At 40.7% G+C, this 144,179-nt stretch overlaps 1 protein-coding gene, 2 long non-coding RNA genes and 2 pseudogenes across 17 annotated transcripts in view; 1 reads left to right on the top strand and 4 right to left on the bottom strand.

Moving 5' to 3' along the window:
• Positions 1-9,185, bottom strand: part of LOC118608649 — a 10,181-nt gene extending 996 nt beyond the window's left edge. The window contains exons 1-2 of one of the 4 annotated variants that reach the window (XR_004953038.1): positions 9,108-9,185; positions 1-147 (exon numbers count right to left, since the gene is read on the bottom strand). The exon at positions 1-147 is cut by the window's left edge and continues 100 nt beyond it. This is a non-coding gene — a long non-coding RNA (uncharacterized LOC118608649). Of the gene's footprint in view, positions 148-367; positions 541-4,821; positions 5,358-6,750; positions 7,985-9,107 lie in introns of those variants that run through there. The other 3 variants (XR_004953036.1, XR_004953037.1, XR_004953035.1) reach the window with 3 other exon arrangements.
• A 45,042-nt stretch (positions 9,186-54,227) lies between these two features.
• On the bottom strand, positions 54,228-113,126 carry CPEB2 (cytoplasmic polyadenylation element binding protein 2). 5 transcript variants are annotated; one of them, XM_036227518.1, is made up of 12 exons: positions 111,402-113,125; positions 108,598-108,879; positions 107,757-107,846; positions 99,710-99,800; positions 85,195-85,245; positions 77,449-77,472; positions 69,766-69,936; positions 68,550-68,639; positions 64,082-64,200; positions 63,682-63,796; positions 60,891-61,072; positions 54,228-58,223 (listed from the first exon to the last, which is right to left on the bottom strand). In XM_036227518.1, the coding sequence occupies exons 1-12, from the start codon at positions 112,974-112,976 to the stop codon at positions 57,996-57,998; spliced, it is 3,018 nt and encodes a 1,005-aa protein (XP_036083411.1). In that variant the 5' UTR covers positions 112,977-113,125; the 3' UTR covers positions 54,228-57,995. The 5 variants fall into 5 exon arrangements, with proteins under 5 accessions (XP_036083411.1, XP_036083415.1, XP_036083413.1 ...); XM_036227522.1 differs by lacking the exon at positions 111,402-113,125 and adding an exon at positions 110,724-110,882; XM_036227520.1 differs by lacking the exon at positions 107,757-107,846 and having other exon boundaries at positions 111,402-113,126.
• LOC107507345 lies at positions 111,417-134,489 on the top strand. Of its 8 annotated transcripts, none has more exons than XR_004953033.1 (4): positions 111,417-111,535; positions 121,398-121,591; positions 122,454-122,619; positions 134,314-134,489. It is a non-coding gene; the product is annotated as an uncharacterized LOC107507345 (long non-coding RNA). The 8 variants fall into 8 exon arrangements; XR_004953031.1 differs by lacking the exon at positions 111,417-111,535 and adding an exon at positions 111,622-111,713; XR_001596142.2 differs by lacking the exon at positions 111,417-111,535 and adding an exon at positions 131,897-133,806 and having other exon boundaries at positions 115,544-121,591.
• LOC118608892 lies at positions 127,403-127,521 on the bottom strand (annotated as a pseudogene).
• An 8,519-nt stretch (positions 134,490-143,008) lies between the features above and the next one.
• LOC118608729 lies at positions 143,009-143,124 on the bottom strand (annotated as a pseudogene).
• Between the last annotated feature and the right edge of the window lie 1,055 nt (positions 143,125-144,179).

The following is a 144,179-nucleotide window of genomic DNA, read 5'->3' as shown; positions in this document are numbered from 1 at the left end:
TTGCGAAAGATCTTCTAACAAGGACGTTGAGAAATAGCCTTTTGTATTTGACAGGCCCACTGGTAAATCTCTTCTGGTGTAGATTAGCCTCTCTCTCGTTTTCCTTAACTTTGAAGCAGCGTTTTCCAAAGAGTGTTTCATGGAACCCTAATGCAGAGATACATGGACAAATATATATGTGTGACCAAAATGTTTAAAAAACTCTGGATTAAATAAAGTTTTGCAAATTTTTCTATTGCGGGACTTCTCAGAGCCTTTGTTAGGCTAATCTGCATATCCTCAAAGACAATATGTTCTACTCTTTTGACCAATGAGAAACATGTAGCAGAATGGGTTGCACGGAACCCACTTTAGAAAGAGTGAGTACCTTCACCTGGGTCCTGCCCTCTCCTCTCTCTTCCCCATAGCTCATGCACATTGTACAATTTCTAGTTCTTGGTCTCCAGTGTTTTCCATAAAGCTTCTTCAAGTCTCATAGACCATTTTTGTGTCTGGTGGTTACATCTCTCTCAAATGAGTATGTCTCTGAAACACATTCTCTGTTAACAGTGATATCACAATTAATTATGAAGTACTGCTTGCTTTTTATTTTTTTAAAAAAGGTAAGTTTAGGACAAATGACAGGAAAATTTAAAGTATATTGGGGAAAATGGCAAATTTTAAAAAACATTTCTCCATGGTAGAAAAAAGCTGAAAATTTATATAGCTTTGAATGTTTTTTGTAAATGGATATAAATCATAGATTATATAGGAAACATAGGATATTCTTAGACTATCCCTCAGTTTTGAGTTTAGTCACGTGGAGGTCAGCTTTGGTTTCCAGGAAGCCATACTATGGTAGAAGGATGGATCCTAAGTTATTCAATCTCTCACATCTACTATTTAAACTATCATTTAGCTTTTAGGTCTGGTAGGGAACAGTCTTGGTCCTCCAAGTTCTGCCTTCCCCATCGGCTGCTCAGAGGAGGGCGTGGGTGAATGGCCTCTAAAAACTGTGCAAGTCACAAATAAGGGCTATTTTTATCATCATTATCATCAGAGAAGTAGAATAATAGGATCCGAAATGACCTTGACAATGTGTCTAGCCTTGATTCTTGTTTTCCAACAAGACTGTGCAAGGTGGCAATAATTTCTCTCGAGAAGTATATTGATTTCAATGTCCCTTAACAATTCACCATGGTATTCCACATCCAGCATCTCGCTACCCTCCAAAGTCACAAAATACTTCCAAGTCCTGGCATTCCTTGAACACGTGACGAAGCGTCTTTATTATGGAAAAAATGTAGGAGAAAGGAATTATGGCCAACTTCCCTAGTCATGTCTATTTCGTGACGAGTACCAGAGACCCTCACTTGCGAAACCGTGTGACAGGACTGAGCAGCCAAAGATCCGATTTCCTGGTAATGACCTATGTCGGAAGAATTTCAAATGGCGGTGAAGTAAGTGAGAGAAGGCACTTTGAAGGAGAAAGCAAAATTTAAGTACACAGTCACATGAGGCCTCTCTCTAAAACGCGAAGAAGGGCAGTTCTGAGCATGTCTGGTGACCCCACGGCCATCGGACCTCCCCTCCTGGGTCGTGTCCTGTTTACTCGTCCAGCTTCACCTGCCGCAACTGTCGTATAAACTACACAAGACCCCACACGTCCTCTGACTTCCCTGAGGTTTTGAACACACTTGGCCTTGACTCGTGACACCCCACCTTGCCCATCCCCTTAGATGTCTCCTCTTTGCTCTTCAGAGTTCTGCTTGGTGCCACCATTTCCATGAATCTCTCCCTAGTGAGGTCGGTGCCCCGTCCCGATCTTATTCCTCATACCGAGTCTCTATCTCAGTGCCTGCCATTTACTTTATGACTGTGTACATTTTTTTTTTCTTCTGACTATGAGACGGTAAGTTTCTTGAAAACAAAGGTTTACTATCTTGATCTTAAAACCTAGGAGGTATTCAGTAATTGTTTGATGAATTCATATATGAGTAAATATAGGAAGAACTAGCTTTGTACATAAATCTGTCAAGAATCATATTTAATTAGCATTATTCAAACCTGAAGACAATGAGCTCTATCTAAAGACTATCTTTTGAAATAAATGCATTCGGAAAAGAATATGACAGCAGCTTTCCCAGCAAAGTAGTAAAATATGCTGTATTATAATATTCATATTATAATAATATTTATAAATCAATAACATCTGTAAATGATGTTGTTAATTTGAGCAAGCTCAGATCTCTTCAAATCTTACCTCTTCCTGGATATAGTCATAAAATAATCTCACTTGATTATTACTTTATATTAGTTTTATTCAGTATTTATAGGTGAGATGTGTTATTTAGCACTTATGTATATAAGGCTTGTTTATCTTTTGAGGCCCTTTAATGAAAGCTCTATGATTGGATTGCATATCTGGTTATAAACAACTTAATGGTATAAATTCTGAAGTCAGGACAAACTCGATTCAACTTCTGTTCTTTATAGCTATATGACCTTGGATAAGTCCTTTAAATTAACTGGACTTTGGTTTTCTATTCTGTAGAAGTTGGGATTCCTATAGTATAGGGTTGTATACTGAAACAAAGATGATTAAATAAAGACTGTGATAGATAGAAAACAAATAAATAAAGATAGAAAATGCTAAATAAATGTTAGCTCTATTTTTTTCCCCCTCTACATAGACTTGATGTGGTATCAATGATAGTTTCTTGAAACAATGGATGTGTTGGATTGAAATTCCCTGCAAGGAAATTTTATATGACTTGGGGGACAACGGGGAGTGTTTTCTCCAACCAGGAAGGGTCTGATATCAAACTGACTTATCTTAAAAAAAAAAAAAAGTGAAAATTCAGAGTTGTCTCTTCCTCGACTTTTCTGTACACCCAGGGTATCTTGCTGCATGAGAATCACAGCACTCAGGAGAGACCCAATTTGGCAGACACAGAGCAGCTGGATGGCTTCTTCTTCTTCTTTTTTTTTCTTCTTCTTTTTTTTTTTTTTTGCTTTTAGCTACAGTGATAAAAAGAGCACTTCAAGCTTGATATCTATGTGTGCACTATAAAAATAATGAAAGAGATACTCAAACTTTAAAGAAATATGTACCCGGAGAGTACCTTTCCTAGTTTTTAGTTAGAAGAAGAACCACTAAGTCAGGCTGTGAAAAGTACCTAAATTGCTAGCTTCATTTGAGCTTTCACTTTGCAGGAATTTTTTTCCCAAGTGACCTGATTTCAAAACACATCGTTTCCCCAGCGTGGCCTTCTCTGATGTGACGTCCAATGCCAACCTTGCTATTTTCATGGATATGCACTCCTAGGGAGAAAAGGCTCTCAACATACTTCCCCTGAACCCTAAACGGAACAAGATCTAACAGCTCTTCGAATCGCTTTATCTTGAGGTTTGTTTAGAGTCTGGAACCCTGCCAGGGTGGACCAATTGTGGATGCTGTTTATTCCCTTCCGCTCACCCCCAACGATCTTTGATACTCTCTGTCCCCTTCAGTACTAGGGGACCAGCTGTCAGATATGAAAACCTTCTATGGTGGCAAAACCATCTCTATAAACAGTCATCAAACTCGGAGGGCATGACCTGCCATTTATTTTTAAGATCGTTCAGCCAACAGGTGTTGGTTACAACCCTCAGCCAAACACGTGTATAATGCTCAAAGTCATTAACTGGGCATTTAGTGTCTTTCATGGTGAGGCCTCATCCTACTGTTTTATTTGTTCTGTACCTCGTCTCCGTCCCCCTAACAACTCACCGTGCCCTGCTTTCTTTCCTGATCACTCCATCTATGCATGCTACCATCCTCCCAATACAGAGACCTCAACCTTCCTCTTGAAAATCCTCCCTTATGACACAATGACACAACTTATTTATCTTCTTAATTCCTATGTCCTTTCATGTTTATTTTTCTGTAGACTTCATCGTCAATTTGTATTCTGTATCACACCATTTCTGTCTATATCTTGGGATCCTATTAGCCTTAAAACTTCAAAAGGGCCCACACTGTTTTAATTCATGTTCATATCTTTCAAAACAAACATACCAGGTATTTTTGATTCTGTCATCATCAAGCTATGCATTGATTAAGGAACTACTAGCTCCTATAACAAACAAACCCCAAAGCACGATGGACCAGACATAAGAGATGTTACTTCTCTTTATTACCAGTCCAAATGAGTGATAAAGGAATAGCAAGAGTGGAGAGAAGGCCTAGGCACGTTTAAACTCCTTGGGTTGGAAGCGGGGCATTGCTTCCACTACATTCCATTGGTGAGAACTAGTCATGGGACCCCGTCTGGAGGTGAGTGGGTTGGGGGAGGTAAAGTGGGCTTGTATGGAAGAGGAGAACATGGGTATCAGTGAGCAAAGCTTCTGATATTTCCGAAAGTCAGTTTTCTCATCTATAAAATGAAAGTGATAGAGCAGGACTAAACAAAGGTTTTTTTTTATGGGTCCGAAGTATGGTTGGGAGGAAAGATGAAAAAAAATAGAGGAACAAGAGAGAAAAATGAGATCAAAAGGACAGAAGACACAGGTGACAAAGGGTGTTGGCACCAACTTTTCCCATGTGTCTCTCCCGATACCTAATCTTAGGTAAGGTTTTGGAGTGAATTCTGTTGCTCAGAATTCCCATCATGAGTCACGAACAAGGCGGAGGCAGAAATCATGTCGGTGCTCGTGTTTTCTAAGGCAATTGAGCGAGGGACCACGTTGGGAACACAAATCGGACCTCCAGGAAGACAGTCATACTATTAATTTTTTTTTTTTTTTTTTTTTTTTTTTTTACATAAGAACAGTAGCACGGAGATCACCATTAATCCTCACCTCCATCAGAAACAGCGCTGACCCAGTTTTGAGCTAGTTTCCCACATGAATCATTCTCTCTGAAGGCAGGCCCAGCCCACTGCGGAAATTCAGGGCCTGCTCCCCTTCACTCTCCACCTCCGGTTTCGCCTTTCAGCACTTCCCAGTGTAACCGCCTGCTTTGACTCCTTGGGAAGGCGAGGCGCTCATGCCTCCACAGATTTGCATACACCGCTCTCTGTGCCTATAAAGCTTTTCAGCCTCTTCTTCTTTCCCTCCAAGACAAAGCCAGAAAAAATCTGTTGTAGGGAGCCTTCCAAGTCTGCATGGATGTTCACCCTTCGGATTTTCCTGGTAGTTTGTTCTTACCCTTCTCTTAACACTTGTGATGATGATTTGATTATTTATTATTATTATTTTTTTCTAAATAATGGATTTCTTCAGAATAGGCAATTTATCTTTATTTCTATAACTCCGTTGCGTAACACATAGTCCACACTCAATACTTTTGCCAAATACCAGCTATCATTTATATAGCTTTTAAATGCATTACTCCCTTTGTTATCTATAATAATTCATGACATAGAAACTATTATTAAGACTATATTTACATACGTGATCTATATTTGTATTTATGTCATATGTAAATGTTATATATTATAAAATTTATAAAATCTATTTTAGACAATATACATGAATTATATATATTTATGTACATAAGTAAATATATTTTATATATAACTATAATTAAAATGAGGGAGCTGAGAAAATTTGGTAACTGTCTACTTATAAATATAAAATTTGAGACTCAGATCTATATCTGTTTAATTCCACAGGCCCAGCTGTTAACCCTGACATATGCTAGACAAGTGAATATTAAGAACAATTTAAATTACAGTTCCCCCAGAGAAAGAGACATCGTACAATGATTAATTAACACAACCAGTACGATCAGTATGAAGAACATCATGTTAGTTCTGAGAAAAGCTGTTTCATTGTCTGGGTTCTGGGTGAGGGGCTCTCCAACACCCCCCATTGGGGTCACCACAGTCGGACTGGTGACTATAGGGTTGCTGCAGGTGCGGTAGGACTCTCCTGAGGCAGATACAGAAACATCAAGATGGCTAGGAAGTAAACTCATGGGGATGAAAATTTCTGGTGAAACAGAACTCCCATCGTCTTCACAGCAGCCTCTCCATCATGGGCTGAACTGTGTCCTCTCAAACCTAGTCGACACCTCGATCTCAGATTTCCAGCCTCCAGAACCACGAGAACATAAATACCTATTGTTTTTAATCTCAGATCTATGGCTAGAGGTCAAGAGGTTCTATGAACTGTAATGGAGAAGATAAAAAAATAAACCTTCATACTCTCTAAAGTCTGACCGAAATTCGCCATTTCCTTTAATGATCAAGGTAGGCAGCACATCACAATGGCATTAACAATACCTGCGGCTGCTGTTGTCATGGATATGCTCATACCACTCTACAGAAGGTGCAGATACATCCAAGCATCTTTATGTTCATCACTATTTTGAAACGGTAGTCTTTACTAGACTCGCCAGATCTTGAGTAGACACATCAGATCTCGTTAGGCAAAGTGCTCATATTAATACATCACGAACTTATTTTACTCAAATGCTATAGTCATCATATTTTAATAGAATCAACTTCTTTTGCAATTTTAAGTATTTTATCAAATTCATTTAAAAACATCATCTTGAGATGCGGTCTTTGGGCTCCGCCAGACTGATTAAAGCGTAGGAGCCCACGCAGTAACCATTTCCTTCCTTTTTTCCCCATCAAGCCTGGTGGCGGTCCCTGATGTCCTCTCACTAGCCTGAGTGGCCTGCTCTTGCCATTTCTCTATACCCTGCCACACCTTTGTCATAGTCCCTTTACTAAGCCCTCCTTAAATTATCCTAAGTTCTGCATACCATCTGTGTCTTACCGGGATACTGACTGATAATCCCTTTTCAAGGGCTTTGCTTTTATCATCAACAATAGCTGTGGGACCTTGGACAGGTGACTTCTCTGAGTCTCTGTTTTTCTATTGTGTAAAATGGAGATAACGTCCAACCTGCTAACATCAAAACATCCAGGGGATTGTCAGAACAAGTCAATGCAATATGTTTGAATACTAATTGACATACTGGAGAACATTGCATAAGCCCTGTTCTTTACATCTCAGCTATTTTTCCCTTCCTTCCTCCTGTTCTGCTTGACCAGCAGGCTGGCAGGACCAAAATCTACTGCTACAGCCTGAGGTATGGGTCATTTCAGAGAATAATAGCACTGTGTTGCTTCTGTTGTTAAGGCTTCATGGCTGAGGCGTGGAACTATCATTTTTAGTCTCTCTCTCTCTCTTGATTTTTGAATCGGGTCTAGATGAAGTAAGTTCTTATTTAAAAGCCCAGAACAATATCTCTTAAATAGGGATAATAGATAGATACTATATCTAAGAATATTTTAAAAACCATGATTTCCCTGTATTGTTCAATTATTTCAATTGCAACACTGCTTGAATGTGTACAAATAAATTGGATACATACCTTTATGGTTATAGTTCTTGTACAGCTATGAATCAAAAACAAATTTGCAACTTAAATATAGGAGACGCTATTAAGATGATAAATTGAGACTATGCTAAAATGTCCTTTTCCTACCCCAAACATATAGAATAAAATGAACCATAACAGTGGTGTAAAATAAGGACAACTCTCCATAGACAAGAAATTATAAAGAATTCCTGGAAGGCTTGAAGTAGATGTGATTTGAATCATCGATGAACCCGTAGCCCTAAACACACTCTAGAGGGGCTGACTCTTAGTTGGGAGTGGCTTCAGTTACTCTGTTTAAATGCCGATGATTGGATGTTGGGGTGGAGGGTGCTCTAGAGCTCTTGACAGTCAAGGTGGCTTCTACAATACAATACCAGGAGAGACCTGATGGCTTACTCCCTCTCTTCGGCGCTACCATACATAACTCACTTGCGAGGGCAGCAGCAGGACGGTCTGGCCCTAGGCAGGAGCAGTAAGTGGAGGCGTTGGACCTATGAGGCAGAATAACCCTCTGGGTGGCTGGCGATGAGGCGTCTCCATGACCAGAAGACTAGCTCTTGACCATCCCAGCTAGCAGTACATCCACTTTAGGTTTGTCGTCACAGGCAATGGGCAGTATAACTCAGCTCTCAAATAAACAGAGATTCAAAGATACAGAGATCAGCCCTAAACCAAGACTCAGCCAATATTTAAGAAAGTCAATTTAATAAAACAGAGCCAGCAAACTCAACCGACACAAGTTTTGAGAACTAAGGATACCAGATTAATATAACAAATATAGAGAGATGAGAGAGGACATTGCACTAAAGACACTCAACTAGAAATCTTGGACACAGAAAGTTTTTGAAATAAAAGGAAAAAATAGTAGATGTATGATAGAATGTATAGAGCTGAGAAGAGAAATCATAATTGGAAGATCCAGTTGATAAATTCTCTCAGAACACAAAATGAAACGGTAACAATGAAAACCCATAAGAAAAACTAAAACTAGGGGAAGAAATCAGAAGTTCTAAGAAGGATCCGGAAGACAAGAACACAGAGTAGAGAGAGTCAACAAATTATAGAAGAAACATCCTATTCGAGAAAGACACAAATTTTCAGATTAAAAGGGAATGCTAGGTATTGGGCAGGAGGAATATAAAATAATCCACATCTACAAGTATTATAGAAGAATTTCAAACCACCGAAGATAAAGAGGCAATCCAAAAACCTTTCAGACAGGGGTAGGGGGAAGACAAGCCTCTCTATGAAAGAATAATAAGAATCATATCGACATAAATCTTCTCATCCACAACATTGGATGACACATAACAGTGTCATTAGCATTCTACGCCCAGCCAAATTCACGTTCAATTAAAATGGTAACACACTTTTTATTTTTTTTACTATTCTTGAATTTTAACAATATTTTACCCTTCTTAAACTCTAACTGAAGTAATTACTAGAAATTGTACTTGGGAAATAGAACAAAATAAATCCAAGAGGAAGACGTGGGGTAAAAAAGAAAAGAGAAAACAAAAACAGCAAAATATATTACAAGAAAACATGTTTTGATTATTAAAATACCTGATAAGTAAATCTCAGATGATCTCAACATAGTATCGGAAAACAGACCAAGGAAATAGGGCAATTTAAAATTTGGTTAAGTTTTGTCCTATTTGGGAAGAAGATATAGATACCAATTAACATTAGATATTGATTTAAAAAATAAGTATAATTGTGTGACCTGGAAACCGTAAACTCTCACATGGCACAGAGGACTTGTCTAAACACTACCGCTGCCCAGACATTCCAAGAACTCTCCCATGTCCATGCTTTCTGCCTGGATCGCTCCTTCTGCAGGTACCTGCTGAGTTTGCTTCTACTCTTTTTTCACATTTCTTTCCTAAAAGCTCCTTATCAGAGAGGCCATACTTAACTCCTCCACAAAATAGAAACCTCTAGCACTGAAATAGAAAACAGCAATCTCCATAGAACGTATCGCCTTGACATGTACCAGTCAGCTCGGGCTGTGTCACAGAATGCCCCGGACTGGGTGGCTTAAGCCACAGGAATTTATTTCCCACAGTTCTGAATGCTGTAAATTCCATTTCAAGGTCTGGCAGGCTTTGGTTTCTATTGTTAAGGCTTCAACGTATGAATTTGGCGGGGAGTGGGAGGCACACGATTCAGTCTGTGGCGTGACGTATTATCTTTATCATCTGTCTGATGAGGGCAAAAATCTGCCCGTATTCTGTCCACGGCTGTATCCCCGCTGCCTCAAATATTGTCTGACATAACCGGAACTCAACAAAAAGTTGTGAATTAATGAGTACATTAAAAGAAATAGCCGAATGACTTCAGCGTGTCCTCGCCCTTGCTAATCTTCCCTTTTCTCATCTATAAAAAGGGGATGATAAATGTGATAGCTCGCAAAGCGCTTTGATCGTACCCGGCATAGAAAACGCGATAGAGATTCGTTATTATTATTGTCGTCTCCAATATTATTATGTCGAGGTAAATCCTATAAGCATTTTCTTTTTCTCCCACAACCAAGTAAGACGGAATAGTGGAGACAGGAGAAATCCAGGGCCAGCACTCTCTAGAGGGACATTGGTCACTGCTTTTACAAGATGCCAGATATGGCTTCAGAAGAAAGAGACTCCCGTCCTTGGTGTTATAGCCCGTGTGAGCAGTTAATTTCTGCGTCAGCCTCCTGTTTCAGCTTTTACGAAGTTGCTATTATCTGATCTGTAACGATGTTGCCGTTGGGGTGGTGGCAGCGGGGACATGCCTTTGTCTCAGCTCTCCATCACCTCCACCTCAGCTGCGAAGACCTTGGTAGTTCTGGGTTCATCCACTACGAAGCCTATAGCCAGGCACCCCTGGGGGACACAGAACCCCTTCGAGGAAGGAAACCCAGTGGATGAGCTTGTCCAACCCTCAGACTCAGTCGGCTGCTTCTCATGCTTCTCTTCATCTCAGAGAAAAAAAACGTGAACACATTTTCCGGTCCCCACGGCTCTGTCCCCCGACCCTCCTTCCCTGCCTCGCATAAACACTTCACAGACTTCATGGCGGAAAACGAGCCCTGCGTGAGTGTTGACTCTTTGAGCTTGTGTCTTGGGGGGGAATTAACCATTGCCGCTGAGACCTGCGTTTTGCACATAGCGCGTCATTCTTCCCGAACTCGGGAACCTTCCGCTATGTCTGAGCTGCAGTTGTCACCAGCACAGGCTGACAGAACATCTTTCTAGAACGTTCAGGTCCATTGCGTTTCTCTACTTGGATCAGCTCATCCAAAGGGCGTTGTCTTTCCAGACAGCTGCTCAACGGTCCCTTGTTCTTTGCTGCTGGGAATAGAAATATTGATCGGGCAATCGTTATCTTCCGTTGTCAATTACCTTGAGGAAAGACAAACCTTGAACAGTTCCTTAAAATATAAACAAAACAAAATCCGTCTGAAAGCTCCCTGATGGCTGCCGCTATGACTTCTCACCACCAGAAGGTGGGGCCACGTCTGTTTTTCTATGTTCTTTTGCTAATCGCAGATTCTGTGTGTGTGTGTGGGGGGGGGACCCGTGTTGGGAGGTTCATTCCACGGTGAATGAGTTTGCTCTTGACTTTTTTTTTTTTTTTTTTTGCCGCCGCTTTATTTTTAGGAAACTCTCGGGGACCCCCCTCGTGTTTTAAAATACACGTAATGACCATCCCTGAAGGCTGGCTTTGAAAATGAATAAACCAGAAGCCACCAGGGTGCCGCTCCCTTCGCTGGTCTGCTCCGCAACACAGATGTTTGATGACACCTGCTACACTCATGCCGTAGCCTAACGCAGGCCACCGAAAGCTTCTGGAGGACAGTGGGACACCAGCCAACAGAGGTAGTGCCCATTTGGAGACTTCATGATCATACCACTCCCATGCGGACCAGAGGTAAGAAGAGGAGCTGAAGCTAAGGCCACTGTGTTTTGGAAGGGAGGAGGGGAGGTGTCTGGAGCCCTGAGCACGATGAGGGAGAAAATGGGCAAGAACTAGAGAGAAATGCTTTGCTCGTGTGTGTTTTTTAAGTGTTATAATTTACTGTATTCATCTTCTAAAATGCTCTATTGTGTTTTTTTTTCTGTGAAAGGCCTAATTTTCCCCCTTCATTCAATTCCTCTGCCCTAGTTTCAAAATGAAAAAAAAAAAAAAAGAAAGAAGAAGAAGAAGAAAAGAAAAGAAAAAGGGAACAATTGATTGGAATCAACCACAGTGATTATTTCCGTGACAATAACAAGAGTTTCAGAATCAGGCTCACGACTCGGAAGCGAGATGCCACGGTGACCCCTGTAAAATCGGCTTCACGGAGTAGCTTCTGCTAAATTCGAAGCTGGTTTCAGTCAGCACAGCACGCAGAGAACCCTCGTCAGCGGAGGGCAAAGCATTTGAAGGGGGGGGGGGTCTGGCGGGGTGGCGGGGCCAGGCCCTTTCCGACTTCTTGGCAGCAAGAATACGAGGAATGTACAGATGACACTGTGCAGTTCAGTTTTTGATGGAGGTTCACGGGCAAATGGTCTGGCTGTGGTTAAACCTTGCTTGCCTTGGAACCGCTCTCGGGCGATAACTGGCTTTCCCTGAATAGAAACTGCCAATTTCCTTCGTCCGTGTTTTCCGTGTAGAGCACTTGGGAGTCTCTTAGTGACAGCCATGTTCTGGATTTGCATAGTGAAGTATTAGCTATACACCTGCCTTGTGCATCTTGGGTTGTGGGCTAGCTTAGGGAAGGTTCTTTTGGGCTCCATTCAACACCCTGAGTTCTGAGCCATGCTGTGGTTTTCTGGAGAGATCACAGGTGTTGCCAGAAATGCCAAACCCTGGGAAGATCAGCTCTAGCTAAAACCCTGCAAGTCCAGGTTTCTGCCAGACTCCAAGTGGTTCAGTCAGAGAGAGAATTACGAGCATTACGGGCTTCTCTATCCCAGCTTTTTGCTTCTACGGATGAGATTAAGGTTGACCAGCTGGCTGACCCGCCTTCACCAAACAGCTCTGGGAAGGCCATGTGCCCTGCTTTGTCATTTGTCCTATCTTCTTTTGACAAAGCAGGTGACGTATGGGCATGTCCTGGCTTCTAACTCTTCTCCCCTAGACAGCTTAAAATAGCAGTATAATGGGGCAGACGCCCTGACTTCGACTCATTCACTACCGTGTGACCTTAATGCAGGCCCTCATTTTCTCCTATAAAATGGGAATAATTGAAATATCTGCAGTTAGCACAGTGCGTAGCGCATAGCAAGGTCTCAGTACACATTGGTCACTATTCTCTATCTTCACCAACGGATAAAAAATGGAAAACTGAGAGAGACTTTGGAAATAATCTACTCTCATAATTTTCAAATATTTTAAGAACATAGGGAATGTTTTTGGAAATGAATTTGTGAGTAGAAAGATAAACTTGTGAAATTGATCCAAGAGGAATATTTCTGAAGAAGGTATGAGGACCTGGAAAAGGGGAGATCCTACCTGTTTGATTCGTTCTCCTTTTCCTCTTTTCCAGGATGCTCTTGAAAGGGTCTCTAGAACTCTAAGTTTTCAAGGTTTATACTCTGACAAACACTCATCTAACTCAATCCCACCATTTTAAATAACAGGCCAAGAGAATGAATGAGACTCACGTATGGTCATACAGCTAACGAGAGATCTAGTCAGACTTCAGGAGTCTTTATTACATATCCTTGACCTAGGCACTGTAGATAAAAATGATATATATAAGTCTTCATCTACTCTATTTTCTGAAAATAAGATCAGGCCTTATAATCTTACAATAAGCAAAGTGCTTTGATTCAAAGCTGTCTGGAAAAATTAGAGATGTTGGTCACAGTCAAGCTAAGATCTACTCTGAGTACCTGAGCTCATAGCTGAGACCAGATATCCTCATAAAAGATGACTAAGGCGTCCATGGCTTAGAATCAAATGTGTGGTCCAGACAGGATTATAAGATTCAGAAAGCCATAAGACTGGAAAGTTTGAGGCACATGGAGCGTGTTCCATGAAATTCATTGTACCCAAGGTATTGTACCTTGAAGGAGAGCGAGAGAGATAAAGGTCATTTGGGGAAGTCAATGGGAAATGGTGTGGAGAACACAATGTATGTGGAAAGTCAAAGAAATCTGAAGAAACCTCCAGTTTTGAAGGAGAAGAGGATTCTACTACAGAAGTTGAGGAATATAACATCAGATGCTTGCAGAGGAGATGCTTTCTTTGGGGGGCTCTCCTGGAGACTCTAAGAGTAGAGAAGCCAGGGTGTGCAGAGTTAAGTCTGGGAAGATTAATCAAGTCATAAGTACAGGACGAGGGGAGGAATCAGAGAAACAAACTGGGGAGCAATCGGAGTCGTTCAAACGTGACATCATGAAGTCCGGACTCGGGGGTCTCAGGGGGACCAGAAAAGGAGGAGAGGGAGTGAAGAACATCACCAAGGGAGAAACGGCGATCCTCAGGGACTCAGCAGTTGTTATGGGAGAGGAGCTAAGACTACGAGCAAGATGCAAAGCCCGGTCGGCAGCCCGCGTGATGAAAGTGGAAGTTTATGAAGAGACACTCCCGGGAAGGCCCAGCTAGAATCCGGGCCGGTTGAGTGTGTAGGGGTGGTGGGTTGGCAGGTAAACCTAAAGGGTGTGCGCACAATGGTGTTTGAGACCATGGGCCGGGAGGCCGACTCCAGGGTGTCATCAGCTTCACCATCCCAGCAGTGTGACTTGGGCAAGTTACGCAAACTCTCTTAACGACCAGTTAGTGACCTCACCTGCCGGCTGTGAGGATGAACTAAGAGAAGACATATCAAGTGCGTAGCACAACGATCAGTAAGGGTGTGCGCGCTCTCTCTCTCTCTCTCTCTCTCTCTCTCTCTCTCTCTCTCTCTCTCTCTCTCTCTCTTTGTCTCTATCTCTCCCTCTCTATTAATCTTACAAGCAACAAGGGAAACATTCAAATTTAGCAACGAATAAAGATAAAGATATTTAAGTCGCTATAGAAATGCTCGTTTAAGAGTTTACATCTTGAAAAGAAGAATGAGGGATGACTAGGATGACAAATCTCTAAATAGCTGTTTAACTGATGCCGGTGGTCCCATGGGAGACTCGTGCGGCCAAGCCCCACGGTTTATTATGAAGGTGCTTGGAATCTAAGTCCCGTTGGGGAATCCCAGCACTGATGGACCAGGACAGACAGCACGTGTGAGAAATCAGGAGTCTGGCCCTTTGGCACCGAGGGCAAGGCAAGGTCGGCCATCACACCGGTCCTCTTCCTTCATCCCGTTCTCTGATGCTGAGCCTCTCCTTGAGGCCTTACCATTCAAGCACCGATAAAAAAGCAATGGAAGGACAAACCCCAGAGAAGCGTCTGCCCCAAACGCCCCATCCTACGAGGGAAGCCGGTGTCGGTATTCTTGTGACTGCCATTTGAAATTAGATGGGGCTGGAGAGGGGCACAGAAATCATGTATAAAGGGCAGAAGAACAGTGCAGTTAAGACTCTGAAACAGGCCTCTTATTTTCTTCCGAAAGCTCTCCCGTGTCCCGGCGACCTTGCCAGATTATGTGCTCGGCGTGGGCAATGCAGAAGCGTCACCTGGCAGAATGAAGTGGTACCGGTAGAAGAAGCAAGCTTCTCCTGGTGGATCTTGTCACCCACAGAAGCCACGCGCCACAGAGGAGTGGAGGCTCGCAGCGCGAAGACACCGAGGAACAAGTCCAGGAAACGACGTCGTCACGTGGACAGGAGAGGAAAGTGGAGATGGACGATAAGCCTGGGAGAAGGCGAACGTGGTCTCCAGGGCCGAGGGGGAAGCATTTTCTGGAGCAGGCCCACGGTTCCGAGGACCCTCCCATCTCTGAGCCTCAGTCGAATTCGTTCTCATTAGAGTCCAGTGCTGGACACCCTTCCAGCTCGCTCTGGGCCCCAGCTCTCAGGACCTCGGTCTCGAGTCTGGGTGCGGTTGACCTGAGAAAAAAAAGCGGATGATTTGGATATGAGTAGTAGAGGCCAGATTCAAATTCCCAGACGTTTTCTCAAATTACCAGCTGCCTGTCCTCTGGTTCAGGCCCCACGAGACGGGCCAGGGCCACCACCTTCTGTCACCACAAACAAATGGCAGTTATTAATCTCACGGTATTCACCATCTTGGTATCCGCCAATTATTTTGCTATAAAAACGACAGTAATTATAATACAAATAAACAACAACAGCAACAAACTCTTGCTGCTTGGAAATGATTTAGAAACAAAAGGCCCTTTATAAACGATTTAGCAAATGACTTTTCCTTACGTTGGCTCACATTTTCTTCGCGGGTCCGAAGTGCTTGGAACTTTAGTCCGGGGAAACGTGTCCGTAGCCGGAAGTCAAAAAGCCCAGCTGTGATCCCAGCCACGCCTTTCTCGCTCTGTGACCTCGGGCAGGTGACAGCCCCGAGCCACTGTTTTCTCCGTGACGAGCAGAGTGGACGATGCTCGCTCTGCCGTCCCCAGGTTTGTGGGGCAGAGAGAGAAAGGTGGTGAGAAGATGCTGCCACCCAGACGTGCGGCTTGGAAGACGCGCGGGGCGTGCGCGCGGTCCTTCCCTCGCTCCTACATCCCCCAAACTGTGCTGGCTCTCGTCCCGTTTGCCGCTGTCCGTGTTCGGCGGTGCAGACAGTGTTCCACCTGAAAGGCCGCGTTTGGCGAATGCCCCAAAGGACATTTATAAGGTGAATAACAGGTTCAAGCTGCTTCCCTGGGGACTAGATAAGGGTCGCCGAAAGCATCCGGGGACTGCAAATAGCTAAGGTGTGTTTATTGCTCGAACGCTCGATGGTCGTCCTAGGGCTCTGATGGTCTCGTACCTGGACCTGGATGTTCGGCCTGGATGTGGCACATCTCACTTCCATTCACGGAGCCACAGAGCGCCATCCCGCCGCGGAAGGCCCGAGACGCCCACACAGACCCTCCTCTGATGCATGCAGACGCGGGGCTTTGGTTCTTGGTGGGGTGCTGGAGTCGCCGGCCCCTCGTTTTGTGTGGCGAGCGTTTGTTGCGCACCTGCTGTTTACCGGGAATGGAGCCTGCGGCGGGAGATGGCAGTCAGAGACAAGCTCTCTGTCCCAGGAGAACGAATGGAGACTTAGACATATGCCCCGGACGCTACGTGAGCTTCCACGGGCCACTCGTCCCACCGGGGACGACAGGGACGGATTCCTGGGTCCCTGGCAGTCGGGTCGGCATGGACCCAGATGGGCGAGGCCCACCCCCGCACGGACCGCACCTCCACGGGGACCGGTTGCTGGGGGAGCATCAGCTGTGAGGCAGGGCGGCGGGAGGGCGGACCCGCGAGGGTGGAGGCCGGGTTAGGAGGCAGTGACAGCGGCCAAGGGGCAGTGGGCAAGGCTTGTTCCTGGCGTGGAGGGACGCCTTCAGTTTCAGACGCCGAGGAGCCCCGGCCTCGGCTCTGAGCGACCCCAGAAGCAGCAGAGCGCAGAGGGAGGGGCACCATGCCGCCAGCGGGGGACACCTGGCCACCGTGTCCCTCCTCTTGGAAGCCAGACGTTTTGGGGTTAAGCCCAACTCTCCCACCTAATGACTTTGTTGCCCTGGGCAGGTGATTTGCCCTCTCTGTGCTTTAGTTTCCTTATCTTCAAAATGGGAACAGTAATAGACAGCTCACATCCGTGAGACGAAATGGGTTAACGTGTATAAAGAGCTTGGGCCTGGCCGTGGCGCCCGGCCAGGGCAGCCGAGTGAGGGCCAGGCCCCCCAGCGTCCGAGGGAGGCTCCTGCCTCTCCCAGCCGGGGCTGGCCTGTTATGCCAGCTGTAATGTCAACACGGGCGGTTTCTGTCTGAGGTCCCTCCGGACAAAGGACGCTTTGCGTCCCGGGTGTGTGTGTGTGTGTGTGTGTGTGTGTGTGTGTGTGCATGCGTGCGAGGCGGGGACCTGAGCAGTGTCCCTCTCTGTGTGCCTCACAGAGGCCTTCCCTTTCTGGCTGGCAGGGTGGGCGGCTTGGAGTAGCAGGCCAGTTTCTGCTGAGTCACCCTGCCCAGCCTCTCTTGGCTGGGGTCAGCCCCAGATCCCTAGAGGAGGGGCCAGCACCCCTGGAGCTATTTCCGTAGGGGGTGGGAAGGGCTACCATTTTATTTGGGGAGATCAGAAAGCCTTCTGAAGAAACAGAAGTTTTTTTTTTTTTTAAATGGGCGCTACAGGCTGTGTGCCAACGTTTGCCCTGCCAAAGCATGCCCCTGGAGGAGGGGTTGTTGTCACTGGGCTCCCTGCCATGAATCAGCATCCGCTGACCGGAGCAGGAGGCGACAGCCGAGGAGGGCCTGGGTTCCGATCTCGTTTTGGCTGCTTCAGAGAGATGCGCCTGCCCTCGGTGGAAATTCAGACTCTGGATTTCACTTCCGCAGCTACGCGCTCTGAGTCATAAAAATTGCTGGCCTTCCGTGAGAACTTGGTGCGTGCCAGGCTCCCTGGCAAGCCTTCCAGGACTCTCTCTTTCAGTCCTTACCCACTTCTGACTGAGCTTCTCTTATTCCTCGTTAAGCCCCGCGGACCCTAACTCTCGGAGAGGTTAAGTCACTGGCGTGAGGTCGCACAGCAGCGGGGGGCGGGGGGCGAAGCTGGCCGTCCGATGCCGGGGCCGGTCTCTCCACGCGCACGCCAGGCACGAGGCTGTGGAGACTGATGCGGACGCGTGTGTCAGCGGGTGTGTAAGAAACGGCTTCGGTCTGTATTATTACTTCATTTATCTCTTTACAACGAACGAACGGCAGCAAAGACACAACATGGCAGCGTCGGCTTCTGGGCCGCTGTTGGTCCCGAGTGAGGCAAGGACACCGATGATTACGACGTGGAAGGTCCGTGGGCAGAGGACCCAGAGACGCGTGCTTCGCCCCGGTCCCATCTGCTCCGGACCCGTCTCTGGGGCGGACCCGGTTTTGAATTGAAGCCGCGTGACCTTCAGTCTGCGTGGCCTGATTTTGTGGCTCAGGGCTCAAGCGTGTAGGTTGTAGGAACTGAACGGATTCCGGGCAGGCTGACTGCATTCAAAACGCCCTTTTTAACTCCATATGGCTCGGATGCACAGTACTCCTTAGAGAACAAGAACCGGCCTGAACCAGCTCGGAACTGGGCTCTTTTGCTTGCTCACCCGTGGTCCGACGGAGCCAGGCCTTTCTGGGGTTGCCTTATGAGTTTCCAAGAAGGCAGGTTTGCTCTCCTGCCGGCTCGCCAGCACTGGTCCCGGCCGCCGAAGCCACAGGCACTTTCTGTACTTGGTCACCATCAAAATCAAATTGCCAGGCAAGTAGGTGCTGACGAGGCCTGTCCCTGTCGCTACATAAAGGTAATTAAAAAGAGAGAGAGAGAGAGACAGGTAAGCGACCTGGTTTCCTGTAGCGCGCATTTGGAGGCTTGCCCTTCCCCCACGCAGAGTGCCTTGGAGACACCAAGGAGCATGATCAGCTTGCTCTGCAAGCGACAGAAAGACAAACGGACTGGCAAGCGCTGCCGTCTGGAGCCGGGGGCCTGACTGCCACTCGGGCTCCCGTCGGAGTCACTGTCAGGACCGTTAATCTTCGACTCCCGTCTGCACCCTTTCGGGGGGCTGAGTTTTCTCGTTCAGTTCTGTTAGGTGTGGCATTCAAGATTCCTTCACAGAAATCCGTGTTGGGGAAGGACATGCTACGTGAATTATGTCCCCGCGAAGTCACCATCTGGCCAATATTCATCTCGCCTCACCAAACCCCAAGGACGTCCGTCGGGACAGGTGGCGGCTGGATCCTCGCATGCAGGCGACCGCCATCGAGTGTGGAGACGCACCTGGCGCCTGCTTCGGGGTCCACGTCCCGCACTGGCGCGGCGGTTGGCTTTCTTTTCCTACGTGGGGTTTGGGGTTTGCTTTTGTGTTCTTCCCTTTTGGGGCTGGGGAGAGAGGTTTGCAGCTGGAATCAGCCCCAGGAACTTGGGCAGCAATGAAGTCACCATCACGGGGCTGGGAAAAACGGGAGTGCTCATGTGCGTGCGAGAGGCCGCAGCCCGTGCAAACAATGCAACACTGAGCAGCTTTCTGTGGCTCGAAGGAGCCGCTGTCCCAGGCGTCTGGAATCTGCCCTACTGCTGTTGGCCCTCACTGGCTTCGGAGGGCCAGGCCCAGCCACTGGTCTCCTAGGGTTTTTGAGCCAGATAGAAGAAGCGACAGACCCCGAGCTTGAAAAAATAAAAGATAAAGCGCAGAGCAGCCTATCGTGACTTCCTCATGCGCAGAGTTTCACAGCCTCCTTCCTTTCTTCCTGTACCACGGCTGCCTGGTAGGGTTTTAATGTGGTGACAGCACAGAGAAGGAAGCATCCTGGTCCTGTAGGGTGAAAATTCTAGGAAGCCGTGAACGCTCAGAGAGAAGACAGAGACCAGCGAGCGTTTGCACACGGGACATAGGAAAGCAGACTTTGCAGAAGGGCTAGTGCTTGATCGTGACCGCGGGTTATGATGATGTGGGGGATGTCTGTCCTCAGGTCCCTGTAGGCCCCTTCTATCTTAAGAGCCACGTGGAGTTTTGGGGGCTTGGGAGGGTCTTGATCTGGGGTTCCTTTGCAGCATTTCCACTCTGTGCATGGGGAGGAATGGTGACCTCACAGTGACCTTGCTGTGGGCAGTGCAGCCTGGGGCAATGGCCGCTCCAAGCTTATTCTCCCATGTCATGTCACTTCTACGTGGAAACAGCAAAACTTCAGGCAGCAATTAAAGGTTTCGAAGGCCCTCGAGTGTCATTAGGGGCTTGTCACTGCCTTTCTCCAAGCTCCACAATGAATGCCTCCCAATTGTCTTCTATCAAATTAAAGCTCCTTATCATAGACTGGAGCACCCTCCGTTAATTGGCTCCTGCTCGCTGAACTCACCTTTTATTCGGAGGCACCTCGTCCTGTCACGTGAGCTCTGTCTCCAAAGCCTTCTAATTGCCAGCTCCCTTTAAAATCAATTTCATTCAACAGATGTGCATTGGATTTCTTCTCCCGAGCCAGGCCATGATGGATGGGAAGGCAGTTAGGTAGGTGAATCTGATGTCATAGACGTCATAATGGAGGAAGCATTTCGTAGTGTCTGAGAGAGGAGGCGATAGTTTGAGTTTTGGTACAAACTCGGGAGCTGAATCATCTTAGGCAAATGACTTAAATTCTACAACCCTCTGTTCAGGAAGCTCGGGGGTAGAACAGGGTTAGTAAGGCAGGGTTGCTCTAAGAATTGAGTGAGATTTTTATCTATTGCTACTGTTTATTTTTATCTACTGTCTATTGATCTATATATATTTCTCTCTCTCTCACACACACACACACACACACACACAGCTCTTAAGAACTCTGTTATTTCCACTGAAATTCAGAAGCATGAAGGAGGAGTAATTCTCTATGCCTAGAGAAGTCCACATGGACGGGGAAAGACGTGAGCTACATTTTTCTCCGTTTCCAGTGCTAGAAGCCCATTTACACAATCGGGGAGGCATGCAATATGCAGGCATGTTCCGGGAATGGCAGGGATACTTGGGGCTCTCCTTCTGGGGGTTCAGGGGGCACATGGTAGAAGATGGCCCTAGAGACAAAGTTGGTGGCCAGACCAACACCAGCCAAGACTCCAGCCCCCTCATTTGGGATACCTTCCTTGCATCATGGGATTTCTTCTTTCTTTCTCTATACAACTCAGACTCAGCTTTTCCAGGTTGACTTGTCCTGCTTCTGAGTTCAGTATAGCCCCAGCCCCACCCAGGGCTGGTCAAACATCATCTGCTACTTCATCTGTGCATGGCTTGTAAAGTCCTCCACGATGGGGACTTCAAAGAGGGCTGTCCCTGTAATCACATTTCAAGAGCACTTTGTATACAGAGGGAGTTTCGTAAGTGCTGTTGCTTCACCAGGTAGACTCGTAATTAGCAGATGGGGAGCAGGGCTGGGAAGAACAGAGTCAGCAATAGGACAGTGGAACCCAGATAGAGATCTGACGCCCTTTTTCCGGGTGTCCTTAAATGAGTCACCAGCCAGTTCTCCTAACTGAAGCTGGACAAGAGCCTGTCAGATTCAATCGGCTGGTCTGGCCCAAGACCGCAGAGTCACCAAACCTGTAGGCCTTCCCTCTCTTTCTCTAGCAGACAAAGGCCCAGACAGCCTTGCTTTCAGGAGTCATGGTGTGCTAATGTCACACCTAGGGGCTCTTTATCAGTGGTGGTGACCTCGCAGAACCCTAGGGGGAGGGAGCCCGGGCGTACAGGAATTGACACAGTCTCGGTCTCAGTAAGTGACTCAACTGGGATTGAAGTGGAAGCTTTTTCTGACACCAAGTCTGTGCTCTTGTTTACCGTCTCAGTGAAGATGCCTGTTCTGTAAAGACCCATAAAATCTAGAGCCCCGTGGGAACGAATCATAAAGCCTGGACCTTGCAAGTGTCAAACTTGAAAACTGTGGGGAGGAGACATGACAGAGGACAGGGAGAGGAGTGGTGTCCCCTGGGTGTGGCTGGGAGGGAAAGGCTCGGTGTACAGGGCAGAGTTGGAGGTCTAGCACTCAAATCTAGGCCACCAAAGAGAGGGGCATTGGAGAACGGGCATGAGCTAGGTTCAAGGTTATGAGCAACCAGGGATCGCTCAGTAAATGCTTAGGGAGCAGCCACTGAATGCAGGCGAAGAAGCGTATGGAAGACCGAGCACGAAGCAAAACGGGGCTCCCGACTCCAGGGAGTAGGTGCCGGCTTGCTCTCTCTCTCTGCAGTTTTGCTCACTGTGTCGGGAAGGGCGCCTGGAGCTGATCGGTCTGGTTCCAGAACAAAAGGTCCCTGCTGGTCACATCCACACAAAATGTCTAGCCGGGGTAAAAAACGTGTCTTCAGTCTCCCACGTTTACCTGTCCTATGCAAAATCAACCTGGAGCGCTGCTGGGCATCTCCTCCTCTCTTGGAACCCCCCTTCTTCTCCTCCTCCACAGCCCCTCGTCATTGCATCCCAGAGGGGCTGCCTCAGGGCCCTGGGGTTCCCCGCTCACTCTCTTTCTTCCTGGGGCAGTGATGTCTGATTCCCCCAAGCTTAAGATCCTTCAGATTCCTCACAGAGGAGCATCCGCCATGCAAACAGATACCTCCCTTGTTAATTTCCTCACTCTCATTGCATAGCTGTACCATGCTATTATGCCAACAGAATATGGTCCAATTACTTAGTTATATTAAAGACCTCTATTATGGACTGAAAGGTTCTGTTACCCCCGAACAAAAGTTGAAGTCTTGACTCCACTCACCACACACAAAGAGATGCTATTTAGAGATGGAGGCCTTTAGGGTTAAAAGAAGTCACAGGATGGAGTCCCATGGTACCCTTATTACCCTTGTAAAAAGAGGAGGAATTAAGCCAGAGCTTTCTCTGCCACGTGAGCATGCAGAGAGAGGGCAGCCGTCCATAAGCCAGGAAGGGAGCCCTCACCAGGAACTGAAACTGCTCACACCTGGATCTTGGACTTCCAGCCTCCAGAACTGCAAAAAAATAAATGTCTGCCGTCTAAGTTACTGGTCTATATTTTGTTATGGCAGGCCAGGATTAAAAGACAACCTCTTCCCCTCAAAACATGAGGGGAGAAGAAAGAAAGAAGTCGAAAGGTAAGGGATAATCCAGAAATGCCAATTCTTGAGGAAGGCGTCAGATGGAAAGAAGTGTGACCACCTCTTCCACGAAGCCCTCCTGGAGCTCCCCAGGTTGAGCTGACACTGACCCCGCTTGCACACAAGCTCAGCTGCCACCCCTGCAATGCTGAATGGCGTTGATTCATGTGTCTGTATCCCTCTCGATCTGCTCCAAGCTCTTTATGACTGAACCTTGCCTTATTCATGTTCTCTGGGCTCACTGCTGGCACACGGCAGGGTCTCCGTAAGTGCCTGCCTAGTCGAATACACAGCATGAGGCACTGTAGGATAAGGCTCACAGGAATGTCGCTTTAGGATGTAGACATCTCCGATCCGGCCAGCACAGGGTAGCAGTTAAGAGTGCAGGCCCTGTATCAGAATGTCTTGGTTGGAATCTACTGTCTCCCACTTAGCTGCCTGAGCCTGGGCAAGTTAATGAGTCTTGCTAAGTCTTAGTTTCTAAGTCTATAAAATATAGGTACTAAGAATACTTGCTTCATAAGGTTGTGGTGTGGATCAGCTGAGATTGCCTACGTGAATAGTACCGGACCTATAGTATATGCTCAATAAATCTCAGCTATTATTATTTTTCTAGGAGGCAGAGGGGAAGGGCATTGCTCTGTGTGATGGTCAGGGACATGGAGGAGGTCGGTCTCGAACTTCCCTGAGAGGGTGGGGTTCGGTAGCACTGGGAACTTGGTATGTGTCGGCCCCTGCCATGTGCTTGCTTATTTTGTTCTCGGCACAAATCTTGAAGGAAGGGATTACTCTCTCCGTGTTAAAGATGAACACACTGAGGCTCAGAGACATCGTGCAAACCGGCCCAACGTCACACGGCTAACGAATCGCAGAGCTTGGGCTTAGACTCAAGCTTTGCTGACCTCACAGTAAGACGTTACAGGCCCAGGCAAAGTCTCCGGAGCAGGAAACCCAAGGTCACCCAGACTCCGGCTCCAAGAGAAGGCGTCTGTGACGGCAAGAAGACAGGTGAGGGACAGGTGGCCCGGGCAGTTCTCCAATGCCAGACCTAGATACTCGGACTGGTTCATATAAATATCAGAATGCCGTTTCCGGGGTGGGAATGAGGAAGAAAGCTGATGAAAGGGATGTAAAGGGATCTATTGCGTTCTAGTCCGTGTCATCTGAAGGCGTAGATCTCAGCAGGGTCGTAGCCCTTGGAGCAGGCGGGACGAAGAGCGGCTCGGTGCTGCCCCGTCTCCCGGGCGTTCTGACAATGCCCATCCTCTGCTGCTGCCGGGTTTCCAGCTCAGGTTTGAGCATCTGGATTCTCCGCAGACAGCAGCTCGCCCCGGTTGGGAGGGAAATGACACCCATGAGAACACCGCTAGAGAAGCCGCTGCTTCCTCTGGGAGCACCCCGAGCTGCAGAATGCCGCCGGGCAAGGGCGCTCCTGTCCCTAGAGGCTGCGTCCCGGCATTCAAAGCAGCTCTCCCTGCTTCATGACGACTCAGCAATTCAATCTTGTCTCACCTCTCAGATTTTCAGTTCCCTTTTGCAAAATTGGGAGAATACAGTGCCATCTGCTTTAACTGCTCTGGTGGATCAAGTGAGCAAATTATGAAAAGACCTAAATCATTCTCCAAATGCAACATCTGCCATCCTGATAACTTACTTCATCCTGCTCCCCATCCCAAAGTAGACTTGGTAAATTCAATAATCAAGTTCAATACCAGAAACAGGTGTAAGGCACCAAAAGTAGGCACTGGGTATGGAGAAGTGAGGGAGAAAAATCTGTCCCTAAATATCTCCTTCCTTAATAGAGGAGTTCTCCATGTGAACAAATCTGGTGATGAATAACCTGGACGTCATCAGGGATTCTCCCCTCGTGGCCCCCAGTACTAGTGACAAGACATTGGCTAGTTTCCTTACCTTTGTTACTTTACTTAACCTTTAAAGGAATCTTGTCTCAGAGATTTTAAAACCAAAGCTCATCAAGACAAATGTGCCCAAGGACCCCCGGCTACTAAGTGGCACAGTCAGAATTCTAACCGTGGCCCCAAACCTAGAAGCCTTCTTTCTGTCAGCCAGCCTTGCAGTGAGCAAATAGCCCTTCTCTCACACCTGCCACTCCCCTACCCCCGCCACATGGCAGCTTTATTTCAGGCCCCCAGCATTTCTTACAGAGATGAATTAAATAAGCAATACCCTGCTCTCCCTTGTTGCTTTCTGATCCACCTTCCCCATGGCCACCAGAGTGAACTTTCTCCGACACAGATATAACCATGTCACCTCTGTTTAAAACTCTAACGTGCTTCTTTTGTCCACCAGATAAGGTCTAAATTCCTTGATGCGCCACCCAGAGCCCTTTCTGATCCTACATTTGAAAATCTCTTTTGATGATCCCCAGCAGACGCTGGCCAAGCAAACAGACCACCGATATGGTCCCATCCATCAAGTCTTCCTTGGGTTTCTATGTTGAAATTTCATTCTTCTCTTCGTTTGTCTAGGAAAATCCTACGCGTGCCTTGAAATGGAAGGTTCGTTCTCATAGGAAGCCTCTCTGAGCCATCAGATGCTCAGGTAACTCTCCCGCCACTTGTATGGTCCAGTGTAATTATTCTTTCTATTATGAGGAAGTTGGTCGATGAACAATGATGCCCCTGAACTGAGGCGGGACAGGGAGGAGCCTTTATCTCTGAACGGTTGGTTGTGGTCTTGGGGAACATGTCACAAAAGAAGTGGTATTAGATCTGGAGTTCGAAGGAGGAATCAAATGCATTTAGCTTCTCGTGCCCTGAATTCTCAGCTGTCACCAAGGAGAATGTCAACATTGAAGCCTGTTGAGTAGGAAGAAGACAAAGCCCCTTAAATAAACCACAGACGGTGGTGTCTTTTGTTCTCTAGGTTGTGCTGCTGGCTGGTGGCTAGTCTGGCAACGAGCCAGGTGTCCCTCAGCACTTTGACATTTTAAGGGATGGAGCACAAGTGGCCAGTGTGAGTGAATTTGATATTTACTGAAGCTCATTCCCTCCAGAAATATCAAGTTCCTGGGCGGGGAGTGTGGACCGGGGATGTTATCATTTTAGGGACAAGGGACATCTTTTGTTGCCTCGAGCAGCCCTGAGACTCTCATGAAACAGCATTTTCTGGGGCATTTTTCTCTGAGCAACCAGAAGCAGCTTCTTCAAGCCCTCACTTGGCCAGTCGGAGGCCAAGAAAACAAAGAAGCAAGCATCCTCGTCATCGTCATCACCTCGGTATCTTCTAAGACCCTCTGTAAGATGACTGAGAACTATCTGCTACTTGGTCCGATCTAACTTTAAGGACACCAAGCAAGGACTTCCTCATTCCCAGGAAGACAATGCTTTTTCTCCGTAATTCATAATTTTAATCCTATTGCAATCCATCTTTTCCTTTTCACTTTTTATATTTCTACCACATACCTTCTTTTCCAAACTCTAATGAATGAGCACTTACGTTATTGTTTTTTAATGTATTTTGAATATACGTAGACTGTAATTGTATCTTTTGCCCCTGAAGACATCTTTTTAATTTTTTTTAAGATTTATATTTTGGTTAAGATGAACATCGCTCTTCTCTCCTTTTATTCACAGTGCTTCTGCTCCTTTTAGGATATTGACTGGCTAGAAAGGTCATGAATTTCCTGCTGCCAAGGGTGGGTTAGGCCATCTGTCATGGATCGTCACCTGGTAATGGCACTGTCAACAACAGTGGTCACTTATGATGGGCTTGAGACACGCGGGTTCTGGGTAAGACTGACCTGAATCCACAAACTGTTACAACGACCTCAGACATTTGGTTTGGTATTACTCTTGTTCCCAGTTTATAGGTGTGGGGGAACGAGGCTCAGAGGGGCTATGTGACAGGTTGATGGTCAGGTGGTTGGTGAATGACAGACCTGCCTGCCTCCAAAGACAAAGTCCAGTGTCCCACACGACATGGTATCTTGAACTTTTGTTGATGTCTGTTTTAATTTATCCTTCTTTAAAAAAAAAAATGACAGTGTATAAAGAGAGAAAACACGGTCGGAGAGACAAAAATACTGGACACCCTGACATTGTCCTTACCCACCTTGAGGTCCTCCCAGCAAGGGTGAAATTCAATTTCCTTAGTTAAATGCATCTGAGGTCATGTTCAGAAGTTACAGTTTGCCAAGTGGCCATGACCACACACTCCAGTGACCTCCAGGACTGCAGCCGCCTCGCATGCCTGCCATGGTCTTATTTTGTTCCTCTCCCATTTGCCTGGAGTGATTTGTCCTTTATAAACCAGCCTCATCTGGGAATAGTGTGCATTTGTTAATTACCTTTACAGAGCCAGCAGATGGTGCAGAAAGCACTGTATTGTCTGTGGATCCCAGCCAGAGAGAGAGAGAGAGAGAGAGAGAGAGAGAGAGAGAGAGAGAGAGAGAGGCATCTGTTTATTTGTTTAATTTCTTCACAAAGAAATGGTGGGTATAAAAATAAAACCAGCCGTCACTCGGCATTTTAAAATGAGGAACATTTCCACCGTCACATAACAGTGGTTTAAAATAAAATTCTCTTTCAGTCCCTAAAGGCTTGGCCATCCAAAGAAGTATTTGAAGCCAGGAGCTGGCCATGTTGTGCTCAGTGAAGGTCTATAAGCCAGTCTTGGACGTTGGCCATATTTACCTGTCAGAGAAAAACAAAACTGCCCATCAGAGTCTTGATCTTATCCTAGGTATGGAAAATTACCAGCAAAGCAGATCGCACGTAGAGGCTGTCACTATGTGGCCCCCACGCTGCTTCTTCTCCAATAGCCAAAGGCCAGGTGAGTTTCGAATAAACAGAGGATAATGGCCTCTCTTTATACAATTTGGAGGTAGGACTCCAGAACATAAGTCTATACAACTATCCCTAGAATCAGAGAATATTTCAGGGGGAAGGGTTTTTAAACCAGCCCAGGCAAACCCCATCATTTCAGAGAGTAGAATGTCAGGTCTAGAAGCAGGAAAGCACCTTAATTCAAGTCACCAAGTTTATTAGTGACAGAGCCAGAGTTAGAAGCGAGGTGCCCATGTCTCTCCTCTTGCTACCTACTGCCCCTTCCTCAGCTCCGCCAGGTGAGCAGAAGGTGGGGAGGGCCAGGGACGGTCTAAGAAGACTCTACATGGGCTACATGAGCAAAGTCTTAGAATCATCCTGCCGTGGAAGGAACCTAAATGCTCAAGCATAGAGAAGTAGGCAGGGACATCATTTGAGAAATGAGAAATCATCTGGGCAAGAGTCCCGGATATGGGAGATAGGGCGAGAAAGGTTGCTTGGGGCCTGATGGCGAAGTCTTGTCATAAAGAAGCAACACCGTGAGGATGGGACAGTCACGTTTAGACCTGTGCAACATGGTGGTGATGTGAGGAGAGCCTGGTGAGGGACAACACGGGGGCAGGGATGTCGCCTCGAAAATAGAGGAGGAGAGTATGGCTCAGGCGTGTGGTAGTGGAGAAAAAGTGGTCTCATCTCCTCTCGCTCCCAAGGACGTCTCTGTTCAAGGCCGCCCGTGATCTCAAGCATGCCAAATCCAACGATCACTTTTTTCGACCCAACTTTTCTTGACAGAGCCACTCGCGTTTTCTTCAGATACTTCCTCAGGCTCCACGACACTGCCCGTGGCTGCTTTTCCTCCTCCTCCTTTGGCACCAGCGCTCCTCAGCGGATTCGGCTTCCTTGGCTGTGCCTCTAGCCGGTGGTGACCGCAGCCCCTCTCCTTGACCTCCTCGCCTTTGCCTTGCCCCTTCCCAGGGCTTCGGACACCATCGATGTACCAATGACTTCAAATTTCGCCTCTCTAGTACTCACCTTTGCCTTCAAATTTACATACGTGTATCCAACAGCTTGCCATTTAAACACCAAATGGCTCTCTGGAGCACAGAATTAGATAAATGAGAATCCTCGGTTCATTACACGCTGTCATAGTCAATCCACATAACGTACGCCCATGAGCCCAAGGCAGCTCTGGAGCTAGGACTTCAACAGAGCTAGAACTTCTTACACCTGTCTATGTGCTTTTCACCTGTTCACGCCCTCGTGTTTCTCACCTTGCGTTAACCACTGTCCTAAATTTTGCACTTGTCATGTCCTTGTGTTTTTTTGAACAGTTTTATCATATACATATTTATGCCTAAAAGAGATATTTTTTGGTTTCGGTTGTTATTGAATTGTATTGAAAGGTGCCGCGCTATATATGGTCTTCACGGAACATTATGTTACTAAGATTCATTCATATCGTTCTTATTCTGTTGTGTAAATACAGCACCAATTATTCATCCATTCTCCCGTCAGTAGGCATCGGGGTTGTTTCTAGATTGCTATTAAAATTGGCACCAATTTCTTTCTCCCTTTGTTCTGCCTCTGTATTTATGACCCTCTCTCTTCTGTCACCCACGGCCTCCCCATGTGAACAGTCTCCTAGCAGGAGGGTGCAGATCAGCCTGACTTTGCAGTTCTGTTTGGAGTCAAGTTTCCCAAAGGGAAGCTACTTATCATCTGGGGTCCCCTCTGCCCCTCGAATTCTTGGTAACGTAATTCAAATCCTATAATTCCATGGCAATGGGATTCTAAAGTCCCCACCCCCCGACCCCATACACACACACACATTTATTTATTTCTGAAATATGTAAATTGTGTCAGCCTTCGCTGTCTTGGGAAAAATATGGAAAGCTCATGGGAAAATCTGAAGGTAAAACAAATCTGAGAGGGAGAGATAATGGGGTAAGTAACAGAATCGAAATTCAAAATGGCCTTGAGAGACAAAAGTCAAGGTGGAATTGACCTCATGAAATCAAACACAGATAAATACAAGACTCACCATCTCAAGTTTTTTTTAAAGTAAAAGATAAAATAAATGCATACATATATACACATATCTATCTATCATCTGTCTATCTATCATCTATCTATCTATCATCTATCTATCTATCTATCTATCTATCTATCTATCTATCTATCTATCTATCTACCTACCTACCTACCAATTTATCTAACTATCTATCTGCTTAAAAATAAGAAGTGTAAATCTCCTTGGATGGAGAAAAATAGCATCAGCAATGATCTAGCCTCCCTAACCGAGAGCTCCCATGGGGCCAAACCCCACAGTGGACACCTCAATCCAAGACACAGACAGTAGACAAGAAAAGTCCTATATTTTGGTTTAAAATTGAATTGAAAACAAAGCATTTAGGAGATGAGAATCCCAGTCTAGCTTTCCATCATCTATATAAAGGCAAAGGTCAAAACACCCTAGCACAGCATATGAGCCTCTATGATTTCTTTCTATCTACTTTTCATTCTTAACTCCATAATTGCCTTTCCTGTGAATAAGCCAAGCCTGCAACAAAGCAACTCTTAGGAAGCTAACAAAATAGGCAATATCACTAGGAGTTTAAGTATTAGATCAAAGGAAGTGATAAGCCTGCATTATTCTGCATTCATTAAACCTTATCTAGAGTTCCTTCTGTGTCAGATGCTAGGTCTTATGTTCTCAAAAAGACAATGACAAGAGAAGAAATCATTGAGCATTGGAGCTCACCAACCAATGCAGAAGTGGGCCTTGCAAGACCAGGATACGTTTTGCTCAACAAATAGTCAAGTTCCCTTGATTTCTATTTTCAAATATTTGGAAGGCCAAATGTAGATGATGGGACAGGCCTATTTCAGAAGAAAAATCAGGGTCAATGGGTGAACCCTGTAGGTAGTTGGGTTTAACCCTGCGTAAGAGCTAACTCCCAAAGGAATGGACTGCTGGGAAGGACTGTCCCCCTATGGAGACGTACTCTGTGTCAGACGTGGCCCTGTGCATGGGAGAATCTAAGATATTTGAAACACAGCCCTCACTTAGTGACCATCAGCCTGTTTTAGGGTCTCTAAGATATGTCCAGAAGTGCTGAAAAAAATTGGAATAGTCAGGAAAAAGAACACAAAGATATCTTACTTTTGCAATTTTTGCAAAACCAGATGACATGAGGGATATCATATAAGAGAATCATGATAGAGAGGGGCCCGAGGTGGAAGTTTCCTGCCTTTGCTATAATTCCTTCTCTGCTCATAGCCAAGCTCACTTCCGGGTGGGCGGTAGTCACCTCCTTTCACAGAAAAGAGCTAGGTAAAGAGAAGGGTTAACTTCACCGGCTCTTCGGTGTGTGCCAGCATCTCATTCCATCCTCACAGAACCGTGAAGGAGAGTGTACTAGCTTCCCGTGGCTGCCGTAGCAAATTGCCACAAGCTTGCTGGCTTAAAGAAACAGAAATTTATTCTCTCGCAGTTCTAGAGGCCAGACATCTGAAATCAAGGTGTTGGTGGGAATATGCTCCTCCATACAGGCCCTGGAGGAGAATCTGCGACATGCCTCTTTTGGCTGCTGATGCCACCAGCGTTCTCTAACTTGTGGCTTCATCAGTCCGGTCTCTGCCTCTGTCTTCCCAGCCACCCTTTTCCTCTGTGGGTCTCTTATGAGGGCATTCGTCATTGGGTTTAGGGCTGATATGGAATATCTTGGATGATCTCATCTCAAAACCCTTAGTTTAGTTACACTTACAAAGACCCTTTTTCTAAATAAGTTCACATTCACAGCTTCCAGTGATTGGCACATGGGCATACCTTTTGGAGGGCCGCCATTCAATCTACTGTCAAGAGAGTTTTGTTATCTTCATTTTTCTGAACCTCAGAAGGTTAAGAACATCTCCCAAGGTTACACAGCTGGTGAGTGATAAAGCCAGGATTCACGGATTTTTTTAGAAAGTAGTGTTTTGTTTTTTTCCCTGAACTTTTTTAGAATGTAGCATTGATTTGGAAAGACCCTTGCTTTTTGTTTGTTTGTTTGTTTGTTTTGTTTTCAATTCAGGTATACTCTGGTGTTTTCATGTAAATTGTACATATAGGAACTCTTATACAGTAAAAATATTCATGATTGTGCCCTGGTGAGGAAAGTTGAAATGTCATGACAATACTCCCCACACAGCCAGTTTCTCAGATCACTGTCGCTTTCAAGGGCCACTCATCTGACTTGGACATTTAAGTTGATGATAAAAAATGTGGAGTTACAGTTAGATATTAATAGCCATTCAGCTTTATAATCTTTGAACTAGTTTTACTGAAGAATGACTTTGCCAAGATTCCAAGACGAGTGATTCAGGAACTGCTGACCCTTTTCAGCTAAGTGTCTGTGTAAAAAGGGTATTTGTTCAATTCCGTGCAATAAAAACAAAATTAAAAAAATAAGTCAAATTCTGCAGCATGCAGAAAAACTAATTGTCGCGTGTTCCTTTAATATTTTGTGTTAATTAGAAATGACTCATTGGTTTCATTGTCTTTAAACAAATAGTTTCTGTTTATACTAGCATACCGCTTGCTTGCAGTTTTCCATATAGTTTGCATATTCGCAACTCTATGTAAGATTTCATTTGAAAACAAGATTTCGATGGTAAACAAAAATAAGCAAAGCAAAAATCAGGATTGGTAGATTGAATGTGGAGTTTAGAGGTGGGAGGTCCTGGGTTCCAATCTAATCTATGCCCAGTACCGTGTGTGTCCCATAGCAGGTATTTCGTAAATGATCACTAGCTAATGGTGGCTTTGCCATGTTCCTGTCTTTACACAGCAGCTGCCCACGTGGCTAGCTTTGGATCTTAAAGGTTCTTGAGCTTCCTCTTTTGTTCCACAAAACATCTCATGTGAGGAAGACACCAAACACCTGGTATCTATGCTCAGAGCTCAAAAAAGAATATAGAAGATGAGGGACATTCGTGAAAAAGGGCCAGGTAATCGGGCCTTCCGGGCTCTGAGCCCAAACAGGCAGCTCAGCTCCTTGAAGAGTTTTGTTTCTCCGAGAGGCCACTAGGACAATACAGGCCTTATGCTAAGTCAACTGACCAGACCTTACCTCCTGCCACCACCCCCGCCTCCAGCTTTGGGGACTGCCTGTAGCTTCTACCAGGCACAAAGTAACAAAGGCCAGTCTATTTCCCTCCACACTGGAGATGCCATCAGGGGAAACAGAGCGTGTTTTCTTTCTAGTCCAAAATATTCAGTTTTCGGCTGGAAGGGCAAACTTGTTGAACTGGGAGGGAGTGGGATCAGATGGGAGGTACAGAGGCACTGTCAGCTTTTCTGACTTGGGGTGCAGCGTGGGCTCCGGTGAGAGGGGTGGGGGTGGGGGTGGGGCTCCAGAAGGAAGGAGGGAATCTTGCCAGAACTGGCTGGCTCAAAGCGTGCACATTCTTGGCAAGAGGAGAGAGTCTTTGGATGAAGAAATCTCAGGAAGCTGCGGGGAGGGTAGCCTTTTCTCTGCCTACGTGTTTGTGAAATCTTAGAGGCAAGCACATGCTTTATTAGCCTTTCACGCAGGGAGTTAGTCTTCTGAAAAAGGCAAAACCAAACAAACAAAACCAACGTGTCTCAAGTAGGTCATCAGAAAGGTATCTTGGTATCGACGATCACATTTCTTCCTTACGTTGTGCTGGCAGACAAGCACCCTGTCTGGTCACGGTGCTGGGGTGACCTCCTGCACAGTGCTCCTGACCCCAAGACCACCCTCTCCTGCCTGCTCTGCACGTGCCGGGCAGAGAGGCTACCCTTCGACGACGCCGCTTCGTGGCTGTGACTTTCTGTTTCTCCTCGCCGCCTATAAAATAAGCCTAGATGCTTGAGCTTGACAGCGAAAGCCTTCCCTGGTCTGTCCCGAAGCAATTTTTCAATCTCAATTTTACCGTAATTTCAAGCGATTTGTCCCTCGATCGGTGTCGCTTTCCGTTTCCCATTCATGCATCTGGCCTGTCACTTCCGTGTCTCCCTCCCTGCCGTCCGCCCTGCCTCCGGTGCCCTCTCTGCCCCTCCCGCCTCCCCAAGCCCAAGCTCTGCCCACTCTAAAACGCCTACGTCAGATGTTGTACCTTCTACAAAGGCCTCTCAACAAACATCCATTAAGAACATCTCGTTTACCCTACACGCGATCTTTCATCTACGAGTGTTAAGACTTGGGGCGACTTGCATCATTCGCTTCTCTGAGCCTCGGTTTCCTCAGCTTCGAAATGGGGAACACCTACTGGGCCATTTGAAATTTAAGTGAGAAATCTCACAGAGTTCTTAGCACAGTGCGTAGCACATAATGAACGCTTAGAAAGTCCATTTTTAAATTCATTTTTCTGCTGACCACGTTCTACTTTATGTTACGGTGGCAAGAAATGTATTCCTATTGTTTTACTTCGACTTTAAAAGGATTCCTGCAAGACTCTAGGAAGCCCCTGAAAAGATTCACGGAATCGATAGGCACCTTCAGACTTAGACGTTTGTCACCACGCGCCACTCTGTGCTAATTCACATATGGAGTCTTTCGTGGTAAGTCTCATTTTCCACAGATGTTTTAACTAAGCATTATATTCTACCTGCTTCCCGAAGGAGCTGTAACATCAGCATTTACAGCACTGTGGAAGTCTCGTTCCCATCTCGAATTTCTAGAACGTAGGGCTATCGCTCCATATTTTCAAACCACGGCAATCCTAGATGTTAAGGATACTTAGCACCAGCTTATGAAGGAGGGAACAGGGACTCACAGTGACCAAGCGAGACCGCCAGCCGATGTCATAGCCGGTGCGGAGACACCGAAGTCATGTGGGCACAGGGTGGATAATAAAATATATAAAATGCATGAATGAATGAATGAATGAATGAGAGTGGTGAGCTGCCTTTTACTCTGATGAGAAATATAATTCATTAGGAGTTAGGGGAGGGTAATGTTTATCACAAAGTTTTTCGAAAATTTGACGGTCTATCTCTGTTGGACCATATCATTTTGACAGAGGTTCTACCCATATTCGCTTAAAAAAAAAGTGAGATGTATTGGCTTCTATAAATGGGAAGCAGAAGACCAAGCTGCCTTCTCAGAGTTTCAGAGCTGATTCAGGGCTCAAGCAATAATATCAGTTCTCTTCCTCTCTCTCAACACTCTCTCTCTCTCTCTCTCACCTCTGCCAGACAAATTTCCTCCAGGCAGAGAAGGTATCACCAGCACTCCAAGCTTTGTAGCCTTCCCGTTCTGTGGTTAGGATGATATAGAAGGGAGGGTGGGATGTGCTGGGAACCAACAACTAGAACGGGGCCTGGCAACACTATTTGAAAGGGATTTTAGGCCTGCCGGTGTGCTCTCTAAGTGACATGAGTAGCTCGCAGTGATACGGCCTCCATAGTGACATAGCCCTTCCTGGACCAGGAGACGGGAACAGTTAATTCCTGCAGAGCACTTTCCGGTTGGTGGCCTCTGTTCTCGGTAGCTATTTATTATCTCACTGAGTCTTTTGAACAGCTCTGCCATCCAGTTCTTATTATCCTCGTGTACAGATGAGCAAAGCAAGGCACGGACAGTCTAAGCAACTTCGCCAAGGTTTCGTAGCTATCAGGTGTTAGAACTAGATGTTCAGGTCTCAGTGGTCTAGCTCCAGAGCTCTCACTCAACCACCCTGTACCGCGTCTCAGTTACCACCCGTGTGTCTTGTATGTTTCATGATTTAGCAAAAACCTCGGCCCTTCATGAGTAATTTTAGGCAATTGGTGGAAGAAATAGAGATAATGCTGTATTCACGAGGCACGACGCAGAGCAGGAGCTCGGTTAATCCTAGTTAATTCTCTAGTCCAAGAAGATGGTAATTTATGGATCCCAGTGTATCCCAGGGAGCTTGTGGGGACAGATTGAAGCAACAGTGATCAGAAGCGTCACTGACCGTGATCTTTGTGTGACTATGCCGAGCTCTTTGATACCGGGGTTACATATTAGTCTGTTTTAGAGTCCAGATGAACACTATTTGGGGGTGCAAGGGACAGCAACCTAGGTCAAGCTTGCTTAAGCTATAAGAGGAATTTGTTTTTATAAGCCCTGGGTAGAGCTAGTATTCAAATAATCCTTTTAGAAATCATCATCTCTCAGTCCTACTTTCCTCTACGTTTGCTCATTTCTCCAGGTTGGCAAAGACGATTACCATAGACCGTCTATTCACACTAAAATTAGTTAGTTTAGCACATTGACCTCCACCTTCCCGCAAAGAGGGCCTCTCTTTCCTGCAACTTCCATTGCTCTGGCTTAAGTCACATGCTGCTCCTTTGAAACAACGACATAGCGATTCAGTGTTCTGATTGGCCCAGAGCAGCTCCGCCAGCTCCCCCTCAGTTCCGTGAAGAGAAATCAGGGCGCGTTTACCAAAAGAAGGGAAAGAGAGCAGAGCAGGCTGAAACGGATCTCCCCGTGCACACCACTGTAAACAAAAGTGGAAAATTCCAATCGGTTCGGTGGAGAAAGGGTTCTCGAGTTTTCCTTGGAGAGGGCAAACCTCATTTTAATTGGGGAAAGTCAAAATTTGGCCTCAATCGATTTTCACTGCATTTACTTCTGTTTACTCAATATTTATATTAATAAATAAAGAGATGCTCCAATTATGCGTCTACTGTGAAAAGAACGGAGGGTAAAAAGGGGAACAAGCACCTGCTGCCCGCCTCGAGCTCCCAGCTCTAGTGACAGCGTTTGGGGGTGAGAGAGACAAGAATTCTAATCCAAACGTTACCTTGCAGGTCTGCACTCCACACACGAAAAAGACTTCTGCGTAGCATATACATTCAGATGTTAAGCATAAAACCATTAACCACCGAAAGAAAATCAAGCAAAGCGCATTTGTGTAATGAGTTGGAGAAAAATGTATATGTGTTTGAAAGAAATGCTTGATAACCTGCTTGGGTTGCAGGTCGAGACCCTCAAGGAATGTTTGCATATCAAAAGATGGTTCACTAACTGCTTTGCATAATTAATAAACGTTCGGTGCCCATTAAAGAGAGGAATGGAGAAGAGAGTTGGCGAGAAGAAAAAAAAAAAGATGCCGGGATGGTTGTCCTTCATGGTGATGTGTCCTCATCGTGAATCCCTCCATTTGTACCCTCCCCAAATGCTCCCAAACCAACCGGTGATTTACTGTGGAAATCAGTGAATGGGCCTAGCTTCCTACATACGGAGCCTGTGACTACAGATGCCACAGCCGGAGTGACGGTGCTGACATCTGGTTCACATTTACCTAATCACAGGGTGGGGATGGGCTCTCAAAACATGACCCCCAAAACAGAAACCATAAAAGAAACCGAAGCTAAATATGGCTGCACCACACCAAACAGATGCCGAATGGTTAAACAAAGTTAAATGGTCAAAAATACATTGAAACGAGCTCTTTTTGCAATATAAATGGCTAAAGTTTATCTGTATAAAAATAATTTATAATATGAAAAACAAAGGAAAATGTGCCAACCGAGAGAGGTTGAGAACATGAGCTGATCATTATTAAAAGGAAAAAATATAAATGATCACTAAACATATTTAGAAGTTTAATCTCATCGATAATGAAAGAAATATAAGCTACAATAAAATAACAAAACACCATTGTTTGCCTATTAAATTGGGAGAAAATGGAGAATGACGATTCCTAGTGTTCGCTAGGCTGTGGAGAAGTGGGCACCTCCAGATGCCGGTCGACAGAGGTAAACTTTTGAAAGAACAGTTTGGCAGTATATTCCGAATCCTTAAAGATGTACATATCTTTAATAAAAAAAATTCTTTTCTGGGTATTGGTCCTAAAAAAATATTTAGGCAAATACGAAGAGGTATGAGCAGCGATCCTGGCTGAGGCGTATTCCTGAGAGTGAAAAATGAGGAACAATCGGATCTATTCAAGAGCCACGGGTTGCTTGCCAGGCGACCCCCGAGGAGTATGATACAGACGGACGCGGACGGACGCTGGAATAGAGTTCCGATATGAATATTACGAAGTGAAAAAAAGCACCCCAGGAGAGATTTGTATACTGCGAACCTAATCTTGGTTATGTACCCAACACACAAGTGCACGCATAGGAAAAAATGCCCGAAGGGCGTCTACCAAATGGTTTATGGGGGTTATTTTTGGGTGATTGGATTACAGTTGCTTTTCAGGTTTTTTTTTGTTTGTTTGTTTTTTTAAATTTCATTGGCATCTAGGTTCTGAATATCCTATAAAGAGAGCTAGATTGTGAAATCCTGAAATGATAAGGACAGGGCATGGCGGCAGGTCGCGCCGTGGAGGGGTCAGCACGGGGTGCCATGGGGTCACAGGACGACGCCCCTAACACCCACGGGAGATCGCAGGAGCGGAGTCTGAGCCATCTCCCTGTGCGCCATTCCCTTTCCTTTAAGCACCCGTTTGTCGTCCGGCCACGGTGTGGCATCCCTGCTCCGAGCGTGGACCTCTCCACTCCGGATCCGATCCCTGGCAAACGGGGCCACCTCTGACTCCCAGGCTCCAGTGCCCATCAGTACCCCTCCTCCCCCCTCCCCCCTGCTCGGCATCCCTTCCCTGCCAGTGCTGGAATCCCGCTCTTGTGGCTTCGGCACAGGCCGTTCTCTCCACCTGTCGGGTGATCCCAGAAGATTGCGCAAATGTCCAACGCTCCATGAACGCTTCTCAGGCAGGCCGAATGGATCTTTCCTCCAAGCTCTCGCCATGCCTCCATTCTAGCATGTTCTACTGCCGATTGTCTGGATGAAAGGATTCTACCTTCGTGCCTGCTCCGCACCATGCCCTTCGAGCCGGAGTTTGGGCATTTGTGACGCTGCTGTTCCATAGGACCAAATCTCAAAGGTAAAGTGCTCACCTGAGCTGGGGAGGGTTACACAGGGCCCCGCCCTGCTTTACTGCGTGGCATAAAATTCAGCTCCTTTCCCCTGACCTATGAGACCTTCTTAGGTCTGATATTACTTTGTAGGTCTGCTTCCCACCTTCGCCTCTGTCCCCCCATTTCTGGAATGTGGCCATCATGGCAGAAACTGGAGTGGTCGCCGGGGCGATGGGGAAGTCATTGGCTCTGAGTATGCCCACCAGGGCTTACTGCCCGAGCAGGTGCCTAATGGTGAGGCATGGCCCTAGTGTACAAGGATGTGGAAATTGGCAGCCTGACAAGGCTCATCCATCCCATACCATTTAGGGCTGCAAATTATTTTCGGTATTTCCAAGCTATCAACTTGGTGGCCACAAAATTTTTGAGAATAGCTTTCGCTCACGTTTCTCAGAACCTTTTCTAAGACTGATTCCAAAGACACGCACCCTGATGACAAGGTGTACTGATGTCATTCAGGGAAATAACCTAATCAGATTTTAGTTTTAAAACTATTCCCTTGGACTGAGTGGAAGTGAGCCCTAATCTCTTAGTTGGTCCAGACAAGAGCGACAAGAGAGGAGATGGAGAAACATAGATTGGTTCGGGGCATGTTTGGGAGGTATAAGTGATTTAGGGATGGGAAGATGGAGAAAGAAAATCATGGGAGGTTTTTTGTTTGTTTGTTTGTTTTATGGACTGAGCAACTGCGTGAAGGAATGCTGGCGTATTTACTAAGAAGCAAAGAGGTGAGGGACGGTGGGGAAGGACTTTGGAACTGTTCGTGGGATGTGTGTGGAGGAAGGAGGGAGTTCTCTCTCTAATACATTATATTTGGGTCATCTGAGACGTCCAGGTGGAGACGGTAGTTATCTGAGCCTGGAGCACAAAGTCTGGGCAGGAGGTAGGCGTCCTAGAGTCATCGCCATGGGGGTGGAATTCAAAATCCCGGGAAGGAATGTAGGGAAGGATTGTAGGGAAAACACAAGGCCAGAGAAAAAGCTGGGTCACCTTGCATAATCTGTCTGTGCCTCCTCTTACAGCTGTGTAGTGTGAGGATTAAAAAGTGCCTGGCCTGAGATAACACGATGGAAATACAGCTGTTATTGTTGGCATGATGACAGGTGAGCAGAAGAGGGGCCAGCCACGAGGATACAGAGGAGACAGTGAGGTCTGAGGGAATACGGAACACGTAGCGCCTTTTAGGGAGTGTGCGTGTATGTGTGTGTGTGCTCATGCGTGTGTACGTGTGTGTGTGTGCATGTGTACGAGTGTGTGTGTGGCTGTGGTCAGATGAAAGGGACATAGACTCTTAAACAAGACATAAATCCATCTCTGTCCCGAAGAAAGTCCTCACAAGAGAGTAGATTCAGTTCTCAGTTCTTTTCTACTCATGACCTGATTAAGTGCAAAGATGACTTTCTGGGTCATTGTTCAGTAAGAACAACCACAAAATCTAGCATACATTTAGCTAGTGCAGGATGCCCATGTCTGTTGTAATCCGTCCACACGCCCTGCACGTGCTAGCGTGATTTATTACAGCTGAGGATGGGATTTCTCGCACAGGTGAGGGCACTATTTTGATCAGAGAGCAGAGTAAAAGCAGGAGGAATTCTGGTAATCATTTATATTTTGACTTGATATAACATATAGTTGATTTAATTTAATATATAGTTGATTTGATAATGAGGAAAGGGTTGCGTCCAGCATCATTTTATTTACTCACGAAATTTTGCTGAGTTCTTAGATCATTCTGGGAACAGAGTCTCTTAAAATAAATAACAGTGATGAACATCCACGAACTTCCAGAGACACGTTAAGATTTGTGAGCACATTTCCGTCATCTCAGCTAATTCTCTCATCAGCCTTGCATGAGGAAGACGAGAGCCTGAGCTCTGCAGTCAAATGCAGATTTGACTCTGGGCGCGGTCTGTGTATTTGCTGGCTGGGGTCGCCATGACGCATGGCCACTAACCAGATGGCTTCCAAGAGCAGGAATTCATTGCGTCATGGTTCAGGGGGCCGAAAGCAAGGTGTCGGCTAGTTGTCTCCTTCCGAGGTCTTGGAGGCAGAATCTGTCCTATGCCTCTCCCCAAGCTCCTGCTGTCTGTGGCCGTCCTCGCTGTTCTTGGCTTGCAGCCACACCACTCCAATGTCCACGTCCATCAGCACACGGCTTTCTTGTTGAGGGCCCCTCCGTGTCTTCACACGGCCCTTCTAAAGAACACCGGTCATCGGATTTAGGGCCCACCGTAATCCAGTATGAGCTCTCCTTATTACTTCTGCAAAGATCTTGTTTCTAAGTAAAGTTAGGTTCTGAAGTTCTGGGTGGACATGAATTTTTAGGAGGCACCGTTCAACCCCACACGATCTCTTTCTAGCTGTCTAAGGCTCTCAGAGAGTGAAGTCCTTCGTTTTTAACGTGTAAATCTTACACTATTGGATTGTGAGAATAAACGAAGTAAAACGGGAAACACCTCACACTATAGTAGACTATAAAAGCTGTGTTACGAAGTTCAGATGCTGGCTGTTCTTGGAGATTACAGACCTCTCTGAGCCTGTTACCTATTTTCCCAATTTTGATTCAAAGATTTGAAGAAAGGGACAATATTTTCCTCCACTTTGTTTCCACTGCTGCATCTCCAGAGCTTTGAACCATACATGGCCCATAGCAGATGTTTACTAAATTATCTTGGCATGAGCTCTTAACAGGAGAATAACATGCCTCTCACAGAAGTGTCGTTGGAACGAAGTGGGATGAAATGAAATAAATCTGCGTTCGCTTCTTGGTGCTCGATAAAATGTCCATTCTCTTCCTCCCCCTCTTTTATAGCACAAAATTCACGTAGCATAGACCTTCAGAGAGATGCCAGTGAGGACTAGCTTCATCAGTAAATGCTTAGGAAAGAGTCAGAGGAATGGATGCCGAGTTCAGTTCCCTGCCTCAGTAGAGTTTGGAGATGAGAGGGGAAAAGGTGAGCCCGCGTGACCAGCCACCAGGACACCCTGCCCATGGTCTGCAGGTAGATCACAGAGCCATTTCTGTATCAGGCATCGGCGACACCGGAGCGAGGTGCCCTGCTCTTTTTAGCTCTTCAGCCGAGTAGAGAAATCAGGTTAATATAATATTATAGGACTCTGTGGGGACATTTTTCCACAGTAAAAAATTCTATGAACTATTTTAGGCAAAAGTATAAAAAAATTAATAGTGAACATTGTATACCTAGTTCAAGAGGCCAGACGTGGGCTCACAAGTCAGCAGCCCGAGCTTGGCTGCTGGATGACAGACAGCATGAAATGCCAACCGTCCGAGAAGCCATCTTGGATGCCCCGTCTTCAGGTGACTGCAGTTTCAGACACCCCAGGTCAGACCTGCTCAGCTGAGCCCAATCAACCTGTAGAACTATGAGAGGGAACAATAATTTTCTTTAAGCCGAATTTGTTTGTTTGTTTTACACAGCAAAGAGATAAGTGGAACCCTTTTTCTTCTCTTTTCCCCGTGCCTTCTAACTCTTGAGGCAACTGACGCAAAGAAGTTAAGTGACTTATCCAGGGTTACATAACGAAGTAGCAGAGCCGAGACCGGAACTTGGGCACATGTGACTCCATCAAACACACGTTTCTGAAGAGTTCTTTATTAGCTCCGGCTGCTATAATAAAATATCAGACTGTGTGGCTTAAACAAAGGATGTGCATTTTCTCATACTTTTAGAACCTGGGAAGTCCAAGATCAAGGTGCTAGGCTGTTTGGTTCCCAGCGAGAGGCTTCTTGCAGAAGGTTACCTTCTTGCTTTACCCTCACGTGGCCGAGAGAGGCAGAGCTAGCTCTCTGAGAACTTCTCCTAAGGGCACCAATCAGCTCTTAGAGGCTCCATTCTCACACCTGCCAAAGGCCCCACCTCTTAATACCAATGAATTGTGTATGTGGGGGGAGCGGGGGGTGGGGTGTGGGGGTGCGGTTAGGACTTCAACATATGAATTTGAAGAAGACACAAACATTGAGTCGATAACTGGATGGACTTCCAGGGTCAGAGATATGCCACCAAATACCACGATCAAAAGCCCCGTGACTCCTAAACGAGGTGCCTCGGCAATGAAAATAAATTGAAAAAGCGAGCAAGTCCGTGGGCCGCCGGGCTTCGTGCCATTGTGATGCCAGGGCTGCCTCGAGCACCGAGAGTCCTTGGTCATTAAGCCCTGACCAGCCATTCAGGCCCAAGTCTGAGCCAAGGCCATCTTTATCGCCCTGGTAACAACTCAGACTCCACCGCGGGGGGCACATTCCAGAGTCCGGGGAACAGGCGGAGGCGGAAAGAGGCCATACAAAGCGACTCTTCTCGGAAAGAAGCCCAGGAGAGAGTCACGAAAGCCGCGTTTGCTTGGGCCTCGTATTTGCCATTCCAGCACGGCCCATCCGCACACAGCAGGGCTGAGCTCGCGGTCAGGGACACGGCCCGGGCCGAGCGCCGCTTCTCGCTCTGAACGGCTTTTCCGAGAAGCGAGCTGTGCTCTGCAGACGTCACGTGATGTCGTCTTCGAGCCGCTCGCTCTCTCTTCTCTCCCTCCCTCTTTCTCCCACTCTCTTCCCACGTAACACAAAAAGGCTCGAGAGGAGATATGAGCAAACTAACGTTGATCGGGCCTTGAGCGCGTCCTAGGCGTCCCGCTGGGTGTGCAGCGCTGCGTTATTTGATCCTCATGACAAGCCCGTGCGAAGGGGTGTGTGTGTTATTCCCCTTGGTGGCCAAGAATAGTTACTTTAAGAGATGCTGAGTAAAATGCCCAGTCACACAGCCCGTGCGAAGAGGTACTGGGATTAGAACCCCTGTCCGGCTTCTCTCAGATCCCTGCTCTATCCACCACGCCTTCCGAGTAGAAAGCTGAAGCAAAGCAAAAGCAGACACTGTGGGCGAGGTGGCGGGTCCCCTTTCTGGGCCAGAGCTTGAGATGAAAATCCTTTCCCCTTATTACCCTCCTAGAGCCAACCCCAGAAACACAGTGCCTGTCTGAAGGTCAACCTGGGGAAATACTGGGGGTGGGGGGGGGGGTGTCATGTTTCACTTTTCATCATACATTTGAACAAACATTTTCTGAGGTCCTTGGAGCCATCTGTGGAGTGAGTGAGCCTAAAGAGACGAGAGAGTCAACTCAATCATTTTACAAACGTCAGCGGAGCGCCTATCATTGTTTTATTGATGAACAGCAACAATAAACAACAAACAAGACCATCTCTACCTTTAGGCTAACCATGGAGTCATCAAGCATTTAAAGTATTGGGCTCCCTCCTTATTTAATTCTCACAAGAGTTCTGTGAGGAAGCCATTAGTATGTCCGCTTCATTGACGAGAAAGCGAGAGTCGGGCGACTGCCCAATGACTCGCAGGCGGGATGAACGCAGCTGCCGCCAGAGGTCTCTAAGTCGTGCATCGCCGGTGGGAACCACTTCCATCCCAGCAGAGGGAGATCCTGGGTCAGGCAATAGAAGAGCCATTATCTGAAGACAACGATGACAACAACAACAACGACAACAACAACAACAACAACAACACAGTACTGAAACCAAGCAGAAGCGATCTATCTGTGTTTTAGTTGCCCTGTGCGAAATGTTGGCGATCAAGCACTCTGTTCTGAAAAAACATCTTTAGTCACTCAAGGTTGTCAACAATTCCGCGGTTACCACCGTGTTTTAATATACGTGCAAGCTTCAGATCAGCTCGTTTTTATTTCCTATACTTTTATAGATGACATATACTGCATGGAAGTTAACTCAGAGGCCTCCCAGGTGTTCAGTTCGTCCCTGTCCTCCATGGGCTCAGGTACATGCGCTTGTGTCAAGAGGAAATTTGTAACGGTTTGAGCTCGCTTCGGTGGAGGTTTTGATCTTCGACTCCACGTAATTCAGGTAGTAGTGAGCTCTGAGCATCACGGGGAGCACAGTCTGTGCTGGGCATGGAATAGGACAGGCGTGGTCCCTTCTCTCACGGGCTTTGGAAGGAGGCAGATGATGGTCAAGAAAACTCTCAGAAACACGAAATCATTTCAGAGGGTAAAACATGCTCAGAAGGAGAACATAATAGGTAGGATTCTTCAGGAGCGTGACGAGGTGCGCGAGAGGCTCATTTTCGACAGGGCAGCCAGGGAGCCCTTTCAGAGGAAGAAGCAGCTTAGCAAAGCCACGAAGAATGACTGGGAGTCGATTAAGGTTCAGCCCCTCAAGAGTCAGCATGTGGGTCCCTGGCCACAGAAACAGCATGTGCGATAGCCTGCGAGAGAAAGCTCTAGCATGCTGAGGACCTGAGGAAAAGCGGGCATTGATGACAGACACACTGAGAATTTGGATGGGGTGAGGACATGGACTTTATTCAGATTGTATTCCACTTGTCAACACAAGGATATTACGACCGGAAGAAATGCGTTCTGATTTACATTTTCAGGCGATCTCTGTTGCTGCCACGTGTGAGGATAGTGGGCGTAGTCAAGAAAGATGACGGGGATGTTTCTGGACGTGGAGCGAAGGAGTGGGGACCAGACCTCTTTGGGGATGTAATCTTGTTGATGAGGGGTGTGAGGTCAACGGAAAGAGAGAGTCAAGGACACTCCCAGCTTGTTTCGTTTTGCGTAGGTGGGGAAGCCATTTGCTGAAATGGAAGGGAATAGAGGAAGAACATTTAAAGAGAAAGGTTTGCATATATCCTTCCAGGGTTCTTCCTCGTATTTATATTTTTATTTGTGTATACACTGTAGAGTTATATGCAACATAATGTGTCACAGTAATTAGGAATTAGATAAGCCAGAAGATCTTACTTCTCTTGCCTTGCTGTGTGAACTCGGCCATGTACTTATCTTCTCCAAACTTCATTTCTTTATCTGTTAAAAAGGAGATGGCACTAATCTGCGATCCAATGCATCGTCGTGAAGATGCAATAAGTGATTCAGAGAATGCACTTGACACAACGCCTGGGCGAGACTCAGCACAAGAATCCTCCATGATCATTATTATCATCTGTGATATTTATGTGATCATTTTCCTATGCTAACCAAGTGACTCAAGGCTGGGCCTTAGATAGTTCCTGGATGGGGACTGGTCATCAGAAATCCCAGCCACATGATTAGAAGGCTGAGACTTGAAGCCAGCCTAACCCTGGGGAAGGGAAGTGGGCTGGAGATTGAGTTCAATCATGTGGCCAATGATTTAATTAATCATACCCACGAATTAAGATCCCAGTATAAAAGCTGGACACTGAAGCTTGTTGGAGCTTCCTGCTTGGCAAACACATCAATGTGGTGGGGGAGGGACGTGTCCTGGTTCCATGGGCAGAGGGCATGGAGGCTCTGCTTTCTGGACTCTCCCAGCATTTTCCCTATTTGTCTTTTCACTTGGCTGTTCTTGAATTGTATCCTTTATACTATAATTATAAGTATCGAGCCTTCCTGAGTTCTGTGAGTCATTCCAGCAAATTGCCAAATTAGCAGGGGTCATGGGAACTCTCGAATTATTGCCTTCTTGTCAGAAGTATGGGTGGCTTGGGAACAACGCTTGTCTCTGGTGTCTGAAGTAAGGATAGTCTTGTTGGAACTGTGCTCTTTGACTTATGGAGTGTCCACTAATTCTGGGTGGTTAGTGCTGAGCAAATAACCACGTAATTTATTTGTCTGTTAAACGGTTGTACGGAGCCATGTTTCCTAGCCTTTAATAACTGTCCGCATTCTCCTACCTGAAATCTTCAGGGTCGGAGTTTTGTTTTGTTTTGTTTCAGAATTTAGAATTTTTAGAAAGGTGTGTCTCAAGACTCCTAGACGACCAGGGGCTACACCTCACAACCCGTCACTAATCCTTCTACAGAGACGTATGAAAGTTGACACTGAGATCAGCAAGGACCCTAGGAAGCCTTACTTCAGTTCGAGGTAGGTGTCGTCACCGTCTGAGTTCAGTAAACATTGATTTAAGAGCCTTCTAGAGTTCAGCATGGTGGATGAGGAATCAAGGACCTCTGTATGCCGGAAGGAGATCTGACATGACATGTAGCCCAAACTCGTCATGAGAGAATGTGTTTTTTTCGTGTTTTGTTTTTTGTTTTTGAAGACAGACAAAAGTAGTGAAGAAGACATAAGGTTTGAAATGTGTAGAGCCAGAGGCTAATCTTTGGAAAATTCTTTCCACCTCGTTCTGTAAAATCACCAGCTGAAAACTCAATACTCATCAATGATTAGTCAAAATAAAAGCTTTTCTGCTAGGAAAATATATGATAATGTAGTATGTACAATTAGGCAATTGTAGCCCTATAGGGGGGTCGCGCTATAAAATATGTCAGTATTACTGCAGCTGTGGGGCATGAGCCTGTGATAGCATCTCTGGAAGGCAGAATACCGAATGGTCCACCAAAATTTTATTTAATTATAAAACTGAAAAATTATTCTAGATCCATAGTGCTAGTCGATGCGCGTCTGAAAGATAATCTCACATCCTGCTGGGGCGAATAGAAATTGGAAGGACCTTTCTAGAAAACTGTCTGGAAGTTTGTAATAAGGGCCTTCAGTAAATGTGTACACTTCGATGCTGTCCGTCCACTTGACAATATATCCTAAGGAAATAATTCTAAATACAGAAAATGCTTTATGTGGACAGGTGTTTATTACTGTAATAATGAAAAATGGAAACAAATTAGATTTGAAACAAGCAGTGGGAAACTAAGCCAATTGTGGTTCATACAGTCTCGTGCTTGAATTTAAAAAATGATGGTTCTGAAGATTAAAGTAACAATTAGAAATGTCTATAATTTAATATAAATACTAAATAAAATTATGTAGAGTACAGTTACAAATCTCTGGAAAACAACGCTGGTATTTGTAGGGCAATACTGAAAGGAAGTACAACGAAACGTTAATAATCATTGGATTTGAATAGTGGGATTATCGAGTTTTTAAAATCTTTTTTTAACTTTCTAAATTTCTATAAGATGCTACTTTTATAATGAATAATTTTAAAAAAATCAGAGCAATCACCTTAAAAAATGTAAAAGATGTCATATTAGGGTTCTCCAGAAAAACAGAATCAATAGGAGATTATATATATATATATATATATATATATATATATATATATATATATATTTATGCACATACATATATACATATATATACACACACATACACACACACACATATATATGAAAATAATAGAGATATACATACGGACATCTGTAGAGAGAGGGAGAGAGGGAGGGAGAGAGAGGGAGGTTGATTTATTATAAGGGATCGTGTCAAGAGTTCATGGAGGCTGGAGGTCCTGTAATCTGGCACGCATAAACTAGAGAACTAGAAGAAGCCTTGGGTGCAGTTCCAGGGCCTGTTCGAAGGCCTGAGACCCAGGAGAGGTGACGGTGTAAGTTCCAGTCTGACTGCAGTAGAAGACGAAGGTCCCGGCTAGAGCATAGGCAGAGAGAGTGAATATTCCCTACCTGGCCTTTTGTTCCATTCGGGCCTCCAGTGGATTGGACGAGGCCCACCTGCACTGGGGAGGGCTGTCTGCCTTCCTTGTCTATGGAATCAAATGCTAATCTTACCCAGCAACACCCACACGGATGCACGCAGAACCATGTTTAAGTAAATGACTGAGCATCCTACGGCCCAGTCAAGTCTACACATAAAATTAACCATCACTGGTGCTAAGCCTTTAATCACAGTAGTATTATATCAATTATTTCACTCAATCATATATATCTTAAGATCTATCATCTCTCTATAGCTATGATTCCTATCTGTCTATCATCTGTTTGTCCATCCAGCTATCCATCCATCCATGTATCTATCTGCGTATAATCTTAATATGTGTCAGGCACAGTTCTAGGCCCTAGAGAAACAGCAAGACAAAATCCGTATCCTTAAAGAGCTTACATTCTAGAGAGTGAGACAGACAACAATTGGAAAACAAATCAAGAAAGAATAGAACTTTAGGCAATGAAGCAGCTGTGAAGAAAAATGGAGGCGAGTAAATGGTAGGTGAGGTGATATTTTCAATAACGTCGCCAGGGAAAAAGCTCTTTGAGGAGATAACATTTGAGCATTAACCTGAATGAAGTCATGGAACCAGCCTTGTGACAAAAGGTGCCCGCCAGGCAGATGGGACGTTACATGGGAATTCTGAGGAAGGTGCGTTGGCCAGGCAGGGGCGTGACAGGGAGCGAGGTCACGGGCAGGTGGGCAGGAGAGTGGCCGAGGCGCCGGGAGAGGTTTGGGACTCTCTAAGCACGCCGGCGCCAGTGAACAGTCAGTAGCCACGAAGCGACCTGATCTGAATGACGTCTTAAAGGCTGGCCGGAAAGCCGACTGGAGGGCCGGCAAGAGCAGAAGCGGGTCCCTAAAACTTTTCAAATGTACCTTAAAAGACTGTAAAGCATTCGAAGGCATATTTTTGAAAATCACAGGTGCCTATTGTTTGTGATTAGAATTTAGCGAAAATTTTAGATGAGGCAAACGTGTTGTTTGACATGTTCATAGAAGCCTGCATTTACGTTTCAGTTATTGTTGAAGCTGGTAGCCATAGCTGTAAAGAATTCTAGTCTTTTGAATTGTAACACGACTTATTGAACTTTCCTTATCACTATCTGTATTTTGATGTTACAACCACATGCCTGCCATTTGTTGTGTGATATCCGGGTGCCAATATAATGCAATTTCTTCTTCAGTCTCACACAAGAATATGACAGGAGCCCCAAAAGAATGAAATACGGGGGGGAGAACTAGGGCTGGAACTCATGTCTCCTAACTTCTCTTCCTAACACCTGCCTAACTCCTTCCTCAAACTCGTTCTGATAATTTCCTGGAATATAGCAAGCAGACATATATTTATTATGTCATTGCTTTTCTAACAAAATAAATCAGCACCATGGCAGTAGACACAGCTCATGATTCTGTTGGATCTGGGCACTGGCCTAAATGCTGGGGATACAACCCTCATCGCTTCCCACGGAGGGCCCACCGGAGCGATGCAGACACAGGCCAGGATGTGGGCACTAAGAGAATGCAAGGCAGGGAGGATCAAAAGGAGATGGGAGACCCCAGCTCGAGAGGGTGTGGGGTGGGGAGGAAGCTGATTAAATGGAGGCTTTCTGGAGGAGATGGTGATGGAATTGGGTCTTGAAAACTCCCCTAATCTGGCACAGTTAGACCTCCAGCCTCATCCTCTGCCATGCCCGCTTTTGCAGTTTGGCCCCTGGAGATGCACACAGTAGGGTGTTTTGAGCTCTTTGCTAAGACTCTGACCTCTCCCTGAAATCCTTGTATTATCTCTTTTCTTGTGAGTAAGTCATACATATCCTTTATGCCTTTCTCAGTTGTAATCTCTTCTAGGAAAGAGTATTTAAATCATTAGATTGGGCTACTTACCTTGCTCTGTGCTTTTGTGGCCCATTACAAACATCTCACCCTTCCTTTACCACGGTATTGAAATGATCAGTGTGCTACTAGAATTTACCAAAAACCTTTTCTTTTTAAATGTTCATTTGTCTATCTATCATCTATATTTATCCATCCATCCATCTGTCCATCCATCCATCCATCCATCCATCCATCCATCCATCCATCCATCCATTCATCTATCCATCCATTATCTGTCATCTATCTATCTATCTATCATCTATCATCTATCCAATCTATCATCTAATCTATGTAATCTTTATATCTACTATTAAATGTTTGATAAATGTTTTCAAGTTGAGCTGCAACATAATTTTATTCTAAAACTCTCCTAAAAAATACCGCAGGCTCGATTACTGCAGCCTGGCAAGGACCCGAGCTCGCCCCCAGAAGTGCTTGGAAAGCTTCGTTTATCAGCCCCTGCACTGAGTGTCCTGACCAGATGCTGCTTCCTCAGAACCGACTGTAGTATGCAGGCTTACCAGCTTTCGCTGGCATGACTATTGCTTCAAAGTGTTGAGCCACTTCCACACATTTTTTTTTCAGCTCTGCTGTTCTTGGTTGGTCTGAAAGACCTATCAGACGGAAGGGTTCAGGTAGATTGAGGGCTGCTGTAGACTCTGAAGCAGTTGTTAGACAGCAAGTGACTTGAGCAGCTGTTCTTCGGCAAATGCAAGCCGAACCATGATCCAGCCTGTATGGTATTGATGTGAGGATAGACAGATCAATGGACCAGCGTGAGAGTCCACAATAGACTCCCGCTTTCTATGACCAATTTATTTTTGACAATGATGCCAAGGTAACTCAATTGGAAAAGATAGTCTTTTCAACAAATAATACTGGACTCACTGGATATCTGTATGAAAAAAAAAATCAGCCTTTAACTTTACTTCCCAACATACATCAAAATAACTTAAACTGATCATAGACCTAAATGGAAGAGCTAAAACAATTAAACTCTATAAGACAGCATAAGAGCAAATCTTTGTGACATTGGATGAGGCACAGATTTCTTGAACAAAACACCAAAACCAAAGACTCTAAGAGGAAACTCGAAGATTTAAAATAGTTGCTCTTTGAAAGATACAATTGAGAACACAAGAAGGCCAGTCACAGACTGGGAGAAATTTTTTGCTAAACATATACTTAACAAAGGGCTTATATTCATGACTTAATAAGACAGCCTAGGTTGAAAAAACAAGAAAACCAACAACAAAACTAGACACGAGACTTAAGCAGACACTTTGGGAAAGAAAATATGGAATGGCCAAGCAGCACATGGAAAGATGTTCGACATCGGTAGTCCTCTTGTTTATTCAAAAATAAATATTTTAGTGAGGGATAAAAACCTGCAGATAACTGCACAAGTAATAGTCATCAGAGTGACGAATTATTCACAAAATAAACACCATGGTTTGAGTGCATGTGTAAACAAAATACGTGCATTTTAAGAGAACAGAATCTCAGACAAAGAACAATGTAAGCATGCTATTTAGGTACAAGGAGGTAAATAACATGATAATGCAGAAATGTTGACAGCGCTCGCCTCTCAGGATTGAGAATTGAGAAATGGGGTGGGACGGGATTTTACCTTTTTCATGATTTATGTATTTGACTTTTTAAAATGTATACACATTACATGCCAATTTGAAAAATAATTTAGCATTTACAATAAGTTAATCAACATATGTCAACTATCTTCCTTCACTTCAAAGCCTTTGTCATTATTACAAATGTTCATCTAGGTTTTTTCTTTGTTTGGCTTAAATTAGCTTGCGTTTTAGTATTATCTTAATGATGTAGTTTTAAATTATGTCTCTACTATTTTGGGCTTATTTATTAATCATGGTTTGTGGGTTTTTTTTTTTTTTTAAACAATTTATCTCCTAACTATACATTAGACTGACATCTCGTATCCCATGATTCTAATGCCAGTTACACTGTTTTTTTCCACACCACCATGACATTCTCTCACACCAGCTAGTTGTCCTACGATTCAGCTCAATTTTGATACTTACTAGGAAGATAGCATCAGATTCCACAAGTGAAGGGCTCAGTCCTACAAGACTGTTTTATTCCCCTCCCCACTTCAGATGCCAGTCACAAATCCAGGTTGTCCACTGTTGCTTCTGACCAACCGGCTATAGATTGTAGACTCCAATGACTCCCTCTGTGGGTTCAAGTAATTTGCTGGAGCAGCTCACAGAACTCAGAGAAACACTCATTCCACTTACTAGACTGCCGGTTTACTATAAAAAGATATAACTCAAGGATAGCCAGATGAAAGAGATGCAGAGGACACAGTATGGGACAAGGAGCACAGAGCAGCCATGCCCCGCTCTGGGCATGTACGCTCATGGTCAACCTGATAGCTCTTTGAACTCTGTCCTTTTAGGTTTTTATGGAGATGTCATTATATAGGTGTGATTGAGGAAATCATTGGCCATTGGAGGTTGATTCCATCTCTACCGCCTTGCACCTTCCTGGAGCTCAGCGGTTGTGGTTGGAGGGGGGCTGTAAGTTCCAACCCTCTTCTAATCACCTGGAAACCAGCGCAGGTGATTTCTAAGGTGTGTCCCAAAACTCACCTCACTAATGTAAACTCAGGTGTGGTTCAAAGGAGTTTGTTGCAAATTTCTATCAAGATACCTTTATCACTCTCACTACTTAGGAAATTTCCAGAATTTTAGGAACTCTGTGCCAGAAACAAGAACAGAGACTAAATATGTGTTTTTTAAGATAAATCATAACATCACACATCTTCCTGTTTCCTGGATATATTGTTATCCTTTTTGGTGAAGTAGATCTTTGACTAATTCTCTCAGAAAGTTTTTGTTCTAAACCTTGAGTTCTTTTAATTCTTTGCTCATGTAAAAATTCAAGTCGAATGCTAACTCCTATATGAATTCTTTATCAAGTAAGATCATTTTGAAGAAATTAAGTCCTTTCACCAGAAAGTCCTTCCCATCACATGGATATGCAATCAACATAGCCCATTTTATCTTTTATAGTAGATTACATTGAATTTGATTAAGTTAACCTGATTTTTTACCTACAAGGCTATGAAATAGCCTGGAAACTGAGGGTGCCATATGGTTATTGTCCAACACTTAGTATCTAAAGTTTATTCTTTTCTTAAATAACAAAGGGGTAGGAGAGGATAGGAAGATAAATAATCTTTATGCCAGCAGCAGGGGAAATTGTCCAGACAATGTGAAATTCCTGCTAAGTCTTAAAGATAAGGCAGAATGCAGAGGGAGGTGGCTCTTGGTTTTTGTTAGGGGTGATGTGGACTTGTTGGGCAGAGAAAATAAGGATCTAAATAGAAAAACAGCAGCATGTGCTGAGATACAGATGCGTAAAGATGCAGATTTGCTTGGAGGACCCAAGTAATAGTGGCAGGATGTGAGGGGCTGAAAATGTCCAGTTAGGCCATTTAAGGAGTTTGAGTGATGTCTTGTTGAATATAAGGAAATGTTAAGTTTTACCCCTTCTAGGATACCTACGTCCTCATAGGTAAAACAAAAAACTTGGTAATAATGATCAGTGATTCTTTAACATTTTCTTAAAAAGCAATGGGATCTTTTCCTTCCACCACCCCACGCTTGCACACCAATTTTTAACTTCGTTAACGTTAGAAGTAGAGCTGTTCTAGTTACGGTCGAGATGGGGATGCTGGGTCCCGGGTTGCTTATGCTGTACCTCTTCTTTCTCTCTGACGATGTGGTCACTGAAGAACTCACAGACTGAGCAGAAAACAAGAAGAAACATTAGAAGACAAATGGTTTTCAACTAGACGGGATCTGAGGAAGCATTACGGAAATTGTGTGTTTAGCAAATAAATGGTCAACAGTTTTTCAATTTTTTTTTTTTTTAATACGGCATCAATTGAGATATGGTAATACTATCTATAATGACTTGTTACACTAAAATTTCTATAGTAAGTATGTGGGGGCTGAGGGTGAGGGTGGGGAGAACTGATAGAAAGTGTCTTTTGGGTTGAAATACTGGACTAGATGGTCTCCACAATGCCCTCTCAATACTAACACTAAAAATAGAGAGTTGGCCTGCCCTTCATAATAGAGCCGCACTGCTAAATTCCCTTTATAAGATTTTACTGGTGTTGATGAATATTTCGATAGGTTTGAACTGATGAATAAGATTCCACAACTATGCCAATAACTTAATAGTTTATTAGTCAGTCAACAATATTACAAATATTTAAAAATTACTTAATATAAATAGTTGGCAGCAAACTATTCCATTACAGAGTTAAATTACCAGTACAACAGACAGACTGGAGATTTAGACACCTGGAAGATAACAATAAAATAAACTAAAATATTTTAACCAAAAAATTCAAGCTGAAGGCGTTTACCTAGTGTCCATAAAAGCATGGGTTCTCTTTTTATTTAGAAAAAAATAAAAAACAGCTTTAACACCCCATTAGGAATATAAAATAAAATCAACTGAAAATATTAATTTGCATATCAAAGAACCATTTATAATTACAATCCAAACACTCCATAAACCACTTGTGCGATTCTATACAGAAACTGGGAATTAGAAACTAGTTGCTTTAATATTACAAAGATTTCAGCTCCAAAAATAATTCAACATAAAATAAACTTTAGCAATTAGTGTCATAAAATTATATATTTCCACATAAAAATACAAAATAATATTAATGACAAGAATATGAAAAATTATTCCAAGTATTTTACTACTATTAAAATAAAATAAAACCCAAAAAAACAAAATAGAAATATGCATGAAAAAAGTCTCTCCTTTTGTTAGCAAAACACTATCCAAAATAACTACAATCATTTACATCAGTACAAAGATTTCTGGATTTAAAAAATAGTTGCAATGACAAAAGGGGTATCTTTTCTGACAGTAAAAAATGACACTGTGGATAAAATCTGCAAAATATGCAATGAAAAAAATAAATTTGCATTAAAAAGGTTTACACTGTTATTTTTTTATACAAACATTAGAAACAGTATTGCACATCACAACACAGAATCGAGGTTAGTCAGCCTTCCAAAATGTGTTATATTCAAGTTTTGTAGCATCTTTGAGGAGAGGCTCTGCGCAGCCAGATGCAACAGGGATAGAATATCAAGTGTTTTCCATACACAAATATATAAATGCTAAATGTTTCCTTCTTAACAAAAAGTGTGGATTTTTAAAGTATTTTTTTTTTTCCTCCACAGTCATACTTTTGGGCAGCAATAAGAACATTTAGAGAACACAAGTGAAGAAGCTTTGAAAATACAAAAATACAATCAAAATTAATAATTTTCTACAAAAATAGTAAAATAAATATGATCTGTAAATTAAAAAAAAAAAAACTCCAATACAGTGTTTAACAGTTAGAGAATAAGAATGTAGTACATAAAAGGGAAAAAAAAAAAAAAAAAAGAGGTAGGGGAAAGGTGGGGAAGGAATGAAATATTAGACTAACAAGCTTTAATTCTAACAGAAATGAAGGTAAAGCAAACCATACATTTCTGTCATTTTTACCCGTGGCTAAAAGGGTGTTCTATTACATTTCCCTTCATTCCCGATATTTATCTGTTTAAGAAGGGAAAGTTATTTTCAACATCTCCAATTATTTTCATCATATAATTTATTTTTAGTGTTCATTATTTAATACATGAAAAGGTTCTTTAATTTTAAACATTAAGCAGAAATTATGAAAATAAAGTTTAAAAATCTGCGAAATTAAATATCTAAATAATTAACATTGCAAAACTACTGATTTCTTTTCTAAATTCCAAAAATTGAGGTATAGCAAAGGAGATGTCATCAGTCAAAAAAAGTGTGCCATAAAATAGCTGACTGTTGGAAAAATCTCTCATAGAGATATAAAAATAGTGCATAACAAATGTCAAATGGATCAAGGTTGGCAGGGTTAAGGTTAGAAAAGAATACTCCAAAAATCTGGAGGATCATGGTTGAGTAACAAATAGGGAACATCGACAAATAAATTAGTAAAAAGCTCTTCTGAAAACAGCATCAACTTTAAACATTAAAAACTTGAACCACAACCACAGTAAAACAGCAGTTAGACATGAACCACATATTTTTACAGTACAAAAAGCACACCGGAGACAACCAATGTTCAGATCAACACTTTGCTCACGTGAAGGATTGTCACAAGGGGCTGCTCTGAGATAGCGCCCTTGTAATTTTCTCTCTTTAGAGTCAAGAATCTCAGTTCTGCATTTTAAAAAAAACATTTACCATTGTTGGGTGCTTTGCTTAGATTGCAGAGTAACTCTTACATTAAAATATAGGGACTAGTCGCATTAAAAATGCTCTAAAGAGAAAAAATATCACTAACGATATTCTAATAGTGTTCGGTACCAAGAGAAATTCATTAACTATTGCATGTTTCCATGTCATTTCCCCAAAACTGCAAGCAAAGTCATTACCAAAATTCCTTCATCAAAATTTAAAAAAAGAAAAGCAATTCTTAACCGTTAAGAACAACAATGTTCCATGCAACAGTGACCCCAGTTACGACAGAAGACCCCGATATATATAAGTCAAACACGTAAGCAAGTTCAAGCCAGATTTCACCATTGTCTTTAAGGTAAAATTGAATTTTATGCAACTAGCCATCTGTATATTTCCCCATCTCCATTTTGACTTTACTTAGGTTTACTAAAGTTTTGCATTCTCCTATAAAGTTTGTTTGTTTAAATATGGGCTTCCTGTGGGTCTGACATTTGGTGACTGGTTAGCAGTGTGCTGGCCATCTTTGGTTTATAAAGGATGTCTTAACCATGAACTATCAAAGGGGCTAAAATCAACTTTCTTTAAAATTCTAGGATTTTTCTTTTATTCAGTCTTTTATCTATACTACATCACAGGAGTTAGAACCGCACATCACAGAATTGCACAGGGATTACAAATATTACATCCAGTCTGCATAAAATCGAATTCCACTACTGACCAGATCACAAAATGGCTGCACGTGCTAATCTAAAACTAATTTGCATATTGTACACATGTAGGACATTTTTTAAACTTGAAGTCACAATAATGCATGCAAGTTTGCTTTTTTAAACAAATTTTATAATTTGTTCATGCTACCTAGATTCAAGAGAGCTTTTTTTGAACATTTGCAATACCTCACCTCTTGTTAGTTAATAATTCTAGTGCATGCATATGGTGTATACAGGTAAGTAAACATGCATTTTTTTCACATTCTAAAACTATGGCAGTTTAGGCCATATTGTGCTGCCTGCATTTCATCTGCAATGCAGTGTGTCTCTAACGTTTTCAATCCCGTATTAATAGGTGGCATTTACACATAACACCTATATAGCAGCAAAGCTAATACAGCTTGTGATTAAAAATGTTTAAAAATAGCTAATAAATCAGATTATCTTGAGGTATTATTTCTTGCAAGTCAAAATGGAGAGCAAAAAAAATCAACCCTAATTTTAGTTTATGTATACACTGAAAATAGCAACAATAAAAATAAGCATTTGTAGCAGACATATTCCATCTTCACTATTATTTTGCTACCTTTGGTAAATTACCGGGGCAGATCTTGAAGTTAAAAACCCACGTTTAGAAATAAGTGCACGCTTCACCCACTACATAGCAGCAGACTGTTTGCCCCTACGCAAAACATTCTCATATCTAATTTTAACTTTACATATAAAAATAACTTGGAGAAAATACAAAAAAACATTTTATTTTAACATGAAAATATCACAAAAATTAGTAAGCCTGAGATGTAGGGTTTTGGTGAAAAACAAGAGGCTTGTAGTGTTTTGGCTGCTGATAGAGATGCATGTGTTGAGAGCCGGGTGAAAGCAGAGGAGGCGGCACTCGTCCCCTCTGCACGTCGGTGTCCGCAGACACAGCAAGCCACATGCACCCTTCCTTTCCGTGTTCACCGGAGGCCGCTTCGCTAGTCCTAGTTCCAGCGGAAGTGGATCTGACGTGGGCGGTCGGCGCCTTCCTTTACCAATGGCTTATGGAACTCACGCCCTGCACGCGAGTGGATGTTTGCCCAGCAGAACTCACAGTAATACTGCAGGCAGGTGACGTTGGCACAGAAAAAGGGGGCAAATTTCCCACCACAGCGCGCGCCCTGGCACTCATCACACATCTGGTCATCCAGCACATATGGCTTCACCTCCACCTGGAAGAGAGGGAGAAAGCGTCTCATTCGGTCGGCTTCAGAGACCATGGAGTGTTCCAGAGAACAGGAGCGGCACCAGACGTCCGGAAAGCAGGCGGTTTCCCAGGGCAACCGCTTTACCATAGTGGTTAGAAAAATAAAATCTTTTTGCTCTCGCACTAATGATCTTTTTATGCTTCGTGTCCGTAACTGATCATGTGATTAAATGAGCACTTAGTGTGGTCTATTGTAGTTTTGGTATTGTACTCTTCAGAGGACTATAAACTTAATGGTATTTATTATATTTTTCCAATATAATACTTTAAAAATACTTTTAAAAACTAAAAACCTAATTGATTTATAAAACATCCCATCTTTGCTTTTCTCAAAGTAACAATCTGAAAAGCATTGTGTGTTAATATTTTCATTGATAGGAGTAACTATAAGTAAAAAAGTAAAAGTATATCAAGTAGTCATGGAGACAAATGGTTTTTACATCCTTTTTCTTCATTCCAATACCACCTGTGAGATGGCATAACCTTAACAGCCACTGATTACGGAAGCTCTTCCCTACTGCGGGTGACAGTCACACGCTGCTTGTCAATCACTAGTACAGCACCAGAAGTGCAGATAAGGTTCCTGAGGACAAGTCTAGACTTCTGTGAATTTGTAAACTATTAAGGCAAAATCCCACTGTGAAGGCGTGAAGTGTAGTACATTTACATATGCTTTCTGGGTTTCTTTCTCACAGTTATTTCTTGCCATGGGTCTTAAGCGACCCGAAGATGGGTTCTGTGCTGTTTACTCCATAATACCTCATAAAATGCGAGGTGCAGGTAGGTACTCGGAGTCACTTCTTGTAAAACTACTGAATAAAATTTCGCAAATGCAATGATTTCAATTATTTGCATTCTTAAATTCTAGGTATTATTTTATGATTTTAGCGTATAATCAAAATCTGTTTCTGATTATGATCACTAACGATTAACCCTTGCGTGTGTGAAAAGTGTCACTCATTCTTCACCTATTCTTATTTCACATAATATCTTAGAAGCGCACATCTTAAAAAATAAACTTTTCTCAGCTATTTCAATGCCTTTTTATGAAGGCATGCGTTTCTTAATTTACTTGTTCTGCATCGAAGTTGCTCTTTAAGAATAGTCTGCCCCAAATAATTGGTTCTTCACTATCATTTTGGAAACAAAGCGATGTGAGGTATGACACTGAAATAATCTTTTCCCTTTGCTTCTGCATACTAACAACTACGATTATGTACAACGCAAATTATTTCCTCTGTGACTGTATCACCTCTCCCCAAAGACAGGGCTTAGACCAGATTAGTGGCTACGGCATGGCCATGGCCGATTAGAATCACCCGGGACCCGTGGTCGCATCCCAGACCAATCACAGCAGATTCTGGGCGGGACTCACTGGTCAAGGTTGTCTGAAGTTTCCAGGTGAATTTAATGTGCAGCCACAATTGAAAGCCACTGGATTAGAGAAAATCTAAGATTCAAACCATTTCAAAAAATTTCATATGCATGTCTGAGTAAAGGTAGAGCCCTTTCTCTTACTTTTTTTCCTCAATATTTTGAGTAATGATGTAAACAAAAAAGCCACTCTGCGTGTATGAACTGAACCTATGCTGTACTTTTCTAAATGGGATGATTTGACAATGACATTGATGACACTTACAGAGTCCATGGTCTGGTCAAACAGCACTAGTTACCCAGCTCCCCTGACCCCGAAATAGTCTTTAATTGTGTATACAGCCTCAGAGAAGACGTTTCAAGACACTGTTACACCAGAGAAATAAGAAGCCACTCAAGTTATATCTACTAATTTGGATATAAAAAAGTTAATTTACCTTGTATTGTTAGTACATCTCATCTGTACTATAAATGTAGACATGATTATTTTAGCATACTGCTTAAGTTTATATAGGAACAAATCACAGATTTTAGTATAAAATAATTTGTAAAATAACAACCGAGTTTTGTTCATTCCTTTCCTCTATTTTATATCATAATCAGTACTAAAAAATTATTCAATGGGGTGGCTTTCAGTTAGCATTCACAGGACTTCCTAAAAGTTCTCATTGTGATAACCTAAGCAATGCTATTAAAGAGTGTTTTAAAGTTTAGGACAATTATTTTGTACACTTATTGTGTATGTTCATGGAAATATACACAATGTATTTTTATTTTAGATTTTACAACAAATAAAAAGTAAATAAAACATAAACAGCACTTAGTAGCAAGCTCTGTTCTAAGTGCTTCTGCATATGTGAATTCATTTAATCTTCAGAATAACTGTAAGGGAGATATTTATCATTGTTTTCCATTTTATAAATGAGGAAAAAGAGGCACAAAAGGGGCTTAATTTGCTTAGACTGAGCAAGTGGTAGACAGGGGACCCCGGGCAGTCTGGCTCCAGAGCGTCCAGGCTCTCAAAACACACTCTGCCTCATGGTTACTGAAGGATATTAAGCCCTTAGTGGCTGATACAATTTTTGACATGCCTTAAAATGACATCTATATTTTCAATATTACACCTAAAGTTTAAAGTGCATTCAAGAACTTTGCATTTCAGAGATATTTGGACATAATGTCTATCTTTAAGAGTTATTCGCTGAGCTCTGATCAGAACTTGCGACGGAAGGTGAGTCACTTCCCAGTCGCCACTTACACGCTTATCAATGTCGCCGTGCTGGAGCTGGACGAAGCGCGCGCTGATGGCAGCGATGTAGCTCTGCTGATTGGAGAAAGCGACTCGGCCAGCACCTTTCGGGTATTTCAGCTCAGGATCTGTATCAATTCCCGCATAACACACTCCACCATACAGCCGGTCCATGATCATAGCAAGTTCCACTTCAAAAGGAAAAGAAGTTCACATCAAACGTGAGAGAACAAAGAACAACTTTGAAGCAGTTTTTTAAAAAAATAAAAAAAGTCAATAGGATAAAGAGTTTCATGCTCTTTTCTAAATCCCACCCTCTCACCCACACGCTAGCTCCCACTTGCTCTCACGACACAAGAATCAGATTGGCAAGTCTCCTAACTTGATGTACATCAATTTTTCTCTCTGTACTGGATTCTTTCCAAGTATGCTGTAATTTGTCTCATCCTAAACAACAAAAAAAAATCTCTTAACTCCATTTCTCCCTCTCAGCAACTGCTTCGTTTCTATTGTTTTATAGTGAAACTGATAAAATTTCTCCCATATTCCTCAATCCCCCTCTTCCCATACTTTGTTCAACCCTTCATAACCAGACTTTTACCTCATAACTCCACTTTAATTGCTCACGTCAAGGTCACCTCCCAACTGCCAAGTATAATGGCCAATCTACCTGCAAGCAGCACTGAACATAGTTAATCTCCTCCTCCTCGAAATCTTTTATCCACCTTGCTCCAGGATACATTACTGCACGATTCTCCCCCTGCCTCACTGTAATTCCTTCTCAGTCTTCCTTGCTAATCCTTAACTCCTTCACTTTGCAAAGTCAGAGTACCTTAGGTTCCAGTCCTTGGGCTTCTCTCTACACTTGTGGCTTTGGTGACATCATGCTGTGTCATAGCTTTCAATACCATCTGTTTTCAGCTCCTAAATTCCTTGAGTCTGGGCTTCCACCCCCTGAATCAAGATAGACTCATCTATGCAACTGCCTACTGGACTCACTGCTGTTTCCCGGACGCTGTAAGGCTCAGTGTGTTTGGAAAGGCCTTCATGATCTTCCAGCATCCCATTAAACCTGCCCGGCGAACTTTTGCTGATTCAGTTAGTAAGCAACAGAAAGGATGAAGTTGCCAAGTGGGGACCCCTGGCTTCATCCTCCCTATTTTCTCTTCCCCCACATGCAATCCTATGAACCTGATTTTCAAGACATAACTAGAATCAAATCGTCTCATCTCCATCACTAACATCCTGTTCCAAACTATCATTATTTTTCATCTGCATCATGGCAATAGCCTTATTTCTTTGCTTCTAATTCCCATCTCCCATCCTCACACAAATTTATTTGCACAAGAGCAAGTGTGAGTCTCTTTAAAACAAAAAACAATTAAGCACACATAGGTTTCTCCTGCTATCTGAAAGTAGAAGGTTCCTATGAAACCTTTCCTAAAGGTTAGCAAAATTTAAGAGCAAAAATCCTCTTTGGGTTGCTTTCAGTTAGCTAAAATAGGTACTAATGTAAGCGTTTTGTCAAAGAGAAGCAGCGTAAAGAAAACTTTGGAAAGGCAGCGAGACCCCTGTATCAGATACCAACGACTCAGCTGAAATGTCTACTTGGGAGCTCTGCACGTGGCCTTTCTCAGAACATGACTGCCACTAACCCAAGCCACCGTTATCTGTCTCCTGGACTGGAATATTAGGCAAATAAACTGATCCACAAACATCCCTGCTCAAACTGGCTCTCCCCCCTCCAGGAGTAATGAGCTAGATTGATATTTCGAAAACACTAATGTAATCGTGCCTTCCTTCAATCAAAAACTCTTCCTTGGTTTCCCCTTGTTCTGAGGATAAATACCAAATTAGCCTACTAGAGCTGCATGACCCGACTCCTGTGTATTTTTTCAGGGTCTTCAGTGTCTCTCCCCTCACTCCCTATACCCCTAGTCGGCCACTCTGGTCTTCTTTCTGTCCCTCGAGCGCATTCTGCTTCCTTCCACTGAAGACCTTTGAATATGCGTTTCCCTTTATTTGAAAACCCTTGCAACCTTTCCTACCACCCCGAAACGACTCCTTCTGTTCAATCTTTCTATGTCAGCTCAAATACAAGTATCTTTAAAATGTCAGACTATAGCATACTCCCTTGCCAGATGCTCTTCCACTCCCTACAGTCTTTCTTTGCAGCAGACATGTTCTGTAAGTATTTACTTATGTGACGGTGTTAACCTGCATCTCCCGTACTGGAGGGGATGTTCTCAGGGATGGGAGGTACCGATACACTTCGCAGGGTATCGGGTATCATAAAACTTGCTTGCATAGTGGGCATTTACACCTATAATTATGTTCCTCTATGACATCTTCCAGTCAATCTCTGGTTTCTGGTTCCTGATGAACAGAAGTTTATCACTCACTTAACCTAAAGTGCTATTAAAAAAAAAAAAAATCCCATATTTCTCCTTCAAATACCAGAATCAACCCACATAAAATAAATAGACCAAAAATTCTCATCTCTCAGAGAGTAACACTTAAGAAGTCAGAAATATTTGACTGCTTTCTTCTTGTACAGTCTTTTTGGAGTGAGCTATTAATATCAATAGATGAGCGTCCAATTCTCCAGTTACCTGATGGTTTCAAGAACAGTCTTTAGAATTTGTCTCCGAATCCTGCAGTTAGCAGCTACCGGAGCGGAGCACGAGGTTCTGCCCCGTGCCTGCCCAGCAGCACCATGTACACAATAGCTACCAAGCGTTTACTGAATTAATTCATAGTTAAATTTTTTTAAAACACAATTTGTTACCATTCTACTCACCAGCCCTTAATGGCCTAGGAACACCTCCAACAAAAATTGTTTTTCGAGGATCCAGAGGCTGAGAACCATCCATCACAAAATCACTATCACTTAAATTCCAAGGACGAATCTGAACCTATGAAAAAAAAACAACATTACTTTATTGGGTCTTATTCCCTGTATAGCTTCTGCTGTCTTGTGCCAGCGAGCCGTGGTCCTTTCATTATTTAAAATTCTGGATAGTTGGATTTAGAAACAAATTATTATGTATCTAGAAACTATCAATTACCCAAAATTAAAAAAAAAAAACAAAACTGAATTCTTAATATGGTGGTTTAATTTTTTTCCCCCAGTAACAAAAATTTCAAAAATAGTTTTGGAAAACTTGCAGTTGTAGCTTAGAGTCGGTAGTGTTACTTACTGGTTTGTCTTTGATGGTAGGGCTGGAAACACAGAGATAGAGTTTTCCATCTTCTTCAATACAAGCATCAATTAGTGCCTGAACTGAGCTCTCTTCTTGAAAGAGAAGGAATGCATAGCCTGTAATAACCAGGAAAAATGAGGCAATATGTCAAGTGTCAAGGTAAGTGATTTCACCCCAAATTTCATTACTGTTTAGAAAATATGAGCTTTTGAAAAAGAAAAAAAAACTATAAAATAGGACTAGAATCATTAACACTTTCTACAGGAGAACAGACTACCCTATGGGATACACACAAAAACATATACTCAGTAAATTAATGAGCTAGTTTATATACAGCATTTACTATCCAGTACTGTGCTAAAAGCTTCGCATTAACTTTTTTATTTGATTCTCACAAGTCTATGAAATATTATTCCTATTTTATAAAAACTGAGGTACCAAGTATTAATTATTTGCTCAAAATCAGTTACATTATTAGCAAATAATTGGCCGAGTAACTTCAAACTCGGGTCAGCCCCAGTCTCCCAGGCTCTTTCTGGCAGTGACAGTGCCTTCTTAAAAAAATTTGAAGGGTTAGTCAGTTGATCATTTTGGGAGCTGGAGCTTCCTATAAATGCCCTCAGGGTAAGATGAGCTAGAGCACACTTGTGGACTACAGCACACCTGAAGGGCCCAGAACTTCCCGTAAGCAGAAGGAAAATTCCATAGTCAACCGGCAACTTCCAAGTGGTACTAAGAAAACTACCCTAGGGAGGTCGGAATGAAACGGGTGTCTTTGGAATGGGCCAGGATTTTTAAATCAAGTCTCATCTTTGACGACCAATTTTTTCAGTCTGGAGACTGTCTGGTTTCGTAGATCTAAGCTCTTGCTTAAATTCCTGTACCACTGGGAAATGAGCCCTTCCTCCTTTTCTTGTGACAACCAATCGTCAACCTTCAATCAATCATGCACCCAGCCAGCAGAACAGACTCCATTATAAAAAGAGAGCATCAAACTTCGCATTCTAAATTTACTGTTATGTGATGATTATTTCCAGCAGCTGGTAACTCTAAATGACCTAAAAACATCCCTTTCCTTGAAAAGATTTCTGTGCAAACAAACATGGAGCACGGTAATCTAGTCCCCATACGAAGAAGCCATCAAGCGGCCCGTGCACATCTGTCCCCTTTAACAATGGGAAGTGTGAGATCATGTTTAATGCAGAACTCAGAAAACATGGCTTATTGCCAACAATGGTTTTTATTGCCACAAAGGTCGGATGTGACACAAAAGTACTCCATTTTAATAAAATACATTACTTGATTGCATAAATAAGACATCAAACCAATTTACACAAATAGAGACTTCCAAAGGAATAATTATGTAAGATTAAGAAACACATTTTAGAGCCTTTTTAATTGCTAGAAACAATTTAAATATGCTTGAGAAAATTTTCTAAAAGAGGAGACTGGTTTTAAGTGAAGGCTTTAATTTTGACACAAAGCTAAGCATTTGAGAGCTATAATTATTTTGTAATAACTGAGAAAATATAAGACTAATTTACTAAAATAGTATTTTAAATTCAATATTTTTAAGGTTGCTTAGGTTTTGTGATGTTTAATTTTTATATAATTATTTTAATATTATTTAACTTTAAAATACTTTGAATTCAGTATTAATATTGCTTAATTATTTTTGTGATTATTAGCAAAGAAATATTTGTATCACAAAAACTAAGAAACATGGCAGGTATATTATAATCTAGCTAAGGTAAGCTATTGAATATTAAAATACTCTTACCAAAAATAAACCATCTAATAGTTCTTTAGAATTTAATAGAGCAAGCTAATACTCGCACAGGGTGAAATTCATTCATTGCAAAGGAAACACACGTGTGTGGCTCAAAATCTGAGGGCTCAAGTCACCGCCTAAATCACAACGTAGCTTCACCAACTGGACGCCTCTAAACCAGTGTTCTCCAACCCATGAAAAGTGATGAATTACAGCAATGACAAAAATGCTTGAAAGAACATGATTTGGGAACACTAGTCTTTGGCAATGGCTACAATTAGCTAAAAACCCATGACTTGCCATGCTAATATTTTTGTTTTTTTGTTTTTTATTTTTTCAGTTTGAGAAAATAAGCAAACAACTATCATAAAAACTACAATGACAATGACAATGGAAACAACAGCCATAAAGCCAACAAGTCTTCTGTTTTACTAAATTTGTGCCAACCCATCTTCCTACGCTTGTAGTCCACCATCCCCTTACACGAACAAGAAACTCGTGCAAAAAATGTCTATCTGTCTCTACGCAAACCAATTCTAATTCCTTTTTAAAATTATATTTCAATTCCTGCCTGGAACTCTGTTCAACAACTTTTATCTATATAAATTTAACAGTACCTTTTAGATTTAGTTCAAAACTTCCCAGTGTAGCTGTCCCTCAACTACTTTAGGTCAAAGTAATTTCTCTATTCTATAGTACTTGTAGTTGTTTATATCATGCATTAGGCAATTAGTAATCCATAATAACTGAGAATATAAAGATAAGTGAAGACGGTCTTAAAGACTATTGGAAGAATCTGATATTAATAAAGTAATCATATATTTTTAAAGTTGTAAAAATTTAACATGACAACTATGACATGATGAGTGCTATAAAAGAGTACAGTGCCAGGACAGTCTACATCTTGATTTGGCCTCATCAGGTAGGTCCCGAAAGTCTCCTGTGAGCACTGACATTTAAGCTGAGATAAGTAAGGGATGTATAGATGCAGAGACACGGGAAGAGTCCGCAGGACAGGAGAACACCGCCACATGGTAGCTCTGAGGCAGAGCAGAGCGAGGTCAGTTTGCAGAGCCAGCAGAGAACATGAAGCAACAGCGCGAAGAGGAAACCAGAGAGACGGGAGGCCAGCGGGGCGAATGCATTTTACCTCTACCCTAACCATAAAAGACACCAATGAAGAATGCTAAGCAGGGGGGCAACGAGGAGCACCACCAGATGAGTTAGGGCGATTACTCCAGCTGTACTAGGGAGGAAAAACTGGAGAGCCACAGACGAGGACAGGACAGTCACATGACTGAAGTAGTCCAGGCAAGAAATGACGGTAACTTATGCAGAACGTTAGAAACTAACATCCATTTTTATTGCACACTCAATAATATAAACTTTATAGAAGGACAAGATAGTAAAACTGTAAAACTAAATGAACAAATATCTATATTCATATGGAGCTAATTTTCTCTATAACCCAAGGATTTGGGACCTCCTAAATCATGTGAAAATGCAGTGTATATAAAGAGAAGTCTATAGCTTTTGTCAGATTCTCATAGAGGTCTGGGATCCAAAATCCATGCTCAAAAGATATTCTTAATTCCATAAGTATAAGATCTAAAGGTATAAAATATTGCTGCATTATTACATTTCTCTGAAAAATCATATGAACTAGCAATGTAAGTTACATAATTCTCAATGACAATAAGTGGAGATGGCCCATATAATTCACTGCCAGAAACTCTTAGCTAGTTTTTGTGTGCCAATAACTCTAAGCATGTTTCCTTTCCCAGAGCCAAAATCAAACCATTTAATAAATCTTTTGGAGTCTTTTCCAGGCTTGAAAAGTCACTCAGCCTTGAGAATAATAGTGTGTTTTTTCTTTTCTAAAATCATATTTCAATCATACTCAGAGAAAAGTCTTATCTTTCAATCTCCCCCTTCATTCCCTTCAGAGAGTCTGCCGTTAGAAATCTGACTGACTGGAACAATACTCAACGTTCTCCCCTCGCCTGCCCTGTTCACCGTGCCAGGCTCCTTCTCTCTCCACTGGTTTGCCTTGCTTTGTTGAAATAAAGTTAGCATGAGTCATGATTCTTGTACTTTGGTGACCAGCCACAGCAGCATCCTAGCCGTCAGTGACTAGCACATCTGGGTATGTTCTTTAAACCTTGTCTCCATGTAACTGAGGGTTTGTCGACCAGTCACGCTCTCTTCTATCAAAATTCACCAGCAGAGTATATTATGCTCTGTTGTGATCTCCTATTACTTGGACCACTTAAGAAAATCTTGCAATATTTAAACTATTCATAGGTTTATATTTAGCCTCACTTCATACAGTCTTAATTTCATTAAGTAGAAAGGTTTTTATACGCCTGTACTCAAGTTATTTAGAATGATGTTTCAGACAAAAATAAAAAAACACTGAAACATTTGAGTCTTCGAAATCATCATCAAATCACGGTAGAGAAAGCATAGCGAGCCTCTTGATTCCTGACTGGCTGAAAGTAAACCTGGAACAGTCCTTAGGACCGTTCTCCCTCACGCCACACAGGTTACCGGCTTCTACAAATTACTCTACTTGTTTATATAGAAAGATGGAGTCATATCCAATTTTAAAAGAAAACACAAAGTAACTGATATTGTCTCTTTTGCTCTCATAAAACTGATTCCCTAGAAAACATTAACAATAAAAACCATTACCTTTTGGTGGAAAATAGGACTTGCTTTCTGCTTTATGAGGCCAATCTACTACCAAAGGCCCAAATCTTCTGAAGCTAGCAGTTATTTCATCTTAAGAAAATACAATAACATGCATTAGAAATTAGTTTTAATGATTCATTCTAAAAAAATCCCATATTTTATAAGTTACTTTAAAGATTTAATGTTTAAAAGGACCAAATATCCTAAGATAAACTAGAATATAAACACTTAAAAAATGTCCAGTATCCCTACTAAAAGAATTCATAAAACTTAATAGCTATTTTAGTCAAAATAAATTCATTTTTAAGTGGCACATTGGCCAGAGTAATTAATTCAGTGTAACCTTTGAAATTTTATAAAATGTTGTGTGGATACTAAGGATTTATGGTTCACCAAATTATAAATATCACAGGTTTTAAAAACATGCCAACACCACATTAAATTAAATTAAGAGATTCATTACTGCTTGATAAGTAAAATCTTATAGGAAAAAAAAGGCGTACTGAAACGAGATGTGAAAATTTATAATACTCCTAAAATATACTAGGGTTTGACACATACGTGCAAGGTAGTTTCAAATCTCATGATATGTAATATGTTCCATCCTATGGAAACCCTATTATACTGATTCATGCATAGAATATGACTGTTGATATTTGAATTACAACTTAAAAATTTCCCAAAATGTACCAACATTTTCTCTATTAGTTGTGAACAAAAGTAGCAGATTCCCACAACTCCACAAACATCAGATAGTGTTATAGCCTCTTTCTTACCTATTTCTAAGAGCACAGTTATTCTTAAAGACATTAAACTTCTGACTACCATGTACTGGAGGCAGAGTTTCATGGTTGGTTACTTTTATTTCAGTGTGTGTGTGTGTGCACACTGTACTCGTACAAAAATTTTACGTTTCATGTAAATATATATTCAAGTATGTTCTATATTTAAAAATATAAGTGCAATATGACATAGGGTATAAAAATCTTATTTATAAAAAATGCTCACAGTAACAATATGCATTATAATATGTAATGTAAAGAAATAAACTTTAAAAAAAGCTATTTGTTCAATTACCTTCACATTTCAACAGGTGACAAAATATTTAAACAGAGATAGACATCTATTATAACTGAAAAGCTCTAGAGATAAAAAAATTCCAATACCCCCGTTCATATATTTCAGGATTTTTTTAAAGCCCCAATTGTTGCCTTACCTTCATCAATATCTGGAGGAAGACCACCAACAAAAACTTTTCGAGAGAAGCGTTCAATTCGCTCTCCGTTTTGATGAGCTGAGTAACATGTGGGTGAGTTTAAAACACCAACTTGATCATTGTGACCATCATCCAGCAAGCCATCATCTATTGGAAAGAGGGAAGAACGACCTAAAACATAAAAACAAATATAACTTGAATCTCAGATCTTAGAAAATGATAAAGTTAAGCGTAAAAATAGTGATGAAAAATTCAAAGGCTTAAAAAATGAAGGTGACGTAGGCATGAAAAATAAAGAGAAATTGATAGTTTAAGGTTTTAATTACTTGGATTCAAGAGAGCAGCAGTCTGAGCAATGACTTAGAATAAACACAGTCATATGACAACAATTATACCACAAGCAAACACTAGATCAGTAGTGCTTATGGAAAGCAACCAAAATCTGATGTATGGGGATGGTTAGATGGAGGTGTAACAGGAGAAACCTTTTAGAAATTGGTAGCAGAAAGGAAATGGCATAGATTAAATAGATAAGAGCACATAAAAAACCCACTTGCAGACTACAATAAGGACAAAGGCAACCAGCGATACTTGCATACAAAGTCTTGCATTAATTTATTACACATGTGCCGCTGATATAAAGGGGCAGACAGGGCTTCTGCACATGTGCAAAACAGAAAAAGCCATTGCTTCCAGGACTTCAGTCCCCATCTCAGCTCACCCTCCAGGAGTGTACCCCTGCATAGGGCACTTCCTGTACAATCCTCTGCAGCCATCCTGAAGCTTGACTATGTGGGGATCAAAAAATAAATAAGATGACCTAATAAATATAGTCCCCTGCCTTCAAGGAATGTACATTTGGAAAAGATAATATCTATATATGTAACTATAGCGCACGTCCATAAGAAAGCTTCCAAGTGCTTCAGAGGTAGCATGTTGGAGGAAGGGAGTAGTCTGGCTAATAAATGGGTAATTTCTTAAATCCCCAAGGGAAACTGAATAGCATTTGTGGTAAAATGGAAAGATAGCAGTGTTTGCTGAGCGCATTAGGAAGGGTAGGATATTTATAAGTAGAGATATTTGTAAGAACATGGTTTTGAGTAAATTTTTCAAGTGGAAGAAAAAACATAAGATAAAGTAGGAAAAAATAAATTTAAGAAAGAGACTAATTAAGGTTGGCTGAACCAGGTTGGAAACAAGGAGAATAAAAGCTAGAAAATCTCTTTAAGGCTAGATTACTTAGCATTGAATGTCAAACTAACGAAGACATTTTATTTAGTAGGTGATGGAAATAACTGAATACAGGTGTTCAAGCAATACAATAACTTTTCTTGAGCTTTAGGAAGACCTATCTTAGCAAATATGGTTAAGACAGGTAGAAATTAGCAAGTTAGAAGTTCCTCAAAAAATCCAGGAAGGATGAATGGCACAGGTAACTGCAGCAGTAAAAAGCAGATGAGAAACAGAAAAAAAATGAAAAGGCACCAAAAGTTTTTAGACCATGAATGGTAAGAATCATCAACTAAATACAAGGACAGTAAAAACCAGAAAATGGTACAAGACAGGGAAATATGTTTAGATATGTAAAGATTCAAGTGCTGACAGGATGTTCAGAAGTAAATGTATGAAGGTTGCAAACAGAGGGGAGAAAGGAAAGAAGTCATATTTCCAAGGAAATAAAGGGAGTCGACTGTACGGAGGTGAAAGTTTAAGGTTCGCTGTAGTATCATTGACAATAACACCCCAGGAAAGTGATGAAGATAATTCTTTGAGAAACTTACAAAGAAGAAATGGAACTTAAAAGAGAGAGAGAAAGGAGTGGTAAGAAAAGAGGGAAGCCAAATACTATTGTGACAGAGTGCTAATGAAAAATAATGTAAGAAAAAAATAAAGAGAGAGAGCAATGAATAAGAATGTGAGATGTTAAGATAGATTTTGAAAAATGACAACTGTTTTTGAGGACAAGAATGATCTTTGAAAATAGCAGTTTTAAGAAACTTGGGTGGAGTCACACTGCATGTAGAGCTTTTTAAAGCAGACAACAAAAGATGATTTTTTTACAAGTTTATTAGAGAAAGAGAAAATAAGAATGTAGACAGGTTATTTTCCCTTTGTGATGGAGTGAAGGATTGTTATTTTGGACGAAGAGACAATCATATCATCTATGGTGTGTCCCTTAACATACATAATAAGTATTTAATATACAATGTTATTAGTAAGTTATCACTTTGAAAAATATGAAGCAAATGATACGAACGAGGACAATCTAGGATTTGACAGCCTGCATAGAACTTGAGTTGGGATGAGAAAGAGCGGGGCTACACATGTCCGTGAACTATAGCTAGGCTAGATGCTACAAATGAGAATTTGAAGTTTATGAGATACAAAAATAAGGAGCAAGATCTTATTGAGTATAGAAATAAGAATTATTCTAGATTCAAATTCAATTTCCATTAGTTGTTCTTATTGAGTGACTTCATGAATATTAATTTAACTTTATCAATACTTTTGCTATCAGAAATAGGGACTAATGAAAGACAAATGTCAACATTTTTTGTGATTAATTGGAAAGAAAGCTATTCAAAATGAAACTATTTTACTTAACAAAATAAACCTCGGCATCCATTAAAAATAATACTAATTGTAAATAAATGGTTCAACTTTCTAAGGTTGACTTTAAGTAAATATCTTTAAAAAGAAATAGGATGAGGCAGAGGAACAATATACATATTATTTTTTGATTAAAAAAGAACAGATTCAAATTTTACACTTATTTCAGACATTCTAATACTTTGGAAATCATTGCAAAGTGTCCTAACATACATGCAAATTTAGCAGTCTCATAAATACAATGAGAAAGTCTAACAGATTTTTTATGAGAAAAAATATAGATCATAAATATTTATGGTTCATGAATACAGTGACCAAGAAAATCACTATATAAGCAATGTCAGATAGAGAGGTGACTCAAAAATAACAAACTTTTATGTAAACTATAATATTGGAAGTACACTTATAACTACATTGACAATTACTATATATCACTACAATAAATGACTTTTTACCTTGCCAATTATACTTTCCTATAACTCAGATTAATATGATTATAAAAGGGGAACCACTAAATAAGTATATCCTTCTTGTAAGGTATACCTTAAACATACTTTCTATGAATTATACACACAGAAATTTAGTGCATAAAAATGACTGGCAATAAAGGTAAAATTATATCTGCTGAGAGTAGAATTTGATTATAATCTGATTTAGACTAAAATATTTACAACAGTTTTCAACCAAAACCACCTTTCTCCTTTTTTTTGCTCTGAAATTATATTTTCAGTTTCTTATACCCTAGAAGAATGAAACTGAATGATAATAAAAACACAATATAAAACCTCTGGGATGCAGCAAAAACTACATACTTAGAGGAACATTTCCATACTTAGAGGAAAATCTATAGTTTTAAATGCATATTAGAAAATAAGAAATGCTTACAATAAATTATCCTAATTTCTGCCACAAAAGGACAGAAGAATAGCAAATTAAATACAAAGAGTAGGATAAAAGAAACAAAAATCAATGACATAAACAACAGGTACTAACATGGAAGAAAATTAATAAAGCCAAAAGTTGGTGCTTTGAAAACTTCTAAAATTGATATATTTCTAAGTAAAATTCATCAAGAAGGAAAATTCAAACGATCAATACTAGGTATGAAAAAGGGAACATCAAACAACACAGAATCAATGAAACATAAAAGGTTAAAAATGGGAATAATATAAACAATTTTATGCTAATAAAGTTAACAACTAGAGGAAATAAATTCCTTGAAAAAATAACATTTAAAAATTGGCACAAGAAGAAATCTATTTATCTATCTATCTATGTCTGTCTGTCTGTCTGTCTATCTATCTATCTATCTATCTATCTATCTATCTATCTATCTATATCTCTCTCCATATAGAACATACAGAACTAAACAGATATAGAACTGAATAAATAAGTATAGAACGAAATGGTTCTATAAAATTGCTGTTATTTGTTCTATAAAAGTCTAGTTCATTCACTAGTAAAGTCATCTAGGCCTGAAGTTTTCTCTGTGGGAAGCTTTGTCTTTAAAAAAGTTATAGATTTTATTTCTTGAACAAATGCAGAACTATTCACATACATGCATGTGTATAAACATACCTATGTACACATACATGAAAGGCAAATCAAAGTTTTGTAACAGAAAAAGGTATAAATAGAAAATATAAAAATTAATATAATGTACTGTGAGATTAATTAGAACCAAGATTACTGTGAGATTCTGACCGTGGTGGTTAGGCTAATATTCATACATTAATAATTATACTTGACTTTTCAGATTTTAGCCTTATTCTGGAAGCCCCAAATTAGGACATTTCCCAACAAATCAATGGGGGGAGGCAGGAGAGAAAAATAAAACACATGCATAAAATTAATCAACAGAGAGCTTGAAGTTAAGCATGGTTCTTTGATCTCAGTATATTATCCTGTACTTTTATTTACTAGATATTTTTCTAAATGTAAAAACACAAACCAGACTATATTAATTAAGCACAATTGTGATTATTCTTCCCATCTTCTGAGATTGAGTAGCCACTCTATTGGGGTAGCTAGCCCCCCAGTACAATGGCACAATTTTTATTTAATGTACAAGGATAAAAATATCTATGAAAACAAAAGAAGTAGGTTGGGGCCTGAGCTCGCTCAAATATCAGCAGTTTAATCAGATAGAACGCACTGACCAGGCGTTTTTCTCCAAAGAACTTAGAATGGAGCTATAAGGTTCATTCATCACTTAAAAATATTTTGACTCAATAATAGGTTTGTTCTTTCTTCATAGAGGATGAATGAGATATGTAAACTAAAAAAAAAAAAATCAATTATAATGTAGTACCCTATATGTCTTTGTAAATTAATTTCCAGATACATTTGCCTTAAAATTAAGTTCACTAAAATAATGTTTCTTTTGAAAATTGGTATGGCTAGTTATAGGTGTAGAACAGGCAGAGTCAGTCTTTTCAAGGAGGGGAGTCAGTAAATTTTTCTGTAAAGGGCCATACATTCTCTGTTGCAGTTATTCAATTTTGCTATTATTTGTAGCTCCAAAGCCATGAGACAAAAAGTAAATCGATCTGTTCCAATAAAACATTTTTTTTTTTTTTTTTTTTTACAAAAACAGGAGGCTTGTCATGTGGGTCATACAAGTTTGCTGACTCTTGTCTTACGGTATTACACTGGATTTTTTTTTTTTTTTCCATGCTTTGGAGATTTTGACCATTCTCTGATAGTTACCAAAAGTATTTATCAAAGATAAAGGATTTCGACCTCAAATTCATCATAAAAGGATTTGGTAGTGGTAATATTAGGGAGTATACCCATATGCTAGCAACTTTACAAGGTTATTTATGAGTCAAATGAATTCAAATTAAATCTAATCAAATCAGAAAATCCTGGGTCTACTTAAAGTGATACACAGTATATTTTATTAATAATTCTTTATTTATTATAGCACATAAGTCAGAATGGCTAAAAAGTATGAATAAGTCCAGACTCTCTGAATGAACTTCCATAGTTTCACTACCTTTAAAATTATTTTGTCTATCTTATTCCAAGCTTTGGGTTTACCCACATTGTGTTCAGTATCATGGACTAAATAAGTTCATTATTTCTATTATTTAAAATATTCTATTTATTTTTATTCCATCTGGAGCACAGCAGCCCTTGAAATCTTTACTAAAAGGACAGATTGCAATAGAGAAATATTTCAGGTTGAGATATTGTTTAAGTTATACTTCACACCTCCCTCCACGACAATCCCTATCCTACTGCAAACCCAGGCCAGTATGTTCACTTTCAGAATGGGCTGGACGAGACATTAAACAGACAATAAATACAAGAGATACTTTTCTGTATATTAAGGTCAGCTACCCATAGTTTTCCGCCTTCCTAATCCTGGCTCCAGGCAGCTCCGAAGTAGAAGTATTTGTGACTAGAGAGATACATAGGGTAGGAGCAGGTTCCAACTGAAAAGCATGAAAAGAAATCTGTTCTTCCTTAGTTACTTCCAGTATAATTCATGATTCTGTGCCTAGGTTTAAAGGTGAGTTAGGTGGCAAGTAAGAAGAAAAAGAGAGTTCTTCTTAAACTGGACTACAAAGTCAAAACGTCTTGTGAAACTAATACCGTTCACCTACCAGTGCTGTGGTAAAAAGCGATGCCTTATTTTTGGCAAAAATGATATCAACTCAGTGTGACATATCCCACATGAACAGTAGATTTGATATGTATGGGTTTATTTTTTTAGAAAAATGACTAAATAAATGAATAGATGCAGTTCCTTTAATGGACCAAATCTAAAACACACAGCCCATAAAAGGGGGTCCAAAAGGGGGTCCCTCTTGGTGGTTAAAGGTTATCAATCGATATTCTCCTCTCAGGTGCTAATAACAATCTTTAGAAAGTTATTTAGCCTCAGTTTTCTAAGTCCTGAATTTCGACATCTCCAATTTTTTAGTCAGAAAAGTAAAGAATCAAATTTAGTCAATCATTTGAAGAAAGCAGATTCCAAAAATAGAGTTAAATTCAGACAATGTAAAGTACAAAACTGGAGATACTACTTAAGAATATAAAATACTCGTTTCTGTCATCGGTGGTGGCAAATGCTTTTGCTTGTTTTCAAAGTATGTACACTCATAACAAATACAAAGAAACTGAAGCACTCTCACACATATAGAAAATTTATCAAAAGGCACTTTTATTACTGTCTGCCCTCCATGGCTCAAGGGAGATTTTGGAGGTCAAGGAAAATCTACTTAGTTTGGCACTGAAGACAACTATAGAAATACCACAGCTATTGCTCACTTAGAGAATAACCTAGTGCACAGTTACTTTGCTTCTCATCCCATCTACCTTTCTCCGTCTCATATTTTGCATATGAAAAAAAGATGCTAAGTTTAAACCACAGAAAATGTCAGCTGCTTTCCTAGGAACTTTAACAGTCCAGCATCACACAGTCCTAGCTTCTTCCAGAAAGTAATAAGCCTGAGGACGAGACTGTTGTGGGGGAAAGAGAAAGTGTGTGTGCGCATGTGTGTCTGTCTGTCTGTCTGTCTTAGGGGCGGCTGAGGGAAAAGGATTGTATTCTTAGAAGACAGAGAAATATTAGCGATATAACGTCTATATATCAGTGTTAACAATAATGTATTTGGTATTTATTATTTGTGACTGGGTCAAACACAAAACTAATAAACTAGAGTTGTAAATTATATACCATAGATAAGACAATCGGTTATAAATTTAGAGAATTGAAAAATCATATCATATGCCACCTTTACTAGTATTTATTAAACATATTTCTTAAGCAAACTATCAATGACATTTATTTTTTAAAAGAGATAAAAATAACTTTTTAAAAATAGTTAAAATTTGGAAGTTTAAAAGGGATGATTTTATTAAATAACCATATTAGTATGAAAATGTGCTTTAAAGGTTAAGAGATTTAGGATTCAAAACTTCGACAATACGTGCTCAAATCAAGATACAATTCTTCTGTGAGTTTTCAGACATTACATAATAAATCTTGGAAAATTAATTACAACATTGATCAGTAAAACCCAATTAGAAACAGTTATTCCATAGCAAACAGAAATGCATTACCTCGTCTTCGCCCATAACTCCTTGCTGCATGTAAACAAAGGACAAATTGTAAAATGTCAGAACTAAAATAAGCCCACATATACAGCTATTTGTGATATGAAAGCTATGTGGGCATCTGGAAATTAATGCTACTTTGTTTTCAGAGCTACAACAATGTTACCATATAACATCTGCATGATGTTTTACAATCTACAAAGCACTTTTATTATATACAGCATTTAAACTATAGAAAAAACTGAAATTAACAGGAAATATACAGTTTATTCTCATTCATGTTAAAATTATGAATATTTGTTTCATTAGTTCAGGATAGAAATATGTAACACTTTACAGTTAAATAGCATCACAAATAATTTTTCCAATGAATGGGAACAACTTGAATTAAATCCTTATTTTTCTACTTATTATAAAAAGTGATATAGCATATACAGTCCGATAAATAGCTGTTCAGATCAAATTCACATTATACCAAGCCCTGCATGAAAAAGAACCGGAAGATACAGTAAAGAAATTAATCTACAGTCTAACTTGCTTATGATTAATGATTAATGATATTCTATAGCTAATAATGTCTTCTATTATTTTAGCACATTTTATAACACTACCTAAGTGTTTAAGTCTTTATTTCAGGGGGTATGAGGGGTTCAGATACAAATTCAGATCTTATTTAATGTTCATAGGCTTTTAGGCTTGGGAAAAATTTGATATTGAATAAATCTCAAATCAAAATATATATTAAAAGTTGTTAGAACTGTGTTCCCCAAAAGTATAAAACTTCAAGTTCAAAATAAAACATTTCACATCATTAAATGCATTCTATTTTTGAAGTTTTACAAAATATATTTTAAATTTTATGTTAAGGCTGTAATAGAAACAAGTATGTGTATGGAGTGAGAATACAGCATTAGTTTCCCTATAATAAAAAAGGGAATAAACAAACTGGTCAACTCTTGGTCATTTACACTACAAGAAATAAGTCAATAAATATAAGGCTTATATCAGGGTCTTTTACATAAAATAACTCATGCGCATCTCTGCCATTCTACTGTTTTTTTTCAGTTATACAATCTACAGCTGATTTAACCTGTTCGTAAACACTGATTACCTAAAAGCTTTACAGATTTACCTGACCTGTCCAGTTTACCTGAATGTATATATATGGCTTATGTACATATATATATATATATATATATTTGTATGTGTATATATACATAGTTATACATATACATATTATATTTGTGTGTGTGTGTTGCATGTGTGTGTTTCTAGACACACATACATAATTTACATAAAGCTTACCTGACCTTAGTAGAGCTCAGTTTAGGATGAGGGTGGGGTGGAAGTGTCATTTAGAATTTTGTTATCTAGATCTTCTAAGACTTACAAAGGCTTTAAAAAGACAGGGCCTCAAGGATATGGGATATCAGCTGTGGAAATCAGATTAAAATAGGAATTTGTATAGAGCTAACAAGAACGGTCTACTGAGAGTGAATTCCCTTTAGTCTTTAATGCTGTATTAAGCAAAGAAATAGTCAGTATGGCCTAAAACACTTCACGGCACAAGTTTCAGGAGTTGCAGTTCCTGCTTATGCCTAGGCATGGTCTAATAATATTCATTCAATGTAAACTTGCTTTGAGGCGACTCACTTATGGCTGTAGAGGGCCAAACATTTATAAACAAACGCAACTATTCTCATCAAGTTTAATTATGAATTATGATGAACGTATAATATGGTACATAATTCTTGACCTATAGAGAAAATTAATGACACTGTAACCAGCTTATGTTGTTAGCTGAGGCTACACAATACTAAAATAGTAAAAATAAACACAAATGTTCACAGCATCTTAGACTTCATCTCATTCCTAGGCTTGAACACAATTATTCCGAAACTTTCTGCAATTATCTCATACCTGAGGAATTTTAAACTCCTGTAAAGAGCTATTCCACTCATTTTTTGGACAACTCTCAGATTCCAAGCCTCCACGTTACCAAAAATAGAACTGCCTGCAGATGACGCTAACCCACGTGAAACCTTTCCTCTTCTCTGTCATGGAAATCACCAATCTGCTATCATCGCGCTAAGCAATGTGTGTACTCACTTCCCTACCAATATTTCTATGTGAATTTCTGGTGTTATGTTCTGCTGGCTTTATCGGAAACCCCGAGTAAGAAAAAGAATCATTAAATGACTATTCATCATGTTTTAAAAACGCCTTTACACAATATGCCCCTCCAAACTCATTCAGATGATTGAGGAAATATAATTTAGGAAATCATATGATTTAGGAAAAAACGGGGAACAATCTGTTGTATAAAATCTGTATTTAGAATGTAAAATTTCAGGTACATATATTTTATAAAGCATTCTAAAAAATACTTCATACAAAACTGAGAATTGGCTATTTAACATACATGTGTAATTATATATGTGGGTGTGTGTATATGTACATGTATGTTAGAAGTATATGTTATGTATATTTATATACATATCTTTTTTAATGAAGATAATAAGAAGGCTGTGAAAAATGGCTGTAGAGCTTTCTTATACAAGTGGCTTTACAATTTGGTTCGGAATTACCAATAATAACATTAGGTTCTAACCCACAGCTACAAAAAATAAACAGAAAATTCTAACATTCTCTTTAGGGTCTTTGTGCCACTATGTACTGGCTCTCAGCTCAGTTGTGGTACGTGAATTACAGCAGCTGGAAGACGGGACAGATAAACAGACCACATCAGCTGGAAATACTTAAAGGTTAAAGTTCTCTTGGTATGAAACTAAAGAAATTCTTACATCTTACTCTAAAAAGTTGAGCCAAAACCCAGGAAATATACCCATTCCCTCCTCCCCATCATAATCTTTTCAAGATCCAAAGTAAACCTGTTATCTACTCCCTGAACTTCCATCAGCATAAAAAAAAAAACTGACAGCATACTCGAATTTCCTATTTTCATGACTTAATATAGCATATTTAGAGTATTCTGCCTCCAGGAGTACAGTTTCATTTCTGAGAAAATTTTCTTAATTAAAAGATACACATAACTTCTTTCTTCAAAAGTATACCAAGCTCTTGATCACAAATATGGCTGTATGTGGTTAATAACTGCGAATTTACATTTCAAACTAGCTTGCTAATACCACCCCCCCCCCCCCCATAATTCTGCTCTACCTGTTCTCCTTTTGAGAAACTGAACGCATTCATAAAAATGCAAGCTGTTTTCCTTAGGAGGGAGGTGAGGGGAGCCCAACACGACCCGAGCGGAAACAGACACTGGACGGGCACCTCCCTTTGCACTGCTCCTCAGCACCATGGAAAGCAGAGGGTACTCTGTTTTGCGTTTTCTTACTACTGATGATAAAGTGTAAGGTTTACACACTCAGAAATATAAACATTCAAGTTGTCATTCTACCTTTGGTTTGCAGACAACCCACCCATTCCCACGTAATGTGACTTTCCTAAAGTGCTCCTGGATGTTAAATTTGGACTCTTCTACAACATTTGAATTATTCAACAGCAGCAGTCACCACCAATCGATTCAGCTTGATTTCTACTTGATTTGAGGAACACAGCCTGTTCAGAAGTAGGAGCTACTTACTGTTATATTTCTATGACATTCTTTGTTGTTAAAAATGTTCTTAAATCTATACAACAAACTTCATGGAACATGTGGGTGTGGGATTATACCTTTTTCTGTATCTATGAGTTAACAGAGACTCAGTTAAAAATGTGCCAAAGGTACTTCATAGTATTATCTAGTCTGACCAACTTCCTGCCCTTTATCCCCTGTCCTGTTTATCCCTTACTTAAATGAATATCTAAAAGTTTAACGATAACGCTCATTAACTAGAAAGGCAGGATCATAAAACCTCACGATGTATGCTTTATCTACACGACCGTGCTGATGTTTACGCATTACTTTTTATTAAATGAACACAAGCCTAGCACCACTGTAACATCACAGATTTCTGTCAGTTCTGTATTTTCTAAGGAATGACCTTAAATTGTAATAGTCATGCATTTATTTTAATGTGTATTTGTGCATCATGAAAAGTCATCTTCGGTAACACCCAGGGGCAAGCAAACCATACTTGAAGAAACTGCCTGAGACTCATTTTGCTTTTACTGACCCCAAATTTGTCCCTATATAGCATCTTCCAAAAGGTTCTAGTTTGGCTTTCTGCAATAACATAAAACAAGACTTCTTTGTTCATTGTATGTAACACCTTTCAAATAGATGGAAATATCAGTTATGTCTTCTGTAATTTTATATTATCTAAAGTAAACAGATCCAACTCCATCGATACAGAAGGCATGATTTTTACTTTTTCAGTCATTTCTGTCACTGTTAATGATCACCCACTACCACAGATAACTTTTACTTTCAGGGACTGTTCTAAATACATACTTCACATGAATGAATTCATTCACTTCTCAGAACGACCCCCCTGCGGCAGGCAGCATGCTCTCTTTTAGATGTAAAGGATCTGCGTCATAGTGAAGTTAGGTAAACTGCCCAAGGTCACACAGCTAGAAATAGCAAACTGGAGTTTAAACTTAGATGACCTGATTCCAAAGTCTGTGCTACCAGCTGCTGTGAACTATTGGAAACCACCACAAAAAATACTAATGTATAATTTATTATCAAATATTGATTTACAAAGTCAATAATATTAGCTATGCTTATTGGTTAAGTAACAGAACTTATTCAATCAACTGCCTAAAAGTGAGTTAAATCTGTAACATACTAAAAATGTAATGATTTAAAAAGCAGCTCTATATATGGAGATGCTGCAATTATTTTAATCAGTCAAAAATATTTAATAATAATTAAATATTATTATTAATGGTATTAACATCATTTAATTCCCATATTTCTCGGGGAGACGATATGCAAGAATCTAGTTGAATTACAAGCAATTAAAAAGTAGCTCAAAAAAAATTTCCCCTTACTTTTTAAGTGACCTTGATGTCTCAAAAATTATTTAAATCTTTAATTTCAAATACTTCTTTGTCCTATAAATATACCCAATTTTCTGATTCTTGCGTCCCCTCTTAACAAATGATCTCGAAAAAAAAAACAAAAAAATTTTTTTCTCTTTGGATCAAATTGTCTCAATTGACCTAAGCATATTTTAATGTCCTAGTTTCATTATCTTTTCATCTTCCCAGTTCCTTATTAGAAAAAGTTCAAAATTTCCAGGATGGTTTACTATACTGAGTAATGTACCACAGCCCTAAAGTGGCAGACCAGGAAGAGTGCTCATGTAATAAAAAAGCGGGTTTGTCCACAAGATGCAAATCTTTCCTGAAACAAAATATGCTTGTGTCCGTTACATGATGAAACTTGCTAATATCTAGATTATTTATGATGGATTAGAGCAACTGATGAAACCAATCAATTTAGTAATGTTTAACGTAATCAAAAGTGTAAGTTGTAAAAATTGTGACTATTAAGCTCTTTGCTCACACATAACTGACATATTCTATTGTGATTACGATATACTTCTGAATTATCCTAGTTCATTACACATTTAGCAATCTAAGAACATCTGTGAATGACTGCACAGATTATCTCAGAGTACACACATTCCATCCTTCAGGTGGACTTTAAGAGAATATGTGAAACATGCACAAATTCAAGACTTTCAATTTAATTGTTTTTTTTAGAAATTATAATAGAAATATAAATGATCCTATGTAATACAAAGAATGTTTCAAAAGAAATGTAAGGAAGGATTAATATATAAGCAATATATTAACTGTCACCTAAACCTATCATTTTATAATTCAAGCCTTGAGAATAATAAAAATTGTGATCCAATATTATTTTTGCAAATTCATTTTCAACAATATAATTTTTAATTATAGATTTAGGGGACAGAGACCAGCTAGCCAAATGATTTGTTGTTTTTAACCCACTTCCCATTTAGAAAAAAAAGTGCAGCTTGCTGCTAGCGTTAATTAATTTTTTCATAAACATGCTCTTTGAGGTTGAAACAAATCTGACTGGTTTTCAATGTGAAAATAAAACAGAAAAACTGTTCTTGGAGTTATTTCTTAACAGAACTTGTCTCTAATCCCAATGTAACAGAAATATATACATAAATCAGATTCATCAAATAAATCTTTGACTAACAAGTGTTTGAGAACGATGTTAACATCACATGTAGGAATGCTACCTTTGCTAGGATGTGACATTTTTAGCGATCAAGAATTACGTTTTTTAAATGGAAATACCATGACTAAAAACAGAATGCTATAAATAGAATGATGTCATTTGTTTCCAAAGACCATCATATACTAGAATGATGCAAAAACAATAATAAAAGTAAGAGTTTGTGTCAAACTTTGGGGGCGAGGTTAGGACTGTGACCCGCGAGTTATCTCGGGGCAAACACTGCAGCCGCAAGCACCACCTGAGCATTTTCAGGGCAAATGGGAAATGGGTTAATTTTGTGGTAGGAAAAATGTTGAAGTCCTGGAATATAATTTCTAGCAATTTTCTGTTTAAAGTCCATGTAAACACAGCGATTCACTGACTTCATCAATATGGCCTACGGAATACCTGTGAGGTCTAGTGTGGACAGGCTTCAGCCTGCAGTGTACGGTCTGGCTCCAGGGCTCTTACCTTGATAATTCCGTCTCTAAGTACCCTTTAAAATCCTCCCTAATAGATAACCCAGTGCTTAGATCAAGCTGGCATGTGGTGGGCAACTCAACACAGAATGGGCAAACACGGAATGAACCAATCGCCTCACCTAATGCTTTGCTTTTTCAATTTTTCTTTCATTCCAAAATCCTATCCACCTTGACAATCTCCCAGGTGGCCTGGACTTTATTCCCACCTTCTGTTACTGCTGCCTTTACTTAACATTAGTTCATACATTCTAGCTCTATCGTGGCCTTTTTTCAGCCTTTGTCCCTCAATTTCACTGTCATCTTTTTTCAAAGACGCTTTAGTTGAAATACAAGAGTCAAGCCATTCTAATAACAAGATTATGTATTTTAGAGTACATACTATTCTATTATTACTTCTTCCTACTTCCTGCTCATCACCCACCCTTTGATTTAAAAATAATTTTGTGAAGGGTATTTTAATCCTCCATGTTTACTCCCACAGCTATGGATGTATTTAGTGCTGTGACTCTCTGAATACGATGTTTGTCTAACAGAAAGAAAACAAACTTTAATGAAAGTTTGTTTATTTATTTTCTAACTCTGGTGAACTTCATGTTGTAAACTTTCTAGTTACAATAAATTAAGTTAATGTGACTCCCAGGATTACAGAATCTCCAGTTCATTCCTTCGTTGAACACGAGCACAGGTGCTATTCTAAGTAACACATTCTATGCACTTTGCAAACATCACCACATTTAATTCTTGAAATAAATCTTGAGATTTTTTTCCCCTTTTACAGATGGGAAACTAAAAGTTCACAGACATTACTTGGCCAAGGTCATACCAATAAACTGGAAAGTCAATATTCAAACTCAGGACTGTCTCCACAGCCTGTGATCACTGAATTAAAGCATACTATTACAAAAAGACTTCAATGACTGCTTTGCTAGTTAGAATACACTCAAACTCCCAATTTTGCCTTCTTTAGAGGAGAGCTGTAACTTTATTTATAAACTTACAAAATGACTACCGTGTCTATAGGGAAGGTTTAGATAAATGAATTCAATCATCCTTATTTATAGAAAATCAATTGGAAAAATAAAATGTTTTTATACAACTTACCATTTAACATCAACAGATTGTCAGTTCCTGGATGTGGATAGCTCAATCGACCTTTAAAGAGACAGGAAAGGAAACTTTGAAGATTATTGAGCTATTTGAAAATTGAAAAAGAGGAAGGGGTGTAAGGAGAAAATTATTGAGTACATTTCTTAAGAACTGAAAAGATTATGTTTAACTCTGTATATTAACTAAAATTATCTTTGAAAACTGAAAACAAAAACAGTTAACCTTAGTTCTTAGATCATAAGAGCACAATGTGATTTGGGAGCAACACCTATACAACAAAGCCTATTTGTTTTTGAAACTTAAAAACAATGTAAGTATCTTAGTCTTTCAAACTTAATACGGAATGTGCAAACTTCTTAAATATTTTCAAAGCTGTTTGTAATTTTCTCTACAGATCTCTTTTCCAAAAATTAAATTTGAAGGAAAAGAATTTCTATTCCAAAATAAAAATATAACCAAAATATTTTTAATAGTAAAAAGTCATCATGATTGCCATTTTAATTTGATATCATTTTATGTAGTTGCATTTAAATAAAGAAGTTTAATGAAAGCATCTTAACTATAGCTTATTCAAAATTTAAAAATGATAAAGTAAAAATATAAAAAATAAAAATATTAAAGCTTATTTAGGAGCACAGTAATATACTATTTCAAGCCATTCTGCATTAAGAGCTTTGCATTTACTAATTGCATAAAGGACAACAGTACTATATTCTGCTATGGAAAGAAAAAAGGTATGCACGCACATATTGTGGTTTACCCAGCATTTTTACATTGTAACACTTGTTAGATTAAATGCCAACAGCAAGGATGATGTTTTTAGTCCATGAAAATGTAGGATTTTTCTCTAATGTCTGACTCTCTCATAGACTATTCGAAGGTACATTAAAATCCATTTAGAAATCTGCTAAAAATTAAATGTCTGTGAGATTGCATTTTAGTAACTTTCAGCACAAGTTCTTTAAAAAGACACTAGAAAAGTGTGTAATGTATTGCCAAACAGGTGACCAATAAATATCTGAGTGAATCTGATACCATTAGTAAGAAGTACAGACTAACTGCATCTACCTTTACCATCCCTGCACGTACTCTACATTTCTAGGGCCCTTTATTATATCCAAATGTCCCATACAAGACAAAGACTGTCTGGTAGCTTTTGATTTAAGCATGAAGTTAAAGAATCTGATCACCTAAAAATGTAAGAGCAACTGGCGAATATAATCTAATTTTGACATTAACATACATATACATTAGATACAAATACTGATATAAAACTATACCATGTACACATACGTGCACATTTCATTGGAGCGCATTTTACGATAGCATACTTTGTTTTCAGACTCCCCATAGTTAAACAAAATAAATGTTACTGTCCTTCAAAAGATGATTTATCACCTCTTATTGACTCCTGAGTTTCATGCGGTATGACATTATTTAACTAAATGATCTCTTAAAGTTGCCATCCTCTAAAAAACAGAAATGCATTTATTGGTGTGAAACCATGGTATGGAGCGAGAAACAGGAGAGCTCGTACGGAAGGTACCGGATACGAGGAAAGAGGAAGCAGAGCTTTCCTGAACCGGAGCCCAGCAGCGCGGGGCACTACCTCCTCTGAAGTACCAGAGCTTATTTTGGAGGTATGCCTATTTCTGTGCATCTCGTCTCAGGTGACCACATTTGGAGAACAACTACAGGCCAATGAAATAATTACTGTTATTTCTGAGTTGAGATTGAAAACCGGAACTATGAGAGTGGCGACGTTTGCTGATGTTCAGTGTAACAAGCTCGTTAAGTCTCGCATAGCGACAGGGTCAGGAGGATGAGAATATGAGTGAGACACAGTCTCTGCTTATGACACGGTAGCAAAGACAGACGCACACAGACAATTCCGATGAAATCTGTCAAGTGTGAAAAAGGTCATGTACAGTACGCTGCATGGAAAAACAAGGCACATTTGACCGGGTCCAGGGATCCGGGCAGACCTCCCAGAAAAGAAAACCGAGCAGAGCCTTCGGCCTCACGCTGCTTCAGAACACACTCAACCTCCAATCGACACAGACTCACTACTCACATTATTTATCCCAAGACACGGATAACAAGATATATTCATTGCTAACAGTCTTTGGATAGCTTCGCTCTGAAAAGACTTAAAAGGCATATCATAAGTGGAAAGTTCAAAAGACAGATACCTATTTGCAAATGGACATATATTTGTATATATGTTCTAAAATATTGATCTCTAAACTGGAAAATCTCTCAGTGTAACTATTAAAATACTCAAAAATGAAATAAGCAAATTTAGACTATTTAAAGATTATCCAGTTACTTCTCCTCTATGACAGTGAAACTAATAATACACCTTTACAAGTTAACTTTCAGTTATATTTTGCTTAGGATAATATTAAAATTACTTTCACTAAGAACCTGCCAATTGACAATAATGACTTAACATGTGAGCGCTTACTATGTACTGGGAGCTTTTCTAAGTTCTTTACAACCAATTATTTAACCCTCGCAACAATCCTCTAAGTTAGGTGCTGTTATTTTCCCATTCGAACGTGAAGACATTGTGCCACGAAAGGCGAAATAACTTGCCCAAAGTTACACCACTGACAGCTCTGGCGGAACTTGAACCTGGGCAGTTTGGCTCCATATTCTTAATCACTATCTTATAAAAAAAATCACAGAATTATTCTACAGCATACTAGATAACTTGTGCTTTAACACAGAAAAAAAACAGACAAAATACGTTGTTATGAAACCAATTTTTCCCTATAGTCTAAAAGGCCTGTGGTGCAGAGACCGGTAATTGTGTACTAACACTTGCTCCTGCTAATAACGCGGCCCCTAGTTCTAGACAGGTACAGGGCTGCACCTGTCTAACATTTTTGTAAAAATACAAAATTTCTTATTGTCATTACATGTGCCCATGTGTGTAAGATCTGACCAATGGGATGTAAAGGAAAATTGGTAAGTACAGTTTCCGAGAAGTATCCTTAAAAGGGAAGATTTCTCTTGACTTTTTTCCTGCTTGCTTTAATGCAGACGATATGGCTAACATGAAGCAGCCACGTCAGATCATGAGGCAGACAGACGCTGGATGTTAAGCACAGCAGTCATGAATATCACCAGCACACTTCGAGGAGGGCTATGATTTTCTGTTGTCTCTATCCATCTTACAAGTAATAAATTTGGATAAATTGCTTATGTAGTACCGTGAAGGTATCATAAAGTATAATAATTTTATGATGATTTTAATATATCTATGAATAATGGGTACATATAACCTCTTGGCAGATCTTTTACATTATAATATGAAATTTAAATAATTTTGAAAAAGTACATATTTATTCTTAGGAGTCAGTGAATAATTAGAGAACCTATGGTAGCTTAAAATTATCTTATTAGTCTATATGATTTTAATGGTACTTTGTACAATACATATATCGGAGACAATTCATTTCAGCCTTTTAAAATGTATATTTGAGCAATAGAAAGCACTGAGAAATATGACAACTGCATATAACTTATCACTTATACAACTTTCCGGTTACTAAAATTTTAACAAAGCAGTATTTAAAGGCATGTAATAAATTAAGCCAGCATTAAAGACTATTCATATAAACATATATAAATATATACATGAGTTCTTTCTCCAAATTTCTTACCACCAATAAAAAGAACTTATTAAATGGTGATGATAAAATAACATTTCTTATGTCACATTTCTTTGGATTTAAACCTACTTTCGTCTCTTCATATTTATGCAGCCTCAAGCTGAAAGCTGCTAGTAACAAGAAAACAGCCATCTGATGAAGCACCGCCTCTTTCCCTTCCTGAATATCACACTCTTGGTTCTCATCTATCACCAGCCACTCCTTAACTCTCCTTTGCTGAGTCTTCCTCCTCTTCTCAACCTTTAAATACTGAAGCCCCAATATTCAATCCTCGGACTCGACTTCTCTTTCTACGTGGCCTACCTAGGTGATATTATCTACCACCAAAATTCATACATCATCTCTAAGCAGATGACTCCCGCGTTTATACTTTTAACTGCAATCTCTCTACGTCAACCCCAGACTTCCCCAGAGCAGTATATAGCAATGTCTCCCATATGGATGCTCATCCTAAAACCTTTGGTTATCTCCACCTCTCATTTTGTCTAATCTGTGTACAAATCTGTTGTCAAATCTGTTGCCTGCTCTATTATCAACACAGACCCAAATTTGCTTGCTCTTCACAAGCTCCTTCACTGTTTTCATAAACTCAGCCATCCCCATATCTTCTCAGTCTACTAGAATAACCTAACAGTCCAGTGTCTGTTCAGCATCCAATGTGATCCTTTTAAAACCCAAGTCAGCTCACGTTGCTCTACTGCTCGAAACCCTCCTATGCTTAAGAATAAATATCTGGCCTTTCATCCTCTCCTTCAACCATGCTGGCCTCTTTGCTATTCCTTAAACATGCCAGCTATAGTTCCATTTCAAGATCTGTATATTTCTTCTTTCTGCATAAAATGCATTTGCCCAGATAGTGATCAAAACGTGCACCTCTCACTTCATTCAGGTCATGAAGAGATGCCAGCAGACCACCCTGTATAAAACAGCAGCTTCTTTCTTTCTCTCTCGCCTTGACGCTACGTTTTTTCTTCATAGCCCTGATTCTCTTTGTGTCTATCCTCCATAAGGACAAGTCTTCATCTTTTTATTCTCTACTGTATCTCTAGCCGCTAAAACAGAGCCTAGTGTTGAACAGGCTCTCAAATATTTGTTAATGGATGAATGAAATATCTCATTCCATTAGGTGAACTGTGAACTCAATCGAAAGCACAGGACCTAAATATGTGTTTTATGTGGGGCACAGGAAGGACATTCTCTAAGTAAGTGGAAAATTACAGAACAAGTTTTTATCAGTTCATTCTAAAGCCTTTATGCATGGGGAAAGGAGGGAGGAAGAGAAGTCCTGCTATTTTGTTCTTTGCCAAGATAAATTTTCCCCTTCTCCATAACCATTTTCTTTTCTCTCATGAATGCATCCAAAAAAATGATCTCGAAAGCGCCAATATTCACAGTTAATGATACTAACCCATTCCTCATTAGTGATGAGAAAATGCTAGAGAACAATGCCGCATGAACTGCCAACTCTTTTTAATAGGGGGGGAAAAGTGCCATTTAAATTACTTATTAGAATCATAAAAGACCTTGGGTTAGAATTAACACTAGAGAAATTAATTATACAGGTAGTATGGTGCAGTGGTTAACAACTCAAACTCAAGAGCTACTGAGTGTCACTACTTGGTAGCACTGAAACTTGGGCAACTATTGTCAATAAGCTGCCACAGTCACCCAAGTGTAAAATAAGAGTAAATATTTACCTCTTAGTTGTGAGAATTTAAGTTAATACATACACGCCGAGTTCTCGGAACAGTGCATGGCATATATCAAGTGCTTAACAGATGACGTAATATATATGTTGTATGTGTATATATATAAACACACACGCGTGCACACACACACACACACATATACACTTTTAAAGAAGATCTGGTACTTCCTTCTTAAGTACTTTAAATAAAGCATTGTTCCCATCAGTTTGGTAGACTTTTCTAATATTTTTTCACAGTCTACATTCCACCTTTATTTTCAAATCCAATTAGGAAAAGAAAAAAGTGGTTCATAGACAGTCTGGTAAAATCCACTGAGAATGTGGTCACTACCAGCTGTGACAAACTCCAGTCTCTGCTCAGATGCAAGGGGAAGGACAATCATCCCCGACTTCGCTCCCAAATCTCAATGCATGCCTCATAAAAGCCTGAGAATAAGATCTTACAGATGTAGAGAGGACCCTTAGATCCAAAGTACTAGATCTCAAGAGCATGAGAATCACTCCTTACCTGTGTCTAATAAAAGCCATTAACCTACTTTAGTTTCCAGGAAAGTTAATCTACTTAACTCTTAATCAGAATCTCATCATAATTTTTTCGCCTAATAGTTATTTATAACTTAAAGAATTTTTATCTAATTTATAATAGAAAATATACTAAGAAGCGTCAAGGAATACAGACTTTCAAAAAGTTTGTCTTGAGTAAAGTATAACTGCAAAAGAAAAGTAACAACAAAAAACTAAACAAGTCATTGATCATCTAGTAAGATAATGTATTATCATAAAGATATTACAATAAAACTGGTACTAGTTAAGAAATATGCAATAAATATTAAAATCAAGTTGAAATAATGGTTTTGAAACTTTAAATTATAAAAGGGTTTTATATGAAAATAATATTAAGAATAACAAACAAGCGATCAAACATTGCCAGTGGCAGTGAAAACTGGCATAAAACTTAAAAATAATCTGGTAATATACGTGGAGAGCCTCAAAGACAATCGTATTAAGTCTGCTTTATGGAAATAAACACAAAGGAGCTCACTAAATTTTATTTAAAAATTTGAAATACCTAAATGTTCAACTGTAGCAGAATGGTTACATATAACTATTTTATAAGTAATTTTTAAAAGTTACAAATAAATTAACTTGAAAAGTATGAGTACTTTTGGAAAAATGTTTAATCATTTAACCAATAATTACTGAGCCTCTCCTATTTGTCTGACACTTTGATTGATGTTGATAAAGTATAAAACAGAGGTGGGCACTGGTTCCATGACACAGTATCCTATGAAAAACATATATGATGAAGAAAAAAAAACAACTACTGAACTCAAAATAATAAGTGAGAAAGTTGCTCTGATTAGAACGAACTTTGATTCTCTAACAGTCTTTAACAAAGTACTACTTCTTAGGAATTTTGGGGCGGCTCCCTAAGGGGATAAAGTGACTAGGAATTACTGAAACTGCCCATTGAAAGTGGAGGACTGAATACACGTGTTCATCGCCATTGCTTTTTGAAACTCCTCCTAAAATGACAGCGCAGAAATTATAAGGTGGCATAATCTCATTAGGTTAAAGAGATGTCAATAGGATCACGGAATAAACATGCCGAAACATTTTTGGAAGCTGTGAACATGAATGGTTGAGAGGTAAATGATTTGTAAACCAGAAATCACTGAAAACACTGAAATCCAAACTGGTGTGTGCATGGGGCAGACTATTAAGCATCGAGCCATCCACTGTAGCGGACAGCTGGAAATGTTCAGAAATAAGAGGCTCTGAATGTCACTGAGAGCAAATGAAGGGGGGAACTGAAAACTGGACAGCTGATGGCTGCTTGTTAGTTTTTACATGAACCAGGGAGACACAGCCTCTACTTCGGTTCTTCTGAGTATGCTCGCAGCCAGGCCTACGGCCCTCAGACAGAAGAACGGACAACACTTCCGGGCCCATTTCCTAGGCAGAAGCCCAACTACATACACCATTTTTGTCTTTTCTTTAAAAAGATGTGTAAGATATTGGATGAAAGCCTCCAGCATGAGCAAAACAAAAACAAAAACAAATAGAAGAGAGAAACTTAGAAGAAGTATAAACAATACAATGATATGGAAAAATAATCTTCAAACACTAAAATATAGTGTTTAAAGATAGACACACCAGTGAAATAAGATCAAAGATGAACAGAAAAATTTTGAGAATTTTTTAAAAGAGGGACTTAAAAGTTCTCCAGAGAAAATTTATTTTAACCAAAAAAAAAAAAAAAAATCAATAGAAAGATTAAAAAAATAGAGATGAGGAAATTTCTCTAAAAGTAAAACAGAAAAGATAAATAGAAAACTAAAAAGCTGACAATGAGCATAGGTTTAATATCTGAAAAACAGGGATTTCAGAAAGAGGTAATATAAAAAATAGAAGAGAATTATAAAAAAAAAATTCCCAAGAACAGAAGGAAATTAATATCTGAATTAAAAGGGTTCAATGAACGTGCGGCAGAGGAAATAATGGAAGAAAGGCAGGCAGACAGAGCCCCACCCTACACACAAACTGAAAGACCAATACCTCATTTATATAAAATTTCAGAACCACAAGCATGATAATATTTGAAACACTTCTAGGAAAAAAAAGCCAAAAATTCAAACAAACAAAACAAAGCAATCAAATATACAAATGAACAAGTTTCAGAATGGTATTATAGTAACTCGGGATGTAGCAATGTTTTTAATATTATAAATTACTAATACGTCATTCTACAGCAACCAATCATCTTATAGAGGTAGAATAAACATGTTTTCATACATTTTAGGGTCTCAATATTGACATCCAATCTAAAAGAAGGTGCTATAAGACAGGCTCGATAAAACAAAGACCTATACCACTAAGAAAGGACATGGAGATCAGGACATGGATTCTACAGGAAAAAAGAATTCTCAGGATTAGTGAAATCTCAAAATGATGGTTATGGAGAACTACAAAAAGGATGCCTCCAATGGCAGGAAAAACATCGATCTGGATGATTATTTGATGGTTTTCCATGTATTGAGAGAAACTTTCGAGTTCTATTAATATATTTTGGGATGAATTAGTGAGATGTACTTAAGACAAGTAGGCAAACAAAGCAAAAGAGACAATGATTAAATCCAGAAAAAAGTTACATAAAAAAGAACACATTGTAGCATAAAATGTACATGGTTCATTTATGAATATTATTTGCATTATCATGGTAATTTTCTCTCTAATTTAAACAAAAGTTATCCTATAATCATTTTGAAACGTCGGAGCAGGGCAAGTGTCGGGAGATGGGTAAGTCAACCCATAATACCTAAGATGCAGAATTATAAAGCATAAGCATATTGTTTACAATGACATTAGGTCCTAAGAAAGATGCTTCATGGCGAATAACAGGCCTTTAACAAACACACATATGCTCTAAGTAAATAAATGTGATTTTAATAACATTCATTGCAATTTCTTCCTGATATGTTTCAGGTTTTAAAAAAGAAAAACTGCAGTCTGTTGTAACTTAAATCATTTAAACATTCAGTGATACCTGGAAGAAATAACTATGTTCTCAAATTTAATAATACTGTTGCTAATTAAGACAACAACTACCTAAGAAGAAATAAACAAAAGTTTAAGAGCCTCTATCCATGATACCATATTTTAAGTAAGTTTCTAAAACAAGAACTTTTATGACCATATTTTCATAAGTTCCTTTTCAATCTGCAGATAGACTCACTGATCACAGAAGTTAAACTCTTATAATCTGTACTTTCCTTAAGATGAACTAAATTCTGAGAAGTTAAAGGGTAAAATATTAAAGTATTAGGTTTATCACAATGATGATCATCTCTTAAAGTCAGAATGTATTTAATAGAATGTATATGGCTTCCATATAAATATAATTTATCCCAAAGTTAATAATGATTTTTTTTCCTATCAAGGGCCAGTGGTCTACAGGAAAAGGGAGAAAAAAAAAAATCAATGCAGTAAAGGGGAAATAACATGTAAATTCTGCTTGCTTGTTTTAAAAATAAAAGGAATCATTTTATTTAAAAACTGAAAGCATATACAGCAATCCCTCGATTATCCGTTTTTGAAGACATTCTAATGTGCATGATTTTCATCTGTCATTATTTTTAGCACTTGTGAAAATCTTGACTCCAGGAAACATAACCGGCTGAAAAGGAAAATTCGTCCTGAGAACTGCACCCCCCTCTGCCAGTAACGCAGCGCAGGGGAGCGCCGTGACTGCTTCCACACGTGCCTCACCGGTATGAGTTTATTTTGCACTTTGCTGTATTTTAATAACCGCCATTGACATGTTTTCAATTTCTCATGGATCGCTTCGACCTCGTGCTCCTGTGCCAGAGTCTCTCCAACAACCTGCAGTGCACAGCCCAAAAGCGAGGCCCTGACACTGGCACGCTCGACACGCGGCCAGAGTCTGCGGACCTCTGTCCAGCTCACAAGTGCTTACGGTGCACACGTGAGTTCTCACACCAGAGACTTTCAGAACCTTACACGGCTCGTCTGTGACTTTGTGCCTCGATTTTATATGAAGCCTGGGTGAAGAGTAGCAGAAGGAAAGGAAAAGTTCAAAGAAAGAGGCCAGGCTTTGTTTGGCGCTGCCCCAACCACTCGGCACCTCACAGAAGCAGAGATTCTTACTTCGGGGGCCTTAGAAAATAAAAGTTTAGCAGTCAGGTAATAAATGAAGCTAGATATACAAAAACGCATAGTTAATAAGTTTAAAGGCATCCACTTCCTCACATTTGTCAGCATAAAATCATGCTCTAAATCCTTTTTCCTGAATTCCCTTCAATCGCTCAGAGAACACTGGTAACAGCATTGTGACTTGCTGAGACAGATCCTCCCAAGAACTGTTATATAAACTGTATTTCTTCCTACAGTGTTGAAATCACCTTTTATAAGCTGAAATTAAATTTTTTTGTTTGCCCTTATACTTTGGGGAGGGGTAAGCAATTTTTGGTAAAAATGCTTACACAGTAAGACCTTTTTGAAAATTGCTGAGGGCAGGCAGAGGAGAGCTTAACAATAATCACTGTTTTGTTCTATTGTTTGAAGCAGAATGAATCAACCCACACATACATAAAAAGATCACAAATTATTTAACACAGGTATGCAAATACAAAACTGCACAATCACAAAACTGTACTTGGCAAAACAAGATTTACTTTAACTATGAAAAGAATCCACATTTTTTTTCTCTTAAAAAGAAAATATTTGCCAAGAATCAAGACAGTCACCAGAAAATGGGATGTTAATGGTGAGAAACTACAGCAGAACAAACAAGACAGAATGGTCAGTGCCGCTCACACCAAGGAAAGCACAAAACAGTGTGTCAGTGTTCACGATCCAGAGCAAAGGACAGCACCCCCCCCCCCCAGGGCTGGCTGAGCAGTGTTACACCCCACCAGCGTCAGGCCGCCCAGCAAGCTACGTCTGGACGAGTCAGCCTGCTGCTCCTGCGGTGTGACAAGCTCTTCCACACGGCCTGGCCCCTTCGTTTAGCTGATACACACGCGCGCACACACACACACACGTATATATATATGTGTACATAAATGTACGTATACACACACACATATAAAATGTAATATACATATAAATATATTCTGCATTATACAAGGTGTCTCTTTCCCAGGTAGGTCGTCCATTCCGTAAGCACACAGGCCATGTCTGCTTCACGCGATGCACACGGCCAGGGTCTAAAGACGCTGCTGGGCGCACAGGTGGAAAGAAAGCGCACTCAGGGTTCGATCTCTGGCTGTGTCGCCGTCACTTCTGTAGAGCCCCAACGAGACTAGACCCTTCCCACTTGCTCTGCTACACCCTAAAACCTTAACATTAAATAACGGAGGTTCCCTACTGAACTGTAAAAGCAAGTGGGGAGGGGGAAAACAGAAACGAGCTGTAGCGAAGTGCTCTGAGCTTAAGCAGGGATGCGAGGGTCCTTCTGTTGGTACCAGCGGTTTTCACCCGGGCCAGTAACCCGCCGCCGACTTTCTTTGGATTTCAGAGATCTGCTTGATTCCTGCTCTTTCTACTAACACTAACTCTTCCCCTGAGTAGTTTCTCCTTCTCTTTAGAAGTAGAACTGAATACAAATTTAGTTTTTGCCTTCCATCTCATGGAAGCCAGCTTCCATGATGGTCTCCGCTGATGCTTGCCTCCGAGTAATCACACCTCTTGAGCAGCAGACCCTTCCCCAGTTGAGCACAGCTGGCCTATGTAGCCAGTAGGATGTCATGAAATGATGGTGTGAGACTTCCGAAGCTAAGCTGCAGAAGTAACGAGGGCATGTGCCTCGAGCTTATCATGTGCTCTGGGGGGATCCAGCAACCGCCCTGCGAGGACACGCCAGCAGCCCTGCGCAGAGGTCCATGTGGTGCTGAACTGAGCTCCCCTGCCAACAGTTTGCACTAACTTGCCAGCCACATGAGTGTGCCATCTTGGAAAAGAATCCTCTAGCCTGTCGAGGCTTCCAACGACTGCAGCCTCAGCCGGCATCCTCATCAGATCCTCAGCCAAGAACCAACTAGCGCCAAGTGCTCCTGAATTCTCACCCACAGAAATTGTGTGAGATAATAAATGTTTGTTGTTGCTTTAAGCTGCTAAATTTAGGGGTGATATGTTATGCAGCAATAGGTAGCTAATAAAATCTCTCCTCACTCAAGTTCACGAAGAGAATTTTCTAGAAACTTTCACCATTAATATATAGGGAAACAAGAAATTCATTAAAAAAGGTTGCCCTACAACTCTCTTCTTCTTTTCCATTAGATCCCATAAGGAACACAAAACAAATACCTGGTTATTTGAAAACACCTTAAGAGGATAAAATAAGATTCATTCTATTTTTTGGAAAACATAAAGAATTTCCTTGTATTAAATCGAAGACAAGATTTTCTGAAAGGTATGAACGGAGGAAAAAGAAGAGATGGGACAGAGGAGGGAAGTGCTGCCCTTAAGATCAGGAAAGGGAAAAAGGGAAACGAAGCAAATTCATGATTGGGTTTCTTCTATTTGTTACAACCTTGCTTCAGCAGATTTGAGAGCCTCCTACCCACCCACCCGAAGAAAACATGGAATGATTAGAGTGTGGGAGGAAGATATACAGTGTGATACCAGAGGCAGGGGGCTTTGTGCTGGTAAAGAAGGCAAGAAAAATACTCTAAGTGGCAGCACTTAGGTATTAAGATCATTTTAAACAGGTGCATGATGGCAATTTGCAGAAGTACCAGTCTTACTTGTTCTATGCAGAGAAGATTTCTCAATGCTTTTTCTTTTCTTTCTTTTTATTCCCCGCCATAATAAATGTAGAACATAAAATACTCCAATCAGAAACACAGCTGTGTCACTGTGATTGCTAAAGGTGGCAGTGAGCTAGTTTTCCCCCTTCCCAGGGCCAAAGATAATTTTTCTAACAAAAGAATTTTGCATTCACTGGAGATTTTATTATCAGATTCCTCTTAGCCTTATGCTGCTTCCACTTTCTTTTTCAAAGTCTTCTTTCTAGGTTTCCCGCCAATTTATTATAACACAGGCTGGAGAACAAGAGACACTGAGATAATTAACAGTGCAGCAGATAACGTTCTCTCTGAGCTTCTTCAGAAGGCTTTTATATTTTTAAAGAAGACTAGGTAAGACAATAATGGAAACCTTCCCATCCTCCACTGGCAATAGTTAATGTTGACTTTATCTCATATTAGAATTTCTAAGAGTTTTCTTTCTACATAAGTCAAGAGAATAGAAAAATTCTTCATAATCACAAGGTACTGAATTCTATTCTTAAACAGCAGATCCAAGACAAATGTCACTGGAACTGTCAGCATAACAGTGAGAAAGAATAAGGCTCCAATAGTAAACAAATACTCAAAAAACTAGGCTAAGTTTTGGTTAAAAACAAAAAATCCCTGCCCCCTCATCCCCCCAAAACAAAGTATAACTGTCTTTATCAGTTTGTAAGAATTACCACTGCCACGTCGTCAACAATCACTAATGATTCCTTGATCTTCTCAAGCTCCTTACAAATAAAGAAATTAGAAAAACAAGAAACTTCTTTCCAAGCAAAATCCAGAACCGAAACACAAATGTTTAGATTATCTGCTTGGTGTTGCCAAGTCAGCCCTGGGCCACCATCCTGCTGCCAACATTGAAGTTCTGGCATTTTCAGGCTAGAGTTTGTAAGAGAATTGTTACTTGGCTTAATGGAATTAAAACTGCAGAAAGATTACAAAGTAACCCATGCTTATGATTCAATGAGACATTCTAAGCCAAGCCAACCAGTTAAGCTGTTCTTGAATTCCTGACTCTCAGAAACTATGTGAGGTAATAAATGCTGATTGTTGTTTTAAAAGCTGCTAAACTTTGGGATAATTTATTATGCAGCAATAGATAACGTATTTCTCATCACTCAGGCTCATGAAGTTTGCTAGATTTTCACCATTCATGTAAAAGGCAATGAGACATATTATATAAAGAAACATAAAATAATTAATAACGAATGAAAGCAAGTACGTTAAAAGGAATGTCTTCAAATATAGTTATCAATAAGGTTGACTGACACTGTAAGATCAGTGGGGCCGATTCTTTTACCTAATTAGCCCCAACTTTTATGAAGACAAAGAACCTACCGTAAAATAGCCCCCTTTGAAACCCTCTGCCAGAAAGCAAAAGAAAAATGAGAGCTGGAATCGCTGCAAATTGCGAATGAAAATATTTTAAGGAATTTTTGAAAATTATTTCTGTATTTGATAGAATTCTAGAGAAGTGACTATACTATATGCTTTTAGATCCACTTTTAGATCCATTCTTTATCTTCTGGTGAACTTCAGAGTATCTCTAAACAGTGGCTTTTTCTTAAAACACAAGCCCAGAGAGATAAGTTGACATTTCTGTGTAAATCCACATAAATCTAAACAAGCTACAAAGGAAAAAATACGACATTTCACCAAGACAAAGATTCTTATTAACGAACTTCTAATAGAACTTTAGGGGTGAGATAGGTCCTACTTAGTGTTCACATTCATATAAAAATGGTAAGATAAGCAGACAAATTGGTGGATTATAGGAGAATTAAAAAAAAAAAAAAGTCACCTACCCTTAAGAGGATCATGCTCTGCTCTCATAATATCAATAAGGGAATTTTCCAAAGAGTGCATATTCAAACTGTCATACATTCTACTTCGATCCTAGAAGAAAAGAAAAAAAAACACCTCATTATAATCTATGCAAAATTTTTCAAAAGGTGATGATAAATATACTATCTTAATCTTCTTACATAAAATAGGACATCTGATTAACATATTATTAATTAGTTTGTATCCCAAGATAATGCCAATAACTAAGGACTTCATAAACTACAATAATCTTTCTAGTATTAAAGGACAATATATTTAATACATTTATCTCCAAAACAACATATCATAAGTAATCTTATTTCAACGGTAGTACTAATAAAATATAGTAAAATAATTTTGTTATTCGCAACTTATAAAGATTTCTGAAGTGTAATATACATGGAAAGCATTTTCAGTTATTTAACTTCTAAACTTTTCTCATGTGTCTAGGAAGACTGGCACTTGAAAAGGAAATATTTTTGAAGAAAGGACTTAATTCCATAATTGCACCATACTTTAAACATCTATTAAACATTGTATGTTATTTGATTTAGAATTTCACAATAATGAATATACAAACATATTACATAGTAAAAATCAAAAATAAGAAGGACTAACACCTAGAATATTTATATTCAAATCTTGCTCTCCAAAGCCCTCATCTATTGGTCTCTGTACTTCTGAACTTCCCCTCTACTTCACTCCTCTGCAAAAAAGGTAACTGGGGCGGCAAAAGCATTCTCATTTCACAAAGTTTCCTACCTCGTCAAGTCTCAGAACAAAGTCTTGTCTGCTGAATGTGAAATCCCTCAACTTGCTTATTAGATTCTCCAATGTTCATGAATTTATACTGTACTCTGCTCAACACACAATCAAACCGTATTTGAGTATATGTGGGGAAATACCACCGCCAGCTCTGGCCCATGTTCCCCAAATCACCAGCAAGATTTTTACTAAAATATGTCAGTGCTAATCCATACCTATTTAAAAGTCTATGTGTGTGTGTTTGTACACGTATATACATATGTGGGGGAGGCGGATAGGACATTTTTAATTCTCAAAAACTGATTAACAGAGGAAAAGGAAAGAGAAGAATCAGAAAAGTTGGGGGTGGGGGAGGAAAGTCTCCACAGAAATCAGAATCTGGTACTTAACTTGGTTCTGCGAGCCTCAAGAAGGACCATGTAATCTCTGAGGTTATATGTAACATTCTGTTTGCGAATATACACATCATTTTTTTTTTTTCCCGATGAGAGGCTTACGGGTTTCATCAGTTTTTCAAAAGGGTCTATAATCCAGAGAAGATTCAGAACCAGTCTTTCAGAAAGTTGAAGAAAAACATAAGAGCTTTCCTGAGAATTTATTCATTATTTACTCTACTTTGATGTTTACGTTAGAGTTGTGAGCCTCTTAAAGGTAGGGGCCAGAATCATGACATAGACTAAACAAGTTGCTATCAAGGCATTTAAGTATAAAAAGTGACGCTGAATGATGGAAAGAATGTTAGACCAGAGGCACTTAATTCCAGCTTTATCATCACTTAGTGACACCCTTACTCATTTCTACTTAAAGACTCCTGAGGTAGAACACATCCAACAGTAACAGGGGTTCACTAAAGTGACCTTAACTGGTGAGGGAGGTTCAGAGAACCCTGAGCTATAACCATGGTTCTCAAACATGAGTATGCTTTAGACTCATCTGGAAGGCTTGTTAAATACAGGTTACTGGGAACCATCAATGAAGTCTGATTCAACAGTTTGGGAGTGGCCCCTGAGAATTTGTTTTTCTAACGAGTTCACAGGTGATAATTCAGGCTGCTGGTCCAGAGACCATACTTTGCACTGAGCTTCTTGATCTTAAGTTATTAAATCTCTTTAGGCTCTATTTCATCTTCTAGAAAATAAAATAACCATGTTGAAATAGATGATGTCTAAAATCCACTTTAAAAATACTAGAAATAACAGAAAAGCGAAAGAGGCAAAGTACTATATAATGAAATAAAAATGGAATAGAGAAGAGCATGACCCTTGGACAAAAATGACAAAATTTTGGTAATCTATGCAAATAGTTTCATCTTCTGTGATTCCACAATATTTTGTTCATAACTATTTTTTAAAAAATTCCCTGCCTCTCCCGCTAAACTTCCAAGTTAATTAGGGGTAGGGACCTTCTAATTATGGAATATAGCCAGCTCTGAGATATCTGTTGAATGAATAGTTACTTTCTCCCTATCATAAACTTTGCAAAAATGATTGAGGTGTGTGAGGGCAAAGACTGTATTTTTATATGGCAATTACAAAGGACTATATATAAAGCCTTCTCTCAATCTTCCATAGTATAAGAACGCAAATGTTAACTGACTAAACTGAGACAAGCATTAAATATTAATGTAGCCTTGCTATCAACTTGAATTTTTGACCACACAATAGAAGATTAAGTGCTATTATGTTCAAAGCTCCCAAAAGTATTTAAAATAGAATTAAAAAATATAAACTGTCATGATAATAATTGTTTATATAATTAAGTGGGGAAAAAACCCCCAGAAGGTATGCTGTATCATACAGTTTCTAAGATAAAGTATATTATACTTTATGTTCTATTTACCTTAATTCTTGCAAAGAAAATATGTTATAGTTTAGGGCTATTTTCTCAGGCTGATGGTTTTTGAACAGAAACAGACTAGGCCCCATATTCGTTCGACCTATGAAGTTAATTAATGGTGACTATTAACACCACCCGAATGATATTTTCCACACCACTGTTCCTTGTTATTGTTGCTGCCACCCTTAACTTCCATCCTAAGGAGTTGATTTAGAGCAGAGTAAAGTTAACAAAATAATTCTATATACACTGTCTGTCACTGGGCATGGGCAGTATTTAAGATGTGAAGAAAAAATACACAAGCAAGCTATTCAATGAATATCAATGACCACTTTACAATCAACTCTGACAAATGTTATTCAAAGAAGCTATATGTATTAATAGCTTTAGCTTTAATGACTATAGCCAACTGAAATAGTAAGATGCCCACTTATAAGTACCCTCATTATCCTTTGCATACAAGTCTTTCATCATGAAACAAACTCCGACTTTAGCAAAGAAATTAGCAAACCTATTTAAAATTTATTAGCTTGGTTACACTTTAAGCATTGGCTGTATCCCACATGACTTTTAAAGCATGGAACACAATATAGCCTTGAGCAGACAAAGAGCTCATAACATCTCAAAATTGCTTTCTGCATTTAATGAAACCTATAGGTTCATGTTCGAAAATACATATAATTTCATTGTGTGGGGATCAAAATATAACTTCTGAAAAAACCAAAACCAGAAACAAATATGATTATAAAACACTCATGCATTCTTCTAAAATAGGGGTGTTAGAAAAATCTGTGTTCACTCAAACTGCCCCTGGTTTAAAACTAAACTGGAATCCTGAAATCGCTTTAACTATAAACACACCTGTACTGATGAGCATATATGGAAAATCATAGCAACATAACTTACTTTTATTACTACATGGCTATTTGAAAACAGTCAAGACATTTCACATAAATACTAATCTCTATCAGGAAAAGTTTACTCCAGTCTACTTTAAATATGAAAACTATCTGGCAAAGAATCATCTAGATGGGCTTTTGGAAAGTGAGTTTACAGAATCCTACAACAATAAACAGGTAAAAATTAGAACACAGTGGTGGAAAAACTATAATATCTTATATTCTAATATTTTATTGTTTTCATAAACCCAGATATTTGCTACAAAAACTTATAGAGGAGACAATAAGGTCCAAGCAAGATTGAAAAACACAAAGTAATCCTAATTTTAAAATGGCCTGAGAAAAAAATGATAAACATTGAAAAGTAACTGACATCAGCAATATTAAAATTAGTACAACAAAAGGAATTCGAACTTAATGAAAGAAAACTTTTTCATGAGATGTCATAATTTTACTTTGATATATTCAAAACTCCACTCTTTTGGAAAATAGGTAGTCAAGTAGAACCCTTCCCTCCTGACAATGAGGTACTCTCCCAAATACTCTAAAAAGTATTCTCCCAAAGGAGATGGATCATAGAAAAAGCCTACATCCACATATTTAAAGATATACCAGATGCTTGAGCATGTATTCATCTGCCTGAATCCAAAGATCAGCTTTTGTTGTATTTTTGTGTTTAGTTCTCCAATTTAAAATGACAAAGTTGTGTTAATGTTGTCCTCAATTTTAAGCAAACACTGATTATACCTCCCTGATTACACACTGCTATTGCACTGTATCGCGTTAGAAGCATATGCTGTGCTACTATGCCTTACCCACAATGCAGCACTCGATCTCATCCTCTGTTCCACACAGACACCCCTTTACTTCATCCCACTCGATTTTACCTTCTCAAGGGTAGAGAACAGTATTCTTCCACCCCCGCCCCTATAGCCCAAGGGTAGTTAAAACATAATAAACATTTATTTCTTAATCTTTATCATATGATCCTCAACAAAGTGCTATAAATGTGATTTAAAAAAAAAAAAAGATTTTTTTTTTTTTAAATTTTTAAAGACCTCAAATGGCCAAAGTGATTCTAGTACCCACAGGGGTTAAAGAAAATGGAAAGGCAAGTAGAAAATACTTGGTGTAAGAATGTATCAAGTATAATTAAAGAACTGAACACAGGATAGGAAATATAAAAAGACAGAGTCTATTATCTAACCACGTGTAAGAGCCCGTTCTCTCTAACTTTCATTAGGTGTTAAGAGTCTGATTCTACCGACGTCCCTGAAGCTCGTCTGGTTTAAGAACCGCAAACTGAGGAATCCTTCATTAAATGAAAAATTGGACTTGGTCTGCTACTATATACCATTTTTTTTGTGTAAAGCAAATAAAGACTCCAAGTGATAATTTTTCTGAGAGAGATACCAATGTAATCATTTATCTCATTATCATAATACTCTAGATACTCAAGATTATTGGAAAACATCTTCAATTAATTCAAGGCAGTTTATGTGACATGCTCAAGTACTGCAGAGAGAACTTCCATAAGAACAAAAATCTAGATTTGGACACATTGATAATCACTGAGCTAGAGGACAGGCCAACACACATCTCACAGGCTTCACAGACTATGTGACAGTTGTAAGTCATGACATTGTTTTCTTAGAGAGGACAACTTGTAAGTAATAACCTCAGCTACTAGTATATTTACTCTTAGATTTAAAATATTCAAGGGTTAATGAATAAATATACTGTAACCTTAATATCTAATTCAAAATTCAATTTTACAGTAATTTAGAATTCACACTTTTGTGTATGATTTCTTGCAAGGGTTAACTAGCTAATATCATTTTAAAGTAAAGTAATTCACAGCCTTAAAGATATTAACAGAGATATCTAATATTCATCTTAAAGTCAGAAATGTGTATAACAATCTAAATCTGTTTTTAAAGTTTCAAATTTGAACTTTCTCTCTCCATCAAAAAAAAATGTATTATTTAAAATAAAACATGCCAACCCAGAAAATTTTATAGAGAAGTGATATAAAACTAACCTATAAAACCATTCCCCCCATCTCCAATTACTGAATTCAATTATAGGTAAGGCCTGAAGTATCCAGGTATAAGAATTAAGACTTCGGTTCTAGAATTTGGTATTTTTTAGTCCTAATCAATTTGAGAATAAAATAAATAAAAAGGTAAATGTTTTAAAATAAAGTGTTAACAAAAATTTGTTAGTATTATAACGTTGTATATATGATAAAAAAGGATTAGAGATGAAAATAATCTCCCCAGATATTTAAGTGCTTACGTATTTTCTATAATTTTAACTTTGTCAAATAGTGAGGAACTACCCAACAGTTTAAGATACCATTTGCAGTATGTAGCTGCTGCTGTATTTTTAAGAACCTTAACTTCAAATACCTCAACCTTTTATGGTAGAAACAGAACAAATTTTGTATAAGTAGCCTAGGGCACGCAAAGACGACAATGTTGTTGTGTTTAGGGCCAGTTGGGAGGTCATACACTATACTTCCACTGCTTTGGATCAATCCCCATCCCTTCCCCCTAATAAAGCAAGACCCTTGGATTCTAAAAATAAGAGGTGAGGACAGGGAGTAAGTAGCAGGGGGCAGGGAGCAGGGAGAAGCAGATATAGCCAAAATAGATCAGAAAAAGCGTAAAAGCTGGCTAAAATGGCCTTATGTGACCTAGTTCAAGGTCCTCCTTTCATAGAGAGGGAAACTAGGACCCAAACGGATGAATGTCCATAGACCGCGTCATAAAGATTGAGAGAAACAGAAAGATGAATCAAGTTTCAGACCTCCTTTCCTTCTAGTTTAGCTAAGTTTCTACTATCTTTTCTCACCACTCTCTTCAACTTCATCACATCACGACTCTTGCTCAAGAGTCCATAGGGAATGCCAGTATCTCAGCAATTTACAAAACAAACAAATAATAAAAACCTTTTAATCATCAAAATCCTTCCTCTAAAATTAACGTCAAACGCTAGGTTATAAAATCGGTAAAAGCAGAGCGGCTTAGCGAAGTCTGAGTGGAAGAATTAGAGGCCCGGGGCCTGGGGCAGCCCCGAGGCCGCCTCTGCAGTGCCCAGTCATCCCCTCTGTGCTCCCTAGCATTCCATCAGCTGATGCCATCCCAATAACCTCGCTGTTCAACACGTGCCACCCCTCCACCCGTGAATTCTTTACATGGCAGCTAAGCTGTCTTTTCTATAGATACGGATCTCTCTCATATGTGTATCCTATTATGTGGGAATGTTTTTGTCCCTTCCTCTCTAAAAACACATCCTTTGCCACCTTCAAAATAATTATCATAATTTTCCTCTTCTAACATACCATTTTCTAGACATTTATAAATTTGATTTGAACAACATATAAATGCTACCATAAAAATGACACTAACATGGCCTAACTGAACCAGAGTGGAGAGGATAGTAGAAATGGATGGTTAGTTAGCTAACTTAGATTAACAAGACAATAAATCACAAATTAAATGAGATAACTACTTATTTCTAAGTGGAGATCCTGGCAGGACTACTTTGGAAAATAGGTATGACTTGTGTAAAACAAGCGCTGATGGTTGATTAAGTTACCGCTAACCCCCAGATTAGAATGCTTTTACAAATGTATTAACCTATTTATACAGTCCTTACTTGTAAAATCATCTCGTGTTGATAAATTAACTAAGGAAAAGCCCTAAGCTAAGGATAACATAGCTCTCTATTCAGGAGATTTCCACAACGTCGACTCTGTGCCCGTTCAAACTTGGGTGCTGAAAGAAAGGACTCTCACATGTAAGGGCTGAAGTTTCTATTTGTCCTGTACTAATTCTCATCACCTGGTACTCAGTATGCACTCACATTTAGTCTGCAGGAAGAGAGATGGCATTTTGTAACCACAAAGGACTTGAAGTAATTTGATTAGGACTGACTCTCAGCTTTTTGACTCAGGGTTTTTCCATAGAAAACCGATTATTTGGAAGAAGAAAGTACATAAAAGTAGTAACGAAAGTTAGAACAAACAAATATTGTACCATAAAGATTTTTATAAAAGTGAAAAAACAGAACTAAGATAGGGGTTTTCAGAAATAAATCTCAAGATCAACACAGCAAATTTCGTGACAAAACTGTATGAAAAAATTCTGTAAAACATTAATGGAATAGAAAGTTGGAAGTAAACATATGATTTTGTATCTAATTATAAATAATTCTGAAAGGAAAATCTGTTCAGTTTGACTGATGTTTAAAGCCAGGTGCTCTTGGGGATATAATTCCTTTTTCCAAAAACAAACTTATGTTTTGGAAATATAAAATGATTATAAGTTACCTTATATTTGAAAATGAAGCATTTTATATTAAATAGGTTAAGTCGAGTGACCCTTTGAAAAAAAGACCGCTTTCACACTCTCTGACATATGCTTAAATAAGTATAATCAGAAAGTAAATAATAAATCCTTCTCATAATAAAAGTACTGAACTCCTAGCCAAAATCCTACAAAATATACACTGTGCAGCCTACCTGGTCTATTCTGGATGTTCCGGCTGCAGTGCACCAACTATCTTGGAGTGAATCTGAGCCCCAAGCTGGCAACTGCAAACTAGATCTCACCTTCAATAGCATAGAAGTTTTCATCAGAAATAAGCAGTTCTAGTCCCCATTCCCACCCACAAAAAAAGAAAAGAAAACCAAAGTTCTTTCTATCTTCATCTTTATTCTGTCCTCTAAAAGTTTTAGGGGGAAAAAAAAGTCTTACTTTAAATAGCCAAAGGGAATTTCATTAACCTGAGTTATCAACAAAATATTAAAAGGCCTGAAAAAAATGTCAATTGTCATTACTACTGGGCCACATTTAGAAAAAAGTTAGTCAATGAGCCAATGAAGACAAATTTTAATTTGATATGAAAAGCCCTAATATTATTATGCTATAACCACAGTGGAAGTATATTCTAATATATACGGCTGATTATAGTCAAATCTATGCACAATTATGAACATTTTAGTTTAGATATTAATTATACAAGAAACTCATTCTGGTGGCCCATTAAAGATTAATAAGTTAAGGCATTCTTAAGGAATTAATTGCCTTAACTTAAAGCTTCAATATATATTTAAGAAATACAGGTTTCTCTAAATTTTATGAAGCTTATTTTCTATTCTTTGAGAATTTTCTATAGTTTCAATTTTCTCTGGATAGATATTTCATCCTTTGATAATGAAGTTATAGGCTTAAAAACTAAAACTTCTTTTTAATCGATCAATTTTATTTTACTACTGCTCCTCCTGCTACCCGCCCCCCCCCCCAATTTCCTATTGTGAAAGATTAACATTAGAAATAAGGCCATTGACAAACCATTCTTACCTGTAAGGGTAAGAGTGTGTTACTATTGTTGTCTGTTCTGAACACATTATCTTCAATCCAAGATTTTGGAGTCAGTGATGGAGTAGAGCGAGTAAATTTCGGTGGTGCTATGACATTACCAGAAAACGGTTTCTTCAATGGAGATATTTGATTCATAGTTCCTGGAATTCCCATGTTTCCAGTTCTACGGTGATCTCTGCCATGCATTGCTCCCCACGACATACTTCCAGTGCCCCAGCCACTGTTCTGATGGTTGCTCCAAGGAGATTGTTTCAGAAGAGGCTGGAGAAAACATATCTATTTAAATTACAGGCATTTGAAGAGTTTACGATTCAGAGTCAAATTTTACACCTGAGCGAAGAATTTATGATCTTTAAAAAGTAAAATATGTACAGGTAACAGAATATCCTTAACTAGTTTACAACAAGTAATAGGCTTGAGATCTTGCTATTAAGACATATTAATTTAATGCGAGGTGAGTATGAATCAAGCAGTTATCTCATGACAAGTATTAAAATAGAAGCATGCAGTTATTTTTTTTCCTTTCAGAGAGAAATGTATACATGATAAACATTAGGAAAAAACAAATACTTTAAAAGTAGAATTAACTTTGAAGATCCTTAAACCTACATTGTGATCTTAAAGCAATCGCACTCTCCTAGACACAGATAAAAATACAGTCTTTATTAATTAAAATATACCGACCATGTGAGTAACATTTAGATTTTAGGTTTCCAAAATAAGTTATACAACTGCAAAAGTGAATGATAACTGGTGTTATTCTGTTGCACAAATTAAAAAAGCCTTTTGGGATAGGGACAATATGAGAAATACAGTGTCCTTTTCTGCATTTTTCACGGAACACTTAAGATATTTTATTCCAATTTTAGTGCAGTTTCTTTTAAAGTGTTTTGTTTTTATTTCACTGAATTATCCATGAACTGTTAAGCAATTATCTAATGTTACCCATAGGTGGATCCACTGAGATATACAAAGTAAACAACTGTATGCTTTGATTATTCTAGTAAAGATCTTAATACAAATCTCCATTAATTTCACTCATTTTCAAAAGCAAATTATATTCTACACTAGAACCTATGCTTCTTTCCCAAAAAGTTATATGTCATCCAAGAATGGAAAATCCACCAAAAGCCTATAATTATAGGTTTTTAAAATGTATTAATTGTTAGCAATTATATTATCGATAAACTTATACTTTAACAAATTCGTGTTAACATGTAGCCAAAAGCAGTATGGACCATTCAGTTACAATTAAGTCAATAAATATAGCACCCTTAAAATTAAACCTGCTTCTTACAAGGCAATTAAAAAACCAAAACTGATGTAATACTTATTTAAATTTTTTTTTATGCTAATGTAATCATGAACACATACTGCCATTTCAACTTCCACACAGTTCAAAAGCTAGCTAAGAGACCATGGACAAATCGTTCCACTCTTGAGGGCCTTATTTTCCTCACTGATACAATGTTCAAAGTTCTCTTCCACTGATCTAAAATACCATGTGACAGCTGTGTGACCTCTTACACTCCACGGTGCGACTCATCTTTTGACAAAAAGCAGCTTATAGTTAAATATGGATCATGATACATGGTCTTCTGATGGTTCTATAACACGTTTTTAGGAATCCAAAAATACCTGTAGATAATTTCATGTGGCAAGTTTTCAGTTAAAAAAAAAAAAAAAATGAAGACCCCGACAACAAATAAAACATAGTTTCTGGAGATGATGCAAATCATGAAAAAGTGGAATATTATTTCAAAATTCCACATTTTCAATCCTTACAGGCCACACTCCCCTTTCTCTCGGAGAAAGGGGTGATTCAACAAAAACTGTTAACTGTTACTCTGGTTAATTTAAGTAAACTGTTAACTGTTACTTTGGTTAATTTAGATAGGTATTCACCCTTTAAAAAGGTTAATCGTTGGAAACTTTAACTGGTGAATGGAAAAAGTTATATGGGTAAAAATAAGCATTGGTTCAGACCCAAATTTACTTCTCAATCCTTGACCACGTAAATGGCCTTAAACAGAACGACCACTATAATAAACGCTACCGGATCCAACGGGAACAGGAAAACACTTTTCAAATGTAAAATCACCAACCGAGCGGTCACTCAGACAGCGCGCTGCGGGCACAACAAACCGATCTTGAACCCGAAAGGACCCGGATGAGCGAAACCGTGCGCGGCGGCGTTTCGCCCCCCTCCCCCCCAGAAACGCGGGGTCGGGGGGCGGCCGCCGCTCGCCTCGCCGCCAGGCAACGCGCCAGCCCCGCACTCGGCTCGACTCCTCGTTCAAACCCCGCAGAAATCCGCGCCCGGCTCGCGCGGCACGGACGCGGCGAGCATCGCGGAGGCCCTGGGTGGCGGCGGACGCGGGCGCGGCGCGGGCGGCCGGCGGCGGCAGCGCGGCCCGCGGGCCCGGGCCGGACCCCGGGGCCCGACGCCGCCCGGGCGGGGCGCGGCGGGCGGGCAGGTGGCCCGGGGGGCGTCCGGGCGGCGCCGGCCGGCGGAGATCGAGGCGCGCTCGGAGGAGGGGGCCTTCCGCCGGCCCCGCGCCCCGCGTCCGTCGGTCCGTCCGTCCGTCCGCGGCTCGCTTCCCACGGCCGCTGGGCGGAGGCCGCCGCGCCCCGCGCCTCGGCCCGCGGCGTCGCCCGGGCCCGGGTCCGCCCGGCGCTCGAGGGGGCGCCCGTCCGGCGGCGCCGGCGCGACCCCGCCCGGGGGCCGCCCGCGCCCTGTCGCCGCCCTCCCGGCCGCACGTCCCGCCGCGCCGCCCGCGTACCTGGTGGTGGTTGTACGAGTTCCGCTGCTGCAGGAAGGCGGCCGCCGGGTGCTGCTGCTGGAGCTGCGGGCTGACGGGCGACCTCCGGCTGGGCGGCTGCTGCGGCGCCGCGGCCGGCGGCGGCTGCGGCTGAGGTAAACTCAGGGCGGGCGGCGGCGGGGGCACCGCGGCCGCCGAGAAGGGGCCGCCGAAGCCGCCGCCGCCGCCGCCGCCGCCGCCGCCGGCCGGCACGCTGAGCCCCGCGCAGCCGTGCGCGGACACGGGCGAGAAGCTCGGGAAGAAGGCCGGGTTCATGGACGACGGCAGCCCCGGGTAGAAGCCGTTCTCCGGGTCGGGGCTGGGCGGCGGCATGGCGCTGAGCGAGCCGCCGCCGCCGCCGCCGCCCGTGGTGGCGGCCGACGAGCCGGGCGGCGGCGGCTGCGACTGCGGCGGCTGCGGCGGCGGCGGCGGCGGCGGCTGCTGCGGCGGCGGCGGCGGCTGCTGGGGCTGGGGCGGCGGCGACGCGGTCTGCACTGACCAGGGGGCGCCGAAGCCGGGCAGCGGCGGCGACGCGGAGCCGCCTCCCCCTCCGCCTGCGGGGGCCCCGCCGCCGCCGCCGCCGCCGCCGCCGCCGCCCGGGTGCGGGAGGTCCGCGCTCTGGAGGCTGCTGAAGGCGCCCGAGCCGAGCGCCGCGCCGGGCAGGAGGGTTCCGGGACTGCTGAGCAGAGGGTGGTTGGGGGACTCCATGGGGCCCGGCGCGGGGTTCACCGGCGGCGTCGAGGCGGCCAAGCCCGCATTGGGGGGCTCGGCGGCGCTGCCCTCGCCCGCGGCCGGGGTCGTGCGGGGGCTGCCCGCGCCTCCGTGGCGGCGCCGCGGGGCTGCGGGCGGCGAGGGCTGGAGCTGCGGGAGCGGGGGCAGCTCGGCCGGGCGCTGCCGCGGGGCGAAGTCCTGCGGCGGGAGGTGCTGCGTGTGCGGGAGACTGAGCGGCGACGGCTGGCGGAGCGGGCCGGGCGGCGGCGGGTCCGGAGGGCGGGGAGGGCGGGGAGGGCTGAACTCTTTCCTCTTCTGGCTGCTCGGCTGCTGCTGCTGCCGCGGACTGAAGTCCTGCGGGGAGGCGGCGCGGCGGCGGCAGCGGGCGGAGGCGGGGGCGGGGGCGGAGTGCTGCAGACTCGGTCGGGAGTCCGGGGCGGGGAGGAGGTGGGTCACACCCGCGTTCGCGCCGCCGCCCGCCTGGCGGCTGGGGACTTTCTCCGCGGCCGCCGCCCCCGAGCGCGGCCGCGCCGGCTGCTGTGTCAGCCCCAGCAGCCGCTCATCCTGCATGGTCTGCTGACGCGCTGGGAACGGGGAGGAAGAGGAAGCGGCGGCGGCCGAGCTGCCCGCGCCGCCGCGGCCGAGGGGGACCGAGCAGGGGGAGGCGGCCTGCGAGAAGCCGGTGACAGGCAACGGCGGCGGCGAGCGGGGGCCGAAGGGCGTGGCGGGCGGCAGCGGGGCGGCGGCCGCGGCGTGCGCACGGTGCTGCCCGCCGCCGAGTGCCGGCCCGGGGCTGCCGCTTCGGAGCCGGGCGCCCTGCAGCACGCCGAGCCCGACGTCCCGCATGTATCAGGCCGGCGGCCGCCCCGCCTAGGGAGCCGCCGGGTCCGGGGCGGCGCGGCCGTGGTGGAAGGGGCGGGGGGAGGTCGGGGACACAGGGACACCGGGACTGAGCCTGGGGCGCCGGCTCCGGCCCCGCCGCCCCTCGCGGCGGACACCGCCGCCTCCCGAGACCCGCTCGGGTGCCGCCGGCACGGCCGCCGCCCTCGCGGCTTAAGAGCCCCGGAACGTGCGTCAGCGCCACGTCACAGTCGCCCCGCCCCCCGCGGCCGCCCCTCATCAATATGCGGGCTGGGCCGCGGGCGCGCTCGGGCTCCGGGGGGCGCGGGGCGCGGGAGCGAGCGGCGCGTCTCCCCGCGCCCCGCCCGCGCCCGGGGCCGGGGCTCGGCCGGTTGGGGCGGCGGGCGGCCGCCTGCGGCCCGAGCGCCGGGTGCGCGCGCCAGGGGGCGGGCGCGCGCGGGCGGCGCGGACGGTTCCGGGGCAACGGCCCCTCCCTGCGCGGGTCGCGGCGCGGCCTGCTCCCGGCCGCACGCGCCCCGCCTCCTCGTGTCACCTCCGCCCCACCCTCGGGGACGCTGGGCCCGGCTGCGGGGCCCGGCGCTTCCGCGGGCGGAGCCGAGCGGCGAGGAAAACTGAGGCCTGGGGTCTGACTGGAAGCGGCCTGCAGCGCGCGAGCGGAACGGGGCCCCTGTCGCCTCCTGCCGCCCGGCTCCGCACGGGTGTCCTTCGGCCGACCCGCAGACCGCCGGGCAGCTCGCGCACACCGCTCGCCCCAGCTCGGCCCCGACTCGGGTGCCCTAGAAAAGCGCCTTCCGGGGCCGCTCTCTGTTTTCAGACTCTCGCGCCGCGGGCTGTCACGCACCTCCCTGCAGCCGCATGGAGGTGTTTGCCGTAAGGGTAAACATGAAGCCTCGCTGTGTACCAAACATTTGCACTCCAGTAAGGAGGAACAAAGTCCCCGGAACCTAACACGGCTCCGTGTGGGTTTTACACACACGTATGCGTATAATGGGTTCCGAGGCGAGCTCCCATGGTAACCCTGGGCCGGCTCCAAGTCTTCCAATTCCATAAAAGCACTTAATGTGCTATCATCAGGGCTGCTGTGTGTGGGACTCCTCCCCTCCGCATTCATTCGGGCATCCCCGCCCCTTCCCCCTGGGGAGACTAATTTAAACATTTCCGAAGCTTTATGAGTTCGAGGGAGAAAGATTTCTCACATCAGGGAAAAAAAGGAGGTTCTGACTCAGCAACAGACTTGTTGAGGCTTGCAAAATGGAAGGGGACCGAGCTTTCCGTGGTAGGGCTCTTGTTGGAAGCAATAGAAGAGGAACTAATCTTTAATAAAAACTTTACCTAGAGAAAAAAATTACGTGAGGGTCTACATAAAGAATAGCAAAGTAATCCATACCACATAATTAAAATACGGATTTTTTTGGTCCTTGTTTTGCAACTTTAACTTTTTCTGGGCAGTTAGAGAAGTGAAACTCTGAATGAATCCTAGAATATAGAGAAAAAGCAGTAGGAGGTGAATTCAGACTACTTAATTTTGATTTACAACTGGACTAAAATTAGTGTTATAAATCAGCACACTTACTGATGTAGTCAGAGTGTATATTTTTACGAGTCCTCATTCTCTTAAATTTCGTTTCCACTTTTGTTATTTCAGTGCTCCAAATTTATATGAATTAGAATAAATACAGTAGCAAGAGAACAGCATTGCAAAGGGAAAATGCCTTTTATGTATAACGTGTAGGTCTGATACTGTCTAACGAACTAAGTTTCATATTCCCTTTAAAATAAGGAAAAAGCACTCAAAAAAAGATTCAGAAATTGATCAGGAGCATAGAAAATTATTTCGAGTTACTCTCAAAAGCATTTTTAACAGGCAAAATATAGAACTGGAGACGTACTTTTATTATTCTAAATTACAATGTCTAGAAAATAACTTGAGCTCATTAGAATTAAAAATATAAATGACCATTTCATAGCACCTATTGACATATTCTTAACTATTATGCATTAATGTATTTTACAGGGAAAAACTATTTCAGCAATCAAGGCATGTAAAGTCTTAAAAATGAACATTTTTTTTTGACGTAAAGTTGTATTTGATTGGATTCAGCTGCAGACCCAGCAACAAATCTGGAAAGAGGAAGGAAATACAGGCATAAAACATAGCTCAACCACCCATTAAAATTGCAGTTAGTGCAATGTAAGGATGAGAAAGCACACATTTAAAAGCCAAATGGTGCCATTCTGGGCTAAAGTTTGATCGAAAACAAGATTTCTTGGCGTTCTGATACTGGTTTTGTTTTAGAGGATTTAGAGCTCTTGAAAATGAAACAAAATGATTAAGTTTGGTGTGCATAATAAGGTCAAACTTCATACCAAATACACCAGCTGCAGACATCCTCCACTCACTGCTTTAACACCTCAAAGAGTATTAATGAAGGCCCTATTTTTTGTAAGAGGAAAATTACACATGAAGTCTAAAACAAAAAGATTCCCTATAGTGGGAGTGGCGGTAGGGATGGAGTAGAGGTGGGCGGGTGGGCAGGGAGGGGTCGCAGTCCTCTAACAGGTCCAATGTGAAGACCTTATGAATCTATATTATAAACTTTCTCACATGAAAATGACTATATGACCATGAACTTGGTTCCTGACTTTCTATGACTGTCCCTTGTTCATTTCTTCCCACTGACCTGGGCCAGTGTTTTTATAAATATTTTAAAAATTAAAAAAAAAAAATTGTTTTATGGTGACATCGGTTAATGAAATCCAGTAAGTTTCAGGTGTACAATTTAACAGTAAGGCATATGTATGTATTGCATTATGTGTTCATCTCCCATAGATTTCTTTCTGTCACCACATATTTGACCCTTGTTACTCCATCTGTCTCCACTACCGCTGGTAACCACAGTCTGTTGTCCATGTCCGTGAATCTCTGTTCGTCCTGTTTAAAAATATCTGATACAACCCAGGGAGAGACGCACACACGCATACATGTGTGCACACACATGCAACTGAAATAACACATTTATTAAGCAATTCTTACTCTTAATACATGCGACAAACTCTATTTTTAAATTCTATTTAACTTTTTAAATCTCTAAATCGATCTCAAATCACTAAGTTGATTTTGAAACCTGTGGTTAGGTCATGAGCTGAAATTTAGAAACACTGTCCTAGAAGAGAATTTCACTCCCTCTCTGTCCTGGAGCCTCCTCACACCTTTTCTCCTATCCTCACGCTCAGCTGCTGACCTAGCTTCCTACTAAACTAAGTAAATAGTAGTTATAGAAGCACTGCCACAGGTCCCCTCTGCCGCCTTTTCCAGTCACTTTGTCCCTGTAAACCTCATCTTTCCTCTGGATACATGAAAGGCCTGTCCACGCCCCATACTCCCATCTAAAGTCTAAGGCCTACCCCTCCTCTGGCGAACCAGATCCTACCCCCACCTGCTTAGGAGGTGGCTTCAGAGACATCCTAACGTCTCACGACTTCCCAAATCTCACATGTTCAAAATTGACCTTCCCCACCTCATTAATCCCCATCTTGGGTAATTGGCACTCCATCGTGTTAGTTGTTTGGGCTGAAAACCTCGGGGTCATCCTATTTTTCTAACAGTACTTCCAAGCCGTCATTACATGTTGCTTGACCCACCTTGAAATTATATCCAGAATCCAGCCACTTCTTACCACTCCCACCGCAAGCAACCTGGGCCAGGCCATCCAGAATGCACTCACTGGCGAAAATATTCAGAATCTTCCCCAGGTGGTGTCACTCTGTGTAGCCCTTGGGAGATTTGTCGTCCCACCTAAGAGAGGAGCCTTCAACCTCTCCAGTAATTCCTTCCATGATACTCATGGGGCACTTACGTAGACTGACTTAACTGTTCTATTGCTTACAGCCTTTTATCTTTAGGCCTAGTCATCTTGACTAGATTGTAAATATTTTAAGGCAGTGGCTATTTCTTATATATTCCTTTATTTTCATAGTTCTTAATTCATGCTTGTATCTAGAAACTATTAAGTGCCTACTACGTGCCAAACTAGTTATGATAATTCCCAGCCCCAATTGTCTAGACAGAGTCATATATAATGAGATTCTAGGCTGAAACTGACCTACTAAATTGGAGTCCTGCGTGCTGCAACATGGCCTTGCTGGGCTGGTCATGGGTGGAGACTCAAGATGACGGTGGCACATTGAGGTGAGGCAAATTCAGCAGGGCGGCAGAAGATATTACACCCTGAAACGCATCGTAATCCTAGCTCGAAGTGGAATTTCCATTTATCATCTCCTTTACGTCACAATATACTTTGTGAGTAGAGAAAACAAACAATATTCCTACTTTATAGGTGGAAAACCAAAGCCCCCAAACAAAATAGTTTACCTCAGGTAGTTTGTATAGTCTGGGCTTAATTCCCTGATCTCCCCATTTCTCTGCCTCTGGCTCCATTACTTGTCTCAGAGATGTATGACATACCTGAGCAGAACAGAGCCACAGTGACAGGCCTCAAAAACAGCGGTTGCTGCCTCTACCAAAGGATAAGGGATAAAAAGGGCGACCCTTGAGGACCTCTCAGTAACACCTAACTAAATGATAACAATTGGTAGTAGTGAACCTCAGTGTGAAAGCCTCTTATTTTCAAATATCCCACAAAAATTCAGAAATACTCCTCAAATGTGTTTACTCATTTTTTTTCCTATGAAAAGAATGAGGCCTGGCTGTCATCTGCTGTGCAGCTTAAGGTAAAGAGTAAACTAGAAAGCCATCTGAAACACAATGGCAGTCCTGGGGTGGTGGGGACAACAACAGCAAAGACGAAACAAAACAAAAAATTACCCAAAGAATGCAAACAGAGGATGGTAATGCTGGTAAAATCCACAACAGTAAACTAGAGGGATAAATTCAAATGGAAAATGGAAAAGAGACTAAATTCTTCCTATATTTGAAAAACAAGAAAAAAAAATCTAAAAGTTAACTATTAAGCATATTCAATGACTCCTTGATCCCTAAGGAAGGCCGGGGATGTAAATAAGGCAAACTCTGGCTTTACAGGCAGAGCCGAATTCCAATACCAGTTCTGACACTTACTGGGTGGGTGTGTTAACCGGGGCAGGTTAGCCTGCTCCATCTCTTTTTTCTCCTCTGGTAAGTGACCTAGGGAACTATGCATGAAAGCTACCTCACTCTATTAGAGCACTAGTCTTCAAACTAGGATACCTCTAGACCATCTCAGTCAATAGAAATGTAATGTGAGCCACAAATGCAAGCTACATATGTAATGCAAAATTTTCTAGTAGCCACATTTTAAAAGAAAAGAAACAGATTTAACTCAAGTAATATATTTTAATTCAACATATGAAAAAAATTAATCGGTAAAATGTTATTACTGCATTTTCTGTGTCTATTAAGATGATTGTGGTTTTTGTGGTTTAGTCTATGAATATAATGTGTTAACACTGATTTTCAGATGTTAAACTAATCTTGCATTTTGGGGGAAAATCCCTCTTGGTCACGGTGTATAATCCTGTATATACGTGTTGCTGGATTTGGATTGCTAGTATTTTGCTGAGGCTATTTGCATCTGTATTCGTGGGGGATCTTAGTCTGTAATTTTCTTTTCTTGCAATGGCTTTGACTGGTTTTGGTACCAAGGCAGTATTGCTTTCATAGAACAAGTTAGGAAATGTTCCTTTCTCTTCTAATTTTTGTAAGCAGATGTGAAGGATTAATGTTAATTCTTTAAATGTGTGGTAGTATTCACCAGTGAAACCATTTGGGCCTAGATTCTTTTTGTGGGAAGTTTTAAAATTGCTAATCCAATCTCTTACTTGTTATAAGTGTATTCAGATTTTTAATTTTTTCTTATTACAGTTTCAGTTGTTTGTGACTTTTTTTGCAAATTCGTCCATTTCATCTAGGTTATCTAATTTGTTAACGTGCAGCTTTTCATATTATTCCCTGATAATCCTTTTATTTTCCAATGAGTTGGCGATGAGGTAGCCTCTTTTATTCCTGATTTTAATAATTTGAGCACTTTTTTTTCTTGGTCAGCCTAGATAAAAGTTTTTCAATATTGTTGATTTTTTTTTTTTCACAGAACTGACTTTCCGTTTTATTGATGTTCACTAGCATTTGTAGTCTCTATTTCACTTATTTGTGCTCAAATCTTTAGTATTCTCTACCTCCTGCTTGCTTTGGTTTTAGTTTATTCTTCTTTTGCTAGTTTCTTAAGGTAGAAGTTTAGGTTATCGACCTGAGATCTATATTCCTTTTATAAAAATAAGCATTTAGCTATAAATTTCTCTTTGATTGCTGTTTTAGTTGCATCTCACAAGTTTTTGTTATTATTTCATTTTCATTTAGCTCAAATTATTTTGTAATTTGCCTTGTGACTTTTTTTTTTACTCATTTCTTATTTAGAAGACTTTTAATTTAATTTTCACATATCTGTGAATTTCTCGAAATTCCTTCTGTTATTATGACTTTTTTCATTGTAGTCTGAGAACATACTTTATATGATTTGAAATGCTTTTAGATTTATTGAGGTTGTTTTATGGCCTCTTAACATATACTCTATCCTTAACAGATGCTCTAACATATGCACTTGAGAAGAATATATATTCTGCTGTTGATTGGAGTGTTCTATAGATATCTGTTACATTTATTTGGTTTATTGTGTTCAAGTTTTCTATTTCTTCTGCCTACTTGTTCTATCTATTATCCAAAGTGGATTATTTCAGATATTATTGTTGAATTGTCTATTTCTCACTTTAAGTTGTATATTTTACTTTATGTTATTGGGGTCTCTGTTGTTAGGAGCATTATAAGTATTTTGTCTCTCTGATGGATTGACTTTTATTATGTTCTTTATTGTCTCTAGTAACAAATTTTGTCTTTAAATCTATTTTGTCTGATACTAGTACAGCCAGTCCAGCTCTCTTTTGGATACTGTTTGTATGGCGTATAGTTTTCTATCCTTTTACCTGCAACTTACTTTGAATCTAGTGTGTCTCTTGTGGACAACTTATAGTTGGATCATGTTTGCTCCAATCAACCATTCTCAGTATTTTGGCTAGCGAGATACACATTCTTATTAGAGGAATGATGTCATCATTTTTCATAAACTGTACATTTATTGCTTTCTTTAAAATTAGTTAATGAAAACTGTGTATATTAATTTATCTTCTTTTAAAATTTATATCAGATCTGTATTATTTTAATCTTGGGTAATTTTTATAATCTTACAGGATTCATTTTGTAACTTCTCAATGTTTTTTATAATATTTCTTGCAATGATTATTAACACATTTATCTGAATTGAAAACAATAAAGGCAGAACTTTTTCTAAAAGAAAGTGCAATTTGACTTATTGGTTCACGAATCAGATATATGATGGATATTTTCCATAAATTGAACTAAGTATGTAGATCCACAGTTTTGATTTCATATATGTGTATAAAATCCAGGGAGAAAGTATAATAAAAATATGAGTTCAAAGAGAATAAGGAAAGGTCTAAAATTTCCAAATTTACCAAATAACTTTTTCATATATTTTGTAATAGCTAGTCACGGGTATTAAATTGTTCAAATTTCATTAGGTACATTTACTATGATATAGTAATTATATTTAATATGACAATATTAAATGTATATTAAAAATTACATCTTTCGCAACAATTTGAACTTATGGTTAAAAATTTAGATAATTTAAAATGTATGAGACTTTTAAAACTGTTTGAATATACAAGAAAATTTTTAAACGTTCCAAGTTTTTTTAGGTGATTCTTGAAGAAACGTATTTAAAGTCTAGGTCCTAGAACAAAGGCAACCCAAGTTCGTCATCTCTAGTTGCCTTATTTACTGCTGATCTTATATTCCCAGTGCTGATCCTATCCCTATGATTGAATGAATGAATGAATGATGGTAATATTGCAAATTATATACTTGTCACGTAAAGAAAGGATGGCCCTGGAGGTAGATTTTCCCCTATCTAGGTTAGCTCATTATTTGGTGGTAGAGAGAGTAGAAATAGGAATAGGATGCCCACACTCCTGACTCAAGAAGACAACCCTGAATGACTAGCTTTACCTGTGTCAGACCCTAGAAAACCGAGAGAAAGATTGAGACCTTGACTTAAGGGAACTCAAACAAGTATGCAGATCCATAGATAGCCATTACCTTGAATTCCCCAGGCATTTTATGGGGCAACTTCTTGTCTTGAGCATGGGACAATGGAGAAGGCAGGATATATGAGGAATACACTTAAAGAAGTCTAATGAAGCAAGATCTGCGCTGTAAGAGGAGTATATTTAGTTACTAGGTCGAACTATTTGGAATTACTGTTATTCGACCATTTTTGACCTACCAAAAACTGTCGGTTCTTATGGTTCAGCTTACGTGGTGTGTATAAATTTCAGGTGAAAGAACAATGCATCCTCAGGGAGTCATTAATCAAGGAAAGTAATAAGCAGTCAGTGGCATTGAAGCTGGACTTTGAAGGACGCAGAAGAAGGTGAAGAAATGGATGGGCAGCAGATGAAACATTTGACAGGGCAGGATCAACAAGAGCAAAAGTGGAGAGGAGCAGGAGGCACGCGCGTGTCCCGGGAAGGTGCAGTTTCTTTTGTGTTGGGGTCCGACGGGTGTGGAGAAGAGCATAAGGGACTCCTTCCTTCTACTCTTGTAGAAAGAATACCGTAGCCCTGGGAAGGTGCTCTCGAGTTGGCAATGGGAAGCCACTGGAGGCTTGCCGAGAAGGGCATCGTGACCAGATAAAAGCTTTAGAACTCAGGTGGTTGAATGGGGGAATAAGTGGTGGGTAAGGAGTTTGAACCTGGAGATGCTGAGATGCTTAAGAAGCTCCTGTGATAGTGGAGGTTGTGGGACGTCATGTTTCTCTGACAGGATTGTCATGGTTTGGTCAATGGTTAGGTAGAGGGGTTGTTTGAAAGAGGTGTAGGTTCAGGACTTAGGGAAGGGAGTCAGCTACCTGGAGGTATCCTGCAGTGGGAGCAGAATTCTGGGCTATGGGTCTTAGTTCTGTTGATTCATAGCTGAAGCCATCCATGAAGGCGGACATGATTATCAGGGAAATCTACCTTGGGAGAACGGGGAAACAGAGTAGGGGCAAAAGGACAGAGCAGAGGATTAGAATGAATCTGTGCCTTGTGTGTTACCACGTTTTTACCTCCATCAGAACACTCATTTACCTGAGTGCTCCAGCACCTAACTCTCACGCTGTGGAATGAGTAGAGTCAGAGTGACATCTGTTTGGCTCTTTACAGTTTAGAACTGCCCCCCTAGACAATTCTAATATCCTCAAAGTAATTTTGTGAGCTGGTGGGAGGGGTCAATATTATTACTCAATAAGCGAAAGCTAAAGTTAAGTGAATTCATGAGGAAACACAGCTAGTAAGTGGCAGAACCAAGTAAAACCACCGCCTTCTGAGTTACAACCCCTTGTTCTTTTTTAGTCTTGCTCTCTGCGAGTCCGGTTGTCTGCTTCATTGCTAAGGAAGATGGAATGTGTCCACAGATGGCTGGGAAAGGAAGAGTCTGGAGAGACAGGCTGTGGAAGAGTGAGAAAACTTTTTGACCAGCAGGACGTATTTCCTTGAAGGACTTAGGAACTTTGTTCCGGTAAGTCTCTAAGATGTCTTAGGTCAGACTTACTTGTGAATGCTAACATAATCTTTTATTAATAATCATGAATGCTCAAAATGTAAGCACAGCCCTTCTGTAAAAAATTATTGGTCTGTTGATTTTGAATATAAATGAAAGATAATCTGGTGACTTGTTATTTATTCTTTGTTGGTATCGTAACCTGGAATCCATCCTCAGGCATGACGTCATAGATTCCTCCACAGTGTAAAGGCCCCAGGCTCTTCAGAGCCCTCTGTAGTTTATTCACTAGGAAGGGTAAGACTTGCCCTCTTAGTAGCAGAATGCAAAAGAGAATGACAGACACCGAATTTCTATGGTTGCTTGTTTAACCTAGTCCTTTGCTACACAGAGACTCTTCTTTGATGGCTGGTCCCCTTAGATAGGGCAAACTCACAAAAGAGGTCAAAGGAACTGAAAATGAGATTGCTAATAAGCTTTATACTCGTGTTTGGCTTATTCCAGTTAAGAAAAAAATGTTCCCGAATATCTGACAGATACTGCCTTGTTTGAATTTTATGAATAGGCAAGGTTGTCTTGGCATTTCTTTGCCCTTATACAGGATTGGCCATCTTGCCAAGTTTCATCATTGCCAATAGACTCTGAAGCAACAAATGTCACAGAGGATTCATAGATGGGTATCTTCTGTTTTGTAAGTTAAGTATAGACATGTTTATTTATAAGAGGGTGAAACTATATCTTCCACGTAACCAATACATTTAGTCCCTTAATTTCTAAAATAAGTAATGTTATTGGTAATCAAAACAGAGGCACCCATATTCTTCCTCTTAAGGACAGATAGAATAAAGAGAATTCAGTAGTTCTTGTCTATTATATTAACTAACACATAATGTTAACAATTTATAATATTGAATATTAACACTTATTTAGTATTCTCTATGTGCCAGGCACTATTCTAAACATTTAATCTACTTCACAACTCTGTGATGAGTTCTCTGGCTGTCCTCAGACCACAGGCGAGAGGGCTGAGGCCCAGGAGTGTGCGGCAGCTCTCCTAACACCACGGGGCTGATGGTAGAGCCAGCATCCCAGAGCCTGCCCTTGGTCTCCTGGACTCAGATAACTGTGTGTCTTATCACTTTGTCTCCACCAAACTGAAAAGATTTCCAAGGAGCTCTGGGACTTGAGAAAACCCTTCAAAGATGGGAGCACATTTAGAAGAATGGAAAGCCAGAGAAACTGCAGGGTTTTTATAAATGAACTCTCTTGTGCAGCTTAAGGAGTCTCCTTCCCATTGTATCCAAGCACTGAGTCTCACTGAAATCTGGAGACGGGTCTCTCTGTGCAGAAGAGGCATGACGGTGTCTGAGGTCTATGAGAAGCTGACGTTTTTGTTGTAGGATGGTTTTCCTGTTGGTCTTTCTGTAGCAGGGGCCACAGATGACCACTGACGTGTTCATGCCCACTGATGGCGCCCCTCCTCTCTGTCACACAAATGGATGCCGTTCCTTTTTTCTTCACTCCCTCCCTTTCTTTCATTCTCTAAGTCAGTGAAATTAGACTAGCCAGGCTCTGTGCCAGGTGCTCGCGATTAAATAAATACATATGTAAATAAATAACACAAGGGTTCCTGGCCTTTAAGAAAACTCAAACATAGTTTTGAAAGTGGCCATCTGTTCATGGGGTAAACAGATGTAAAAGAGGGAATGGTTACTTCAACCTGAAGCACTGGGGAAAGCTTCATAGACGAGGTCAGTAGAGGAACTGAGTCTTCAAAGATGTGTAGGTTGGGGGTTGGCTAGTCAGAGCACAATGAAAAGAGCATTCCAGAAAGAGGCATCAGCAAGAACAGCAAAGGCTTGGAGGAGGAAACGGTGAACAGATTGGGGTAAGTAGAGAGGAGGTTGCCTGGATGGGGGAAGTGAGTGAGGAGAGGCCATTAGAACAAGGCTAAAGAAGCAGGCATGGGCCAGATCAGGTCTGACGAGGAGAAGACTCATCCCTAAACTCCACCTCCGGGACCATCATCTGTAGACGATGATCATGTTTTAAAATTCTCACATGATATCTGAGCTTCAGGGCTCTGGGGAGATGAGACTCTTTCTCATATTCTGGGGGATCTCCCGCAGGTCCAGGTAAGATTACTACATTGTTTTCCGTGATGAGCGATAGCTAATATGAACTGAGGAGCAGTTTGATCTTTGATAAAAGATCTAAAGAATTTTTTTAACAATTACTTCAGAATTTCGTACAGTACCTATTTTTCAGTTCTACTTTAATGCAAATGTCCGTCACTTAGATTCAGTGCTAACAGCTAGCATCATTTCTTTCCAAATACGTCCGTCTAAATATTTTTCTATATACCAGGCATTGTTCTAAGAATTTTCCAAATGTTAAATCATGCAATGCCCTGACAACACAATGAGAAACACGCATCATCATTATGCTGATTTTACAAGTGAGGAAACAGTACTTGAGTAACTTGACTGAAGTCACGAAGCTAGTTAAGTGGTGGGGCTGGGAATTGAGTGCAGGCATTTTATTCCAGAGATGCTAGACCAACTCTTTGTTTCTAATGATAATTTATCTACCCTTCCAATTTACTTCTTTTTCCTCAAACTACATTATTAAACTGATTTTGAAAAATTTTTGGCCACTTATTTAATTGGCATCACTATATTGTACGAATATAACCCCACATATTCTGTATGATAATTTATTACAGATCAGTATTTCTCAACCCTGGCTACACATTAGAATCACCTAGGGAGTTTTTAAAAATGTTTTTGTTTGCCCAAGCCCTACCTCCAGATACTCTGCTTTAATTGGTTTAGGTAAAGCCTAGACATAAGTATTTTAAAAACTCCCTAGATGATTATAATATTCATCCAGGATTGAGAACTACTGATGTAGATCGATCATTTATTGATTACTTAAGGTACTGTGCCACAAATTTTACACACATTGTTGTCATTTCTCATGACAGCCTGATTAGATAGGTATTTTAATTATCTATGTTCTACAGATGAGAAAATTGAATAACCAAGAGACTACATAATTTTTCCAAGATTACACAGCTAGCAAATAACAGACAGGATGTGCAAGGTAAAATCACAACATCTTTGCCATAACCACTGTGCATCCCACAGCATAAAAAATAATCAATCTATTGTGTTATAAATAAATCAGCATCCTAGAATGTATTTATTATATATGTAGGTGCTAAGACTCTGACAATCTGAATAATTTACCTACCTTTCCATTCAGTTTTTTAAAAATACTTTTTAAAACAACTTATGCATATACACTTTTTCTGCTATATACATATATTTTTGTATCACATATTGTTATATATGCCATGCATTTATTAGACTTTTCATGTTTTTGTATTTCTACATATGAGTATGTAAAACATTCTAAATAAGTTTTCAAATACATTAATAGCTTATTAGGACAACTAGATGTTTTCTATTACTACTGAGGAAAATGATAGAAAACCCGTTTATCTCTAGTAGAAAAGATTCGGGCTACACTCTGTGAAGATGGTCATAACAACAAGCAGCATCTTGTAGCTAATAATTTTTGGACACATGTTTGCTACATGCCAAGTGAAGTTTCTGCAACTTTCCATGCATTAGTTTTAAGTAATATACTTAATATATTAATTCATCTCACCCCATCTCTATATTAAAAACTTCTGCACTTACATATCTAGCTCAGAACTCCTTCTGAAGTATGAAATTATTTATTCAACTGCCTACTTGATGGCTCCACTTGAATGCTTTAGTTAGCTCAAATATAAAATGTCCAAAATGAAATTTTCAATTTGTTTCCCACTTTTAAAATTTCCCTCAGTTGCCCTTACCCTAATAAATGGCTCCATCCTCTATCCTATGCTTCAGGCCAGAAACCTAAGACTCATCCTCGATTCTTTTTGCTCTCCTGCAAAATGATCTCGTTGGTTTCATCTCCAAAGTGTGTCTCGAATCCATTCACCTCTCTACACTGCCACCCCTACAGTCCTATTCACCAAACCATCTTGAAAGGACCATTATGATAGCCTCCTACCGGGTCTCCTTGCTGCCTCTCCTGCTCTCTTACAGTCCATTTTCTACCCTGCATGCTGCAGCCAGTGTTGCATTCAGGTCGATCATTCACTTGCTTAAAATCCTTCAATGGCTTTCTTGCGTTGGCCTACAAGGTCCTGCATGATTAACTTTTCCCACTTTCCCCCTCACTCACTATGGACAACCGCACTGGTCTTTCAGCTCTTCAGCCACTCCAACCTCAATCCAGCACCCTCTTCTCCCAACTGTATGGCTGGCTGCTCACATTCCAAGTCTCACCTAAAATGTTATTTTCTTGTAGAGACCTTCATGGACCATCCACTCCAAAGTACCTACCTTCTCAGACCTACCTTTATTTTCCTAACAGCACTTATCACCCACCTGTAAAATGTAACTTAGTCACTTCTTTTGTTGTTTATTTATTTCACTGAATGCACGATCCATGACAGATGTATATCTGCCTTATTTTGGCTTATCCCCGGCTGGTTCCTTAGCATATGGCACAGAATATGCTCACAAAATAATATATTTTAGTTCTATATTAAATAAATATATAAGTGTTTGAATCTTTGATATATAATAAAAGCATAGTGATCTATTTTTGAGATTTTAAGAGAAAATGCTAGACTAGTAATTCTTTTTTCTTTTTTATTTTTTAGGCGAGGCAACATTTGGTTGACCTCACAGATTGCAAGGACCTTGTCAGCTAACAGTCCCTTACTTTTTATTTTTTATGCCGACAGCACCTGGTCTTCCTAGGTGGTCTCCCATCCAAGTACTAACCCGGCCCGACCCTGCTTAGCTTTCGAGATCAGATGGGATCGGGCTTGTTCAGGGTGGCATGGTTAGAGTAGACTAGTAATTCTTAAACTGTATTTTATGCAGTGATAGATTAAGAAAAAAAAGAAGAACAAAAATTGTGTTGCCAAAATTTTACTATTACCACTGAGTAAGTCTATATACAAACAACAACAAAAAAGCCACACTTTCTATATGTCCACCATCATTTTACCAGGTAGAATGGTAGAGAGCTAAAGGCTTCCTAGGTCAAAGACACTATAAAGACATAGAAGTGGAAATAATATGGTGGCTTTGAGCAAAATCAGTAAGATTATTGGAAGAGATCTCAAATTTGAAGAATTTGAAGAATTTGATAGGTTTAGGTGATGGAGAGTTTTATATACTACGCAAAAGCATTTGGACTTTATCCTGTAAGGAATGGGGAACGCTGGTATAAAATGGCTTTAAGTAGGAACATTATATGGTTCAATTTACATTGAAAGATTATTATTTTGTGGTCAGTGTAGAATGTGGCTTGGAGGGAGATGAGACATAAATCAGGGACTCCAGTTAGAAGATTGCTGTCACTATCTATGAGCACAGTGGCAGCTCAGGGTTCCAGCGCGGCATGGCCCTGAGGCGAAGGGGGAGGCACAGGCCTTTGCCGTCAGCTCGTCTCGGAAAGGTTTCCAAGAGGCTCCACCAAAGTCTTTCTTCCAGTTTTGGTTTGTATCACCTATGGGTCTTCGAATGAATTTTCATATTATTTATCTGTTGGCCTCATAGCTACCTTTTTTTTCTGATAATATATATATTTTAAAAAACAGTAAACTATAGAGCCTTCATTGTGGGGATTAAAATAATAAATGGATGTGTAGCATTTTGCAAAGTGCTACACAAATGGAAACTATTTTTATTACCAGTAAGTCAATTTCATTTGCGAAGAGAAAAATCACTTTCCCACATGTAAACTCCCATAAGCAAACTCCCCAGACGGAATGAATCACTCTTAAAACCATGGCCCTTTTTTGTACTTCTATCATAACACCTCCGTTAATTATAGATTGTTTATGTGTGGGTGTTTCCTTGTAGCATATAAATTCTTTAGAGGCAGAGGGACGGAGTCTTATGAATCTTTGCAGTCTGGGTTGTGGTAGACAGTAAGTGCTCAGTAAGTGTTAATTGCATGCATGAGTGAATGATCAGTTCCCAGGAAAGGCTAAAGGCAGATAGTAGGGAGCCGATAAGGACTTCAAAGTTAAAATAAATATAAAGGTAAACATATTAAAGTGAAAAGATTCAGAATGGTCGATGACCATATATTTTATTTTAGTCTAGAAGCTATACATAGATTTATTGTACTACCAAAATACTTGATTTTAGTAAAGTTAAATATTTTGTAACACTGATCATTAAACATCCTTTTGTACTGCTGTATTCATTTATCCATTCATTTAGCAAATCTCCTTGCAATAGCTGATAAATACAGAGCACTGTGCTCTGGATTTTAAATAAATACGACCCTGCCCTCATGAAGTTTGTTATCCAGTGGGGGCTGGGGAGTGGGGGGAGCCTGCTCCATGCCAAATAGTGTCCTAAAAATTTTTCATATTTTATAATAATTATCATTTACTATTGCTTATATACATAGCAACCTTGTAAGTAGACATTATTATGCCCATTTTGCAAATAAGAAACCTAAGTTAGGAGAATTTTATAATTTAGTTGACGTCACGGAACTAGGAAGGGACAGAGACAGATTGGTTGATTACAAGGAAGTGCATCAAGGGTGATTTTTTATTTCAGAATCTAGATTTCCTTGCAGTCATTCGAGTTAGGTCCATAAATACTAATGGAATATCAACAAAGACAGATGTAAAAAATTACAATGAAATGCAAAGTTCCCACCCTCGTGGAGTTTTTGGTTTGGTGGAAAGATTTAGAAAAATAACCATAATCATAAGGTGAGATTTTAACCAAAGATCGACAGATCTTCTGAGGTGAAATGTCCCTTGGGAGCTGAGTGTCCTAGGCCTGGGGTCAGAAGACCACTATTTAAGACCTCTCTCCAGTTTCCTGGTTGTGGGACTTTGGGAAAGACACTTAAATTTCTGAGCCTCGCTGCCCTCATTTGTTAAATATGGACAATAACATGTGATGTTTCCACCTTATTTTAAGAATTAATGGGTTGAGATAAGAGAAAGCAGTTTCTAAAACACAATATAGATTTATGATAAAGAAAGCCAATTTCTTAGAAATACCTTTCTGGTATAAGAGCCATCAAATAAGAGAAAGCATAGAGAAGTGATTTATAAATTCTCATTCCTACTACGTAATGTGGTGCCTGTCACACAGCAGGTGTTTGATAAATAATTACAGAGCTTAATTCCTGAATGGCTGAAAGAGACCAGAGGAAACCAAGTCCTCCCTCCTCCAGCTAGCAGGGAAGACATATCGTACCCAACTTCTCGTGAAGCTGTTGTCAATAAATGTATTATAATTCAAAGTGCCATTTAAATTTGGTATTTCTGTTTGTTCATTTGGTCCTTTGTTCGACATTTTTGTTAGAGATATATGCATGCGACTGTGTTATGCATGACTGTGTATGTGTGTGTAAAAGGACACATTTGGGAGCCATGACGAGCTGTCCTCATATCTGTTAGGTTCTGTTAAGTAGCTGTTTTCTCCTCTTTGCTGGTGAGTGTTCATGGTATGTAGCACTATTAGAGTGGAGATTAGTACCATATATTCTCCACGGATGCTTATATTTCAACAAATATGATGGACATAAGCTAAGGAGATAAAGTATAAGCCTGGTAATGCCATGAACCAGCCGGAGAGAGGATTTATTTGAGGAAAGCTAGCTTAGTTAGCACCATCAAACCATACACCCATGGACGGTCATCTATCTGCTTACCAAGGTAGCCTTTAGCTTGGATCACTGGCTAGACATGTACATGCCTTTGCTATGGATATGACGAATAAATACCACCTGCAAATCTTACCTGGTATATAATAACAATATTAATATTAGTAAACAGTATAAGAAGTCTTTTCTCTAGCTTTAATATTTTATTTAATGTCATGCAAAATTGTTTGTATAATAAAATGGTATTAAAAATGAATATTCAGAACTCTTGCTTCCATGAAGATGTAATAGATGATTTCTCCCTATTTTTCTCACTAAGTACAAATTATAACCCTGGACATTATAGATAAAACAAACAGAGCATCTGAAAAGCGGAGAGAAGAAGGCAAACTGGACCTTGGAACCAGAGGAACAATAATGCATTAAGGTTCTTGGGTGTTCTTTTGGCTTATATGTTCCCAAATTGAAGTTAGAGAAAGTAGAGCACTGTAAATGTCAACAGGTGTGAACGAAAAAGCCTCCCCCACCCCCCCAAAGCCTTTCGCCAGTAACCAAAGGACCAAGAAAAGTGTAGTCTTGCATCACGGAAAACTCAGAGGCAAAAATGGCTCTACTCCAGCCAAACACCACAAAAAAAAAAAAAAAAAAAAAAAAATGTACTCCTCCACCCATGTCAGCAAAGACAAGCGGGTAGTCTGGAGCTACGCTCTCGTTGGGATGTAATGGGAGTGGTGTCAGAGAAGGCTGAGCAGGGAGCCAGAACTTTCATTCCTGCTGAGTAGTCACAGAGGCCCCCACTCCATCCACAGTGTCAGGGGAGACCAGGTGTGAAGCTTGGACTTCCACCTGCACTTTGCAGTCATGAGATTCCCTCGCCTCTCCCCACTGGGCTGATGTCAGAGGCCAAGTGGAGAGTCAAAACTTTACCAATATCCACTGGGAATGAGGCCACTCACCTCCCATGGTGACAGTGGAGGACGTGGGGGGACTAGTCACGAGGCCCCCTTACTGTTCCCAACTAGGGGGGGCCTAGTGGGAAGCTGGAGCTCCCACTTGTCCCGGTAGCACTGTGGAGCCCCCCACCCTGCTCAGGTGTCAACAGAGGCAAAGTGAGGAACCAGGTCTTCTACCTCCACCCGGCTGTCGTGAAGCGACACCTTTTCCTCAGACGGTCACATCGGAGAAAGCCAGCCAAAATGGAAAACAGAAATAAAATCTGGAATTCTTAACAAAATACCAAAAATGTCTAGGTTTCAGCTGAAAATGAGTCATCACACCAAGAACCAGGAAAACTTCAACATGAGTGAATAAAGACAATGAATGCTAACATTGAGATGACAGAGATGTTAGAATTTGGGAAGAATTCAGCCAATTTTTTTTCAGCTTTGCCCTCCTTTTCCTCTTCTTTCCACATTCTGGTGTTGCAAATATTGGAAATTTTATTATAGTCATGCAGGTCCCCGAGTGTGTGTCTGTCTGTCCGTCTCTTTTCAGTTTACTCTCTCTGTTGTTCAGATTGAATAATTTTTACTGTTCTTTCCTCCAGTTCACTAATTCTTTTTTCTATCCTTCTCTTCAGCTGGCAAAATGTTAAAAGCAGTCATCATAAAAATGCTTCAGTGAAAAAAAATGCTTCAACGAGCAATTACAAACATGCTTGAAATAACTTTTTTTAAAAAAAAACCTCGGCAAAGAATTAGGAGCTATAAAGAAACTTAAATTTTAGAACTTCGAAGTACATTAACCAGAGTAAAAATCTCGATGGACGCAACAGCTAAATGGAGGGATCAGAGGAAAGAAGCAGTAAACTGGACGAAAGAACAATGGCAATTACCCAGTTTTAACAACAAGAGAAAGACTAGAGTAAAAATGATCAGAGATTCGGGAACCTGTATGACTATGACAAAAGACCTAACATTTGTGTCACTGGAAGAAGAGGAGAAAGAAGTTGCGAGTGAAAAAGTGTTTGAAGAAATAGTGGCTGGAAACTTTCCAAATTCGGCGACAGGCACAAATTTATGGGTTTCAAAAGCTGAGTGAGTATCAAACAGGAGGAACTCAAAAAATATCCATGTCAAGACATGCAATAGTCATACATGTAAAAATTAAAGATGAAAAAAAAAAAAATCCCGAAAGCTGTGAGAGAAAACCAACATTACTGATACAGGAAAAACTATTCAAATGACAGCGAAGTTCTCATCCCAAATCACAGAGTCCAGAAAGATGTGGCACAACATTTGTTAAGTGATGAAAGTAAAGAATTATCAACCCAGAATTCTAGACCTGTAAAAATATCCTTCAGGAATAAAGGGGAAATCCATGGAAAGGTAAAGGAACTAGGGTAGCCGAAACAAATGTGAAAAAGAAAACACGTATGAAGAATCACTTTACTCAATTTCAACACTTATGTAGCTATCATAATCGAGACTAGATATTATTGGTCGAAGGACAGACACATAGATTAAAACAGAGACTGAGTCCAGAAATAGATCACACAAAGTTGCCCGACTGATTTTTGACAGAGTTGAAAAAGCAGTTCAATGGAGGAATGATAACCTTTGGACAAATGGTACTAGAGCAATTGTAATCTATAGATAAAGAAATGAACCTCAACCTAAACGTCACACATGATACAAAAATTAACTCAAAATGAATCATATATTTAAATGTAAAACATACAATCACTAATCTTATAGAAGAGAACGTAGAGAAGAACTTTTGTGTCCCGGGGTTGAGTGAAGAGTTCTATATAATGCTAAAAGCATGATCCAAAAAGTGGATAAATTAGACTTTATCAAAATTAGAAATTTTTGCTTTGACAATGACATTCTTAAGGGGATGAAAACACAAGATACAGTCAGAGAGAAAATATTTGCAATCCACTTATCTGACGAAGGACTAATATCTAGAATATATAAAGACTTCTCAAGACTCAACAACAACGAAAAGAACAACCTGATTACAAAAATGAACAGGCATTTCACCAAAGAGGATAAATGTGTGGAAAATAATCGCATGAAAATTTGTTCAACATCCTTAGCCATTATGAAAATGCAAATTAAAACCGCAATGTGATATCACTACACCAAATGGCTCAAATAAATAGTGACAATACCAAATGCTGGCAAGAATGTGAAGAAACTGGATCTCTCATACATTTGTTGCTGGTGGGAGTGTAAAATGATACAGCCACTCTTGAAAATAGTTTGGCAGGTTTTTATAACCTAAACATACAACTACCATATAAGCCAGCAATTCCACTCTGAGGCATTTGTCACAGGGAAATGAAAACTTATATTCACACGAAAGCCTGTCCATGAATGTTCAAAGAAAATTTATTTATAACAGGCAAAACTGGAAACAGCCGAGATGCCCTTCAAAAGTGACTGGTTAAACAAACTGTGGTACATCCATCTATTTATTTACCATCTATTTGGTGTCAAGACTCTACCAGGTGTTTAAATACATTTGTGACTTAAATCTTGGAAGGTAAATATTATTATCCTAATTTTGTAGATAAGAAACTTGAGGTTTAGAGAGATTAAATGGCTTACTCAAGGTTATTCAGGACAAAGGCTGGAATTTGCAACCGGGAGTTTTCGTATTCCAAAGCTCGTGACCTTTCCAGTGCAGAGGCTGTCATGAAAATTAGGCGAGGAGATTCTGTGCATTTGCTATTCTTTGTAACTAATGGTGTTACATCCCGTCTAAGGAGTGGTTCTGTCAGGAGACCTTTAGCCCAAAGCGATTTCCTACCAGACACCTTTTCAGTAGTTCACATCTATCGCCTTTACCTGCCTTTACAAGGTCATGTCATAGCATTTGATGAGTCTTACTTCTTCAAGAAAGAGGGCGAACCTAGATAAACTTTCCTCCGTTGACTCATTTCACATGTAGGAGAACTATGCTTGTTCTTTGTCGTAATTCAGTTTGCAGCTAGGGAGCCTAAAACACTCAATCATTCACAGAACTTCCTGAAATGACTTTGTTTTACAGTGTGTATCCTCGCTCTTCAGACTCAACTGAACTGTAACCCTCGATGTCCGCAGTCATCGCACAGGAGTGGCTGAAAATGCTGATGCGTCATCATGTTTTGGTGCCAGAAGGAATCAGCAGTATTTGATTAGAATAATCATCTCATTTTGTAGAGAGCTGGAGCGCCTTGTCTGAGTCACATGTATGTGGTTAAAATTAAAGCATAAGCCTTAGATTTCTCATGAAGCTCAGATCTGAGTGTTACCAACACTTCTTTCTACACTCCATACTTTGAGCTCTAGTTTCTATTGGTTCCGGGTTTTACAAGAGTAGTTCACGTTTTGTGAATCAACCATCAACAAACTTTCAAATAATTTATTTAAAAACAAAAATGCAAAACCCCAAAATTTAGAATGGAAGCTACTTGGTAAAATGAAGATACTTAAAATCTTGTGACTAGATGACTCTAGAAATTGCCAATATGGAATAGCTGGAAAAGCTCAAGAATTGGCACTAGCAGTCTTGGATTAGATGACCTGCTGTGCTATCGAAGTGGCCTTTTATCATTAGCCATGCGTCTTGATATAGATTCCTCCAATAAACCCTCTCTTGGTGCCGGCTTTATACATACCTTGCATCTTGTTTGGCTCTGGAGAGTCAATGATGACCAAAATAATAATAATGCCCGCCTTTACCTAAATCACATGAGATGAGAAATGAGATGAGAGAAATGAGAGGGTAGATGCGAAAGCTCTTTGTAAACTGTACAATTCTATAAATGTTAGACATAACTGAATACCATTTCCAATCGCAAGTGGATGTGGTATCACGAGTGGAGCTTTGAAGGTAATGAACACTCCCTGAGCATAAACAGAAAATACATTTATGTTGTGAGCTTGTGAAGCCTAGAAATTGAAATTGGACAGAATGCTTAATAGTAAACAATGGTAATGCGCCAATCACTTGCTTATCATCTATGTTCCCTGCTCAATATAAACGCAGAAAATTTTCCTCTTTTACTTCTAACATTCCAGCTCTTAGTATAGGCACACAGTTTACACCAAAATCTTTGTTGAATAAGTTAAAATTTTAATTAATCTCTTTTTGTGTATATATGTTAATATTTTAGGTAAATGGCTAGAAGGAGAATTAGTGGGCATAGGTTATATTCATTTAGTACTGATAGCTATGGCTAAATACATCTTCTAATTGACTGTAACAGGTTATCTCTTAATTATCTAATTCATTAAAAAAGATATTGTATGCCTGTATATTTTGACCTATTTGGCTAGCATATTTTACTTTTGGGAATAGCACTTCCTTCTTTTAGGAATTATTCCTACTCTTGTCCTTCTGGCGGGAGTTGCCAAGGAAATATATATTCATCTATGAAGTAGATTGTGTCAGGAGTGGGCCCAGACTCAAGGAATCCCGTCTCTCTGGTCATCAATTATTGGTTCTAATCAGGGCCAGTGAGTCCCTTCCTTAGCATTTTTGGATCTGGGGAACTTGAAACGTGAGTCAGTCATGCTCTCTTGGTTAGAACCGTAAAACATAAAACTCACAATCTGACGGTTGCCATATTTTCCACCCAAAGGAGAGAAAGCCAGTCAGCACCAAGACAGAGGTATCTGAGACGCGCGAAGCCGACATGCAGAGGAGAGCGGAAGGAATGAGTCCAGATGCGGTTCGAGTCTCTGCTTCCCCGTGTTTCTGCAGCCAAACCACAGGAGAGTCAGGAACTATCCCAATCTCTTTGTAATGATAATAGTAATTATTCCCTTTTTTTTCTTAAGTTAGTTCAAGCTGGTTTTCCCCCATATTTGGAACCAAGAGTCACAGTAGTGAAGCCTACTACACAGCAGGTACCTTGACTCAGTCCTGTCTCAGACTACGGAGTAGCGTATGAAAGTACCCATTTCCCCTATATTTGCCTATAAGGGATTTTATCAATATTTAATATTTTTTTTTGTCATTATGGTGGGTGAAAACAATAGTATCACCTTATTTTTAAAATCTGTGTTCCCTAAGAACTAGCAAGGTCGAAAATCTTTCCAGGTCTTTGTTGGCTACTTATAATTCTTCTGTGAATTGCTCGTATATATATGATCATTTTTCTGTGAGGTTGTATTTTTTTTTATTAATTTGCAGGGATTCATTAAATACTATGACTATTAATCTGTTAGTTATACATATTACAACTATGTTTTTCCTTGTTTATTATATGCTTTTTAAAAATTTTGTTTATGCTATATGTTATACAGAGGTTAATTTTATGTATTAAAATCTATTACACTTTTTCTTTATGGATATTTTTTTGACTTGTTTAGGAGGACTTATCCTACCTCCAAATTATTTTTAAAATTTAAATTTCTTCTTTGCACACATATGTTTATCTCCTACATTTTATTTTACTTTGCTCCAATAACTAGTCTTCGCCTTTTTGTGTATATAATTTAGCGCATAAATTGCAAGATGTGTTGTCTTTAGTTTTCAGATTATGATGAAGAAAATGAGGTTTAACAGGTTGTCTAGGTCACACACATGGTCAACGCTGAGAGTATGACACCAAGCTCATGTTCTTTCAAACCTGCAATGCCATTTCTGCAAAATAAAGTTGAGAAAGATCATTTGTAATTCCTGGAGTTTACCTTCTTTATCCTTCCATTCATTCCCAAAGTGATTTGAGTTGGCTAATATTACAAATTAATATAATAAAATAGATAACTTATTGTATAAGGGACCTAATGTTAGTGCAAAATGTGATCTAAATGCATTCTGTGCTTAATGTGTCTTTGATTAAGACTGGATGGATGGATGGATGAATGAATGAATGATAGCATCGCTCAGGAACTTGGGGTGGCAAGAATCACACTGCTCCTGTCTGCACTGGGAGAGACAAGGTTAAGCTAGAAGCCAGGGTTTGGAGTAAGAAGAGGAAAACCCTGACTGTCAGGTGTGTGCAGCAGCCTGTCACGGCAGAGCTGGCTGTCTGGAGATCTCAGCTAATCACTGCTGTTCCCATAATCACTATCTGTGACTCACTCCTCTGAGTTCTCAAAGCACCTCTAAACACCCCTTTTGTCCTTGTCTGTTTCACCCAAGAGTTCGCGTGCTCCCAGCCTTGGCACTGAGTCTGTGTGTCCTGTCGGCTTTGAGCCCTCGCAGTGCGAGCACAGAGCAGAGAAGCAGCCAACACACAGACGGAGCCGGCTGGGGCTTCCCAGGTTCAGGATTGTACTTGCGACCTCATTTCAAGAGGAAACACTAGGAAGCTGTCTTATTATCGATGCTTTTTCAAAACAGTCTGGATATTAATAACTTTGGCAGCTAAGAGCAATGCCAATTTTCCTAACGACACTCTTCTATTCAATAAAGTAAGAAATTCAAGTTCCAGGAATAGGTATATTTTCTGTGGAACTCACTAAGACTGTTTCATTTTGAATGAAAGAACTATGGCCTCTAAATACACCCCCCACCCCAAGATGTGAATGCACACTCAGATGGATACCCCCACACATGCATACATACATCCATGCATACATACATACATACATACATACATACATACGTATCATTCCTGACTCTGCCTTCACACAAAAGGGGGTTGCTCACCTCTGGGGTCCATGCTCAGCAAATGGCTAACCCAGGAAGGGTTCAGTGCATTAGTTCCCAGATACGTTCAACCAGCAAGGCATCAGAATTCCCTGTGGCTAGGTCCCACCAGAGGGCCACTGCTAGCTTCAACAGTCTCTTCCTGGCTGGTCCCTAAAGAATACCAAGGCATACAGTAATACCTGCCAGCTGCCTTGGCAGTGCCTAACTCCTGGCAGTGCTCTTTAATGGCCCAACAGAGCGTTCAGCAGACATTGTATATATGCATTTTGCCTGCATTAATGCAATCGCAGGGCCGTGGCCTCCATGGAGGCACGCCACCTGGAACCTTCCTTCAAGAGAACCTACCGTGGGAGCTTGTCTGATGGCAGCTGTTGGACTTTTTATATCTGCATGTGTCAAGGCCGTACTTCGCCTGGGCTCCTCTTAGCCAACATCTGAGCATGGCGGGGCCACTAGAGCCAGGCCCTTTCTGCCTGACTGGGATTCCTCCGACAGGCAGTGTTTGCTTATGCACTTCTCACTGGCCTGGCCGACACGTTCTGAGAACTGCGCCGTGGTCCGAGGCTCCCAGGCAAGCCTCTTTTCTCCCTTCTCTTCTCTCACGGGTGTCTGACCTGCATTATGGTCTAACCGCTCTTCCTGCCCTGTCCAGCCGCCCTCTACTTTATCCCCCAGTAAGTCTCTTGTACATCTCGTGCATTCTTGGCACCTGTCTGCAGTTCATCTCAAGGGGTAGAGGGGGAACAGAAAAGTGACTTAACTAGAGTAGGCACTGTTTTCTGCCGCGTATAAAACGGGAACAAGCCAAGGGAGCAGGAGGTGCAGACCTGCTGTTCCCTTTGTCCCCCAAAGTCCTCGTTTTGTTGTAGCATAAATATTTTGTAGCATTTATTCCATGCCAGGCATAGTTCTAAGCATTTTGCATACACCGAATCATTTAGCCTTCGCGTCAGCCCCGCGGTGAACTACTCTTTCCATTTTGCAGATGAGAACACTGAGGTACAGAGAGATTATATAAACTTGCCCCGCATCCCACACCTATTAAGTGGCGGGGCTGGGATTTACTTCTGCTGCACTCTGTTGTCTCTCACGTTAGGGGTCCTTTGCTGTGCTGAGACGGCAGTATATAAAGATAAGTATTTTAAATAAAATATGTCCTCTAAACTATGTCCTCTAATCTTTAGTCAATTACCTTCTACGATACCTAGCTAAAGAAATAAGATCCCCTCCCCCACCTCAACGCTATAGGGAAAACCGGCTGCACTGAATTTGCTAAGAAAGCGTCTTCAGTGTGGCAACTTCTGACATGAGATCATATACCCTTAACCCCTTTCTCTTAGCCTGCAACCTTGCCTGGGAAAAACAAACCAGTGAATTTTCACTCTAAACAGCTGACTTCTCCAGACTACTGAGAGATAATTATCAAGCAAATGCTAAGCTCTAGAAAACATACTAGTTAATGTGCAGGCATCTAATAATTCAAACCTCACAACCAACTGTGCAATCACTGCCCATTCTAGAAAGAAGAAGCCTGAACTGGACATGTTAAATAAATTACTCAAAATCAGAGCCCGTAAGTGGCTGAGTCACGTGAACCCCAAGCCTGACCGATGAGCCTCTGGTTTTGGTTTGTTTTGTTAATATCGTTTTAAACTGCCTTTGTCATCTAATTAGATTTTATCTTTCTGAGCCCCAAAACTTAAAGAAAAAATAGCTTTGCTTTGATGGACCATGGCAACTTACGCCCACTTCAACCTTTCCATGGTGTCTGTCATAGGACCATCTTTATGAATCATAATTACTTTAATGCTAACATTTGCAAAGTTACTTATGATTTTAGGTGAGCACCTCTGTTATTTTTTTAGTTTAACAATTGTTGCTAGAATACCCTCTGCGGTAGGCAGAATTCTCCAATGGGCCCCAAGATTTCTTGCCCTGTGGTATACATGTTTTATATAATAATCCCCAGGACTAAGAATATGATGGATTTAGCTCCTGTGATTATGTTATGTACTTGGCTAGTGGACCTTGAGATATGGAACTTATCCAGTCAATCATACGACTCCTTTGAAAACGGGGAGTTTTGAGCTGGTTATTGAAGAGGAAGTCAGATATTCAAATCACAAAAGGAGTCGACATGCCATTGCTGGCTCGAAGATGGAGGAGGCCACATGGTAAGGACTGCGGGTGGCCACTAGGAGCTAAGAAAGTCCTCTGGCTGACAGTCAGCAGGGCAATAGAGACTTCAGTCTTATAGCCTCATGGAGCTGGGTTTTGCTCACAACTTGAAGGAGTTTGGAAACAGTCTCCAGATAAGAACTCAGCCTGGATGTCACCTTGATTTAAGCTTCTAATGCCCTGGCAAGTTTACGCCTAGCCACCCTGTACCTGGACTTCTGACCTCCAGGACTGTGAGCTAATAAATGAGTATTCTAGTGTAAGCCACTAGAACGATCGCAATTCGTTATGCAGCAATACAAAAATTGACACACCCTCCAGGTACCAGGCATGGTTCTTGGTGCTGGGAAGGTAACATGGCCTTCGCAGTTGTAGTGTATATTCTGGAAGGAGGATGGCGAGGAAGAAGATGCAATGACGAAATGCAATATGAAAGCACATAGCGAACGATCTGACCAGGGTTAGTTCCGTGGAGAGAATTAAGGAGATGTGAGATGATTGACAGTGGGGTTCCCTCAGACCACTGAGTCGGGGGGGCTCTCTGAGACAGCTGTATTTGAAAACGTTTTCAGGACAAGAAGCTTCCAGCCAAGCTCAGTCTGGGGAAAAAGCTGTCCAGGCAAAGGAGGGACCAAGGCGAAGGGCTCCTTCACGTGGCAAAGAACTTGTGTTTGACAGATGGACAGAGGGCAGCATGACTGGAACCTTGATGATTAGATTGCCAACAGAGGAGTCTGGAGAGGAGGTCAGAGGCCAGATCGGGTAGGACTTCGGGTGTCACGGTAAGGAATTGGAATTGGATTATAAATGTATTGGGAAGATATTGGAGAACTTTAAACGGGTTGTGATGATGTGCTTTTCAAGATTTGTACAGTGCGGAGGCACGTAGAAACATTTCAATTAACATCAGAAATAGATAGAGCAAGACTGTTTTTTCATGAAATTGAAATATTTTACCAGCTGTTTATGCATAGAATATATTTAAATTTTTAATGCATTCTTCAGCTCGGGGATATTTTCCCTTTTTATTTATTGTTTTGTTCTTTATCTTCTTTTCTCTGTGTTTCTTTTCTTTTTATTTTTAGAAAATTAGAAGAAATTCACAAAGAGCAAATCCACATGTCAAAGCAGTAATTGACATTTTAACATATTGACATTCACTTCAAATTCTTATGTTTTTTAATAAAAGAAATTCTATGTATAAAAGTAAATTTTGTCCTTTATTCCTATCATCACATTTTCTCTCTAAGGAGGTAAATGTATCATAAATTCTGTGTGTATCATTCTAGGCCTTTGTCGAGTATTGGTTTTTTTTACGTGCACTTGTATATTTTTGTTATTTGGTGGATTTTTAAATTGACAATGCTATCGTTTATATACGCATCACAAATATGTCATTAAATTTATTCATTCATTAAAAGTTACGATAAGTATAAGCAAAAAGATTGCATAGACCAATAGGCAAACAGGGCAACCAGTTGGGAGTTGGACTGTGGTCATTCAGATGAGCAAGGATGATGAGTTGGACAAGGGCAATGGTGGTTGAGGTAGAAAGACGTGACTAGATCTGAGGTCTGTTTCAGAGGTAGCGTTGATGGGTCTTGCTGATGGATTGGACGGATACGAGAGAAAGGGGAAAAGAGAAGCCTCAAGATAATCCTTAGATCTATTTTAGCTTGAGTAATTGAGCTGATGACATTGCCTAAAATGTAGAAGATAAGGGTTGGATGATGGAGAATCAAGAGGTCTATTTTGGCCACATAAAGTTCGAGGTACTTACCAGACAGCAAGTAGGGATGTCAAGTTTACAACTGCATTTGTATCTGGAGTTCCCAGATGTAATTCTGGGAATGATCAGCACAACAAATCGTACTCGATGCTTTGAGATTCCCTAGGGAGAGACCGTAGATAGAGAAGAGAAACAGAATGAGGACTGAACTCTAGCGTGCTCAAACCTGTAGAGATCGGGCAGCAGAAGCAGCGTAGGAAGCTGGACAGGAAGAGCCAGTACATCCGAGGGAAACAGGCCAGCGTGGGGACCTGGAAGCCGAGACGAGAAAGGGCTGGTTGAGGTGTGAAATCAGGTCCGTGGCTCCACAGCGCTCTGTTACTTCTGAGCCCCACCACGCCCCTGTGCAAAAGGCAGTGACATGATCATTTTCATTTTGGACCCAAAGAATGAGAGATTGAATGACTATTCCCAAGTGACTGGCTAATCAGGGGCCCTTTAGAGTATGTGGTTTCTGACCCCTGCCATTCGAGGAGCTCCTGCAGCTGCCTTTTCTTCTCTTATTAGGTACTATCGTAACATCCTGGGGCCTATGGTATACTTAATACTCTGTGATTCTACAAAAAACAAAACAAAACAAAACTAAAACTAGTGCTGGGGTTTTATAAGGCTTGTGACCAATTTTTGTGGTTTTCCTGCTTCCTTATTTGCTGTAAGGATGTTAACTAGCATTTCTCCCTACCCTAAAAGCCCCTGCCTAGAGCAACCTGGGCTGGCCTTCTCTTATTTTAAATTTGTTGAACACTTTATGATTTACACCTGAATTCCGATTGTGCTAGGTATATATCAGTAGAGTTCTTTAATTTTTATGGCACATTTGACCCTGTTCAATAATTGTTAATAATTGTTAGTAAGTGAAACAGAATGTTAAAGTGGAGTTTTAAAATTCTTTTAAAGGTGTTTAGGACTTGGAGTAAATGATAGTATTGAATTTTTTTCTCTATCCTTCCATGGCACATGAAGTTATATCAAAGTAACCTCTCTAACCTCTCTATTGCAACTCAGAAAAAGTACTCTGGTTTAAATTTGGCTTTAATTTTTTTTTCTTTTTTAAGGTGAGGCAACCCTTAGTTGACATCACAGATTGCAAAGACCTTGTTGGCTTACAATCCCTTATTTTTTATTTTTTTACGCCTACAGCACCTGGTCTTAGGTGGTCTCCCATCCAAGTACTAACCAGGCCCGACCCTGCTTAGCTTCTGCTATCAGACAGGGTCGGGTATTTTCAGGGTGGCATGGCCATAGACAGCTATAATTTTTGAAAGTCAAAGATCTCTGGGATCGAATGACCTCAAACCCATGAATAAGAATGTTCTCCTTTTGGCCTTTTCTGCTTGTATTAGGGGAACTTAGCTACTGAGAAGTAATTTAAAAAATTAAATGATGAAAATTATGTAGAGGAAGGCACTAGAAAAAAAGTACATTTACCAAATATGGAGGTCGACCTTATACACTGAAAGATTTGGTCGATTTGGTAGTGTATAATGAAATTAAAAACATTTGTTCTTAGCATAAAACTCAGCCAAAGTTCATAAGTAAACTCAGTGGACTAGGATTGTGCTTTAATGGAAAATTTTAATTTGGATGTTTAGTTCACGATAATTATTTCCAAAATAAAATGGCACTTATTTGTCATCTCATTACTTAAACATCTCCTTGATTTTCTGCTTAATGCAGAAGGCTGCTAGATTGTAATATTAAAGGAAGACGATATTTTGAAATCTTAAAGTATTTAGAGGCCCACTTACTCCTCCTATAGGGAAATAGGTATTGCATTACAGGGAGAATAAGCAGGCAAGGAAGGAGGCTCACATTTTTGCAGTCCTATTATGTAGCAGGCACCATATGAAGAATTTCTATGTGCGTTACTTTTTTTTTTTCTTTTACTTTTTGGATTTTATATTTGCTTTTACAAATATCTCATGAATCAGTTATTTCCTCCGTGGAGCCCATATGCAGATTATATAGCTTGTTTATTTTATTTTTTTATTATTATTTTTTTAACTTTTATTTTATTAGTTTCAAGTAGACAGTACATTGGTTAGACATTTACATAGTTTATAAAACCATCTCCCTAATTGCTCTTTGTCTCCTCTGGCCCTCCACCTAGCCATTACATGGATGCTGACTACATTCCCTATGCCACGCTCCCCATCCTCGCAACCATCTATCAACTACTAATTTGTACTTCTTTAACCCTTCATTCCATTCCCCCAGCCCCCCAACCCCCCTCCCCTCTGGCTGTCACCAGATTGTCTTCAATTTTCGTGGGTCTGGTTTTGATTAGTTTGTTCTTTTTGTT

This window comes from Rousettus aegyptiacus, unplaced genomic scaffold, assembly GCF_014176215.1.
Source record: "Rousettus aegyptiacus isolate mRouAeg1 unplaced genomic scaffold, mRouAeg1.p scaffold_m13_p_10, whole genome shotgun sequence".
NCBI lineage: Eukaryota > Metazoa > Chordata > Mammalia > Chiroptera > Pteropodidae > Rousettus > Rousettus aegyptiacus.
The sequence above is the reverse complement of the archived record's forward strand: the minus strand, read 5'-3'. Positions and strand labels throughout refer to the sequence as shown.

Bases quoted from the DNA above. Each gene is read 5' to 3' on its own strand.
- CPEB2 (XM_036227518.1), bottom strand. From the start codon at position 112,976: ATGCGGGACGTCGGGCTCGGCGTGCTGCAGGGCGCCCGGCTCCGAAGC. The intron at 107,847-108,597 runs GTAAGAATGGTT...ATGCTATTGAAG, and splicing joins ACACACTCTTACCCTTACAG to GTGAGATCTAGTTTGCAGTT. The intron at 77,473-85,194 runs GTAAGTTGTATA...GTTTACATGCAG, and splicing joins CAATCTGTTGATGTTAAATG to CAAGGAGTTATGGGCGAAGA.